Source organism: Bubalus kerabau, chromosome 3, assembly GCF_029407905.1.
Source record: "Bubalus kerabau isolate K-KA32 ecotype Philippines breed swamp buffalo chromosome 3, PCC_UOA_SB_1v2, whole genome shotgun sequence".
NCBI lineage: Eukaryota > Metazoa > Chordata > Mammalia > Artiodactyla > Bovidae > Bubalus > Bubalus kerabau.
Genome location: NC_073626.1, coordinates 21,684,704 through 21,808,103, shown reverse-complemented (window position 1 = coordinate 21,808,103; position 123,400 = coordinate 21,684,704). Strand labels below are relative to the sequence as shown.

Sequence of the window (123,400 nt, the reverse complement as noted above, 5' to 3'; positions counted from 1 at the left end):
CATGGCAAATAGATGGGGAAACAGTGGAAACAGTGAGACTTTATTTTTTGGGGCTCCAAAATCACTGCAGATAATGACTGCAGCCATGAAATTAAAAGATGCTTGTTCCTTGGAAGAAAAGTTATGACCAACCACAACAACTTATTAAAAAGCAGAGACATTACTTTGCCAACAAAGGTCCATCTAGTCAAAGCTATAGTTTTTCCAGTAGTCATGAATGGATGTGAGAGTTGGACTGTGAAGAAAGCTGAGTGCTGAAGAATTGATGATTTTGAACTGTGGTGTTGGAGAAGACTCTTGGGAGTCCCTTGGACTGCAAGGAGATCCAACCAGTCCATCCTAAAGGAAATCAGTCCTGAATATTCATTGGAAGGATTGATGCTGAAACTCCAATACTTTGGCCACCTGATGCGAAAAACTGATGCATTTGAAAAGACCCTGATGCTGGGAGAGATTGAAGGCGGCCGGAGAAGGGGACGACAGAGGATGATATGGTTGGATGGCATCTCCGACTTGATGGACATGAGTTTGAGTGAACTCTGGGAGTTGGTGATGGACAGGGAGGCCTGGCGTGCTGCAGTCCGTGGGGTCACAAAGAGTCGGACACGACTGAGAGGCTGAACTGAACTGAACTGAAGCAGAGAGGCTGGCATCACGCTGAAGGTTTTGATCTACACAGCATGAATCGTGGTAGTGTCATTGAGTTGCCAAGGGCAGCAGAGACAGCAGGCCTAGCACCAGAGTCCATCCTCCAGCTAAGGGAGTGTCTGTTTTGTGACAGTGGCTTCTGCTCCCCGTGCAGGGGCAGTGGTTCCCATGTGGTTCCCCACCTGGGAGAGACTGTGGATGCTGAGCTGGCTGTGAATCCTCAGGCTGTTCTGTGACTTTTCCTGAAATAAAACCACAAATCTCACTCTCTTTCTCTCCTTTGCAACAAATTGAAATCCTTTTTCTTCCCACAAAGAACTTTATAAGAATATCATGTAGGGAAACTTTCAGATATTTTTTTCCTGTGCTTTATTGAGATATGATTGATATAAAATATTGAGTAAGTGTACAACCTGTGATTTGATACTTTCTCTATTTCACAATGATCAGCAGCAGAACTTTAGCTTACACCTGTATGATGTCACATAATTACCATTTTTTTTGTGGTGAGAGCATTTAGATCTGCTCTCTTAGCAACTCAGAGACTTTATGATATCAGACTATTTTCTAAAATGTCCAGCTGCCTATCCTGCTTAGAAGAGAAAACATGTATCTCCCAGAAAATGTCTTGACTTTTTCTTCCCATTTAAATGTGGATTTAAGCCCTTCCCCATCCTGATCACTCTCTGATCACAAGCCTCAGTGGATCCAAACCTGACTAAGCATGAGGAGTGCTTGTCAGGCTTCTTAGTAAATACTCAGGTCTCCTCCTAGACCTAGTTTCTAAGAGTGTTGGGCATGGAGTCCAGGAATCCCTTATGAACAAGTCTTACAGGGGAGGCTGAGGCACAGCCATGTGGGAATCCTGGTCTATACCCTCACTACTAAATATGTGATCTGAAAGTCAGCAGCATCAGCTGCAAACTTGTTATGAAGGTAGATTCTCAGGCTCTACTGCAAACTGTCTAGATTTAATGAGAGGTCTAGGTGAGCACCAGCATCTCCAGCTTGGTCACCTCACCATTTCCTACAGTTTCCATTAGTGAATCACTCACCCTTCACCTCCTGATTATGTATAGCAGCCAGACTGAAGCTTCTAAAGAGTAGTCACTATGGATTGTGTTCTGTGAAAAGCATCGTATGAATCCACATCTTACTCAGACAACATCAACACCCTTGTAATATCATCTAGGTCTATATGATCTGGTGAAACATGGGATCTAATCTCAATTCCTCATTCCTCCAGCCGCACTTGCCTGCTGGCTCTTTCTTGAACATAGACACTCTCCTGCCCACGTGCACTTGCACAGGAGATTCCCCTGCCCAGAGAGAACTTCCTCTGACATCTGTGTGGACATTCCTTCATGTCCTTCACATCTTTATTCAATGGTCACCTTCTCAATAAGGCCCACACTAACCACATGGTTAAAAGAGCCACCTTCCTTGTCCCTACACACATATGCTTCCTCAAAACACTCAGTAACCTCTAAGGCAAACATTCCCTCACTTACAAGGCTCACTCTGCCCCTTCTCACCAGAACACACTTCACAAGGCCAACAAGGTGTGTCTGTTGTTAGTTCACTGAGGTTTTCTAGATGCAAAAATAGTGTGTCATTTCTCTGGCACACAACAAGTATCAGTTGAATGAATGATCAGTGTGGAGCGCCTCCTTATTCTAGAGACTGTGTCTTTATTACTGTGACCTCAGGCCATGTGCTCCCTCTTGGCCGCTACAGCACAACGTCCATTCACATTGATGTCAGTGCTGCCTGTATTTTCCCCACAAGGGCTGATCTCCCATCTCTCCCACAAAGATCAGTCTGCACTCTACACATAATGATATTTTCTCTTCAGAAAAGATGATGTCAGGTTTATAGGTCCTATATTCCAACCTACTGTGAATCTATCAGATGCTGCTTTATAAATCCCCATGAGCTTTGATTGAAGCCAGCACTAGGATTACTAGATCTAAGGGCAGAGAGAGGGACCAAGCTGCAGAGAAGGTAGAAATCCAGCAAGAATTAAGACAAGATGTGAAACAACTGGGTCTGTCCTCTATGCTAATCCCCAAATCTGGTTCCTTATAAAGGATGCAGAAAGAATGGAAAGAGGAATCCAGAAAAAAGTCTTAGATCTGGGAGAGATGAGAATTTCTCTCTTGATACCACTGAGATCCTATGTGCAGGGACCCCTTTGTCTTGTGAGGATAATCATTAGTGAAAATGACTCCTGCTGCTGTCAGAGATGAGGACACCCAGGGCAGAATGAGACCAGAACTCTACACATGAAAAAGAACAGTCATTATTCAAAAATAAACTAAATAAGCAAAATATAAACACATAAACAAAGAAAGGCATGCAGGCAGGACCTAGCATGAGCTAGGCTGACCTGGTTATGGGACGTCTTCATTGCCTATGGTCCTAGAGACAGGACTAGGCCCAGGTGAGTTCTGAGTTCACAAGAATACAGGGCCTGGTGGGACAGGGAGCCACTGAAAGGACAAAGACAAAGCAGCTGAGAAGATGACCCAAGCAAGACTGACCACATCAAAGCCACGATACACTGACCACTGACTGGGCACAGGCCCGGACCATGCTCAGCTCCTCACAGCCTCCTCCTGTCCCACTTGCAACAGACTGAGCACAGCAAGCATAACAATTCTGGAAGGTTCTCAGTGCTTCCATGTACTTCCTCTCTCAAACTTTAGAATCCTCTCCCTTGCTATCCCTACAAACCTTCACAGCACCAGTTAGAAAAAACATTCATATAAATAGATTTTATTTTCAAAGGAAATATGACATAATTACTCAGTCCACACGAAGTGAAGACAGTGATGGAGAGGGTCCAGCTCTGTCTCTGCTGGAACAGGACAGTGGATCAGAGAGGAGAATACAGGTCAGGGTGGGGAGGGGGTGTAGTGGGCAGGTGTGACCAGTCTCCCCACCTCCTCACATTATGCTAATAGGAGCACAGATGCATTCAGATGCAGCTGCAGAAAGAGGGGTCTGGGGATCTGACATCACAAAGTGGGACCGAGCATCACTCAGTCCCCACAAGGCAGCTGTCTCACACTGTGAGAGAAAAGAATCAGGAAGCAGTTCAGTCAGCCATGTAAGGGCTGACATTCTCCACAGCCCCCCACATGCTCACATGTCCCACTCAGAGACCCCCGCCACCCAGTGTGTCCTCTCTGCCCCAACCCCTCTCCCAATCTAGACGCCCCAGGGTCTCACCTTTAGGAACCGTGAGAGACACATCAGAGCCCTGGGCACTGTCACTGCCTGGGGGAGAACAAGACCAGGAAGTGGTCAGAACTGACAGGAGAGAAACTGGAGGAGGAATTTTGAGGAGGGTCAGTCCCCCATGGCCTCCTGTCTGCACCCTCACAAGGGTCTCAGGAATCACATCCCTTCTGTACTTACTTGCAGCCTGAGTGTAGCTCCCTGCTTTTTCACCTGCAAGAAGAAAATATCACATGAGAGGCCATAGAGAAGACTGAGTCATGAGGTCCTAGAGGAACCCCCTAGTCCTGGACCCCACAGAACTTTTTGGAACTGTGACCAAAATCCAGGACAAAAGCAGGAGAATGAAGAAAGGTGCTGTTGGGGTGACTGGACCAACTACCCTTCTGGAGGTCTGTCCTCAGCAGGGACCCTTCCCTCTTATCTTCAGGCCCCGAACTGGAATTATAAGGTGAAAAATCTGTCTTTCATTTTCACATGTACTTTACAAAAGGGTCATTGTTAGCATGGAGCTCAGACTCCACATGTGTGTGTGGAGGGTACTTTCCAATAACCAGGCAGGTAAACTTTTACCTGGGTTTGAAACTCCCAGTGAGACAAGAAAACTTAGATACCTCCATCCCTTCCCTACCTGAGCGCCTCTTCCTCCAGATTCCAGCTCCAGTCACCACAGCCACCACGAGGAGAACCAGGCTAACAATGATGCCTATGTTGGGGATGGCGGGCTGAGGAGGTTCTGTAGAGGGAAGAGAAGGGGCCCAGACCTCATGTTTGAGTCCAGACCTTGCTGAAGGGGTCCAGAAAGGCTTCAGCTTTATCTGAGAAGAAGCTCCACCCCAGCCTCCTCCCTACCCCAGGGTGAGGGTCTCCTGAAGCCCCTTGTGCTGCACTTTGCACCTGTATCTCTGCTCCTCTCCAGAAGGGCCTACCAAAGCTGCCCATTTCTGGATGTTTCCATTCCCTGAAGGCCTGGTCTCCACAAGCTCCATGTCCTGGGTCTGGTCCTCCACGTCATGCTGCCAGGTCAGTGAGATATCAGGGTAGAGGCCCAGGCCCAGCATCTCAGGGGGACCTCATGGTCAGAGATGGGGTGCTGGGTCACACGTGTCTTTGGAGGATCTAGGGTGAACTTCCAGATGTTCAAGCTGGTTTTAGAAAAGGCAGAAGAACCAGAGATCAAATTGCCAACATCCGCTGGATCATGGAAAAAGCAAGAGAGTTCCAGAAAAACATCTATTTCTGCTTTATTGACTATGCCAAAGCCTTTGACTGTGTGGATCACAATAAACTGTGGACAATTCTGAAAGAGATGGGAACACCAGACCACCTGACCAGCCTCTCGAGAAACCTATATGCAGGTAGGGAAGCAACAGTTAGAACTGGACATGGAACAACAGACTGGTTCTAAATAGGAAAAGGAGTATATCAAGGCTGTATATTGTCACCCTGCTTATTGAACTTATATGCAGAGTATATCATGAGAAACGCTGGGCTGGAAGAAGCACAAGCTGGAATCAAGATTGCCGGGAGAAATATCAATAACCTCAGATATGCAGATGACCCCACCCTTATAGCAGAAAGTGAAGAGGAACTAATAAGCCTCTTGATGAGACTGAAAGAGGAGAGTGAAAAAGTTGGCTTAAAGCTCAACATTCAGAAAACAAAGATCATGGCATCTGGTCCCATCACTTCATGGCAAATTGATGGGGAAACAGTGGAAACAGTGTCAGACTTTATTTTTCTGGGCTCCAAAATCACTGCAGATGGTGAATGCAGCCATGAAATTAAAAGATGCTTACTCCTTGGAAGGAAAGTTATGACCAACCTAGATAGCATATTCAAAAGTTGGACCTTTGCCAACAAAGGTCCATCTAGTCAAGGCTATGGTTTTTCCAGTGGTCATGTATGGATGTGAGAGTTGGACTGTGAAGAAAGCTGAGCACCGAAGAATTGATGCTTTTGAACTGTAGTGTTGGAGAAGACTCTTGAGAGTCCCTTGGACTGCAAGGAGATCCAACCAGTCCACTCTAAAGGAGATCAGCCCTGTGTGTTCTTTGGAAGGAATGATGCTAAAGGTGAAACTCCAATACTTTGGCCACCTCATGTGAAGAGATGACTCATTGGAAAAGACTCTGATGCTGCGAGGGATTGGGGGCAGGAGGAAAAGGGGATGACAGAAGATGAGATGGCTGGATGGCATCACCGACTTGATGGATGTGAATTTGAGTGAACTCTGGGAGATGGTGATGGACAGGGAGGCCTGGCATGCTGCGATTCATGGGGTCACAAAGAGTCGGACACGACTGAACGACTGAACTGAACTGAACTGATGGAGGATGAATCAGAAAATTCCCATTTAGTGTTACCTCCATGGGTCCCTGAAGCAGCATCCTGTGACCATCCTGAGAATAAATAGGACAGTGGGTTTGAAAAGAAGCAGCACAAACAACACACACCAGCCTGGACTCGGAGGTCTGGGCATGTTCCCGAGTTCTTGGAAAGTTCTGGAGTCAGGGTGAGAGCCAAGGTAGGGGGTACCATGTAAGGGAGTGAATACAGAGTAATGGTCCTGACTTGGATGGAGGCCAAATGACTCAGAAAAGCTAGAGTCAGGCCCCTAAACATGTTCTCAGGGTGAGAACTGGCATGAGAGACAGTCATGGTTCACAAGATGGCACCCAGGGTGAAGGGGCACCGCTGACTAGTTATCTCAGGGATGGTTTCCTGCTTCTTCCTCAGAGACTGGAATCCTTAATTGTCCTTCAGAGAAGTGGGGCCACTGGCGAGTCACTCTCTTGTACAGAATATGAAAACCTGGGTGGATTTCTCCCTCTTCTGATGAGAAGCCGGGGCCCTATTTCTACAAGCACCCGTTTTCTTCTCCTCATTGGAACCAAGGTCCAGCCTGAGGGGAGATCAGGGAGGCCTCGTGCCCCTTGTACTTGTGCACAGCAGCGTGTCCTTCCTGTTCTCCAGGTGTCTGTGGAGCCACTCTATGCAGTCGCCCTCCAGGTAGTTCCTACTGTTCCCCGCAGCACGGCCCTGCTCAAGCTTGAGCTTGGAGGTCTGAGCCACCCTGTCCACTGCGGTCCAGGAGCACAGGTCCTCGTTCAGAGCAAGGTAATCATTGCCGTCATAAGCAATATACCAGAACCTGAGGCAATAACTTTTTTTTTTTTTCTTTTAAAGACTTTATTTTATTTATTTATTTATTTTTATTTTTTTCCTTTTCTTAAAATTTTATTTTATTTTTAAACTTTACAATATTGTATTAGTTTTGCCAAATATCGAAATGAATCCGCCACAGGTATATCTGTGTTCCCCATCCTGAACCCTCCTCCCTCCTCCCTCCCCATACCCTCCCTTAGGGTTGTCCCAGTGCACCAGCCCCAAGCATCCAGTATCGTGCATCCAACCTGGACTGGCGACTCGTTTCATACATGATATGCAATTATACCTCTTTCAGGAGAAGACTGGGTGATGGGTGTTTCTGTCTGTTCCCTCCACATTGAACCCTGGGTGCGTGGGTGCAGGTAGCCAGTTACAGTCTGTTTCTTTTTTGCTACTGTCCTGTTGGACCCAGGAACACAAGCCACTGAACCAGGTGATCAAGGAGTGTGCCCTTTGGCAGCAACCACAACACCTGGTCAGCCATACGTGTGCACAAACTTTTCACAGAGACACCAGTGACCTGGGGTGGGACAGAGGGAGAGCATGATGATGGCACCTGTTGGCTTCTCAGGTGTTTGGTGAAGATTACAGTTAACCCCTAGATATGTGTTAAAAGTCTTAGCTTTTAATATAAGGAAATAGGCTTCTTTCAGGGACAAGCTGGAGGTTTCAGTCTGTGTCTGTATGCTGTGCCCTGGAGAGATAGCCACAGTGAGTCTGGGTGAACCTGTTTCTTAGTTCATTAGAGCCTCATGGATTTCATGGATACAAACTGCATTGACTTTCAGAGGTATGTTTTGGAGGCCTACATCTCCAACTCTCATATCCATACATGACCACTGGAGAAACCACAACCTTGACTAGAAGAACCTTTGTTGACAAAGTAATGTCTCTGCTTTTTAATATGTTGTCTACATTGGTCATAACTTTCCTTCCAAGGAGTAAGTGTCTTTTAATTTCATGGCTGCAATCACCATCTGCAGTGATTTTGGAGTCCAGAAAAATAAAGTCAGCCACTGTTTCCCCATCTATTTGCCATGAAGTGATGGGACCAGATGCCCATCTTAGTTTTCTGAATGTTGAGCTTTAAGCCAACTTTTTCACTCTACTCTTTCACTTTCATTAAGAAACTCTTTAGTTCTTCTTCACTTTCTGCCATAAGGGTGGGGTCATCTGCATATCTTAGGTTATTGATATTCCTCCCGGCAATCTTGATTCCAGCTTGTGCTTCTTCCAGTCCAGTGTTTCTTATGATGTACTCTGCATATAAGTTAAATAAGCTGGGTGACAATATACAGCCTTGATGTACTCCTTTTCCTCTTTGGAACCAGTCTGTTGTTCCATGTCCAGTTCTAACTGTTGCTTCCTGACCTGCATACAGGTTTCTCAAGAGGTTGACCTTTAATATATTTACCTTAAAGATTAGGTAGACACTGCCTAACCGGTTAAAAGACACTCCTTGGAAGGAAAGTTATGACCAGCCTAGACAGCATATCAAAAGCAGAGACATTACTTTGTCAACAAAGGTCCGTCTAGTTGAGGCTATCGTTTTTCCAGTAGTTATGTATGGATGTGGGAGTTGGACTATAACGATAGCTGAGCTCAGAAGAATTGATGCTTTTGAACTGTGGTGTTGGAGAAGACTCTTGAGAGTCCCTTGGACTTCAAAGAGATCCAACCAGTCCATCCTAAAGGAGATCTACCCTGGGTGTTCATTGGAAGGACTGATATTGAAGCTCCAATATTTTGGCCACCTGATGCTAACAGCTGACTCATTTTAAAAGACCCTGATGTTGGGGAAGATTGAGGCAGGAGAAGAGGGGGACAACAGAGGATGATGAGATGGCTGAATGGCATCGTCAACTCAATGGACATGAGTTTGGGTAAGATCCACGAGTTGGTGATAGACAGGGAGGCCTGGGGTGCTGTGGTTCATGGGGTAGCAAGAAGTCGGACACGACTGAGCAACTCAACTGAACTGAACTGAATTGGTAACTCTGTGATCCCTAAAAGTTGTTTATGAATATTAGATAAAAATTAATTTGCATCTAAAATTAAGTAACTGATGAATTCTTATTTATATATGGAGAATTTTTTTTTTTGCAATTGTATAAAAAAGTGTCAAATGTTTAGTAAAATATCTAAGCCATTAAAAAAGGAGAGCTAAGATAACTGGAAAGTTTAGGGAATTATCTGAGCTTTGTCATTTATGAGAAGTTATAAAAGAGGCAGATTAAGTTTCCTCTTATATTCTCCTTGATATTCATTTTCCCTGAGGATTGCCATCTCTGGGCAGCTAGGCAACATCAGCTAATTAATGGTACAGGACAAACATTCCCCAGAGACTTCAGCCAGGTAAACCATTTCCACCAGACCAGTTTTGCTGCAGTTTCATACCAATCTCATGCTTTCATAATGAGCTCTCCATCATAGAGCCAAACATTATATTCAGAAGTAATCCTGAGAGTTTGAAATTGCCTTCCTATGTCATCCTACCAGCTAGGCACAATGCTGATCTTCAGTATTGTGTGAAGGTATTTGAAGTTATGAAGAGAAAGCATCTTCTTGCTTAAGGAAAACTTAAGGATATTCCAGTGCTGATAGAGTCAGTTTATGCACTCACTGCATGCAACCTGCATCCTTAGTCTGCATACCCACTTTCCAATGCCCAGCACTGTATTAAAGGTAGGAACTGGAAATGAGGTAGGGAACCAGCTTAGGACACTCACATAAGGTGAATAACACTGAGAGGACTGGAACTCAATCTCTGTGGCACTTTAAGAATTGGTAAGTCAGCTTGTTTTCAGTTGCAAGTGTTCTTTAAAGGTTACATTGAGTAATGTACATGTCAGTTGGTAAAAGAAAAGAAATTCCTATAGAAATTCATCAACTTTAAGAACTTAACTGTTCCTTATGGAAGCCAACATTTTGTTCTTAGACATTTCATCCTATTGTAGTGTATTCATTATGTCTCAGTATGGATATATGGAGCAATTTAAATTCAGGATATTTGGCTGTCATAAAATATGTCCTTCAGTAATTGAATAATAGCATATATGTGAATGTGAACATATTAGACTATACACTTTCATTTTTTCCTCAGGTCCTATTTTCTCTGAAATTACAGAATGTTTCTTAAAGTGTATCGTCAATATCTGTAGTTTTTAAATGTTCATTTTCTCAAAGAAATGAATGTATGTAATTGTCCAAATGCTAGTTTGATAATTACAACAATGAAGGTCCATTTTGTGGTTTTGTGTCAATGCATTTTTGAATTAATTGTTAATGAAAAATGATCATTCTTCAATTGAGGAGAAACACCAATTTGAGAGGAGAAACATGGGCCAGAAAAGGTGATCTGAATGTTTAATTTATTGGTGAATTAGGCAAATGACAAGGTGATGTGTAATGTACACTGGTGACTGTCCTCCATCCTTGCACACACTTATGAATGGACTGTACATTTTGTATGAATGGACTCTCATTTTTTATGAATGCTTTCAGTGTCCAGCTCAGATATTTTCTACCGGCTGCTGCACTGATCCACACCATATTTGTCATGAGTATTGACTGATAGTTTCACAGCCCTTTCCTTCTTTAGAAAATTGCCATCAGTTGAATGGAGCCATACTGCCAGAAGTTCCGAATGTGTTTGGGACAGCTTGTCATCAATGACAGACTGGTGGGATTTATAAAAGGCTGCCTTTTTGTCAAGGTGGAACTAAATCTGACACAACCCGTGCTCCATAGCTTGTTATTCTGTATAATAGTAACTAGTCACATCTAAATAAATAGGTATTTAAATTTACCTGAATTAAAATTAAATTCAAAATTCAGTTCTTTATCTGCCCCGCTTGAAATGCTCAGGTAGCAACATGTGGGTAGCAGTGATTGTGTAAGTGAAGACACAATATTTTTATCAGCAGATAGCCCTATTTGGAGAGTCCTTTTCCAACTTTCTATGGGATCACTTTCATGCTATTCCATCCAAGATCACATCTCTTGCTTAACACATTTGTCTGCTCTGTTTTGCTTCCCTCTTTGTCTTGAGGACATTCACTCAATAAACAGCATGCAAAGGAATTCCCATTTCAGCCTCTTTTCCCCAACCTGGCCAAACTCTGTCCATAGTGATTGGAAGTGTTATTGCTGAGACTGTGATAGATCCATTGCCTCCTCATTTATGTGTTCCTCATTGTCATTAGAATGTTGATAGTGAATAATCCTATCTCCTATAGGAATTCCAGGCATTTTAATTGTTGGTAATATATGACACTGAAATCAGCAGAAAGAAGAGTAAGTTCTGGTCACTGGAGTTTGAAATTCTGTTGTGAAGTGACTATTTTTGTTGTTTAGTCACTAAGTAAAGTCCAACACTTTTTGACCTCATGGACTGTAGCCTGCCAGGATTCTTTACTGACGTGGGTTCCATTTTCTTCTTGAAGTTATCTTCCCAATCTAGGGACTGAACCTGCCTTTCCTGCATCTCCTGCATTGGCAGGCAGTTTCTTTACCACTGAGCCAACAGGGAAGCCTGTGAACTGCTTATGCACATTGAATAAATTTTTGGAGTTCTTGTTAAATTGGTGTAGTAATTTTAGGTATCTCAAGGACAAAAGTTAAGCACTATAATCAAAAGTAGTGTTTTCAGGTTCTGAGCAATTTATTTTTCACTACTATACAAAAAGACAAGGATATAGCATTCACAAATATAATGCATTAGGAGTAGAGATAACTTTTGCCAGAATATATTTATGAGGAAGTATCTTAGTGATACATTGAATGTAATATAATCCTTTGTGTAAGTACATTCTAGCTCATAAATTTCTATATCTGAATGCATTTTAGAGGTAATTTTGTATTATTCTATTACATGTGAGGTATGTGCAAATCAAGTTATGTAGAATTATGAGATACATATTTAAAATAAACTTTCTCCCTTTGTCTACATTTTCTTACTGTTTCTAATCACTTTCCCTTAATTTTCCCTCATTCCCACTTTCTCTAAGATGTACATAAATAATCATCATACTTTCATCCTATTAAACTCAATCTAAAACAAGCATTTTTTATCTATGATCGATGCAAACCAAGGTTCATTACTTGATTTTATTATTATTATTTTCTTATATTAATTTCAATATATAAGTTTTGTGAATAGTAAAGAACTAATTGACTTAAGATATATCAGTTTAAATGAATACATCATTTATTCAAATAGTTGCATATAAAATCACATGACCATGTCTTTGAACATGATAGATTTTCCTCTTCATCTCTGCACTTTTTTGGAAGATAACTTTAATAAATTGCTAAACGCTTGATTTGACAGGAGCCATGTGCTAACAAAGGATGGAACAGAAAAATGAAAGTTCTTTTGCTGGATTTATCTTACTGGGCTTCTCTGACAGACTTCAACTTGAGCTTGTCCTCTTTGTGGTCCTTTTGATCTTCTACATCTTCACTTTGCTGGGAAACACAACCATCATCGCATTGTCCTACTTGGACCCACGTCTTCACACCCCGATGTACTTTTTCCTCTCTAACCTGAGCTTTCTGGACATGTGCTACACGACTAGCATTGTTCCACAGCTCCTATTTAATCTCAGCAGAGCAGACAAATCCATCTCCTTTGGTGGCTGTGTAGTTCAAATGTACATCTCTCTGGCGTTGGGATGTACAGAATGTATTCTCCTAGGAGTTATGGCATTTGACCGCTATGCAGCTGTTTGCAGACCCCTTCACTACACAGTAATCATGCACCCCCGTCTGTGTGCCCTGATGGCTTCCGCTTCATGGATCACTGGTTTTGTCAACTCCTTATTGCAGACAGTGCTCATCTTCCTTTTACCTCGTTGTGGGAGAAATAAATTAGACCACTTCTTTTGTGAGATCCCTCCTTTTCTCAAACTTGCCTGTGTTGACACCACCATGAATGTGTATGTGACCTTCTTTGGCAGTGTCGTCATTCTTCTCACACCTGTTTCATTAATCATGTTCTCCTATGGTCGGATTGTCAGGGCGGTCTTAAGAATAAAATCCACTGCAGGGCAGAGAAAAGCATTTGGCACGTGTGGATCCCACCTCACGGTGGTCTCCCTATTCTTTGGCACAGCCATCTATGTGTATTTTCAGCCCAGCAGCAGTGACTCCCAGGATCAGGACAAGTTCATGTCTCTCTTCTACACTGTCATTATCCCCATGACCAACCCCCTCATATATACGCTGAGGAACAGGGATGTGAAGGGAGCGATGAAGAAGGTGCTTTGGAAGGACTCTTACTCCAGATGATAGCTGAAGAAGACAGTTTAATGGAAAGACTTTGAATGCCAGAACTATTCAGATATATATGTATGTGCCCCATGAGTCATCTAAAATTTCCTTTGGCAACTCTGCAGGGAATTTGTTTCTTTCATTCCCTTTGAAAAGTGAGTGTTCAAATTCTAGGTTCATGTATTCATTTCAATTTCCAGAGACGCTGATTCAGTGTTCCGACAGCATCTGTTTGTAGTTATTGTTTTTTAAGTTCCAGGGTTTTTCTTGTTTGCACTCCCTTTTAGGTACATATTTCCACATCTATTTCCAAAATGACATATGAATATACTACATGAAATCACAGCCAAAATAAGAACAGGAAACCACCGCAATGATGTAAGGAATATTAACATTTTATCATTTCCTAAGAATTGTTACTGCTACAACTCATGTATTCAGATGCCAAAGGGTAGATATCAGTTAGCTTCTTCTGTATAACAAATCACTTCGAAACTTAGTTGCTTAAAACACCAACCATTAATTTATCTCACCATTATGTGTGTCAGCATTTGGGCTAAGTTTAGCTGGACAGTTCTTCTGGTCTCGGCTGGACTCACTGAAATGCCTGCAGTAGGCTTCTGGGTCTACTTAGTGCTTCCTGATCTAGATTGCCACAGTTGTCATGGCTTCCATCTCTTTGATGTGGTCTCTTATCTTCCAGTATGATGGCCTGGAATGTTCATATGGAGAAGGCCAATTTCCAAGTCCTTGTGACCAATTTATTGTTTAAGATATGGCTACTCTCCTGCTTGCCTGTCCTGTCTTTCTTTGTGAATTGTTTACCTCCATAAATAGTAACTGTTAGGGTCTGTTCTTTGTTCCACATGGAGAGTCTAGGAGGTCACAGTGTATTTCCATAGCCTCTTTTCCCAGTCAACAATAAGTAGGGCCTTCCCTGGTGGTCTAGTGGTAGAATCCTGCTGCCAATGCAACGAACAGAAGTTACATTCCTGGTCCAGGAAGTTCCTACATGATGCGGAGCAACTAAGGCCATGCACCACAGCTACCCAGCCAGCTCTCTAGATCCCATGAGCCACAACTACTGAAGCCGGCATGGCCTAGAGCCCGTGGTCCCCAACAAGAGAAGCCACGGCAATGAGAAGCCCTTGCACCGCAGCTAGAGAAAGCCTGCATGGAGCAATGAAGAGCGGCAAAAAACTGAGCACAGCAAAAACAAAAGAAAAAATCCAATCAGTGGGAGGTCTTTCCTGTTGGCCCGGTGGTTAAGAGTCCTCGCTTTCACTGCAGAGGTCAAGGGTTCCATCCCAGCTCAGGAAACTAAGGTCCACATGCCATGCAGCATGGCCAAACACTAAAAAACAAAGAGAACAAATCAGTAAGTGGGGACACAGAGGGGTCTGTCATCAGGAAGGGCCATACATGGAACTACTCAGATTCAGAGTGAAGATTTGACTAATGGGAAATGGGAACTGATGAGCAGATTATTTCTCCTTTCTTCTCCTGAGCTGGGGATCTGTTGGATGTCTCCTAAGACATGCTTCAGGGGGACAAACGTGATTGAACACCTAGTTACTCCATACTAACGGCAAATTTGATAATGTATCCTTGACAAGTCAGCTTTTCTTTGCTTGTATTCCCTTTCTTTCACTCCTGATGCTGTATCTCATTCTGCATTAAGTGCTTTTGCATAAACCTTTGTTTCAAATTCTCTTTTCTGGGAGAAAAAAAAGCCTAGGCTATGACCAAGAGTCTGGTGGCCTATAAAAATGTTCTGGTCATAAATAAGAATTTTGGAGTTTTTGACTCACAAAGACATTTGCAACTGTTACCAACCCTTTGAAGTTGGGCCCTAAAAATGGTCCTTCTGCTGGGTGTTGATCGTGTCAATAGAACAAGACAGAGTTCAGCTCAGAAGCAAAGGAAGGAACTTCCCTTGTAGCCCAGTGGCTAAGACTCTGCACTCCCAGTGCAGGGGACCTGGGTTTGATTCTTGCTTGGGCAACTAGGTCCTGCTTGCCACAACTAAGATCTGCCACAGTCAATTAAATACATAAAGATAAATAATATTTTAAAAAAAGTAGAGGCAAAGGGAAGTTTTATCCTTTAGTCATAAAATGGGAGACATGGGAGCTCACCATCTAGAGTATGCCCTCTGCTGGACAGCCCATCCTCAGGTTGCGTGACTGGGGTCTCTCATCACTGGGAAGCAGGTCGCAGGGTTCTCCCTGGGCAGGCGCAGCTGCGCTGCCTGTGGCTCCACACCCCAGGGCCAGGTGCAGCGTCTCTGCACACGGCCTGCAGCCGCCATCTAGAATTGTGTCATTCACAGCGCTTCTGCACACAGTCGTCTGAGCTGAAGTTTAGGGCACAAGGCCTCTGTACCAGGTACCCTATAAGAAAGTGAAACAAGACTAAGCACCAAGGAAAAGACAAAAAAAAGGTTAGAGTTTATTACCCAGATTCTATTTTCATTTTCTGGAACTGCTAATGGTCATTACTTCTGGGAACCAAAAGAATGAAGGACATTACATGAGGATTGATTTTAGAGAAAGAAGAAGACTGAAGACCAATGTTTGAGGTACCTCAATATTTAATGATTAGGTAATAGAGAATTTTAAGACTTTTCTTGAGATTGGGAGGAAAATCCAGAGATGTGAGAGGAAAACTCTATTCGTTGAATTAAAGGCTAAGCTGCTATAAGAAGAAGACCCTGAAAATCTAGTAGCTTAAAGAAGAGTCTTTCTCTGTCTACTACTGTCTCTGTCCCCTGCTTTCTCTCTCAGGCAGGGGTGTAGCTTGTCAACAATTGTGGAATATTTCTGCTCCACCTTATTCTTAGTGGCTCCCAACATTTGAAGGTTTGTCAAGACCTCTTAATATTCTAAAGCAGAGGATCTCAGTCAGCATCCAGATGGAGGCTGATTGGAAGTTGGACCATCAGGTAATAACTTCAAATATGTAAGTATAAAGCTTATGAATGATGTGAAGTGGTGAATGATGTGAGATTTGTGATCTCCGAAGAAGATTTAACTTCGGGACCAGGGACCAGGCTTGATCACTCAAGAGCTTTTGTATAGCAGAGTTTTATTAAAGTATAAAAAGGGACAGAGAAAGCTTCTGACATAGACATCAGAAGAGGGATGCCGAGTGTCCCTCTTCTAGTGTTTAGCAGGATGCTTTTTCTCTGTTAGAAAGCTGTTGATCAGATAATAGAGACACCTGAAGGCTGATGGAGTTTCACCAGGCCCCTCTCCCGCAATATGTATTTTTGAGATAGGATGGCAGGAGGTGTATCATGCCCTAGCCATAAAACAATTGATATGAATACTGATTTGTTGACTGATTATCAGCCAAAAGTTAGTGTTAGGTGGAACCATTTTGAAGAAAGGCAAATTCCAAAGCAAAAAAACATGGTTTCATTAACATAGTTTAAGAAAAATATTTCCATAGGAAAAATGCATTCGTTAGCTCAAGGTTTGAGAAAAGTTAAATTCAGGTGGAACAAGGTGTCGTCATGGCAACAGAGAATTTTAAGAGCAAAAAGTCTGACACTTGTAGTTTGTTTCCTCCTGCCTCTTAAGGGAGAGAGAAAACTGACACTTGCAGCCTATTTCCTCCGTTTGGAGACCCCTGACCTTCCTGCTTGTTACCTCTCACCTGTTTCAGGAGAAGACTGGGAGATGCGAGTTTCTGTCTGTTCCTTCCATATTTAGCCCTAAGTGGGAGGAGAGGGGGAGGTGCGGGGCACAGGCAGCCAGTTAGGAGCTGTTCCTTAGTTTGCTTCTGTCCTGTTGGACCCAGGAACGCAAGCCCTGGAGGGGGCCTGGGCTACACGATAAGAGTGTGTCCTCTGGCAGCAGCCACAAAACCTGGGCGGCCGCACAGGTGCACAAGCTCCTTTCACAGAGACACGTGTGACCTGGGGCGGGACAGAGGGAGAGCACGATGATGGCACCTGTTGGCTTCTCAGGTGTTTTGTGAGAATTGCAGTTGGCCCCTAGATATGTTTTAGAAGTCTTAGCTTTTAGGGTAAGGAAATAGGCTTCTTTCAGGCACAAGCTGGAGGTTTCGGTCTGTGTCTCTGTGCTGTTCCCTGGAGAGACAGCCACAGTGAGCCTGGGTGAGCCTGTTAAGAACTCTTTCTCAGTTCCTTATAGCCTCATGGATTTCATGGACACAAGCTTCTTTGGCTTTCAGAGCTCTATGTTTTGGAGGTCCATGTCTCAGGTGGAAGTCTTCAAAGTTAGGGTCCCAGATGTGGGACACTTTATTCCTCCGGGAGAAACCGACGGTGGTGACTTCCCACCTGCTTCTATATTGTGGCTCCAAGGGTGGGTTTCATATAGAGATTTTGTGTCTGCCTCTTCTAATGATTTATTTATTTTTTATCTTCTAATGATTTTAGTTGGGCTTTTCTTTTTCACCTTGTGTATAGGATTCACCCAGCTAGTTTCCACATTTCTTTTCGAAGAAGTCTTTCTGTGTAAAACTGCAGATTCATTGTGTCCATAGGAGGGGAGGAGATCTGGATCCAGTATGTCATGAGTGAACAGGAAGCTTCTACCCTTTTGAACAGCTTCCTCTCTCCTTTTCTCTCTCCTTGCCATTCTTGTTGCTTTGTGTCTCTATCTGTCCCTTTTTTTCCCTCATTCTCTAGTTCTTGTTCTGTTCAAGTCCTTTTTCTTTTTAGACTTTTCATTTTGAAATAATTACAGATTGATGGGAAAGTCCAAAGTTAGTAGAGAGAAGTCTTGGATACATTTGATCTATTTTCTCCCAGTGATTTTATATTATATAACTATGCTGTGCTGTTCTTATTTGCTCAGTCGTATCTGACTCTTTGCAAACCCGTGGACTGTAGCCTGACAAGCACCTCTGTCCATGGGGATTCTCCAGGCAAGAATACTGGAGTGGTTGCCATGCCCTCCTCCATGGAATCTTCCCAATCCAGTGATCAAACTGAGGTCTCATGCACTTCAGGCATATTCTTCACCATCTGAGAGATCAGGGAAGCCCAAGAATACTGGAGTGGGTAGCCTGCGCCTTCTCCAGGGGATCTTCCTGACTCAGGAATTGAGCCAGAGTCTCCCCATTGCAGGCAGATTCTTTACCAGCTGAGCTACCAGGGAAGCCCATCATACAACTATAATACCAATTAAAAACTAGGAAACTGACATAGGTACAATGTGTGTGTTTAAGTCTATGTAATTTTCCCCCCGTTTAGTTACCTTTATGTACCATCACAATCAAGGTATGGATTTATCCCATCACCACACACATCTCCTTTGTGATACACTTTTATAGTCACTTCTAGTCCCTCCCTTCCCCTGAAAGTGAAAGTCACTCAGTCAGCATCGGACTCCTTTTGACCCCCGCTACTATATCAGATCAGATCACATCAGTCGGTCAGTCGTGTCCAACTGTTTGTGACCCCACGAATCGCAGCACGCCAGGCCTCCCTGTCCATCACCAACTCCCGGAGTTCACTCAGACTCACGTCTATCGAGTCAGCGATGCCATCCAGCCATCTCATCCTCTGTCGTCCCCTTCTCCTCCTGCCCCCAATCCCTCCCAGCATCAGAGTCTTTTCCAATGAGTCAGCTCTTCGCATGAGGTGGCCAAAGTACTGGAGTTTCAGCTTTAGCATCATTCCTTCTAAAGAAATCCCAGGGCTGATCTCCTTCAGAATGGACTTGTTGGATCTCCGTGCAGTCCAAGGGACTCTCAAGAGTCTTCTCTAACACCACAGTTCAAAAGCATCAATTCTTCAGCGCACAGCCTTCTTCACACTCCAACTCTCACATCCATACATGACCACAGGAAAAACCATAGCCTTGACTAGACGAACCTTTGTTGGCAAAGTAATGTCTCTGCTTTTCAATATGCTATCTAGGTTGGTCATAACTTTCCTTCCAAGGAGCAAGTGTCTTTTAATTTCATGGCTGCAGTCATCATCTGTAGTGATTTTGGAGCCCAGAAAAATAAAGTCTGACACTGTTTCCAGTGTTTCCCCATCTATTTCCCATGAAGTGGTGGGACCGGATGCCATGATCTTCATTTTCTGAATGTTGAGCTTTAAGCCAACTTTTTCACTCTCCACTTTCACTTTCATCAAGAGGCTTATTAGTTCCTCTTCATTTTCTGCCATAAGGGTGGTGTCATCTGCATATCTGAGGTTATTGATATTTCTCCCGGCAATCTTGATTCCAGCTTGTGTTTCTTCCAGTCCAGCATTTCTCATGATGTACTCTGCATAGAAGTTAAATAAGCAGGGTGACAATATACAGCCTTGACGAACTCCTTTTCCTATTTGAAACCAGTCTGTTGTTCCATGTCCAGTTCTAACTGTTGCTTCCTGACCTGCATACAAATTTCTCAAGAGGCAGATCAGGTGGTCTGGTATTCCCATCTCTTTCAGAATTTTCCACAGTTGATTGTGATCCACACAATCAAAGGCTTTGGCATAGTCAATAAAGCAGAAATAGATGTTTTTCTGGAACTCTTGCTTTTTCCATGATCCAGCGGATGTTGGCAATTTGATCTCTGGTTCCTCTGCCTTTTCTAAAACCACCTTGAACATCAGGAAGTTCACGGTTCACATATTGCTGAAGCGTGGCTTGGAGAATTTTGAGCATTACTTTACTAGTGTGTGAGATGAGTGCAATTGTGTGGTAGTTTGAGCATTCTTTGGCATTGCCTTTCTTTGGGATTGGAATGAAAACTGACCTTTTCCAGTCCTGTGGCCACTGCTGAGTTTTCCAAATTTGCTTGCATATTGAGTGCAGCACTTTCACAGTATCATCTTTCAGGATTTGGAATAGCTCAACTGGAATGCCATCACCTCTGCTAGCTTTGTTCGTAGTGATGCTTTCTAAGGCCCACTTGACTTCACATTCCAGGATGTCTGGCTCTAGGTGAGTGATCACACCATCATGATTATCTGGGTCGTGAGGATCTTTTTTGTACAGTTCTTCTGTGTATTCTTGCCATCTCTTCTTAATATCTTCTGCTTCTGTTAGTCCAGAAAAATAAAGTCTGACACTGTTTCCACTGTTTCCCCATCTATTTCCCATGAAGTGGTGGGACCTGATGCCATGATCTAGACCAGAATACTCTAGACCAGAATACTGGAGTGGGTAGCCTTTCCCAAGCCAGAAATCGAACCAGGTCCTCTGTATTGCATGTGGATTCTTTACCAACTGAATTATCAGGGAAGCTCCCCCCATGCCCCCAACCCCAAACCCTGTGTAAAACCATCCCTAACTCCTGGGCAGTACTAATTTGGTCTCTGTCTTTATTATTTTGTTATTTCATGGGTGTTATATAGATGGGATCATATTTCACCTATTAACATAGACTTATTTTCATACAACATAATATCATTGAGATTCATCCAAGATATTGTGTGTATCAACAGATTATTTTTTTTATTATTATGTAGTATTCCATGGTATGTGTGCACCATCATTTGTTTAGAATATTTCGGTTGTTTTCAGCTTTTTGCTGTTACAGTAAAGCTGTTATGAATACTTGTGCACAGGATTTTGTGTGGAATAAATTTTTCTTTCTCTGCCATAAATGCCCAAGAGCATGATTACTGGGCTGTATGGCAAGTGGATATTCGGTTTTTAAAGAAACAGCCAAGCCCTTTTATCAAGTAGCTGCATCATTTTATTTTCTCATTAGTAATGTATGAGTGATTCAACTTTTTCACAATCTCACCAACATTTGATTTTGTTCCTATATTTTTGATTTTTGTTGTTCTAGTAGGTAGGTGGTGATATGTCTTCATGGTTTTAGTCTGCATTTTGCTGATGATTAGTGATGCTAAACATGTTTTCATGTTTCATAAAGACATCTTTACCACCTGTATATTTACATTGGTGAGTTCTCTGCTCACATGTTTTTTAATTGAGTTATTTTCTTATTGTAGAGTTTTGAGAGTTCATTGTATATTCTAGATATGAGTGTTGTCTATGAGAAGCAGTTTGAAAATATTTTCTTCCAGTGTTTAGCTTATCTTATTATCCTATTAACAGGGTCTTTAATAATGATTTTATTTTGATGAATCGTCACTTGTAGATTTTTTAAAAAATAGATCATGCTTTTGTTGTATTATATTCCAATATAAAACAAGAATTTTGAAAAACAACATAGAAAAAAAAGCATGTAATTTCAGGTAAGCATTCCTAGATAATGTCAAATTATTATCCAACATTATTTTGCCAATTAATATTTGCAGCAGCAAGATTGAACTGGGAAGAAGTTTTAATAGCAGGTCTGTGATTCTATCTCTGGACACCCTTTGCCATATTGGTGTTTCCTCGGCCTCCTTATAAATATTATGTTGGGATTTAAATAGTGGAGAGATTACTGAGAAAATTCTAATTAAGACTATTTTAAGAAAGAGATAGTTTCTCCTTAGGCATAGAATATTATTAACAAAAAGGATTTATATTTATATGGGAAATGGCTGGTTATAAAATATAAGTTAATTATTGAAGTTCTCTGTGCTTTTCTGACTAATAACATATAAAAACCAACATGCTTCAAACCGAAATAGCTTTCTCTGAGATAGCTTATACTACTAACTAGCAGTGGTCTATTCCTCTGAAAAAATATGTTCTAGTGGGAAAAAGAGATTTTATAATTTTCGAAGCTGCATTTGCTGGTTAGGCCAAAGCCTTCCATAGACAGATGTTAAGCATTCCTGCCTTTTCCTTATAGAGTCAAGTGTATACGTTGTTTTGAAATTGATTGATCTTCAAACTCCAATACACACAATACCCTTCAAGTTTCTTTCAATTTACTTTAACAATTATAGCTATCTTGTTTAACTCAAGAAATTTGTATTGTAAATGCAAAGATGAGTTGAACTGAAGGAAACCATGGCAGTTCCATTTAAAAAGTCAATAGTTTTTCTGTTTGTTTAAGTAAATTATTGCAATTCTTGATAGAAATTGAACAATGTCCTAGAGGAGATGATATTTTTCCTTAGCCACATTAGAAGTTTGGGAGTAAAATGTGGGTGTTGCTGTTTAATATATTACCTTAAAGATTAGAATCTGCCTAAACTTTAACTCTGTGATCTCTTAGAAGTTGGTTATAATTTGCTGTATAACTCAGGGACTCAACCCCGGGCTTTGTAAAACCTAGAGGAGTGAGATGGGGAAGGAGGCTCAAGAGGGAAGGGACATAGGTATACCTATGGCTGATTCATATTGATATTTGGCAGAAACCAATACAATAGCATAAAGCAATTCACCTTCGATTAAAAATAAATAAATTTAATTATAAAACAAAGAAAAAAAGAATTTTAAAATGAATATTAGGTGAAATTAATTTACCGTTAAAGTTAAGTAACTGAGTTCTTATTTCTATATGCAGAATTTTTTTTTTTTTTTTTGAAATTGTGTGAAAAAATCTCAAGTATTTAGTAAAATATCTAAACCATTTAAAGAGGAGAGCTAAGATAACTGGGAAGTCTAGGGAGTTATCTGACCTCTGTTATTTATGAGAAAATATAAAAGAGGCAGATTAGGTATTTCTTGCATTCTCCTTGATATTCATTTTCCCTGAGGATTGTCATCTCTGGGCAGCTAGGCAACATCAGCTAATTAACAGTACAGGCCATTCATTCCCCAGAGGCTTCAGCCAGGTAAACAGTTTTCACCAGACCAGTTTTACTGCAGGTTCATACCAATCTCATGCTTTCATAATGAGCTGTCCATCATAGAGCCAAGACAGTATATTCAGAAGGAATCCTGAGAGTTTGAAATTGCCTTCCTATGTCATCCTACCAGCTAGACACAATGCTGATCTTCAGTACCCTCTGAAGGTATTTGAAGTTATGAAGAGAAAGCATCTTCTTGCTTAAGGAAAACTTAAGGATATTCCAATGCTGATAGAGTCAACGTATGTACTCATTTCATACAGCCTGCATCCTTAGTCTACATACCCACGTTCCAATGCCCAGTACTGTATTAAAGGCGAAACTGGAGATGAGATAGGGAACGAGCTTAGGACACTCACATAAGGGGAATAAAACTGAGAGGACTGGAACTCGATCTCTGTGGTACTTTAGGATTGGTAAGTTCATTTGTTTTCAGTTGCAAGTGTTCTTTAAAGGCTAAATTGAGTAACATACATGTCAGTTGGCAAAAGAAACAGAAGTTCCTATAGAAATTTATCAAATTAAAGAACTAAACTGAAGTGTTCCTTATGGAAGCCAACTTTGTGTTCCTAGACATTTCATCCTATTGTAGTATATTCATTATGTCTCAGTATGGATATATTGCAGAGAAAGTAATGGCACCCCATTCCAGTACTCTTGCCTGGAAAATCCCATGGATGGAGGAGCCTGGTAGGCTGTAGTCCATGGGGTCGCTAAGAGTCGGACACGACTGAGCGACTTCCTTTTCACTTTTCACTTTAATGCATCGGAGAAGGAAATGGCAACCCACTCCAGTGTTCTTGCCTGGAGAATCCCAGGGGCGGGGGAGCCTGGTGGGCTGCCGTCTATGGGGTCGCACAGAGTCGGACACGACTGAAGTGACTTAGCAGCATGGATATATTGATGGAGAAGGCAATGGCACCCCACTCCAGTACTCTTGCCTGGAAAATCCCATGGACGGAGGAGCCTGGTAGGCTGCAGTCCATGGGGTCGCTAAGAGTCGGACACGACTGAGCGACTTCATTTTCACTTTTCACCTTCATGCATTGGAGAAGGAAATGGCAACCCACTCCAGTGTTCTTGCCTGGAGAATCCCAGGGACGGGGGAGCCTGGTGGGCTGCCGTCTATGGGGTCGCGCAGAATCAGACACGACTGAAGTGACTTAGCAGCAGCAGCAGCATGGATATATTGAACAATTTAAATTCAGGATATTTGGCTGTCATAAAACGTGTCCTTCAGTAATTGAATAATAGCATATATGTGAATGTGAAAATATTAGACTATACACTTTCATTTTTTCCCCAGCTCCTATTTACTGTGAAATAACAGAATGTTTCTTAAAGTGTATTGTCAATATCTGTAGTTTTAAAATGTTCATTTTCTCAAAGAAGTGAACATATGTAATCTTCCAAATGGTAGTTTGATAATTACAACAATGAAGGTCCATTTTGTGGTTATTGTGTCAATGCATTTTTGAATTTATTGGTAATGAAAAATGATCATTCTTTAGTTGAGGAGAAATACCAATTTGAGAGGAGAAACGTGGGTCAGACAAGGTGATCTGAATGTTTAATTCATTGGTGAATTAGGCAAATGACAATTTCTGATGGCCTTGCACTGAGGTGATGTGTATTGTACACTGCTGACTGTCTTTTCATCCTTGCACACACTTATGAATGGACTCTACGTTTTGTATGAATGGACTGTAGGTTTTGTATGAGTGCTTTCGGTGTCCAGTTCAGATCTTTTCTACTGGCTGGTGGGTGCACCGGTCCACACCATATTTGTCATGAGTATTGGCTGATAGCTTCACAGCCTGTCCTTTCTTCAGAAAATTGCCATCAGTTGAATGGGAGCCACATTGCCAGGAGGTCTCCTGAACTTGGATGGGGCAGTTTGCAGTCAATGACAGATCCTTGGGATATATAAAAGGCTGCCTTTTTGTCAAGGTGGAACTTCATCTGACACAATGCATGCTCCACAGCTTGTTATTCTGTATACCAGTACCTAGTCACATTTAAATGACTAGGTATTTAAATTAACCTGAATTAAATTTAAATTTAAACTTCAGTTCCTTAGCTGCCACCCTTGAAATGCTCAGTCAGCAACATGTGGGTAGCAGTGATTGTATTAGTGAAGATAGAATACTTTTTATCACCAGATAGTTCTGTTGGAGAGTTATATTCCAGCTTTCTCTGGGATCAGGCTTATGCTATTCCATTTGCGATCACATCCTTGCTTAGCAGCATTGTCCGCTCTGTTTTGCTCTTTGATTCTCTTTATCCTGAGAACATTCAATCAATAAACAGCTTGCAAAGGAATTCCTACTTCAGCTTCTCCTTCCCAACCTGGCCAAATGTTGTCCATATTGATTAGAACTGTTATTTCTGATACCATGATAGATCCATTTGCTCCTCATTTGTAAGTCCTTCATTGCCATTAGGGACCAGTCCTAATGTATCGGAGTTAAGCTGAGACAGAAGGATTATTAAAGCAAGAGTGATTCAGTTATGGCTCTGAGGCTGCAGGGGTTTTGTCTGCACCTTTTCAGGATTCCTTGAGGAACTGGATAGGGTAGAATTTGAACTTTAAATTTATCAGTGAACGTTGCATAATTTGAGATCTCTTAAAGAGACATTATCTTGAGATCTTTTGTCTTTAAAATGGTTTGCACACCAAGTAGTTAGTTTTCTTGAAATACTTATATTCTTCCACTAAAATTTCAGTTATATTATGTGTCAGTAATATACAGTTATTATAATTGTAAATATACCTCTAGCACTGATGTGTGTCTGTATTAAGCATTTAACCTCTCTCATTTGATGCCTCTTCTCTTAATTAGTATAGTGGAATTGTGTTCTTGTGAGATATAATTTTCTATTACATTCTTCTAAAAAATAATTGTTATGTAAGATGTCATCTTTTATTGTAGAATCTGTTAATTTTACCTACTTAATATTTTCTATAGATACATACATATACTTTGATTTTTTTCAATTATTTCTCATTTGTATCCAAATATTTATTGATATGTAGCTTGTATAGCAGAATTTGCCTATTTCATGTCATATCATGAAGTTTACCAAGGAAAGTATTTGTTGTTCCTGTAGCTAGGATGAATGTGTTTAATATTTCTAGTTTTTATTATTTATGTTATTTGTTTTATTTTTTATGTAGTTTGTCTCATACTACTCAGTATTCCTTATTGCGTTAGGTCAGTTGATATGTATTTTAACATAGATGATGATTCTCAATTAAAAAGCAGAATTCTTTAAATGTGGTAGCGAGGAAATAAAAATTTCCCATTTAACCTTAGCCAAGAAATATTCCTTACCTTGATTCATTGCCTTCTGTGGTGGTGCAAACAGCTTTAGGAAGGGTGGGTGCTGAGTAGGGAAGGAGCAAGGGATTGGTCAGTAGAATGTACTCTTGAGATCATTGTGATGATGCATCTTGCACATTGAAGTTTCCCATGTCTGATTTACTCAGGAAGGGATAACTTCCTGAATTTCTTTAGAGAAAAAAAATTTAAAGAAGACAAATATGACATTGGTATCCTAATTACCTTCCAGTGTAATGTACACTTGGACTGGAACCATTTGTAACATACAAAGACAATTGTATTCTTTTTTTCTGTTTTAGTTGGTGTTACTTTTGTTTGTTGTTGTCTGATATTAAATTTTTCAACCTAAAATCATTCATTTTATACCTGTCCGATACTCGGCCATTCAGCATCCTTTTTATAATAAATGAATATTATTATTATTATAATGATATAATATATATAATTATATATATTATAATGATTATATTATTATAATAATATAATAATAATATTATTCTGTATAGTTGCACAGGGCTTGAACCACTTCATCTTGACAGGATTTTATCTTATATCAATTGCCTTATTGATATGATGATAAAATATATCATTGTTTTATTACACTGGTCCATTATTCTATTGGTGTTTTCCTTTGATGAATTAACATTTTATATTTGCCCTTAACTTTGGTGAATGCTTCTTTTATTAGGTGCATTTAGAAAAGTTTTCCAGCAGTTCATCTAGGATGAATGTGTCAGTATTTGTATATATGTTCATGAGACAGAGCCATAGGTTGTATTTGCTCTTCTGAGCAGGTATGAACATATCCCGTCATTGCACATTTAGACTATCTGTCAAAATTTTATAATTCTGTTATAAATTTTTTTCTATATATACTTCTGTTGTGGATACCACAGATCACATTCTTATAAGCGATGCATGATACTGGATGCTTGGGGCTGGTGCACTGAGACAACCCAGAGGGATGGTACGGGGAGGGAGGAGGGAGAAGGGTTCAGGATGGGGAACATGTGTATACCTGTGGCGGATTCATGTTGATGTATGGCAAAAGCAATACAATATTGTAAAGTAATTAACCTCCAATTAAAATAAGTACATTTCTATTAAAAAAATAAAATAAAATAAGAATCAGAAAGAAATCAAAGGAAGAATTAAATCTTATGAAATTGTAAACTCTACCATCGGCAGTGGTGTCCCATGAATTTTAATATATTCATGTCTGGCAATAAAGCAATGTATTTCCTAAAAACACAAACTTTGATATTAAAGTCTCCCACTATTATTGTGTTATTGTTAATTTCTCCTTTCATACTTGTTAGCATTTGTCTTACATACTGCGGTGCTCCCGTGTTGGGTGCATATATATTTATAATTGTTATATCTTCTTCTTGGATTGATCCTTTGATCATTATGTAGTGACCGTCTTTGTCTGTTTTCACAGCCTTTGTTTTAAAGTCTATTTTATCTGATATGAGTATGGCTACTCCTGCTTTCTTTTGGTCCCTATTTGCATGGAAAATCTTTTTCCAGGCCTTCACTTTCAGTCTGTATGTGTCCCCTGTTTTGAGGTGGGTCTCTTGTAGACAACATATGTAAGGGTCTTGTTTTTGTATCCATTCAGCCAGTCTTTGTCTTTTGGTTGGGGCATTCAACCCATTTACGTTTAAGGTAATTACTGATAAGTATGATCCCGTTGCCATTTACTTTATTGTTTTGGGTTCGAATTTATACACCGTTTTTGTGTTTCCTGTCTAGAGAATATCCTTTAGTATTTGTTGGAGAGCTGGTTTGGTGGTGCAGAATTCTCTCAGCTTTTGCTTGTCTGAAAAGCTTTTGATTTCTCCTTCATACTTGAATGAGATCCTTGCTGGATACAATAATCTGGGCTGTAGGTTATTTTCTTTCATCATTTTAAGTATGTCTTGCCATTCCCTCCTGGCTTGAAGAGTTTCTATTAAAAGATCAGCTGTTATCCTTATGGGTATTCCCTTGTGTGTTATTTGTTGTTTTTCCCTTGCTGCTTTTAATATTTGTTCTTTGTGTTTGATCTTTGTTAATTTGATTAATATGTGTCTTGGGGTGTTTCGCCTTGGGTTTATCCTGTTTGGGACTCTCTGGGTTTCTTGGACTTGGGTGATTATTTCCTTCCCCATTTTAGGGAAGTTTTCAACTGTTATCTCCTCAAGTATTTTCTCATGGTCTTTCTTTTTGTCTTCTTCTTCTGAGACCCCTATGATTCGAATGTTGTAGCATTTAATATTGTCCTGGAGGTCTCTGAGATTGTCCTCATTTCTTTTAATTCGTTTTTCTTTTATCCTCTCTGATTCATTTATTTCTACCATTCTATCTTCTAATTCACTAATCCTATCTTCTGCCTCTGTTATTCTACTATTTGTTGCCTCCAGAGTGTTTTTAATTTCACTTATTGCATTATTCATTATATATTGACTCTTTTTTATTTCTTCTAGGTCCTTGTTAAACCTTTCTTGCATCTTCTCAATCCTTGCCTCCAGGCTATTTATCTGTGATTCCATTTTAATTTCAAGATTTTGGATCAATTTCACTATCATTATTCGGAATTCTTTATCAGGTAGATTCCCTATCTCTTCCTCTTTGGTTTGGTTTGGTGGGCATTTATCCCGTTCCTTTATCTGCTGGGTATTCCTCTGTCTCTTCATCTTGTTTAAATTGCTGAGTTTGGGGTGTTCTTTCTGTATTCTGGCAGTTTGTGGAGTTCTCTTTATTGTGGCGTTTCCTTGCTGTGTGTGGGTTTGTACAGGTGGCTTGTCAAGGTTTCCTGGTTAGGGAAGCTTGTGTCGATGTTCTGGTGGATGGAGCTGTATTTCTTCTCTCTGGAGTGTAATGAAATGTCCAGTAATGAGTTATGAGATGTCTATGGTTTTGGGGTGACTTTGGGCAGCCTGTTTCTTGAAGCTCAGGGCTGTGTTCCTTTGTTGCTGGAGAATTTGCTTGGTATGTCTTGCCCTGGAACTTGTTGGCCTTTGTGTGGTGCTTGGTTTCAGTGTCGGTATGGAGGCGTTTGATGAGCTCCTGTCAATTAATGTTCCTTGGAGTCAGGAGTTCCCTGGAGTCAGGGTTTGGACTTAAGCCTCCTACTTCCAGTTATCAGTCTTATTTTTACAGTAGTTTCAAAACTTCTCCTTCTATACAGCACCATTGATAAAACATCTACGTTAAAGATGAAAAGTGTCTCTACTGTGAGGGTCACTCAGAGAGGTTCACAGCGTTACATGGAGAAGAGAAGAGGGAGGAGGGAGTTAGAAGTGACCCAAATTAGATGAGGTGGAATCAATAGTGGAGAGAGTGGGCTAGCCAGTAGTCACTTCCTTATGTGCACTCCACAACTGGACCGCTCAGAGATGTTCACGGAGTTATACAGAGAAGAGAAGAAGGAGGAAGGAGACAGAGGTGGCCAGAAGGATAAAAGCGGGAAATGAAAAGGAGGGAGACAGATCCAGCCAGTAATCAGTTCCCTAAGTGTTCTCCACCGTCTGGAACACACAGAAATTCACAGAGTTGGGTAGAGTAGAGAGGGGTTAGGGAGGAGATATAGGCGACCTGGTGGAGAAAACGGAGAGTCCAAAGGGAGAGAGAGCAGTCAAGCCAGTAATCTTGCTCCCTAGTGAAAAATGGGTCCTGAAGATTGGGTTCTTAAAGGTACAAAATTGGTAACAAATACATAAGAGCAAAAATTAAAAATCTAGAGTAGAGTTTGGAATTTCAAAAATACGATGTTAATGAAAAGAAGAAGGAAAAGAAAGAGAGAAAAAATGAACAAAGAAAAACAAACAAGGTCGTGAAAATTATAAAGAAACTACAGGTACAAAATTGATAACTAATACCAAAAAGCAAAAATTAAAACTCTAGAGTAGAGTTTTGAATTTCAAAAATACAATGTTAAAAAAAAGAAGAAGAAAAATAAAGAGAGAAAACAAACAAACCAACAAAAACAATGTCGCAAAAATTATAAAGAAAATACAGGTACAAAATTGATATCAAATACCAAAAAGCATAAATTAAAAATCTTGAATAGAGTTTGGAATTGCAGATATAAGGTGTTATATAAAAGAAGAAGAGAAAGAAACAGAGGAAAAAAAAAAGTCACAGAAATTATAAAAAAAACTATAGGTACAAAATTGATAACATATACCAAAAGGCTAAAATTAAAAATCTAGAGTAGAGTTTGGAATTTCAAAAATACAATGTTAAAGAAAAGAAGAAAAAGAAAAAAAAAACAAAATATGGTCAAAAAATTATAAAATATACATATGAAGTTTGCTGAAGAAGAAAAAAAAATAGGGTCTTTTTTTTTTTTTTCAAAGTAGTAGGTTATAAAAGTGAAAATTAAAGGACAATAGAGGGCTTAAAATTTTTTTTAAAAAAATTAAAAAAAAAAAGAAAGATTGATCGTAAAAATAGTAAAAATATATCTAGGTCTTTCTCTGGTTTTGTTGTGAGTATTGTGGGTTCAGTTCATTTTTGGCTAGTTCCTTGGTCTGGCTTATATTTCTCAAGATCTATAGGCCCCTTCCTATGTAGTCCGTAGTAACCACAGGGTTTTAATCTATGGCCTGTAGCTTCCAAGGCGTTTCCCTCTGTTATAGCTTCTTCTGTTTGCTGGTCTCTTCAGTGTCTGGTTTCCGCCCTGACACAAAGGGGACGGTGGAGGACACTATTTTTTTTTTTTTTAAATTTAGGCTCACTTGTTCAGTCGCGCTGTGGGGAGGGAGGGAGGGATGCTGCAAACAAATAACACTGGCGTGCGCTCACAGTGCCTCAGCCACACTGGGTCTGCCCCCACTCACGGTGCGTGTAGCCTCCCTGCCCACATTGCTCATGCTCTAGGTTGTTCCGCTGGGAACAATCAGAGGCCGGCCCTGGGCTGAGCTCCCAGGTCCAAGCCGCTCAGGTTCAGGCACTCGGGTAGTCCTCAGAGGCGCAGACTCGGTTGGGCCTGCGTTTTGTGCCCTTCCCAGATCTGAGCAGCTCAGGTGATGAGGTGTTTGGCGAGCGCCAATGCTGCGACTTATCGCCTCCCTGCCACTCGGTTATCTGGGTGTAAAACCAGTGCACCTTCTCAGGCAGATGTTGACCGTCCAGACCCCCAAGAAGTTTTAGTTAGCAAAGAAGCCTGCTTACAGTTTTATAGATAGTGTCTCTCTGGGGCTGTGATTGCCCCCTTCCAGCTCTGGCTTCCTGTCACCAGAGGGGGAAGGTCTGCAGCCGGCTATCTCTGCTCAGTCCTTTGTTCCGTGCGCAGGCCTGGCGGTGTCTTAGGTTAGGGCTGGCTTTTCGCGTGGTAGATATCCCACAGTCTGGTTTGCTAGCCCAAATTAGTTCGCTCAGATAGCGCTCAGGACATTCGGGCCAGATTCTTACTCTAAGCGACGCAGCCTGCGCCACACTTCCCTGCCCAGCCCCTGCCTGCTAATGGCATGTGCAGGCGTCTGCGCTGCTTCTCCGCTGGGGGAGTTACCGTAGGGCTCACAATCTGTGATTTTTAATTGTTTATTTATTTTTTTCTCCCTGTTACGTTGCCCTCTGTGCTTCCAAAGCTCGGCACAGATTCGGCAGTGAGAAGGTTTCCTGGTGTTTGGAAACTTCTCTCTTTTTAAGACTCCCTTCCCGGGATGGAACTCCATCCCTCCCTCTTTTGTCTCTTTTTTTGTCTTTTATATTTTTTCCTACCTCCTTTCGAAGAGTTGGGTTGCTTTTCTGGGTGCCTGATGTCCTCTGCAAGCATTCAGAAGTTGTTTTGTGGAATTTACTCGACGTTTAAATGCTCTTTTGATGAATTTGTGGGGGAGAAAGTGTTCTCCCTGTCCTACTCCTCCGCCATCTTGGCTCCTCCCCTATAAGTAATGTTTTAAGATAGCTCCCAGAAAGGTGCAGATGTAAAATTAACTTAATGTAAATGGATGTTCTTAGATTTGTATAACACCAAAATGTGCTTTTCTTTATTTCTTCTCTTGTATTACTAATACTTTTAGTATTATCGATCTTTGACCTGTCACTGCATTGACAGTGCATCTGTGTTTGTATGTATTTATGGCACCCCACTCCAGTACTCTTGCCTGGAAAATCCCATGGACGCAGGAGCCTGGTAGGCTGCAGTCCATGGGGTTGCTAAGAGTCAGACACGACTGAGCGACTTCACTTTCACTTTTCACTTTCATGCATTGGAGAAGGAAATGGCAACCCACTCCAGTGTTCTTGCCTGGAGAATCCAAGGGACGGGGAGCCTGGTAGGCTACTGTCTACGGGGTCACACCGAGTCAGACATGACTGAAGTGACTTAGCATAGCATAGCATAGCATCTATTTAATTATTAATATCATAGGGAGTGTTGTAAAGCATTATACTTTGTGCAGATTACACAGCTGGATATCTTTAGAAAATATTTATCTTGATTAAAATGTTGATAGTGACTAACCATATCTTCTTTAGGAATTCCAGGTGTTTTAGTTGCTGGTAATATAAGAAAATGAAATCAATAGAAAGAAGAGGTAAGTTCAGGTCACTGGATTTTGAACTTCTGCTGTGAACTGACTGTTTTTGTGGTTTAGTCACTATGTCATGTCTGACTCTTTACGACCCTATGGACTATAACCCACCAGCTTCTCTGTACTAGAGTGGGTTGCCATTTTCTTCTCCAGTGTATCTTCCCAAAACAGGGACTGAACCAGCATTTCCTGCATCTCCTGCAGGTTCTTTACTGGTGAGTCATCAGGGAAGCTCATGAACTGACTATGCACAGTGAATAAAGTTTTGGAGTTCTTATTAAATTGGTGTCATAATTTTAGTTATCTCAAGGGCAAGCGTTAAGCACTATAATTGAATGGTGATTTTTCAAACTCTCAACATTTTATTTTTTACTACTATACAAAAATATTGGTGTATAGCATTCACAAATATAATGTATTAGGAGTAGAGAGATAAAAATTTTGTCAAAATGTTTGCATGAAGCACTATTAGTGATACTTTGAATATAATATAATCCTTTGTATAAATATGTTCTAGCTCATAAATTTCTATATCTGAATGCATTTTAGAGATTATTTTCTATTATTCAGTTACATGTGAGGTATGTACACATACAGTTATGTAGAATAGTGAGATACATACTTAAAATAAACTTTCTTCCTCTGTCTACATCTTTCTTACTCTTTCTAATCACTCTGCCTTGATTTTCCCTCATTCCCACTTTCTCTAAAATTTACATATATAATGATCATAATTCAATCCTATTAATCTCAATCAGAAAAGACATATTGTATCTATGATTGATGCAAACTAAGATGCATTATTTGATCTTATTATTTTATTTTCTTGTATTGAATATCAATATATAACATTTTGTGAATAGTATAGAACTAATTGATTTAAGATATATCAATTTCAATGAGTACATCATTTATTCAAATAGTTGTATATAAAATGCCATGGCAAAGCATTTGAACATGATAGATTTTCCTCTTTAACCCTGCTCGTTTTTGGAAGATACCTTTTATAAATTGCTAAATGCTTGGTTTGACAGGAGCCCTGTGCTAGCAAAGGATGGAACAGAAAAATGGAAGTTCTTTCACTGGGTTTATCCTGCTAGGTTTCTCTGACAGGCCTCAACTTGAACTAGTCCTCTTTGTGGTCCTTTTGATCTTCTACATCTTCACTTTGCTGGGAAACACAACCATCATTGCATTGTCCTACTTGGACCCACATCTTCACACCCCGATGTACTTTTTCCTCTCTAACCTGAGCTTTCTGGACATGTGCTACACCACCAGTATCGTTCCCCAGTTCCTATTTAATCTCAGTGGAGCAGACAAATCCATCTCCTTTGGTGGCTGTGAAGTTCAGTTCTTCATCTCTCTGGCATTGGGATGTACAGAATGTATTCTCCTAGGAGTTATGGCATTTGACCGCTATGCAGCTGTTTGCAGGCCCCTTCACTACACAGTAATCATGCACCCCCGTCTGTGTGCCCTGATGGCTTCTGCTTCGTGGGTCACTGGTTTTGCCATCTCCTTATTGCAGACAGTGCTCATCTTCCTTTTACCACTTTGTGGGAGAAATAAATTAGACCAATTCTTTTGTGAGATCCCTCCATTTCTCAAACTTGCCTGTGTTGACACCACCATGAATGTGTATATGACCTTTTTTGGCAGTGTCATCATTCTTCTCATACCTGTTTCATTAATCATGTTCTCCTATGGTCGGATTGTCAGGGCCGTGTTAAGAATAAAGTCCACTACAGGCCGGAGAAAAGCATTTGGCACGTGTGGATCCCACCTCACAGTGGTCTCCCTGTTCTTTGGCACAGCCATCTCTGTGTATTTTCAGCCCAGTAGCAGCGACAACCAGGATCAGGACAAGTTCATGTCTCTCTTCTACACTGTCATTATCCCCATGACCAACCCCCTCATATATACGCTGAGGAACAGGGATGTGAAGGGAGCAATGAAGAAGGTGGTTTGGAAGGACCCTGACTCCAGATGATGGCTGAGGAGGACAGTTTAATGGAAGGACTTTGAACAGCAGAACTACTCAGATATATGTGTGTGCCCCATTAGCCATCTAAGATTGCTTTGGCAACTCTGAAGGGAATTTGTTTCCTTCATTCCCTTTGAAAAGTGAGTGTTTAAATTCTAAGTTCATGTACTCATTTCAACTTCCAGAGATGCTGATTCAGTGTTCTGACAGCATCTGTTTTGAGGTTATTTTTTTTTAAAGCTCCAAGGATTTTTCTTGTTTGCACTCCCTTTTAGGTACATTATTCATCATCTATTTGCAAAAAGATATGTGAAATTATTATATGACAACATAGCCAAAATAAGAACAGGGAACCACTGAAACACTGTAAGGAATATTAACATTTTATCATTTCCTAAAAATTGCTACTTCTACAACACATGTATTCTGATGCCAACAGGTAAATTGGCACCTACAATTGATGAGCTTTTTCTATATAACAAATCACTTCAAAAATTAAGTTGCTTAAAACACCAACCATTAATTTATCTCACAATTATGTGCATTGGCAATTTGGGCTAAGCTTAGCTAGACAATTCTTCAGGTCTTGGCTGGACTCACTCAAATGCCAGCAGTTAGCTTCTGGGTTGACTTAGGGCTTCCTGATCCAAGACTGTTCCAGTTGGCATGGTTTCCATCTCCTTGATTTGGTGTCTTGTCTTCCAGTAGGATGGCCTGGAATGTTCATATGGGGAAGGCCGATTTCCAAGTTCTTGTGACCCATTAATTGTTCAAATTATGGCTACTCTCCTGCTTGACTGTCCTGTCTCTCTTTGTGCATTCTTTACCTCCATAAATAGTAACTGTTAGGGTCTGTTCTTTGTTCCACTTGGAGGGTCTAGGAGGTCACAGTCTATTTCCTCTTTCCCAGTCAACAAAAAGTAGGGCCTTCCCTGGTGGTCTAGTGGTAGAATCCTGCTGCCAATGCAACGAATAGAAGTTACATTCCTGGTCCAGGAAGTTCCTACATGATGAAGAGCTACTAAGGCCATGCGCCACAGCTACCCAGCCAGCTCTCTAGATCCCATGAGCCACAACTACTGAAGCCGGCATGGCCTAGAGCCTGTGGTCCCCAACAAGAGAAGCCACGGCAATGAGAAGCCCTTGCACCACAGCTAGACAAAGCCTGCATGGAGCAATGAAGAGCCACAACAAAGACCGAGCACAGCAAAAACAAAAGAAAAAATCCAATCAGTGGGAGGTCTTTCCTGTTGGCTCGGTAGGTAAGAGACCTCGCTTTCACTGCAGAGGTCAAGGGTTCCATCCCTGATCAGGAACTAAGGTCCACATGCCACGCAGCATGGCCCAGCATTATAAAACAAAGAGAACAAATCAGTAAGTGGGGACACAGAGGGGTCTGTCACCAGGAAGGGCCCTACATGGGACTGGTCAGATTCAGAGTGAAGATTTGACTAATGGAAAATGGGAGCTGATAAGCAGATTATTTTTCCTTTCTTCTCCTGGGCTAGGGATCTATTGGATGTCTCCTAGGACAAGCTTTAGGGGGACAAATGTGATCGAGCACCCAGTTACTCCATACTAACGGCCAATTTGATAATGTATCCTTGACAAGCCCGCTTTTCTTCCTCTTCTGTTCCCTTTCTTTCACTCCGGATGCTGTATCTCATTCTCCATTAATTGCTTGTTCACAAACCTTTGTTTCAAGTTCCCTTTTCTGGGAAGGCCTAAGCAATGACATAGAGTCTGGGGGCCTATAAAAATCATCTGGATCATAAATACAAACTTTGTCAAAGATATTTGCAACTGTTACCAACGCTTTGAAGTTGGGTCCTAAAAATGGTCCTTCTGCTGGGTGTTGATCTTGCCAATAGAACAAGATGGAGTTCCGATCAGGAGCAAAGGAAGGAACTTCCCTGGGGGCCCAGTGGCTAAGACTCTGCACTCCCAGTGCAGGGGACCTGGGTTTGATCCTTGCTTGGGCAACTAGGTCCTGCATGCCTCAACTAACATGTGGCACAGCCAAATAAATACATAAAAATAAATAAATACTTTAAAAAAGTAGAAACAAAGGGAAGTTTTATCCTTTAGTCATAAAATGGAGACATGGGAGCTCACCATCCAGAGTATGCCCTCTGCTGGACAGCCCATCCTCAGGTTGCGTGATTGGGGTCTCTCATCACTGGGAAGCAGGTCGCAGGGTTCTCCCTGGGCAGGCGCCGCTGCCCTGTCTGTGGCTCCACACCCCAGTGCCAGGTGCAGTGTCTCTGCACACGCCTGCTGCCGCCATCTAGAATTTGTCACTCGCAGCACTTCTGCACACAGTCCCCTGAGCTGAAGTTTGGGGCACGGTGCCTCTGTACCAGGTACCCTATGAGAAAGTGAAACAAGACTAAGCACCAAGGAAAAGACCAAAAAAAGGTTAGAGTTTATTATCCAGATTCTATTTTATTTTCTGGCAACTGCTAATGGTCATTACTCCTGGGAACCAAAAGAATGGACATTACATGAGGAGAGATTTTAGAGAAAGAAGACTGAAGACCAAGGTTTGAGGCAGCTCAATATTTAATGATTGGGTAATAGAGAATTTTAAGACTCTTCATGAGATTGGGAGGAAAATCCAGAGATGTGAGAGGAAAACTCTGTTAGTTGAATTAAAGCCTAAGCTGCTATAAGAAAGACCCTGAAAATCCAGTGGCTTAAAGAAGAGTCTTTCTCTGTCCTCCGCTGTCCCTGTCCCCTGCTTTCTCTCTCAGGCAGGGGTGTTGTTTGTCAACAATGGTGGAGTATTTCTGCTCCACCTTATTCTTAGCGGCTCCCAGCATTTGAAGGGTTGCCAAGACCTCTTAATGTTCTAAAGCGGAGGATCTCAGTCAGCATCTAGATGGAGGCTGATTGGAAGTTGAACCATCAGGGAATAACTTTTCAGATATGTAAGTATACTGCTGATAGCTTACGGTGAATGATGTCAGATTTGTGATCGCCGAAGATTTAACTTTGGGACCAGGGACCAGGCTTGATCACTCAAGAGCTTCTGTATAGCAGAATTTGATTAAAGTATAATAAGGGAGATAGAAAACTTCTGAGATAGACATCAGAATGGGGACAGAGAGGGCCCCCCTACTAGTCTTTAGCTCTATGTTTTATGTCTGTTAGAAAGCTGTTGATCAGATAATAGAGACACCTGAAGGCTGACAGAGTTTCACCAGGCCCCTCTCCCACAATATGCATTTTTGAGATAGGATGACAGGAGGTGTGTCATCCCTCAGCCATAAAACAATTGATATGAATACTGGTTTGTTGAGCGATTATCAGCCAAAAGTTAGTCTTAGGTGGAACCATTTTGAAGAAAGGCAAATTGCAAAGCAAATACATGGCTTCATTAACATAGCTTAAGAAAAACATTTCTATAAGAAAAATGCATTGGTTAGCTCAAGGTTTGAAGAAAGTTAAGTTCAGGTGGAAGAGGTGTCATTATGGCAACAGAGAATTTTAAGAGAAAAAAGTCTGACACTTGTAGTTTGTTTCCTCCTGCCTTTTAAAGTGAAGTTACTCACTTGTGTCCGACTCTTTGCGACGCCATGGACTGTAGCCGTACCATGCTCCTCCTTCCATGGGATTTTCCAGGCAAGAATACTGGGGTGGGTTGCCATTTCCTTCTCCAGGAGATCTTCCTGACCCAGAGATTGAACCCGGGTCTCCTGCATTGTAGGCAGAGGCTTTACAGTCGGAGCCACCAGGGAAGTCCTGCCTCTTAAGGGAGAGAGAAAAACCGTCTGGCACTTGCAGCCTATTTCCTCCATTTGGAGATCCCTGGCCTTCCTGCTTGTTACGTCTCACCTGTTTCAGGAGAAGAGTGGGAAACGCGAGTTTCTGTCTGTCCTTCCACATTGAGCCCTAAGTGGGGTGGGGGGAGGGCACAGGCAGCCAGTTAGGAGCCTTTCCTTAGTTTACTACTGTCCTGTTGGACCCAGGAACGCAAGCCCTTGAGGGGGCCTGGGCTACAGGATAAAGAGTGTGACCTCTGGCAGCAGCCACAAAAGCTGGGTGGCCGCACAGGTGCACAAGCTCCTTAATAGACAATGGTGACCTGGGGCGGGACAGAGGGAGAGCACAATGATGGCACCTGTTGGCTTCTCAGGTGTTTGGGGAGAATTGCAGTTGACCCCGAGATATATGTTAGAAGTCTTAGCTTTTAACATAAGGAAATAGGCTTCTTTCAGGGACAAGCTGGAGGTTTCAGTCTGTGACTCTGTGCTGTTCCCTGGAGTCATGAGTGAGTCATGAGCCACAGTGAGCCTGGGTGAGCCTGTTAAGAACAGTTTCTCAGTTCCTCATAGCCTCATGGAGTTCATGGAGACAATCTTCTTTGGCTTTCAGAGCTCTATGTTTTGGAGGTCATGTCTCAGGTGGAAGTCTTCAAAGATAAGGTGCCAGGTGTGGGACACTGTTTCCCAGGGAGAAACTGGCAGTGATGACGTCCCTCCTGATTGTATATTGTGGCTCCAAGGATGGGGTTTATGTAGAGATTTTGTCTCTGTCTCTTCTAAGGATTTATTTTTTTATCTTCTAATGACTTTAGTATGGGGTTTTTGTTATTCACCTTGTGTATAGGATTCACCCAGCTAGTTTCTGCATTTCTTTTTGAAGGAGTTGTTCTGTGTAAAACTGTAGATTCATTGTGCCCATGGGAGGAGAGGAGATCTGGAACCAGTACGTCATGAGTGAACAGGAATCTTCTCCCTTTTTGGGCAGCTTCCTCTCTCCTTTTCTCTCTCTTTGCCATTCTTGTTGCTTTGTGTCTCTGTCTCCTTCTTTTTCTCATTCTCTAGTTGTTGTTCTATCCAAGTCTTTTTTCTTTTTAGACTATTCATTTTGAAATAATTACAGATTGATGGGAAAGTCTAAAGTTAGTAGAGAGAAGTCTTGGATACATTTGATCTATTTTCTCCCAATGATTTTATATTATATAACTATGCTGTGCTGTGCTTAGTTGGTCAGTCGTGTCTGACTCTTTGCAACCCCATGGACTGTAGCCCACCAGGAACCTCTGTCCATGGGGATTCTCCAGGCAAGAATACTGGAGTGGTTGCCATGCCCTCTTCCAGGGAGTCTTCCCAACCCAGTGACCAAACTGAGGTCTCCTGCACTGCAGGCAGTTTGTTTACCCTCTGCGCCACCAGGGAAGCCCAAGATTACTGAAGTGGGTAGCCTGTCCCTTCTCCATGGGATCTTCCCAACTCAGGAATTGATCCAGAGTCTCCTGCTTTGCAGGTGGATTCTTTACCAGCTGAGCTACCAGTGAAGCCCATTATACAGCTATAATACAATTTAAAAACTAGGAAACTGACATAGGTACAATGTGTGTGTTTAGATCTATGTAAATTTTTCCCTGTGTAAATTCCTTTAGCTACCATTACAACCAAGATATGGATTTATCCCATCACCACACACATCTCCCTTGTGATACCCCTTTATAGTCACTTCTAGTCCCTCCCTTCCTCTGAAAATGAAAGTTGTTCAGTCGCATCCAACTCTTTAGACCCCCTGCTCTTTACAGTCCATGGAATTCTCTAGGCTGGAATACTGGAGTGGGTAGCCTTTCCCTTCTCCAAGGGATTCTTCCCAACCCAGGAATCGAACCCGGGTCCTCTGCATTGCAGGTAGATTCTTTACCAACTGAGCTATTAGGGAAGCATCCCCTCTCCTGAACTCTCTGTGAAACCATCCCTAACTCCTGAGCAGTACTAATTTTGTCTCTGTCTCTATTGTTTTGTTATTTCATAGGTGTTATATAGATGGGATCATATTTCGCCTATTAACATAGACTTATTTTCATTCAACATAATACCCTTGAGATTCATCCAAGATGTTGTGTGTATCAATAGTTCATTCTTTTTTATTGCCAAGTAGTATTCCACGGTATAGATGTACCATCATTTGTTTAGAATATTTTAGTTGTTTTCAGCTTTTTCCTGTTACAGATAAAGCTGCTATGAATAATTGTGCACAGGTTTTTGTGTGGAATAAATTTTTCTTTCTCTGCCATAAATGCCCAAGAGCATGATTACTGGGCTGTATGGCAAGTGCATGCTCAGTTTTTAAAGAAACAGCCAAGTCTTTTATCAAGTAACTGCATCATTTTATATTCTCATTAATAATGTATGAGTGATTCAAGTTTTCTGCAATCTCACCAACATTTGGTATTGTTCCTATATTTTTCATTTTTGTTCTAGTAGGTGGGTGGTGATATGTCTTCATGGTCTTAGTCTGCATTTTGCTGATGATTAGTAGTGCTAAACATGTTTTCATGCTTCATAAAGATATCTTTACCATCTGTATATTTACATTGGCGAGTTATCTGCTTGAAATGCGTTTTAATTGAGTTATTTTCTTATTGTAGAGTTTTGAGAGTTCTTTGTACATTCTAGATATGAGTATTTTCTATGATAAGCAGTTTGAAAATATTTTCTTCCATTTTGTAGCTTATCTTATTATCCTCTTAATAGGGTCTTTAATAATGAAATTATTTTGCTGAATCCTCATTCGTAGTCTTTAAAAAAAAATAAGATCTTGCTTTTGTTGTATTATATTCCAATGTAAAACAAGAATTTTGAAAAACAGCATAGGAAAAAAAAGCATGTAATTTCAAGTAAGCATTCCTATATAATGTCAAATTATTATCCAACATTATTTTGCCAATTAATAGTTGCAGCAGCAAGATTGAACCAGGAAGAAGTGTTAATAGCAGGTCTATGACTCTCACCTGGAGAAGGCAATGGCACCCCACCCCAGTACTCTTGCCTGGAAAATCCCACGGACGGAGAAGCCTCGTAGGCTGCAGTCCATGGGGTTGCAAACAACTGGACACGACTGAGCGACTTCACTTTCACTTTTCTCTTTCCTGCATTGGAGAAGGAAATGGCAACCCACTCCAGTGTTCTTGCCTGGAGAATCCCAGGGACAGGGGAGCCTGGTGGGGTGCTGTCTATGGGGTCGCACAGAGTCAGACACGACTGAAGTGACTTAGCAGCAGCAGCAGATTCTCTCCATCTCTGGACACCCTATGCCATATTGGTCTTTCCTAAGCCTCCTTATAAATATTATGTTGGAATTTAAATAGTGGTGAGATTACTGAGAAAATTCTAATTAAGACTATTTTAAAGAAGAGATAGTTTCTCTCTATGGGTAGAATGTTATTAAAAAAATGAATTTATGCTTATATGGGAAATGGCTGGCTATAAAATATAAGTTAATTATCGAAGTTCTCTGTGCTTTTCTGACTAATAATATATGAAAACCAAGATGCTTCAAACCTAAATAGCTTTCTCTGAGATAGCTTATACTACTAACTAGCAGTGGTCTATTACTCTGAAACAAAATGTATTCTAGTGGGAAAAGAGATTTTATATTTTTGAAGCTGCATTTGCTGGTTAGGCCAAAGCCTTCCATAGACAGATGTTAAGTATTCCTGCCTTTCCCTTGTATAGTCAAGTGTATAAGTTGTTTTGAAATTGATTGATCTTCAAACTTCAAAACACACAATACCCTTCAAGTTTCTTTCAATTTACTTTAGCAATTATAGCTATCTCAATTAACTCAATCATGTGCATTATAAATGGAAAGATGAGTTGAACTGTAGAAAACCATGAAAGTTCCATTTAAAAAGTCAATAGTTTTTCTGTTTGGTTAAGTAAATTATTGCAACTCTCTGATAGCAATTGAACAATGTCATAGAAGACTTGATATTTTTCCTTAGCCACATTAGAAGCTTGGGAGTAAAATGTGGGTTTTGCCGTTTAATATATTATCTTAGAGGTTAGAATCTGCCTAAACTTTAACTCTGTGATCTTTTAGAAGTTGGTTATAATTTGCTGTATGACTCAGGGACTCAAACAGGGCCTCTGTAAAACCTAGTGGGGTAGGATGTGGAGGGAGGCACAAGAGGGAAGGGACATAGGTATACCTATGGCTGATTCATATTGATGTTTGGCAGAAGCCAACACAATACTGTAAAGCAATTCTCCTTCAATTAAAAATAAATAAATTTAATTATAAAACAAAGAAAAAAAGAATTTTAAAATGAATATTATGTGAATTTTAGGTGAAAATTATGAATATTAGGTTATGAATATTAAGTTATGAATATTAGGTGAAAATTAACTTATATTTAAAGTTAAGTAACTGAATGAGTTCTTATTTATATATGCTTTTTTTTTTTTTTTTGCAATTGTGTGAAAAAATCTCAAGTGTTTAGTAAAATACCTAAGCCATTAAAAGAGGAGAGCTAAGATAACTGCAAAGTCTAGGGAGTTATCTGACCTCTGTCATTTATGAGAAGTTACAAAAGAGGCAGATTAGGTATTCTCTTGGATTCTCTTTGATATTCATTTTCCCCGAGGATTGTCATCTCTGGGCAGCAAGGTGACATCAGCTAATTAACAGTATAGGACATCCATTCCTCAGAGACATCAGCTAGGTAAACAGTTTTCACCAGACCAGTTTTACTGCCATTTCATACCAATCTCATGCTTTCATAATGAGCTCTCTGTCACAGAGCCAGGCATTATATTCAGAAGGAATCCTGAGCATTTGAAATTGCCTTCCTATGTCATCCTACCAGCTAGACAGAATGCCGATCTTCAGTACCCTGTGAAGGTATTTGAAGTTAAGGGTTCAGGATGGGGAACACGTGTATACCTGTGGCGGATTCATGTTGATATATGGCAAAACCAATACAATATTGTAAAGTTAAAAAATAAAATAAAAACAATAATAATAAAAAAAGAAAAAAGAAAGCATCTTCTTGCTTAAGGAAAACTTAAGGATATTCCAATGCTGGTAGAGTCAACTTATGTACTCATTTCATACAACCTGTGTCCTTAGTCTACATACCCAGGTTCCTATGCCCAGTACTGTATTAAAGGCAGGAACTTGGAAATGAGGTAGAGAATGAGCTTAGGACACTCACATAAGGTAAATAAAACTGAGTGGACTGGAACTTGATCTCTGTAGCACTTTAGGAATTGGTAAGTTAGGTTGTTTTCAGTTGCAAGTGTTCTTTAAAGGTTACATCGAGTAACTACATGTCAGCTGGCAAAAGAAACAGAAATTCCTATAAAAATTCACCAACTTTAAGAACTTAACTGTTCCTTATGGAAGCCAACATTTTGTTCTTAGACATTTCATCCTATTGTAGTATATTCATTATGTCTCAGTATGTATATATGGAAAAATTGAAATACAAGATTTTTGGCTGTAGTAAAACAAGTCCTTCAGTAATTGAATAATAGCATATATGTGAATGTGAAAATATTAGACTATACTTTTACTTTTTCCTCAGCTCCCTATTTTCTGTGAAATTACAGAATGTTTCTTAAAGTGTATGGTCAATATCTGTCGTTTTAAAATGTTCATTTTCTTAAAGAAATGAACATGTTTACTTTTCCATATGCTAGTTTTGCAGTTACAACAATGAATGTCCATTTCGTGGTTATTGTGTCAATGTATTTTTTAATTTATTGGTAATGAAAAATGATCATTCTTCAATTGAGGAGAAATACCAATTTGAGAGGAGAAACGTGGGTCAAACAAGGTGATCTGAATGTTTACTTTATCAGTAAATTAGGCAAATGACAAGGTGCTGTGTAATGTACACTGGTGAGTGTCCGTCCATCCTGGCACGCACTTATGAATGGACTCTACGTTTTGTATGAATGCTTCCAGTGTCAGCTCAGATCTTTTCTACTGGCTGGTGCACCAGTCCACACCGTATTTGTCATGAGTGTTGACTGATAGCTTCAGAGCTCTTTCCTTCTTCAGAAAATTGCCATCAGTTGAATCGGAGCCACATTGCCAGGAGGTCTCCTGAATGTGTTTGGGGCAGCTTGCAGTCAATGACAGGCTCGTGGGGTATAGAAAAGGCTGCCTTTTTGTTAAGGTGGGACTGCATCTGATACAATGCATGCTCCACAGCTTGTTATTCTGTATAGTAGTAACTAGACTCATTTAAATGACTAGGTATTTAAATTTACCTGAGTTAAAGTGAAATTTAAAATTCAGTTCTCTCTGCCCCACCTGAAATGCTCAGGTAGCATTGATTGTGTAAGTGAAGACAGAATATTTTTACCAGCAGATAGTTCTATTTGGAGAGTCATTTTCCAGCTTTCTGTGGGATCAGGTTCATGCTATTCCATTTGAGATCAATCCTTGTTTAGCACATTTGTCTGCTCTGTTCTTCTTCCCGGATTCTTTTTGTCTTGAGGACATTCACTCAATAAACAGCAAAGAAATTCCCATTTCAGGCTCTTCTCCCCAACCTGGCCAAACCCTGTCCATACTGATTAGAAGTGTTATTTCTGAGATTGTGATTGATCCGTTTCTTCCTCATTTATATGTTCTTCATTGCCATTCAAATGTTGATAGTGAATAATCCTGTCTCCTATAGGAATTCCAGGCATTTTAGTTGTTGGTAACATGTGAAAATGAAATCAACAGAAAGAAAATGTACGTGCAGGTCACTGGATTTTGAACTTCTACTGTGAACTGACTACTTCTGTTTAGTTGTTAAGTCATGTCCAGCTCTTTGCGACCCTATGGACGCTATCCCACCAGGATTTTCTGTACTGAAGTGGATTGCCATTTTCTTTTTCAAACTATCATCCCAATCCAGGGATTGAATCCATGTTTCCTGTGTCTCCTGCATTGGCAGGCGGTTCTTTACCACTGAGCCAAGAGGAAAGCCCATGAACTGACTATGCACAGTGAATATATTTTTGGAGTTCTTGTTATATTGGTATAGTAAATTTAGGTATCTTAAGGGCAAGAGTTAAGCAGTATAATTGAAGGTGATTTTTCAGGCTCTGAGCAATTTACTTTTTAGTATTATACAAAAAGACCAGGATATAGCATTCACTAATATCCTGTAGTAGGAGTCGACTAACTATTCTGCCCAAATGTTTACATGAGGCAGTATCATAGTGATACTTTGAATGTAATATAATCCTTTGTACAAGTACATTCTAGCTCATAAATTTCTATATGTGAATGCATTTTAGAGATTATTTTGTATTATTCTATTTCATGTGAAGTGAAAATCATTCAGTCCTGTCTGACTCTTTGTGACCCCATGGACTATATATTCCATGGAATTGTCCAGGCCAGAATAGTGGATTGGTTAGCCTTTCCATTCTCCTGAGGATCTTCCCAACCCAGGGATAGAACCCAGGTCTCCTGCATTGCAGGCAGATTCTTTACCAGCTGAGCCACAAGGGAAGCCCCTATTACATGTGATGTATGTGCATATCCAGTTATGTAGAATTATGCAATACATATTTAAAATAAACTTTCTCCCTTTGTCTACATCTTTCTTACTCTTTCTGATCCCTCTCCCTTGACTTCCCTCGTTCCCACTTTCTCTAAAATGTACATATATAATGATCATACTATAATCCTATTAAACTCAATCTGAAAAAGGCACTTTATATGTATGATTGGTGCAAACCAAGGATCATTATTTGATTTTATTATTATTATTTATTATTTTCTTATATTAATTATCAATATATAACTCTCTATATAACTTTTTGTGATAGTATAGAGCTCAATTTCAATAGGTACATCATTTATTCAAATAGTTGCATATAAACCACATGACCATGTCTTTGAACATGACAAATTTTCCTCTTTATCTCTGCACTTGTTTGGAAGATACCTTTAATAAATTGCTAAATGCTTGATTTGACAGGAGCCATGTGCTAGCAAAGGATGGAACAGAAAAATTAAAATTCTTTCACTGGATTTATCTTACTGGGCTTCTCTGACAGACCTCAACTTGAGCTCGTCCTCTTTGTGGTCCTTTTGATCTTCTACATCCTCACTTTGCTGGGAAACACAACCATCATTGCATTGTCCTACTTGGACCCACGTCTTGACACTCCTATGTACTTTTTCCTCTCTAACCTGAGCTTTCTGGACATGTGCTACACAACCAGCATCGTTCCCCAGTTCCTATTTAATCTCAGCGGAGAAGACAAATCCATCTCCTTTGGTGGCTGTGAAGTTCAGTTCTTCATCTCTCTGGCATTGGGATGTACAGAATGTATTCTCCTAGGAGTTATGGCATTTGACCGCTATGCAGCTGTTTGCAGACCCCTTCACTACACGGTAATCATGCACCCCGGTCTGTGTGACCTGATGGCTTCTGCTTCATGGCTCACTGGTTTTGCCAACTCCTTATTGCACACAGTGCTTGTCTTCCTTTTACCTCGTTGTGGAAGAAATCAATTAGCCTACTTCTTTTGTGAGATCCCTCCATTTCTCAAACTTGTCTGTGTTGACACCACTATGAATGTGTATGCCAGCTTCTTTGCCAGTGTCATTCTTTTCACACCTGTTGCATTGATTGTGTTCTCCTATGGTTGGATTGTCAGGGTGGTCTTAAGAATAAAGTCCGCTGCAGGGCAGAGAAAAGCATTTGGCACCTGTGGATCCCACCTCACGGTGGTCTCCCTGTTCTTTGGCACGGCCATCTATGTATATTATCAGCCCATCAGCAGTGACTCCCAGGATCAGGACAAGTTCATGTCTCTCTTCTACACTGTCATTATCCCCATGACCAACCCCCTCATATATACGCTGAGGAACAGGGATGTGAAGGGAGCGATGAAGAAGGTGCTTTGGAAGGACTCTTACTCCAGATGATGGCTTAGGAGGACAGTTTAATGCAAGGACCTTGAACGCCAGTGCTCTTTAGATGTATCTGTGTGTCCCGCACGAGTCATCTAAAATTCCCTCTGACATTTCTGAAGAGAATTTGTTTCCTTCATTCCCGTTGAAAAGTGAGTGTTCAGATTCTAAGTTCATGTATTCATTTCAACTTCCAGAGATGCTGATTCAGTGTTATGACAGCATCTGCTTTGTAGTTACTGTTTTAACAGCTCCAGTGATTTTTATTTGCACTCCCATTTGGGTACATTTTTCCATATCTATTTGCAAAAAGACATGCATCTATATTACATGAAGCCCAAACAAGAACATAAAACCACTGAAACACTGTAAGGAATATTATTAATAGTATTTTCTAGGAGTTACTAGAAGATACCATTCATTCTCTTATTTTGATCATGTCTCTATGAAAATTCCATAGTTTGATGGTTTGATCAGATGTTTTTTACTGATGAAGGTGGCGCACTTATGGGGAAAAGAAAGTTGAATCTCAAAGAAAATCTTGCCGCATTAACCCCGCTAAAGCCATTCAGACATCAGGAGCAACTGTAACCTCAGCCGGGCAGCCGCCATATTGTGTAGGATCATTTCAGAGAAGGCCGCTCTAGGACTCACTGAGGGAAGGCTACGATGCAGTGCTGGCAGTGACGCTGGTAGCCCTTCGCTGGTAAGAACACCAGGTAGTTCTTACATGCCTTTTGGTACACAGCAGGAGAAAAACACTGATGTGAGGCACAAAGTTGGTTATTTTAATTTTGTGAATCACCTAGTTCCTCTGTTAAATGAGATTTTTAAATGAGGAAATTTCGAGGGCATTATATCTGAGCAGCATATGACCCAAGTTCTATCACATATTCTACACATTTTACCTCCTGTGACGCAGCAAAAGTTTCAAAGGGTAAAATATGTTTAGATTATTCTCGTCGTGCCATTTTATAAATTCTTTGATTTAGGCATCAATTGCTTAAGACCTTAGAATGTCTCCTCTGCCAAACTTCCTGTGAATTTCGGATTTAGTGAAGTATAAAAATATTGGAAATGGCCCCTGATTCCCAGGAAATCCCATGTTTTGTAGAGATGTCCTCAGACTCATCCGAAGGAAATTGAAAAAACAAATATTGTGTCTATTAATTTAAAAATACATGCCTAAGGTTTAGTAGTAGCTGTGTAATTGTGAAATAACTGTCACAGAGTTCTGAATTATGAGTAACAAAATAAACATTCCAGAGAAAATTAATCTGACATTCTAGCTCTTAGATCCTCACTCAAGCTCAGTTTACAGCATATATTTATTTTCAGGTATAGATTCTGTTTTTTTGTGTGTAAGTTAACTGTCATGAACAGTGTATGTTCTCTCTGGAGGTTAGAGCTTTGACTGTGCCATCATCACAGAAATATTTAAGATTTTTGGTAGATTTCCCCAGTATGTACCACAGGGCAAGTAAGTGCATTTGTGTCTCTTAGTGGAGACAAAAACATGACCACTATCACACAGTTCCCTCTCCTAGCAGCTAATCATCCTCCTGGGTCTTGAACCCTCTCAGCCAATTTGCCTGAGAAGTGGTCTTGCAAGCTGGAAATGGCAGTGTGGGTAAATTATATATAGGGTCAAGATTCTATCTATATCCCTAACAGCATCACACTCTTCACCCTTGAGTTAAATACTTGTGAAACCAAAGATTTTGACCCCACAGTAATGCTGAACATATACTTGATAAAAAGCAGTTTGGAGTGCTCTGTACTCTGAATGGTGAGAAATTTCCGCCTCTCCTTAGTACTCAATCAGGTCTTGATAGTTATGCCCAAATAGTCACTTACAAATCCCTCAGTGATACTTTCTTTGGTGCAGAAATCTTCAAGGTCACATAAAGTCACAAAGCCTATTTTCCTAAGTGAGTAGCTACTTGTCTGCTCCTAAGGACTGCCACCAAACAGATTTATTTGTTTTAAGCAAATGCCTGAGTGTCATTTGTATGTGTATATTACTTCAGAATAAGTTACAGATAAAAAAAGGTATCTAGATCCCAGGCTACACTAATAAAAAAAAAGATCACTTAAAATATACCATGTACCCAAAGTTCAGTTCTGTTTTATAATTTTTTCAAATGATATCTACCTTTCCAAGCTTTCCCTCTTTAGTTCCCAGAACAGGGATTGAACCCATGGCCCCTGCAGAAGACGTATGGAGCCTATAACCTGGAACGCTAGGCATTCCCTCCTTTTGAATTCTTAATATCTGTGAAATGGCTGCAGTGGGTGTATCCAGGCCTTGGCTAAATTATTTGATCCCATCTGGAGTGCAGAACTGTCAATACGCCCAAGAGCAAGTCATAATCTTTCATCATTTTTGCCTTCTGAGGAACACAAGGTGAACACAATGTGCTCAGGTGAGGTGTCACCTTGGAAGCCTGAAGTGTCAGTCAGACTCCTATGAAACACAGTTCTTAACCAGCACCAGATTGACAAACAATTAGAAAATAATACAAAACAAGAGCACAACATGTGCAATGTCTGTGAGGCCCCAAACCAGTCAGACACTGCTTCCTGAATTCAGGTTTTTAAAATGGAATATATAAAATAAATGAAGGAGTCTCACTTGCTTAACTTGTATCGTACAAGTCAGCACAAGGAAGGCTTGAGAGTTTCTCACCTGATATGTGTCCTCACCAGAACCAGTCGTGTTCTGGCTTTTAGGACTTTTATTCATTAGAACAACTGTAGTCTGTATACTGTAGGTTTATAGCACTCTAAACAGACCCTATCCATCCTGCTAAAAACATTAGCAGAATGGTAATCAGCACATAGCAACCCCTGTAATATCCTCTTTTATCTCCTAGTCAGTAGATTTCAGTGTTAACTGTTTGCCCAGGGTTCTGCTCTAACCAGGGTCACTGAGGACGGAAGAACAGATTATAGTTCTCTGTCAACTCTTTCCTCAGTAGGTGTGCTCTTTTCTGATGCTTGTTTGTATTATGACTGAGAGCTTCTTCTGTCTTTTCAGTATTGTAGCATAGTTCAAACTTGATATGGCAGACTCGGAACCACAGTGTATGGAAATGTCTTGTGGACGTGGTTTCCTGGGAAGGGGTGCTCTGTGTAAATGCAGAAATGAGGAGTTGTATGCCTCCTGAATCAGGGGGTTCAGGGGAAGGTGTCCCTGAGGCAGCTGTAGGGATTGGGGATTCATGCTCCTTTTAAACAATCTATTCTACTGATGCATATTGTTTGGTGGATTCTTTAACCATTTTGTAGTGAATTAAATCCACAATGTCTTTAGAAGCTGCAAGTTCTTCTAATTAGGTGACCATTTCTGAAGATAATTTTAACCTCTTTTGAGAGTAAAACTCTTCAGTTGTGAAAAGTGAAAGCCGCTCCATCATGTCCTGCTCTTTGTGACCCGATGGACTGTAGCCCATGAGGCTCCTCTGTCCATGGCATTCCCCAGGCAAGAATACTGGGGTCAGTTGCCATTTCTCCAGGGGATCTTTCTGACCCAGGGATCTTCCTTGGGGGTTGAATCTGGGTATCTTGCATTGCAAGCAGATATGTTACCCTCTGAGCCACCAGGGAAGCTGTCGCTGTACCTGTGGCTTTAGTCTCACTGAAGCATCCTAGGCATTTCCAGTGATTAGGTTATTGGGGATACTCAGGATTAATGGAACTTCACTGTTAGTTGTCAAAGCCTTTCTCAGGAGCCCAGTCCAGATTTTGTGTTAGCTGGTCATAAGTAGTGCTTACTAAATATTTTTCAGTCCTTATTTCCTGCATTTGAGGATTGTTAAATAGTCTCCCAAGATTCTCTTTGGAAAGTTTCTTAATGATGCATCCACTCAGTGAGAATTCTGTTTGGTTTAATATAAATAAAGCGAGCACCATAGTCATCAATGTGTCATTGTTATCATGAGATCAACCTCTCTCTGGGTTTACTCTCCATCTTGGAAAAAGCCTCCAGTGCTTCCCAAAGAATATTTCTCCTCATATTCCCCCCCAGCATGTTCTATTTTGGTTTCTATTTGGCTTTAAATAACACATATTATTATGTTATTACACACAGCCAGATGTATACATCCACAAACACGCACTCTGTATGCAACCACTTTTAGATCGATCTCTTAACTCTTTCCTGAGGATGAACAGTAGAAGGAAATGTTTTCTTTAGCTTATATCACTTAGAAGATACAGGTTTATATATGGTGTAATTTCAGTATTTTCTGAAATAAGTACAAATACACACAAGTCAATGTGGTAATTTTTTATTCCTGCAAGTCACATTAAAAAGAAAACTGATAGAATTTGCTGCACTAAGGAGCTTCATGGAAGAGATCATGCTCCTTTTGCTGTTATGATGGATACACAAAATGTTAAACTTTTAGAAGTGCCATTCTAAAAGTTTGTGATCCCGTGGACTGTTACTATGTAGAAATTTTTGTCTTAAACAATAGTGAAAGTCTGAGTTAGGAGAGGAAAAATAAGTAGGATGAAAGAAATGAATAATAACTCTTATTTTCATTTATTTTCCTCTATATCTAATGAGATATAAATTGAGCTAGTTTAAAGAGTACAACGTATGATTTGATAAACCTGTATATGGTAAAGTGATATCTACATAGTGTTAGCTAAGATCTTTATCTTGTCAAATATTTATTCCCCTTAAAAATTTAAAAAAGTTTATTTTTTTGACTCCTCAGAAATTATTAATTTTTAGCTGGAAGTTTGTACCTTTTTGCCAATATCTCCTCATTTCTTCTACCTCTTTGGCCCTGGTAACCATCCTTCTTCCCTGTTTGTAACAAGCTCAGTTTTTCTGATGCCACATGTATGTGAGATCATACAGCATTTGTCTTTCTCTTCCGACTTATTTCACTGAGCATAATGCTGTCATGGTCCATCCATGTTATTGCAAAGGGCAATACTGAGCGCCTTCACTTTCATGAAGCTTCAAAATTGGGCAACTGCCTTACCTAAGAGAACTATGTGTTAGAGAAAGGGGCCCCTTACCCTAGTGAGTTTTCGTTTCCTAAGCACAATGGAGTAGCAGGATAGATTATTCCATATTTTTGAAACTTTCGTCTGCCTTTCTGGCTTCCTGGAGAGTCCACTGGAAATAGAAATGTCCACTGGAAACATCTGGCCACATAGTTAAGTCTCTTTAAGTTTTCAGCTTGTAACGCTAGCCTTACATGAGTGTTTGGCTTTTCATGTTTTCGTGCCAAAGTCCCTCTCTATGGGCCATGCTCAATCCTCAACTCACACTCACACTCTTCAAATGTTCTATGAGAAAAAAAAAAGGCAGTTGCCCTTCAGCTCACCTCAGAAGTGTTCAGTGCTTTCTGTTACTCATGTCTATATCACCTTCATCACTTTCACAACTTTCTAATGGCTTCAAAAACATGGCTGCTAAAGTTAATTTGACCTTTCCAAGTACAATTGTTTCTCAGTATTGGCCAGGGGTTGTTTCAGGCACTTCCTCCCACCCACTCCTATACCAGAAAAGCTGGATGCTCAAATCCTTTATGGAAAATGACAGATCAAATGGATCCATGTTTGGTTGAGTCTGTGGCTAAGGAGGAGTGACTGGACTTGCAGTGGGAACTGTGTTCAGCTGTAACCTAATGCATCTTATTGGGAAATGCAGTTCACAAAAGGTTACCTTGAATGAAATGATAAATCTTCAGCATTTATTTGCTGAAAAGGAAAAATGTAAGCATCTAGATGATTATAGAGTATGGAACTTTTGTGCCAGAAAATGTTTATGTTATCAGTGAGTCTAGCTGTGATGGTTTGAAAGAAAACTCCAAGGGGTTGATATAAAAAAACCATATCTTCTGTATTACAAAAAATATAATCAGAAACCACTCATATTCAGTACAAGCAGAGGTAAGTATAGTACAGACCTCAACAATTCAGCAATCTATTTTCACTTAAAAAAAGAAAAATCCTTGTTCTATTATTTCATTAGCAGAATAATGCATGAAAAGCCATCCAACTTACAATTATTAAATAAGAAATATTTAAGAAGAACATATTTGCACAAAGGCACATTGAGCTTACCAGAAAATTATTTCTGTTTTTACACTGTTTTATAAATTACCTTTAGTACCTGCCCTTTTATCATATGCTATTAAATACTGAGAAATATTAAAATCTCTAGTAAGTGAAAATATTTTTGGCTACTAGTAAATTATGCATTTTTGTATGCTACATTATACAAATACAGACATACAAACAAATATTCACAATAAATGTCTTTTTCAGTCAAGATAAACTTAATTCAATGCAATATAATACCCAGTAGTAGAATTTTCATTGAAAATTATCACTATGATTTTTGTCTCAAGACCTGGTCACTAAGTATCTTCATGGAATGAAGAGACCAGAGAGACTCACAGGACACATGAACTTGAATTGAGATCTTCATTAAATTGAGATCTTCAAGACAAGGTTCATCTGAGTTGGCCAGAAATTGCTAATATCTAAACACTTCAAATCTATTAAAGATGGTCAATGGATAGAAGAAATTTAGATCACTGAGAAGATAAAGCCAAATTTTATGTGAAAGTAACAAAAATACTTAATGTGATCATTTAGAATCAAAGTATTCTGCTACTATCTGGTTTATTTAAAACTTTTAAGAAGTAAATGATTTGAAGTCCAGCATCCATACAGAAAGTGCAAGTACTTTAAGGTTCAGGTTTGATGAATTTTCACAGATTGAGTACTTTATATCACCAACATCCAGATCAAAAATCACAACCTGACCAGAACTCCAGAATGCTCCTCCCCCACATATCTTCCAAGGGAGAACTCCCAGTCCCCAGGGGAACCACTGTTCTGACTTTCAGTACCAGAGATTCGTTGTGCCTTGGTTGAATTTTATGTAAATGGAATCATACAGTAGGAATTATTTTGTATCTAGTTTGCTCACTGTAAATCATGTTTGTAAGAATCATTCATGTTTTTGTATGTGTAATTATTGTTCATTCCCATTATTGTGTAGTACATGATATACCATAGTTTATTTTTAAAATATCTTATTTAACATATATTCTGCCTAGCAAAAGGTTTAGGTCAATGGTTTAGCCTCTGTCTCACTGATGTGTCTCAAGTATCTAGAACACTGTCTTGCACATGGTTGGTGCTTTATAAGGATGTGTTGGATTAAATTAACTAGTTTTTACTCTCTCAGAAGTGTTCCATTGCAGAACTTCCTGGGCCTGCAAGCGCTGCTTTAACTCTGCCTCAAATCTAGGATTCTCCTCATTTGTCTCCTTAGCGCCCCTTTGACTTCCTTGTTTCTCAAAGTGTAAATCAGGGGATTAAGCAGGGGAGTCACCAGAGTATAGAACAGTGCAATGCTTTTGTTCACATCCTGTGAATAGCTGGAAGGAGGCTGAAGGTACATGGAGATGAGCGTCCCAAAGAAAATAATCACTACCATTAAGTGAGAACCACAGGTTCCAAAAGCCTTCTGTCTCCCATGGGCCGACTTTATCTTCAGGACGGCACGGGTAATGTGACCGTAGGATACTACGATGAGTGACAGGGGCACCACCAAGAAGAAGGTACTGACAGCAAAGACTTCAGCCTCATTGACAGAGGTGTTGGTGCAGGCCAGTTTCAGCATCACTGGAACTTCACAGAAGAAATGGTCCACTTGGTTTTTACCACAGAGGGGAAGAGTCATGGTGAGTGCTGTCTGGACTACAGAATTACCGAAGCCTGTAAGCCAAGCAGTTACAACCAGCTGCAAGCAAAGCTGGGGATGCACGATCACCATGTAGTGGAGGGGACGGCACACAGCTACATAGCGGTCATAGGCCATGACAGACAGGAGGACGCACTCTACTCCCCCGAGTCCCAAGGCAATGAAGAGCTGGGCCACACAGCCGCCATAGGTGATGGTCTTGTCCTTCCCCTTAAAGTTGGCCAGGGTCTGAGGGACAGTGCAAGTAGTCAAACAAAGATCCATAAAAGAGAGGTTGGAGAGGAAGAAGTACATAGGAGTGTGGAGGTGAGGATCCATTGTTGACAAAAGTATAATGGCGCCATTGCCTAAACAGCTCAAGGAGTAGATGATCAGGATGACCACAAAGAGAGACATTTCCAGCTGGGGCTGGTTGGAGAAGCCCAGGAGAATGAATCCAGAGAAGGCGCTCTCGTTAGCTCTTTCCATTGTTCTCCGCTTGTTGGAGTTAAGAGGACTCAATACTGTTAAGCTGTTTGGTTAATCCACGTGTTTCCCCCTGAGTACGTAGAGTTTGTGAGGAAGCTAGAGGCCTTTTCACAGTTACTCTTTTGTTGACAAACAAGAGGGTGCTAGAGAGTTACCATGTAAGAGTATCTTCTGTGTTTCAGGCACTGACCGAAGCACTTTCTATGCAATTTGTCACAACTCTGTGAGCTTGGCATTATCATGATTTCTGCTAAATATGTGAAGGAACTGAGGGTTAAAGAGGTGCAGTGATTTTATCAGAGTGATGTACTTAGTAAATCACAGAGGCAGGATTCCAACAGACTCCAAAATATGAGTTCTTAACTGCTGGGGATACTGTCTTTATGATGTATGAACTACAAAGATAACAGTTTCTCAAAAATTAAATCTAGATCTTTGAAATAAGTTACAAATGTGTACTGCCTTAGTCCTTCTCTGGACGATTGAAATATTTAGACTGGCTTTCTTGCTTCTGCTTTGTGTAGAGAAAAATATTTCTTTCTGAAAATGCACCGATAATAAAATTTACGATGAACAATTTTATTCAAATAGGAATAATATATTTTAATAAGTAAAGCCATGGAACCTTTGATTTGGAGTCTGTAATCATGTCTGTTGATTGGAAAACTTTTATTGGAAGTGATTTAGAATTCACTGTATCCATAGTGCATGTTCCAGAGGGACTAAGCCTGAGAAACTCTCATTGTTACCACTTTCAGTGAAAACTCAGCAAAGCATCAATGAGTTTTTGTTTTCTTTCTTTATGTCTTTTAAAATTGCTTAATATGATAGAGCAAATACTCTGTTTCAACCTTTCGTGTTCACTTCCTATAAATTCAGACCTCACATTAATCATTCTCTTTTTCATAAAATCATCCAGTCTCATTTTAGAAATCAACCTCTGTCTGTCTGTATGTCTCTCTCTTTCATAGACACACACACCACACACAAACCATGAGGCAATTTTAATAGTAAATAATACCTAAAAGGAGAAATATCTCATAATAGTACCATAACCTGGAAAAGAGTTTAGTATATATAGTAGGTTCACAAAATAATTTTGTCAAAGAAGTGATAATATGGAAGAAGTTTCAAAACTGTAAGGGTTTTAGAAACTGAATTTAAGAGTTATAGACTTCTTGAATATTGCCAAAAGAATTACCCTTCCCTTCTGGAAAACTTCCAGTGGTTTTCAATTGCCTTCAACTCAAATTCCAAATTCCTTACTATGGCATACAAGAGCCTTCATAATCCTTTTCTTACCTCTCTAGTATTTTCTCTTGCTATCCTCAATTTCCCATGTTTAGAATTTTTATTTTTAATTTATTCATTATTTATTTTTGGCTGTGCTGGTTCTTTATTGATGTGTTGGGGCTTTCTCCATTTTCAGCGCATGGGTTTCTCTTTTTGTGGAGCATGGCGTCTGGGGCATGCAGTCTTCACTAGTTGCAATGCATGGGCTTCAATAGTTGTGGTTCCTGGGTTCTAGAGCACAGGCTCAGTAGTTATGGTGCATGAGCTTTGTTGCTCTGAGGCATGTGGGATCTTCCCGGATCACAATCGAACCCATGTCTTCTTCATTGGCAGGCAGATTCTTATTCAGTGAGCCACCAGCAAAACCCTCTCATCCTTAGAATTTCCCAACATTAACACCCGAACGTTCATGTCTATCTGGTTTTTCTTATTTTCAATTCTCTGACCACCCCAACTAAAACTCCTCTCAAGATATGGTCTATTGCATTGCTCTGCTTTTGGTCTTCAGATCACTGATTATGATCCAGAATTTTCTTGTTTCTTAAAAAAAATTTCTTATTTATTTTCTAATCTGCATCAGTAAAATGACAGATTTATAAGATCAGGAAATTTGTCTTTTAAAAACAAAATCATTATATGTGCAGAATAGTGCCTGACATACAGCAAACAATCGACATATATTGTAATGCGTGCAGTTGAATGCAGTTGAATCAACATGTAATGTATGAATACGTTAATATACTTAAAGACTTAGGAAGTGTTTTCTTAAATCAGGTAGAAATAAGTGTCCTCAGTGTTTATTTCATAGTGGTATTTATCCCAGGCTATTTGGCAGTTGAGATTATGTATAAAATGTATAATAAATATATAAAATATATGCTATGTAAATATAGTATATACAAATATCTCTGAATATAGGCATTTATGTATTTATTATTTTGGTTTCAAGACCTTTTTGTGTTTGTAAGATACTTTGGCGATCCCACGGACTGAATCTTTTTTGCTTTTCTCTATGGAAATCCAGTTTTATATAAGTAGACTTATATTTGCCTCTGGAGAGAGACTGATTTTGGGGTAGAATGAGATGCACGCCAGAGGATGCCAGACAACACCATCTCTGATTCTATTACTGATTCTTCACCCAGCCCCACTGTCTTGTGTCTTAGCCAAAGGGATAGAGAGTCTGGTGGCAGAAGCTAAAGATAGTGGAGGGCCTCTCTTGGGCTGTTTTTTCAGTGATTGAGTAATGAAACTCAAGGGAAGAGACAGGTATTCTACACTGAGATAGGCAAAGTGGAGGGAGGCACAGGTGCTTTAAATTCCAGAGAACACAGAGCTCATGCAAGAAATTCCTGGGAACTGCCAGAAACAATTCATTTTGCCCAGACTGCAGGGATTGTTGTTGTTATTTAGTCATTAAGTTGTATCTGACTCTTTTGTGACCCTGTGGACTGTACCCACCAGCTCCTCTGTCCATGGGATTTCCCAGGCAAGAATGCTGGAGTGGGTTCACCATTTCCTTCTCCAGACGATCTTCCTACCCAGGAACTGAACCCTTGTCTCCTGCATTGGCAGGTGGATTCTTTAACATTGAGCCACCTGGGAAGCCCTAGGTGGGGTTGAAATAGTAAATAAAATAGTAGATAAAACAATAGCCTGTTGTTTATTATCACTCTTGGGCCTATGGGCTGATACAGTTTCAGGAAACACAGGCTGGAGTTGTGTCATATCACTTGGCATTGCTCTTGCCACATAGGAGGACATTCAGAAATGTTTGCTGAAGAAGTGTTCTCTGACACCTGTGGAGACTTTAGCATTTCACCATGGGATATCAAGTGGGCAAAGATGGAGGGGAAGGCAGGCTCTGAACTTTGCAAGAAGCAGAAGGAAGAAAATTAAGAAAAGTCCTTCTTGGGGGGTTTCTTCTCTCTGTACTTTCCCTCAGCTCTACATCTGGCTGGCACAACAGAAATCTCTGCTTTTATTATTTGCCACCGTTTCTATCTAGAGTTCCCAGAAAGTTCTCACATGAACTCTGTTCCTGGTGAGCAGAACCCTCTATTTTCTTCCCCTTCTCATCTAAGTTGCTCATCACTACTGTTCTGCCAGTGTCTGCTTTGACAAAGTGATGCCATGTCGGGCACCAGTGGTCTCAGAGCTGCCAATGTGACTAATGTTGATGCAGCCCTGAGTTTTCTGGGTCCCAAAATGCCAACGACTTTCACCACTTTGCACTTAAAGTGTAGAAGGCCTCTCTAACTTAAAGCAGCTATTTCTAGTGTGTAGATTGTTCTCTTCTACTTAAAGAGAAATGTCCAAGAGAAAGTGGCCCCTGTGATTATCTCCATCCTTTCATCAAAGACTCTTCCCTTTCAGTCAGGGGTCTTTGAAGGGTGGTGGGGGATGGCCAGGTGAAGTATGGTTAGCTCTTGGGCAGAGGATATATGAAAATTTAGAATTTAAGCTGTTGCCACTTCATGCTGTACGAACTGAATAACCAAGGAAATCTGCCTGCAGAGAGAGAAGTAACAAGTAGATTTGAGAAAAAGGAAGAGAGTCACACAGTGCTCATCTTCAAGTTTGACTCATTTCTTAACAGCCCTGACCAGGTAAAGGTCATCGTACTTACCAGATGCTCATTTCAGGATGCAAGTGCCTTCTGGGAAGAGCCTTTGGCTTCCAAGTCAGCCTCCAGCATAATGGGAAAAATAAAAGAGAGAGAATGTTTCCTTTGCCTCCAGATGTACAAGGATGAGAGGTGGAATGATTCTTGAGGAGTATATGTCCGGCTTAGTGAGAACTGGAGTGACCACAGGACTTCCTTACATTGAAATTTACAGCTTCTCTGTAGCCTCTGGGAACCCGGTCTCCCTCAACTCAAGTAATAGTTACTTATCCCCATGTGGGTTTCCTGGTATCAACCCTGGGGATAATGTACCTGACAGACAATTCTCCAGGAGATTCAGGGAATTATAAGATGTGGAAATTGTTAATAGGCTTTCAGGAAGGGTATTAGCACATCCTTCTCCCAACAGGCCCTGAGACAACAAATACAAAACATTACACGAATAGCAAATAATCTTTTCTGGCATGAGTTGACTTATCCGTTAAATATAGGCTTTATCTTCCCTGCCTGCAGCACTCTGTCAGCAATACTGTCCTTGGACTTAAAGTTCGTGATCTATCAATGTTCCCTAAGATAAAACAGGACCCATTTGTTGGTAAAGGAGGTGAGACAATGCACATGGTCAGGACTCACTTGTCTTATCAGATATCCATCCCTAAGAAGCACTCAGCTAATGCAACAGTGGAATGGTCTCTCTCTCTTTTTAATTTTGTTTATTTTTGGCTGTGCTGGGTCTTTGTTGCTGCACTTGGGCTTTCTCTAGTTTCAGAGAGCAGGGGCTACTCTCTAGCGGTGGTATGTGGGCTGCTCACTGCAGTCTCTTCTCTTGTTACAGGTCAGGCGTCTGGAGTGTGCAACTCTGCAGTTGTGGCCAAAGGCTTAGCTGCCCCACGGTTTGTGAGATCCTCCCAGACCAGGGACCAAACTGGTGTTCCCTGCATTGGCAGACAGATTCCCAAGCTCTGGACCACCAGGGAAGCCCCAGGAGGGGCCTCTTAAAGCCTCAGCTGATATGTGAGCTTAGAGGTAACAGCCAGAAATTTTGGGATGCTGTACTCCAGGATGCTGGATATTCAATGAAAAATAACCAACACACAGCTGTGTGTTCCCACTGCTGTAATATTCCTGTGTATTGCTCTGATGCTTCCTCATCCTGACCCCACCCTGGCCTCTCCTGATGCCCCTCCTCCCTCACGGGAGATAAGGGAGATAAGAGAAAGGACACTCCCCCTCTGCACAGGAGTTAAGAAGAGGCTGAGTGATGAGTGTTGGAAGAACTTGTCCTCTTCCTCTTGAGAGAAAGAAACAGGAGCCACATACCTGGGCTCTATTCCTTCTCAGGATTCTCCCTTAATAAACGTGTCAGGTACTGTTTTCAGGTATTTACATAAATTAACTTAAACCTCATAAGAGTCCATGAGATAGGGACAGCTCTCAAGCCTATTTTGCAGACAAGGAAACTGAGGTCTGTGGGAGTTTGACTGACTCTCAATTGGCTGAGCCACAACTCTAAGGAAACAGTCTGACTGCTGAGCCCAAGTGTGTCCTAATGCTTGGGTTGACTCCCGTACATTGTCCACCTGCCTCACTAAGGGTCACCTCCTCTGGGCTATGACAGCTTCCCTTCCCCTCTGGGCTCTGAGACTGGCAGGGAGTCTGTTGTGTTTCCCACACTCACTACAGATGACCCCTGAGGTCTGAAGTGACAGGAGAGTTGGGCCTATGTTGGCTGATGGAGTGTGTTCGCTGGAGGTGGGGGAAGGGGGGCTCACATCTGGGCTGTGGGCCGTCAGCGGTGTTTGCATCCGGGTGAGAGCTGGACTCTCCAGATGCTGAAGGGGGAAGACCGGCAGGCGCCATGCGGGGTTTCCTCATCACTGTGATATTTCACAGCCTGAAACACAGCCTCCTGTGGACCTGAGGTCCCAGGGGTGTTCACTCTTCCCCTTCCCATCTCACTGCCCTGACTGCTCTTCTTCCAACTGACTCCCTGGGAACATCTCTCCAAGGAGGGGTCTGGCCACACCCCTGCTCACCAGCATTTCCTCCCACCCTGCCTGCTGCTCCCTTCTGGGGCCTCCTGGATGGAGCGAGAGAAAAGCAACTAGGATAGCCAGAGAACTTGACATTATGCTGTAAAGAGAAAGCAGCCTGTCTGTCTTCAAGAAAGGCAAGGGCTGCCTGAGGGGAGAACACTAAGTGGCTTCCTGTGAGCTGTTAGACTGGAGGCCTTAGTATTCTGCTGGATGTTGGTGTGGGCTGACCTCAGTTTCATGAAACAAAGACGTTTCCAACCCAGCTGCTTCCTTCATCAGAGCTTGCAAGCAGGGAAGACAAGTAGAAAGTCAGCCAGCAAGATGGGGTTTTGCTCTTCTGTGATCTAATCCCAGGAGTGATGTCCCTGTTGCCATATTCTACTGGTCAGAAGCAGGTCACAGCTCCCACCCACACTCAGGGGAGGAGAGTCCACAAGGTGTGAACTCATTTGGGTGTATCTCAGAGTCCATCTGCACAGGGACATTCCAGGTGAGAGAAGCAGGAGCACGAGGTAGTGAGCCCTACGCCCTGGACGTGGTCACACATGGGCTGCACAGTCACTGAACAATCTTTGTCACTGTGGGTCCACCTTGAGTAGGATCATCTGCAGAACTGATACAGTAAATCTCTGTTCAAATATTGAGAAACTTCCAGAGCATTTTCCAAAGCGGCATTACCATTTTATATTTCCTCCAGCATGTTACATGCTTCCAATACCTCTACAGTTCCCAGGTGGCTCAGTGGTAAACAATCTGCCTGCCAAAGCAGGAGATGCAGGTTCGATCTCTGGGTTGGGACGACACCAGGAGGAGGAAATGGCTACCCATTCCTGTATTCTTGCTGGGATAATCCCATCGACAGAGGAATCAGGTGGGCTATAGTTTATGGTGGGGGCAAAGATTTGGACATGTTAAGTGACTGAGCACGCGTGCAGGCAATATCTCTACATCTTCCCTGAGGATATGAATCTTGGTTTCTGGACTTTGAAGGAGGGGATGCCTCTTAGCTCTCCACACAAATAAGCTCTGGCTTATATTTCCTGTTATAGCTCATAAACTTGAGAAAATCAGAGGGAAGGTTTTTCCAGATTTGCCTAACACCCTAAGGATAAAAACAAATTTTCCCCCTGGAGTACTGCCCACATTTATGTTTTGTCCTAAACAATTATTTCCTTCATATTGTAGTCATGGAAACTTTTCATACTTAATTACTTTTATTTTGTTTCCCTGGAAGAGGCAGCCTTAAAACCAAGCCCACCATGTTACTGGAAATGGAATCTCCATGACCTATTTTTTTCATCCCTGCTATTTTTCTGGTGCCACGGTAGCTTCCTGAATACAACTCCACCTGAACTAATGAAACTTTTCTCTCTTCTGTGAGCCAGTGCTCGTTTCTGAGATGTTTGCTATCAGGTCACAATAAGAAACATACAGACATTGAAAGTGAGCATAAGCAAGTAAACTACTTTATTTCAATCCACACTGGTAATTGCCAGCATCAGAATCCGACATTTTTTTTTTTTTTTTTAAGCCATGATTGAGGCTTTATCTCAGCAAGCACAGTTAGTAGCTGCTGAGAATGAAAAGTTCAAGATGAAGCTGTCTCAACCATTCCAGGAAACACCCAGACTCCAACTGTACAAGAAGAGTGTGAAGAGAAAGAGGTTGTTGAAACAGATGTGGCAGACATGGAAGTGAAGGGCGTAGAACTGGTCATGTCACAAGCAAATGTGTCGAAAGCAAACGTTGTCCCAGCACTGAAGAACAATAGTCATGATATTGTAAATGCTAATATGGAATTAACAATGTAACCATCTGGAAAGAGGACCTTCTTTGGTATTTCAAAAGAGTAACTGTAGCTGGGCTTGAAATTTGTGCTGTTTCTATCAAAAAAGTTTTGGCTTCTTGTTGGAAGAAAAAAAAGAAAAAATGTCATTGGATCTGCTAAGATAGTTGAATCGTTAGCTCTCCGTGGACCAAGTCCCCGTGGTTCAGGTAGACATATACTCAGGCCCCTGCCCTGGCACCAGAAAAATAGCAGGAGTGAAAAAATAGGTCATGGAGAGTCCATTTCCAGTAACATGGTGGGCTTGGTTTTAAGGCTTCCTCTTCCAGGAAAACAAATAAAACTAATAAAGTACACAAAGTTTCCATAACTACAAGACTAAGGAAATAATTGTTTTGGCCAAAATATAAATGTGGTCATTTAGTGAAGTTCGTAGTTTGGTGTGTGAACTAGTAATTTTTTAAGACTTTGATGGGGGTCACAAACTGATAAACTGATAAATATTACGGATAATGTCTCCAGTAAGATATTCATGTACAAAGGAAGATAAAGCAATATAAAATATCAGTGTACACACAGACACCACACATGGGCTTTCCTCTTTGCCAGCAGTAAAGAAACTGCCTGCAGTGCAGGAGCTGCAAGAGATGAGAGTATGGTCCCTGGGTTGGAAGATCCCCTGGAGGAGGACATGGCAACCCACTCCAGTATTCTTGCCTGGAGAATCCCATGGACAGAGGAGCCTGGTAGACAACAGTCCATAGCGTTGCAAGAGACATTCATGACTGAAGTGACTTAGCACACATGCATGTATGTATATATCAAACCCATGCAGACTTACAGGTACTGGCTTTTTAATCCTAGAAAGAGACAAAGGCAAGGAAAGGACATTTTGAGTAATCATTTCATCATTCAAAAATGGATTCCACTTATCTAGAATATAAACTAAAGTAGACAGAAGCTGGATCCCATCACAGAACATTAGAGAAGTGAAAGATGTCACATGGTAGTCACTCATTCATCCAGCCAAAGCCAAGTGCCTAAAATGTACTAGATTAAGTTCTGGTCTAGATCACTGGTCCAAATCCTGAATTGTCACATTTCCCCCATCGCTTACCCTCACCTCTGGGACTTCCCTGGTGAACCAGTAGTAAATAATCTGTCTGTAATGCAGGACCCGGGTCCAATCCCTGGGTCAGGAAGATCCCCTGGAGGAGGAAATGGTGTCACCACTCCAGTATTCTTGCTTGGAAAATCCCATGGACATAGGTTCTGTGCAGGCTATAGTCCATGCGGTCCCAAAGCGTCAGACATGACTTAGAGACTAAACAATGACAACCCTCACCTCTACCTCCAAATCTATGCCCGCTTCCCAACTGAAGGGAATTTCACACTTAAACATTTTGGTTGGAGTCCAAGATCACCTCCCACCGTGAAGGAGAAAAGCTTGTTTCCTAAACATTTCAGGTGGACATGGCACTAGGTTTCTCCAGTCACATGGACTCCAAATAAGGACACAGTGAGACAGAGAGAACTAAGATCATGGTATCTGGTTCCATCACTTCATGGCAAATATTTGGGAAAACAGTAGAAACAGTGGCTGACTATTATTTGGGGCCCCAAAATCACTGCAGATGGTGACTGCAGCCATGAAATTAAAAGACGCTTGCTCCTTGGAAGAAAAGTTAAGACCAACCTCGACAGCTTATTAAAAAGCAGAGACATAACTTTGCCAACAAAGGTCAGTCTAGTCAAAGCTATGATTTTTTCCAGTAGTCATGTATGGATGTGAGAGTTGGACTATAGAGAAAGCTGAGTGCAGAAGAATTGATGTTTTTAAACTATGGTGTTGGAGAAGACTCTTGGGAGTCCCTTGGCCAGCAAGGAGATCGAACCAGTCCATCCTAAAGGAAATCAGCCCTGAGTATTCATTGGAAAGATGATGCTGAAACTTCAATGCTTTGGCCACGTGATGCGAAGAACTGACTTATTTGAAAAGATCCTGCTGCTGAGAAAGATCGAAGGTGGGAGGGGAAGGGGATGACAGAGGATGAGATGGTTGGATGGCATCTTCGACTCGATGGCCATGAGTTTACATAATCTCCAGGAGTTGGTGATAAACAGGGAAGCCTGGTATGCTGCAGTCCATTGGGTCACAAAGTGTCGGCCACGACTGAGAGACTGAATTGAACAGAACTGAGACAGAGAGGCTGACACCACGCTGAAGGTTTTGACCTGTACAGCGTAAATGGCGGTAGTGTCATTGAGTTGCCAGGGGCAGCAGAGACAGCAGGCCTAGTACCAGAGTCCATCCTCCAGCCAAGGGAGTGTCTGTTTTGTGAACAGTGGCTTCTGCCCCCTGTGCAGGGGCGGTGGTTCCCATGTGGTTCCCCACCTGGGAGAGACTGTGGATGCTGAGCTGGCTGTCAATCCTCAGGCTGTTCTGTGACTTTTGCTGAAATAAAATAAAACCACAAATCTAACTCTCTTTCTCTCCTTTGCAACAAATTGAAATCCCTTTTCTTTCCATGAAGAACTTCATAAGGCTATCATGTAGGCAAACTATTAGAGATTTTTTCCCCCTGCTTTACTGAGATATGATTGATATAAAATATTGAGGGCTGTACAACCTGTTATTTGATACTTTTCTCTATTGCACAATGATCAGCACCACAACTTTAGCTTACACCTGTATAATGTCACATAATTACCATTTCTTTTTTTGTGGTGAGAGCATTTAGATCTGCTCTCTTAGCAACTCAGAGACTTTATGATATCAGACTACTTTCTAAAATGTCCAGCTGCCTATCCTGCTTGGAAGAGAAAACATGTATCTTCCAGAAAATGTCTTTACTTTTTCTTCCCATTTAAATGTGGATTTAAGCCCTTCCCCATCCTGATCACTCTCTGATCACAAGCCTCTGCTACTGCTAAGTCGCTTCAGGCATGTCCAAATCTGTGTGACCCCAGACACGGCAGCCCACCAGGCTCCCCCATCCCTGGGATTCTCCAGGCAAGAACACTGGAGTGGGTTGCCATTTCCTTCTCCAATGCATGAAAGTGAAAAGTTAAAGTGAAGCTGCTCAGTCGTCTCCGACTCTTAGTGACCATATGGACTGCAGCCTACCAGGCTCCTCCATCCATGGGATTTTCTGGGCAAGAGTACTGGAGTGGGTGCCATTGCCAAATCTGACTGAGCATCAGGACTGCTTGTCAGGCTTCTTACAAAATACTCAGGTCTCCTCCTAGACCGAACATCTAAGAGTGCTGGGCATGGAGTCCAGGAATCCCTTATGAACAAGTCCTATAGGGGAGGCTGATGCACAGCCATGTGGGAATCCTGGTCTATATTCTCACTACTAAATCTGTGATCTGAAAGTCAGCAGCATCAGCTGCAAACTTGTTATGAATGTAGATTCTCAGGCTCTACTCTTGACTGTCTAGATTTAATGAGAGGTCTAGGTGAGCACCAGCATCTCCAGCCTGGTCACCGCACTATTTCCTAGTTTCCTTTAGTGCATCACTCACCCTTCACCTCCTAATTATGTACAGCAACCAGAGTGATGCTTCTAAAGGGCAGTCACAATGGATTGTCTTCTGTTTACACCATCTTACGAATCCACATCTTACTCAGACAACATCAACACCCTTCTAATATCATCTAGGTCTGTATGATCTGGCAAAACATGGCATCTAATCTCAGTTCCTCGTTAGGCCAGCCACACCTGCCTTCTGGCTCTTCCTTGAATGCAGACACTTTCCTGCCCTCGTGCATTTGCACAGGAGACTCCCCTGCCCAGAGAGAACTTCCTCCAGACACCCGTATGGACATGATGTGGTCAGAACCCACAGGAGAGAAACTAGAGAAGGAATTTTGAGGAAGGTGAGCCCCCCATGGCCTTCTGTCTGCACCCTGGCAAGGGTCTCAGGAATCACATCCCTTCTGTACTTACCTGCAGCCTGAGTGTAGCTCCCTCCTTTTTCACCTGCAGGAAGAAAACATCAAGTGAGAGGCCATAGAGAAGACTGGATCATGAGATCCTAGAGGAACCCCCTAGTCCTGGACCCCACAGAACATTTTGCAACTGTGACCAAATCCAGGACAAAATCAGGAGAATGAAGAAAGGTGCTGTTGAGGCGACTGGACCAACTGCCCTTCCGGAGGTCTGTCTTCAGCTGGGACCCTCCCTTCTGATCATCACGTGCTGATAGACAGGCCCCCAGCTGGAATTACAAAGTGAATCATCTGTCTTTCATTTCACATGTACTTTACATAAGGGTCATTGTTAGCATCATCTCAGACTCCAAATGAGTGTGTGGAGGGTTCTTTCCAATAATTAGGCAGCTAAACATTTACCTGGGTTTGAAACTCCTAGTGAGACAAGAAAACTCAGATCCCTGCGTCCCTTCCCTACCTGAGTGCTTCTTCCTCCAGATCACAATCCAGTTCAGTTCATTTCAGTTCAGTTGCTCGGTCGTGTCCGACTTTGCGACCCCATGGACTGCAGCACGCCAGGGCTCGGTGTCCATTGCCAACTCCCGAAGTTTACTCGATTTCATGTCCATTGAGTTGGTGATGCCATCCAGCCATCTCATCCTCTGTCATCCCCTTCTCCTTCTGCTTTCAATCTTTCCCAGCATCAGGGTCTGTTCAAATGAGTCTGTTCTTCACATCATGTGGCCAAAGCATTGGAGTTTCAGCTTCAACATCAGTCCTTCCAATGAATATTCAGGACTGATTTCCTTTAGTGGACTGCTTGGATCTCCTTGCAGTCCAAGGAACTCTCAAAAGTCTTCTCCAACACCACAGTTCAAAAGCATTAATTCTTCAGTGCTCAACTTTCTTTATAGTTCAACTCTCCAGTTACCACAACTCCAATGACTACAAGTAGAACCAGGCTAACAATGATGTCTATGTTGGGGACAGAGGGCTGAGGAGGTACTGTGGAGGAAAGAGAAGGGGCCCAAACCTCAGGTTGAATCGTGACCTTGCTGAAGGGGTCCAGAAAGGCTCCAGCTTTATCTGAGAAGAAGCTCCACCTCAGTCCTCCTTACCCCATCTCAGCGTGAGGGTCTCCTAAAGCCCCTTGTGCTGCACATGGCACCTGTATCTCTGCTCCTCTCCAGAAGGGGCCACTAGGGCCACCCACATCTTGAAGGTTCCATTCCCTGAAGGCCTGGTCTCCACAAGCTCCATGTCCTGGGTCTGGTCCTCCATGTCACGCTGCCAGGTCAGTGAGATTTCAAGGTAGAAACCCAGGGCCCAGTGTCTCAGGGGGACCTCATGGTCAGAGATGGGGTGCTGGGTCACATGTGTCTTTGGAAGGTCTGTGGAGGACGAATCAGAAAATGCCCACTTAGTGTTACCTCCATGGGTCCCGGAAGCAGCATCCTGTAACCATCCTGAGAATAAACAGGACAGTGGGTTTGAAAAGAAGCAGCACAAACACCAGACACCAGCCTGGACTCAGAGGTCTGGGCATGTTCCCGAGTCCTTGAAAGTTCTGGAGTCAGGGTGAGAGCCAAGGTAGGAGGCACTATGTAAGGGAGTGAATACAGAGTAATGGTCCTGACTTGGGTGGAGGCCGAATGACTCAGAAAGCTGGAGTCAGGCCTCTAAACATGTTCTCAGGGTGAGAACTGGCATGAGAGACAGTCATGGTTCACAAGATGGCACCCAGGGTGGAGGGGCACCCCTGACCAGTTATTTCAGGGATAGTCTCCTGCTTCTTCCCCAAAGAGACTGGATTCCTTAATTGTCCTTCAGAGAAGTGGGGCCACTGGCAGGTCACTCTCTTGTACAGAATATGAAAACCTGGGTGGATTTCTCCCTCTTCTGACGAGAAGCCGGGGCCCTATTTCTACAAGCACCCATTTTCTTCTCCTCGTTGGAAGCCAGGTCCAGCCTGAGGGGAGATCAGGGAGGCCTCGTGCCCCTTGTACCTGTGCGCAGCAGCGTGTCCTTCCCGTTCTCCAGGTGTCTGTGGAGCCACTTATGCAGTCACCCTCCAGGTAGTTCCTACTGTGACCTGCAGCACGGCCCTGCTCGAGCTTGAGCTTGGAGGTCTGAGCCGCCCTGTCCGCTGCGGTCCGGGAGCACAGGTCCTCATTCAGGGCAAGGTAATTGTTGCTGTCATAAGCAATCTACCAGAACCCGAGGCAATAACTTTTCAAATATGCAATTATACCGCTTTCAGGAGAAGACTGGGAGATGGGTGTTTCTGTCTGTTCCCTCCACATTGAACCCTGGGTGGACGGGTGCAGGTAGCCATTTCTTTTAGAAGCAGTTTTATGTGTATAACTGCAGATTCAGTGTGCCCCTGGGAGGAGGGGAAATCTGGAGTCTGTATGTCATGAGTGAACAGGAACCTTCTAGCCTTTTGAGCAGCTTCCTCTCTCCTCTCTCTCATTGCCGTTTTTGTTTTGCTTTGTGTTTCTGTCTGTCCCTCTTTTTCTTATTCTCTAGTTCTTGTTCTATTCAAGTCCTTTTAAAAAAACTTTTTATTTTGAAATAGTTGCAGATTAACAGAAAGGTCTAAAGATAATATAGCGAGGTCTTGGTTACCTTTGACCTTTTTCCCAATGGTTATACATTCAGTTCAGTTCAGTTCAGTCACTCAGTCGTGTCTGACTCTTTGCGACCCCATGAATCGCAGCACGCCAGGCCTCCCTGTCCATCACCAACACCCAGACTCATGTCCATCGAGTCAGTGATGCCATCCAGCCATCTCATCCTCTGTCATCCCCTTCTCCTCCTGCCCCCAATCCCTCCCAGCAGCAGAGTCTTTTCCAATGAGTCAACTCTTTGCATGAGGTGGCCAAAGTACTGGAGTTTCAGCTTTAGCATCATTCCTTCCAAAGAAATCCCAGGGCTGATCTCCTTCAGAATGGACTGGCTGGATCTCCTTGCAGTCCAAGGGACTCTCAAGAGTCTTCTCCAACACCACAGTTCAAAAGCATCAATTCTTTGGCATTCAACCTTCTTCACAGTCCAACTCTCACATCCATAGCATTTCATGTGGTCACAGGAAAAACCATAGCCTTGACTGGACGAACTTTTGTTGGCAAAGTAATGTCTCTGCTTTTGAATATACTATCTAGGTTGGTCATAACTTTCCTTCCGAGGAGTAAACGTCTTTTAATTTCATGGCTGCAGTCACCATCTGCAGTGATTTTGGAGCCCAGAAAAATAAAGTCTGACACTCTTTCCACTGTTTCCCCATCTATTTCCCATGAAGTGATGGGACCGGATGCCATGATCTTCGTTTTCTGAATGTTGAGCTTTAAGCCAACTTTTTCACTCTCCACTTTCACTTTCATCAAGAGGCTTTTGAGTTCCTCTTCACTTTCTGCTATAAGGGTGGTGTCATCTGCGTATCTGAGGTTATTGATATTTCTCCCAGCAATCTTGATCCCAGCTTGTGCTTCTTTCAGACCAGCATTTCTCATGATGTACTCTGCATATAAGTTAAATAAGCAGGGTGACAATATACAGCCTTGACATACTCCTTTTCCTATTTGGAACCAGTCTGTTGTTCCATGTCCAGTTCTAACTGTTGCTTCCTGACCTGCATACAGGTTTCTCAAGAGGCAGGTCAGGTGGTCTGGTGTTCCCATCTCTTTCAGAATTTTCCACAGTTTGTTGTGATCCACACAGTCAAAGGCTTTGGCATAGTCAATAAAGCAGAAATAGATGTTTTTCTGGAACTCTCTTGCTTTTTCCATGATTCAGCGGATGTTGGCAATTGGATCTGTGGTTCCTCTATGCTATGCTAAGTCACTTCAGTCGTGTCTGGCTCTGTGTGACCCCATAGACAGCAGCCCACCAGACTCCCCCATCCCTGGGATTCTCCAGGCAAGAACACTGGAGTGGGTTGCCATTTCCTTCTCCAATGCATGAGAGTGAAAAGTGAAAGTGAAGTCGCTCAGTCGTGTCCGACTCTTAGCGACCCCATGGATTGCAGCCTAACAGGTTCCTCCATCCATGGGATTTTCCAAGCAAGAGTACTGGAGTGGGGTGCCATTGCCTTCTCTGCCTTTTCTAAAACCAGCTTGAACATCAGGAAGTTCATGGTCCATATATTTCTGAAGCCTGACTTGGAGAATTTTGAGCATTACTTTACTATTATATAACTATAATACAATTTAAAAGCTAGGAAACTGACATTGGTACAACATATGTATAGAGTTCCATATAATTTTTTTCACATGTAGATTCCTGTAGCTACAATCATGATCAAAATATGGAATGACCCCATGACCACTCACATCTTCTTTGTGATACCTCTTTATAGTCACACTCCCTCCCTCCCCTCCCCTGCACTCTCCATAACCATCCCTCACTCCTGGGCACCACTAACTTGATCCCCATCTCTATTGTTTTGTAATTTTGTGGATGGGATAAAGCTGGGATCATATAATATTTAACCTATTAAGATAGACTTATTTTCATTCAACATAATACCCTTGAGATTCATCGAAGATGTTGTCTGTCTTAACAGCTTATTCCTTTTTTATTGCCAAGTAGTATTTCATAGTTTGGATGTACCATCATTTGTTTAGAATATTTTAGTTATTTTCAGCTTTTTGCTGTTACGGATAAAACTGCTATGAATAATTGTGCACAGGTTTTTGTATGGAATACATTTTTTTTCTCTCTGTCATAAATGCCCAAAAGTGTGATTACTGGGCTCTATGGCAAGTGTGTATTTGGATTTTAAAGAAACATCCAAGCTCTTTTATAAAGTAGATGTATCATTTTATATTCTCATATAGAAATGTATGCATGATTCAGTTTTTCCACAATGAAGCCAACATTGGATATTTTTCCGATATTTTTCATCTTGATTGTTCTAGTAGGTAGGTACTCTTAATGGTCTTAATATGTGTTTTCTTGATGGTTAGTGATGCTAAACATCTTTTCATGTTTAGCTTTTCATCTACTCAAGTATTTTCTAACTGAGTTGTTTTCTTATTGTAGAGTTTTGAGAGTTGTTTGTATATTCTAGATATGAGTGTTTTGTATGATAAGTAGCTTGAAAATGTTTTTTTCCAGTTTGTAGCTTAACTTATTATCCTCTTAACAGAGTCTTTAACAGACCAATGCTTTTTATTTGGATGAGTCCTCATTTGTAGATTAAAAAAAAATAGATTATGCTTTCAGTGTATTATATTCCAATATAGAATAAGAATTTAAAAAAATAGCATAGAAAAAACATATGTAATTGCAAATAAGCATTTCTCAGTTCAGTTCAGTCGCTCAGCCGACTCTTTGCAACCTCATGGACTGCAGCACACCAGGCTTTCCTGTCCATCACCAATTCCCGGAGCCTACTCAATCTCATGTCCATCTCGTTGGTGATGCCATCCAAACATCTCATCCTCTGTGGTCCCCTTCTCCTGTCTTCAGTCTTTCCCAGCATCAGGGTCTTTTCAAATGAGTGAGTTCTTCGCATCAGGTGGCCAAAGTATTGTAGCTTCAGCTTCAGCATCAGTCCTTCCAGTGAATATTCAGTGCTGATTTCCTTTAGGATGGACTGGTTGGATCTCCTTGCAGCTCAAGGGACCCTCAAGAGTCTTCACCAACACCACAGTTCAAAAGCATCAGTTCTTCAGTACTCAACATTCTTTATAGTCCAGCTCTCATATCCATACCTGACTACTGGAAAAATCATAGCTTTGACTCGATGGACCTTTGTTGGCAATAGAATGTCTGCTTTTTAATATGCTGTCTAAGTTTGTCATAGCTTTTCTTCCAACCAAGTGTCTTTTTATTTCATGGCTGCAGTCACCATCTGCAGTGATTTTGGAGCCCCCAAAAATAAAGTCTCTCACTTTTTAAATTGTTTCCCCACCTATTTGCCAAGTGATGGGACCTGATGCCATGATCATAAAACATTTAGTTTTCTAAATGTTGACCTTTAAGCCAACTTTTTCACTCTTCTCTTTCACCTTCATCAAGAGGCTTTTTAGTTCTTCTTTGCTTTCTGCCATAACGATGGTATCACCTGCATATCTGAGGTTATTGATATTTCTCCCAGCACTCTTGATTCCAGCTTGTACTTCATCCAGCCCAGAGTTTCTTATGATGTATTCTGCATAGAAGTTAAATAAGCAGGGTGACAATATACAGCCTTGATGTACTCCTTTTCCAATTTGGAACCAGTCTATTGTTCCATGTCCAGTTCTAACTGTTGCTTCTTAACATGCATACAGATTTTCAGGAGGCAGGTCAGGTGGTCTGGTATTCCCATCTCTTTCAGAATTTTCCACAGATTGTTGTGATCCACACAGTCAAAGGCTTTGGCATAGCCAAAAAAGCAAAAGTAGATATTTTTCTGGGACTCTCTTGCTTTTTTGATGATCCAGCGCATGTCGGCATTGTTGATCTCTGGTCCCTCTGCCTTTTCTAAAACCAGCTTGAACATCTGGAAGTTCATGGTTCACGTATTGTTGAAGCCTGGCTTGGAGAATTTTGAGCATTACTTTGCTAGCATGTGAGATGAGTGCAATTGTACAGTAGTTTGAACATTCTTTGGCATTGTCTTTCTTAAAGATTGGAATGAAAGCTGACCTTTTCCAGTCCTGTGGCCACTGCTGAGTTTTCCATATTTACTGGAGTATTGAGTGCAGCACTTTCACAGCATCATCTTTTAGGATTTGAAATAGATCATCTGGAATTCCATCACGTCCACTAGCTTTGTTTGTAGTGATGCTTCCTAAGGCCCACTTGACTTCACACTCCAGGATGTCTGGCTCTTGGTGAGTGATCACATCATCGTGATTATCTGGGTCATGAAGATCTTGTTTGTACAGTTCTTCTGTGTATTCTTGCCACCTCTTCTTAATATCTTCTGCTTCTGTTAGGTCCATACCATTTCTGTCCTTTATTGAGCTCATCTTTGCATGAAATGTTCCCTTGGTATCTCTAATTTTCTTGAAGAGATCGCTAGTCTTTTCCATTCTATTGTCTGCCTCTATTTCTTTGCACTGATCCCTGGGGAAGGCTTTCTTATATCTCCTTGCTATTCTTTGGAACTCTGATTCAAATGGGTATATCTTTCCTTTTCTCCTTTGCCTTTAGTGTCTCTTCTTTTCACAGCTATTTGTAAGGTTTGTCAGACAACCAATTTACCTTTTTGCATATCTTTATCTTGGGGATGGTCTTGATCACTGCCTCCTGTACAATGTCACAAACCTCTGTCCATAGTTCTTCAGGCACTCTGTCTATATCAGATCTAATCCGTTTAATCTATTTGTCATGTCCACTGTATAACTATAAGGGATTTGATTTAGGTCATACCTGAATGATCTGGAAAAGGTCAGTTTTCATTCCAGTCCCTAAGAAAGGCAATACCAAAGAATGTTCAAACTACTACACAATTGCACTCATCTCACATGCTAGTAATGGAGAAGTCAATGGCACCGCACTCCAGTACTCTTGCCTGGAAAATCCCATGGATGGAGGAGCCTGGTGAAAAGTTGTTGTTGAATCACGCGAATACACCAGGATTCTTGGCTCCCGGAGGAGAAGAATTCAATCCGGGGCCAGAGATGAGGCTTGATTGCTCAGAGCTTTTGTGTAATAAAGTTTTATTAAAGTATAAAGGAGATAGAGAAAGCTTCTGACATAGGCATCAGAAGGGGGCAGAAAGAGTACCCCCTTGCTAGTCTTTAGCTGGATGTTATATAGTCACTAGCAGTCTGTTAATGAAAGAAAGGAATGTCTTAAAATTCAGAATGGCACCAGGCCCCTTGCCCATAAGATGCATTTTGGGATAATCTTGGCACCAAATGGTTTATCTTGGGCCATAAAATGATTAACTTGAATCTTAAAGAAGGGCAGACCACCATACAAATAGTTTCATTTACATAGATTAGGGGAACAATATCTGAGTATAACATACTGGTTTGTCAAGTAGGTTCTGGGCCAAGAGGCGGAAACTGAGTTTGGGGTAAAGGCATAGTACATTAGCATAGCTTAAGACAAACATTTCCATAAGAAAAAGGCATTGGTTATCTCTAGGCTCAAGAATAGCTAACTTCAGGCGAAACCAGGTGTCATTATGGCAACACAGTATTTTAAGAGAAACCTCCCTTTAAATTTGTATAGAGAAGGAAAAAAAAATATTGTTAGTTTGTTTCCTCCTGCCTGAAGAGAGATAAAAATGTCTGACACTTGCAGGTTATTTCCTCCATTTGGAGACCCCTCTCTCCTTGGGGACCCCTAGATTTCCTATCAACCTGCCTAGGAAATGACTCTCTCACTGGGAGGCTGCAGTCCATGGGGTCACTAAGAGTCGGACACGACTGAGCGACTTCACTTTCACTTTTCACTTTCATGCATTGGAGAAGGAAATGGCAACCCACTCCAGTATTCTTGCCTGGAGAATCCCAGGGACAGGGGAGCCTGGTGGGCTGCCATCTATGGGGTTGCACAGAGTCGGACATGACTGAAGTGACTTAGCAGCAGCAGCACATGCTAGTAAAGTGATGCTCAAAATTCTTCAAGCCAGACTTCAACAATACGTGAACCATGAACTTCCAGATGTTCAAGCTGGTTTTAGAAAAGGCAGAGGAACCAGAGATCAGCAATGCTGACATGCACTGGATCATCAAAAAAGTAAGAGAGTTCCAGAAAAATATCTACTTTTGCTTTTTGGCTATGCCAAAGCCTTTGACTGTGTGGATCACAACAATCTGTGGAAAATTCTGAAAGAGATGGGAATACCAGACCACCTGACCTGCCTCCTGAAAATCTGTATGCATGTTAAGAAGCAAAAGTTAGAACTGGACATGGAACAACAGACTGGTTCCAAATTGGAAAAGGAGTACATCAAGGCTGTATATTGTCACCCTGCTTATTTAACTTATATGCAGAATACATCATAAGAAAAGCTGGGCTGAATGAAGTACAAGGTGGAATCAAGACTGCTGGGAGGAATATCAATAACCTCAGATATGCAGATGATACCACCCTTATGGCAGAAAGTGAAGAGGAATTAAGGAGCCTCTTGATGAAAGTGAAAGAAGAGAGTGAAAAAGTTGGCTTAAAGGTCAACATTCAGAAAACTAAGATCATGGCATCTGGTCCCATCACTTCATGGCAAATAGATGGGGAAAGAGTGTCAGACTTTATTTTTTTGGGCTCCAAATTCACTGCAGATGGTGATAGCAGCCATGAAATAAAAAGACGCTTACTTCTTGGAAGAAAAGTTATGACCAACCTAGACAGCATATTAAAAATCAGAAACAGTACTTTGCCAGCAAAAGTCCATCTAGTCAAGGCTATGGTTTTTCCAGTAGTCATGTATAGCTGTGAGAGTTGGACTATAAAGACACTTGAGTGCTGAAGAATTGATGCTTTTGAACTGTGGTGTTGGAGAAGGCTCTTGAGAGTCCCTTGGACTGCAAGGAAATCCAAACTGTCCATCCTAAAGGATATCAGTCCTGAGTGTTCACTGGAAGGACTGATGTTGAAGCTGAAACTCCAATACTCTGGCCACCTGATGCGAAGAACCCACTCATTTGAAAAGACCCTGATGTTGGGAAAGATTGAAGGTGGAGTAGAAGGGGACTACAGAGGATGAGATGGTTGGATGGCATCATCGACTCAATGGACATGAGTTTGAGTAAACTCCTGGAGTTGGGGATGGACAGGGAGGCCTGGCGTGCTGCAGTCCATGGGGTAGCAAAGAGTCGGACATGTCTGAGCAACTGAACTGAATTTATCTGAACGGTTTAGTTGTTTTCCCTACTTTCTTCAATTTAAGTCTGAATTTGGCAATAGCGAGTTCATGATCTGAGCCACAGTCAGCTCCTGGTCTTGGTTTTGCTGACTGTATCGAGCTTCTCCATCTTTGGCTGCAAAGAATATAATCAATCTGATTTCATTATTGACTGTCTGGTGATGTCTATGTGTAGAGTCTTCTCTTGTGTTGTTAGAAGAGGGTGTTTGCTATGACCAGTGTGTTCTCTTGGCAAAACTCTGTTAGGCTTTGAACTGCTTCATTTTGTACTCCATGGCCGAATTTGCCTGCTTCTCTTGACCTCCTCCTTTTGTATTCCAGTCCCCTGTAATGAAGAGGACATCTTTTTTGGGTGTTAGTTCTTGAAGGTCTTGTAGGTCTTTATAGAACTGTTCAACTTCAGCTTCTTCAGCATTACTGTTTGGGGCATAGATTTGGATTCCTGTGATATTGAATGGTTTGCCTTGGAAGTGAACAGAGATCATTCTGTTATTTTTGAGATTGCATCCAAGTACTGCATTTTGCACTCTTTTGTTGACTCTGATGGCTGTTCCATTTCTTCTAAGGGATTCTTGCCCACAGTAGTAGATATAATGGTCATCTGAGTTAAATTCACTCATTCCAGTCCATTTTAGTTCACTGTTTCCTAAAATTTTGATGTTAACTCTTGCCATCTCCTGTTTGACCACTTCCAGTTTGCCTTGATTCATGGACTTAACATTCCGGGTTCCTATGCAATATTGCTCTTTACAGCATCGGACTTTACTTCCACATCCATATTACATTCTAGATAATGTCAAATTATTATCCAACATTATTTTTCCAATTAATATTTGCAACATCAACATAGAAATAGGAAGAAATGTTAATTGCAGGTCTGAAATTCCCTCCATCTCTGGACACCTTATGCAATACTAATCTTTACTTGGCTTCCTTATAAATATTACAATGGAATTTAACTAGTAGAGAGATTACTGAGAAAATTCTACTCTAAGAGTATTTTAAGGAAAAGATAATTTCTCCGTACGTGTAGAATGTTATTAAAAAAAACTGGAATTTATGGTTCTATGGGAAATGCTTGGCTATAGCATGTAAATTATTTATAGAAGATCTGTATACTTGTCTGATTAATGACATATAAAACCCAAGATACTTCAAACCTAAATAGCTTTCCCTGCGATAGCTTATACTACTAATTAGAAGTTGTCTATTAGTCTGAAAGAAAATGTGTTCTAGTGGGGAAAAGAGATTTTATATTTTTTGAAGCTGCTTTTGGTGGCTACAGCTAAAGCCTTCCATGGACAGATGCTAATTATTCCTGCCTTTTGCCTATATAGTCAAGTGTATAAGTTGTTTTGAAATTAATTGATCTTCAAACTTCAAAACACACAATATCCATCAAATTTCCTTCAGTTTACTTTAACAATTATACCTATCTTGTTTAACTCAGTCATGTGGAAATAAATGCAAAATTGAGTTGAACTTAAACAAACCACGGAAGTTTTATTTAAAAAGCCAATAATTTTTCTGTTTGTTTATGTAAATCATTACAACTTTCAGATAGAATTTGAATAATATCATAGAGGACTGGTAGTTTTTCTTTAGCCATATTAGAAGTTTGGAAGTAAAATGTGGTGGCTGATCTTTAATATATTTACCTTAAAGATTAGATAGGAACTGCCTAATTGGTAACTCTGTGATCCATTAAAAGTTAGTTATGAATATTAGATAAAAATTAATTTACTTTTAAAATTAAGTAACTGAATGAGTTCTTATTTATATATGGATAATATTTTTTTTTGCAATTGTAGAAAAAAATCTCAAGTATTTAGTAAAATATATAAACCATTAAAAGAGGACAGTTAAGGTAACTGAGAAGTCAAGGGAATTATCTGACCTCTGTCAATTATGAGAAGTTATAAAAGAGGCAGGTTAGGTATCCTCTTGCATTCTCCTTGATATTCATTTTCCCTGAGGATTGTCATCTCTGGGCAGCTAGGTGACATCAGCTAATTAACAGTACAGGACATACATTCCCCAGAGACTTCAGTCAGGTAAACTGTTTTCACCAGACCATTATACTGCAGGTTCAAACCAATCTCATGCTTTCATAATGAGCTCCCCATCATAGAGCCAAGACATTATATTCAGAAGGAATCCTGAGAGTTTGAAATAGCCTTCCTATGTCATCCTACTAGCTAGGCACAATGCTGATCTTCAGTACCCTGTGAAGGTATTTGAAGTTATCAAGAGAAAGCATCTTCTTGCTTAAGGAAAATTAAGGACATTCCAATTCCAAGTTGGTAGAGTCAACTTGTGTACCCATTTCATACAACCTGCATCCTTAGTCTATATACACAGGTTCCAAAGCCCAGTACTGGATTAAAGGCAGGAACTGGAAATGAGATAGGGAATGAGCTTAGGACACTCACATAAGGGGAATAAGACCGAGAGGACAGGAACTCGATCTCTGTGGTACTTTAGGAATTGGTAAGTGAGTTTGTTTTCAGTTGCAAGTGTTCCTGAAAGGCTAAATTGAGTAACATACATGTCAGTTGGCAAAAGAAACAGATACTACTATAGAAATTCACCAAATTTCAGAACTAAACTTAAGTGTTCCTTATGGAAGCCAACTTTGTGTTCCCAGGTCTCAATATGGATATATGAAACAATTTAAATTCAGGATATTTGGCTGTCATAAAACATGTCCTTCAGTAATTGAATAATAGCATATATGTGAATGTGAACATATTAGACTATACACTTTCATTTTTTCCTCGGCTCCTATTTGCTGTGAAATTGCAGAATGTTTCTTAAAGTATATTGTCAATACCTGTAGTTTTAAAATGTTCATTTTCTCAAAGAAATGAACATAAGTAATCTTCCAAATGCTAGTTTGACAGTTACAACAATGAACGTCCATTTCATGGTAATTGTGTCAATGCATTTTTGAATTTATTGTTAATGGAAAACGATCATTCTTCAATTGAGGAGAAATACCAATTTGAGAGGAGAAACGTGGGCCAGAAAAGGTGATCTGAATGTTTAATTTATTGGTGAATAAGGCAAATGACAATTTTCTGATGGCCTTGCACTGAGGTGATGTGTAATGTACACTGGTGACTGTCCTTTCATCCTTGCACACACTTACGAATGGACTCTACGTTTTGTATGAATGGACTCTAGGTTTTGTATGAATGCTTTTGGTGTCCAGATCAGATCTTTTCTACTGGCTGGTGGGTTCACCGGTCCACACGATATTTGCATTGAGTATTGACCGATAGCTTCAGAGCCCGTTCCTTCTTCAGAAAATTGCCATCAGTTGAACGGGAGCCACATTACCAGGAGGTCTCCTGAACTTGGTTGGGGCAGCTTGCAGTCAACGACAGATCCTTGGGATATATAAAAGACTGCCTTTGGGTCAAGTGGAGCTACGTCTGACACAATGCATGTTCAACAGCTTGTTATTCTGTATACTAGTAACTAGTCACATTTAAATGAATAGATATTTAAATTAACCTGAATTAAATTTAAACTTCAGTTCCTTAGCTGCCACCCTTGAAATGCTCAGTCAGCAGCATGTGGGTAGCAGTGATTGTATTAGTGAAGATAGAATACTTTTTATCAGCAGATAGTTGTTGGAGAGTCCTATTCCAGATTTCTCTGGGACCAGGCTTATGCTATTCCATTTGCGATCACATCCTTGCTTAGCAGCATTGTCTGCTCTATTTTGCTCTTTGCTTCTCTTTATCCTGAGAACATTCAATCAATAAATAGCTTGCAAAGGAATTCCTACTTCAGCCTCTCCTTCCCAACCTGGCCAAATGTTGTCCATAATGATTAGAACTGTTATTTCTGATACCATGATAGATCCATTTGCTCCTCATTTATAAGCCTTCATTGCCATTAGGGACCAGTCCTAATGTATTGGAGTTAAGCTGAGACAGAAGGATTATTAAGGTAAAGGTGATTCAGTTATGGCTCTGAGGTTGCAGGGATTTTGTCTGCACCTTTTCAGGATTCCTTGAGGAACTGGATAGGGTAGAGTTTGAACTTTAAATTTATTAGTGAATGTTGCATAATTTGAGATCTCTTAAAGAGACATTATCTTGAGATCTTTTGTCTTTAAAATGTTTGGTTTGCACAGCAAGTAGTTAGTTTTCTTGAAATACTTCTTCCACTAAAATTTTAGTTATATTATGGACAGTAATATAGTTATTATAACTGTAAACATACCTCTGGCACTGATATGTGTCTGTATTAAGCATCTAACCTCTCTCATTTGATGCCTCTTCTCTGAATTAGTATAGTAGAATTGTGTTCTTGTGACATATAATTTCTATTATATTCTTTTAAAAAATAATTGTTATGTAAGATGTCATCTTTATCTTGCAGATTCTGTTCAATTTTACCTACTTAATATTTTCTATATATACATACATATACTTTGATTTTTTTCATTTATTTCACTTTTGTATCCAAGTATTTATTGATATGTAGCTTGTATAGCAGCATTTGCCTATTTCATGTCATATCATGATGGTTACCAAGGATAGTATTTGTTGTTCCTGTAGCTAGGATGAATGTGCTTAATATTTCTAGTTTTTATTGTTTATGCAGTTTGTCTCATACATATCAGTATTCCTTATTGCATTAGGTCAGTTGATATGTATTTTAACATAGATGATAATTCCCAATTAAAAAGCAGAATTCTTTAAATGTGGTAGGAAGGAGTTAAAAATTTCCCACTTAACCTCAGCCAAATAATATTCCTTACCTTGGAACATTGCCTTCTGTGGTGGTGCAAAAAACTTTAGGAAGGGCGGGTGCTGAGTAGGGAAGGAGCAAGGGATTGGTGTGACCCAGGCCAGCAGAATGTACTCTTGCATCTTGCACCTTGAAGTTTCCCATATCTGGTGTCCTCAGGAAGGGATAACTTCCTGAATTTCTTTAGAGAAAAAGTATTTAAAGAAGCAAATATGACATTGGTATCCTAATTACCTTCCAGTGTAATCTCCACTTGGACCAGAATCATTTGTAACATACAAAGACACTACATTCTTTTTTTCTGTTTTAGTTGGTGTTGCTTTTGTTTGTTGTTGTCTGACATTAAATTTTTCAGTATAAAATCATTGATTTTTAGACCTGGCAGATACCTGGTCATTCAGCATCCCTTTTCTAATAAATGAATATTATTCTGTATAATTGCAAATGGTTTGAACAACTTCATCTTGACAAGATTTTATCTTTTATCAACTGCCTTTCTGGTCCTTATCGATATGATGATAAAATATATCATCATTTTATTACACTGGTCCATTTTTGTATTGGTGTTTTCCTTTGATGAATTAACATTTTATATTTGCCCTTCACTTTGGTGAATGCTTCCTCTATGAGGTACATTTAGAAAAATTTTCCAGCAGTTCATCCAGGATGAATGTGTCAGTATTTGTATGTATGTTCATGAGACTGAGCCTTAGGTTGTATTTGCTCTTCTGAGCAGGTGTGAGTCAGGGAATATATCCTGTCATTGCACATTTAGACTGTCAAAACTTTATAATTCTATTATAAATTTTTTTCTATATAGACTTCTGTTGTGAATACCACAGATCACATTCTTATAAGAAATCAAAGGAAGAATGAAGTCTTATGAAATTGTAAACCCTGCCATCTGCAGTGGTGTCCTCTCAATTTTAATATATTCATGTCTGTCAATAAAGCAATGTGTTTGCTAAAAACACAAACTTTGATATCAAAGAGACCTAATTTTTGTTTACAAATTTAGGATTTTAATAATCTTGGCTAAGATGCTTAACCACTTTAATCTATCTCTTCAAATATAGAAGAGTAACAGTAATAAATGTCAAACTTCTTTGGAGATAGTTGAGATTATGCATGTAAAAGTTGTAGTGCATATCAAACAATCAAAAATACCAACAGTGCTGGCATTATTATTATTTTCAAAACTATTTCTGTATTTACTCATTTAATTTTTGACTGCATCAGATCTTGGGTGCTGCTCACAGGCTTTCTGCAGTTGCAGCGAGCAGAGGCTACTCTCTAGCTGTGGTGCGCCGGCTTCTCACTGCGTTGTCTTCTCCTGTTGTGGAGCACGAGCTTCAGTAGTTGTGGTACAGGAGACAGTAGTTGTGGCGGATGGGCATAGCTGCCCCGCGCATATGGAATCATAGTCGTCCTGCTCATGTGGGATCTTCCTTGACCAGGGATCAAACCTGTGTCCTTTACATTGCATGACAGACTCTTCACCCCTGGACCACCAGGGAATCCCAGCATTATTAGCTATAAGTAGCATATCTTTCCAGCCTTCAAATTTTGGATACTTAAATGTTTCAAACTTTAAATGTGAGAATTTTTAATTAAGTATTGTTTTTGGAGGTGTGTGAACTAGTGCTCTTCCATACTGTTCTGTGATTGAGTGTTAAGTTAGATTAGCTTAATCCTTCTCATACATGATGTATTAAATTTCTATTATGTGTCCTTTTTATATTTCAAACCATCTGATCTTTTTTTTCTTTTCTTGCCACTAAATTATGGGACATGGAGGACATTTATGCCATTGATGAAGGAATATTCCCCAGGGCCCCTCCACCACTACCTCTTCTTTCATTTGAGTCTTTGTGGATGTTGTTCAGTCTTTCAGTCAGGTTGGACTTTGCAACCCCAGGAATGCAGCATCCCAGGCTTCCCTGTCTCTCACCATCTCAAGTTCATGCCCATTGAGTCAATGATGCTATCCAACCATCTCATCCTCTGTTGATGCCTTCTCCTCCTGTGCTCAATCTTTTCCAAAATCAGAGTCTTTCCATTGAGTTGGCTCTTCACATCAGGTGGTGAAAGTATTGGAGCTTCAGCATCAACATCAGTCCTTCCAGTGAACATTCAGTGTTGATTTCCTTTAGGATTGACTGGCTGGATCTCCTTGCAGTCCAAGGGACTCTCAAGAGTCTTCACCAGTACCACAATTCAAAAGCATCGATTCTTTGGCACTCACCCTTCTTCATGGTTCAGTTCTCACATCCATACACGACCATAGTTCTGAGTGTACGGACCTTTGTTAGTAAAGTGATGTCTCTGCTTTTAATATGCTATCTAAGTTTGTCACAGCTTTTCTTTCAAGGAGCAAGGGTCTTTTAATTTCATGGCTGCAGTCACCATCTGTAGTGATTTTGGAGCCCAGGAAAATAAAATCTGTCATTGTTTACACTTTTTCCCCATCTATTTGCCATGAAGTGATGGGCCCAGATGCCATGATCTTAAGTTTTTTGAATGTTAAATTTTAAGCCAGCTTTTGCACTCTCCTCTTTCACCTTCATCAAGAGGCTCTTTAGTTCCTCTTTGCTTTCTGCCATCAGGGCGGTATCATCTGCGTATCTGAGGTTTTCAATGTTTCTCCAATCAGTCTTGATTCCAGCTTGTGAACCATTCAGCCTGGCATTTCACATGATGTACTCTGTATATAAGTTAAATAAGCAGGATAACAATACATAGGCATGATGTACTCCTTTCCCAATTTTGAACCAGTCCATATTCCATGTCCTGTTCTAACTGTTGCTTCTTGTATGAAACCTGCGTGGTCTGGTATTCCCGTCTCTTTAAGAATTTTCCACAGTTTGTTGTGGTCCAGCAGTCAAAGGCTTTAGTGTAGTCAGTGAAGCAGAAGTAGAATTTTTGGGGAATTTCCTTGCTTTTTTATGATCCAACTAATATTGGCAATTGGATCTCTGGTTCCTCTGCATTTTGTAAATCCAGCTTGTACATTTGGCTCTTACTTTTCCTTCATTAATGGGCTTCCCAGGTGGCGCTAGTGGTGAAGAACCTGCCTGCCAATGCAGGAGACAAAAGAAATGTGAGTAGAAATGTGGATTCAATCCCTGGGCCAGGAAGATCCCCTGGAGGGGGGCATGGCAACCTACTCCAGTATTCTTGCCTGGAAAATCCCAAGGACAGAGGAACCTGGTGGGCTACAGTCCACGGGGTCACAAAGAGTTGGATGTGACTGAGTGAGTAACACTTGCACACTTTTTCCTTTACTCAGTTTTTATTAACATTTATTTTATGACAATATTGTATCAATTTCTTTCACACAGCAGCGGGTCTACACCCAATTCAGATTCAAAGTTTGAAAGCCTTAGAAGAATTAAAAATGTACTAGGTACCTAATCATTTGAATACAATAGAACTGAATTATATACTTTCTTATGTTGCTTAAGTTAATGGATGATCATGAAAAAGTAAAGGTGAAGTCGATCAGTTGTGTCCAACTCTTTTCGCTCCTTTGGGCTGTAACCCACCAGGCTCCTCTGTCCATGGGATTTTCCAGGCAAGAATACTGGAGTGGGTTGCCATTTCCTTCTCCAGGGGATCTTACTGACCCAGGGATCAAACTGAGGTCTCCCGCATTGCAGGTAGACTCTTTACCGTCTGAGCCACCAGGGAATACCAATGATCATGTCTATGCAATAATAAATAGTTAGATGAATATGGTAATCAGCTAACCTTAGGGCTGGTGTTGCGTTTGGTTTGATGTAAGTAATGTTTCAAGATAGCTCCCAGAAAGGTGCATATGTAAAATTAACCTACTGTAAATGGATGTTCTTAGAGTTTTATAATACCAAAGTGTACTTCTCTTTATATCTTCCCTCATATTATTAATACTTGTAGTTTTACATCCTATCTTTGACCTGTCATTGCACTGATAGTGCATCTGTGTTTGTATATATTTATCTATCTAATTATTTATCATAGGGAGTGTTGTAAACCATTACACTTTGTGCACAGATTACACAATTGGCTATCTTTAAAAAATATTTATCTTGATTAAAATGTTGATAGTGCATAAGCCTATCTTCTTTAGGAATTCCAGGCTTTTAGTTGCTGGTAATATGTGAAAATGAAATCAACAGAAAGAAGAGGTAAGTGATGATCACTGGGTTTTGAACTTCTGCTGTGAACTGGCTATTTTTGTTGTTTAGTCACTATGTCATGTCTGAGTCTTTACGACTCCCTGGACTGTAGCCCACCAGTTTCTCTGTACTAGAGTGGGTTGCCATTTTCTTCTCCAGTGTATCTTCCCAATGCAGGGACTGAGCCCACATTTCCTGTATCTCCTGCATTGGCAGGCAGGTTCTTTACTGGTGAGTCATCAGGAAAGCCCATGAACTGACTATGCACAGTGAATAAAGTTTTGGAGTTCTTGTTAAATTGGTGTAGTAATTTTAGTTATCTCAAGGGCAAGCATTAAGCACTGTAATTGAATGGTAATATTTTCAAACTCTCAACAGTTTATTTTTTACTACTATACAGAAAGATTGGGGTATAGCATTCACAAATATAATGTATTAGGAGTAGAGAGACAACAATTCTGCCAAAATGTTTGCATGCAGCACTCTTAGTGATACTTCAAATGTAATATAATTCTTTGTATAAGTACATTCTAGCTTATACTATTCTATATCTGAATGCATTTTAGAGATTTTTTTGTATTATTCAATTACATGTGAGATACATACACATACAGTTATGTAGAATAATGAGAAACATATTTAAAATAAACTTTCTCCCTGTGTCTACATCTTTCTTACTCTTTCTAATCATTCTGCCTTGATTTTTCCTTACTTCCAATTTCTCTAAAATGTACATATATAATGATTGTACTTCAGTCCTATTAATCTCAATCTGAAAGACATATTATATCTATGATTGATGCGAACCGAGGTTCATTATTTGATCTTAGTATTTTATTTATTATTTTCTTGCATTAAATATCAATATATAACTTTTTGTGAATAGTATAGAACTAATTGAGTTCAGATATATCAATTTCAGTGGGTACATGATTTATTCAAATAGTTGTATATAAAATCCTGTGGCCATGCCTTTGAACATGATAGATTTTCCTCTTCAACCCTGCTCTTTTTTGGAAAATACCTTTTATAAATTGCTAAATGCTTGGTTTGACAGGAGCCCTGTGCTAGCAAAGGATGGAACAGAAAAATGGAAGTTCCTTCACTGGGTTTATCCTATTAGGTTTCTCTGACAGGCCTCAACTTGAGCTCATCCTCTTGGTAATTCTTTTGATCTTCTACATCTTCACTTTGTTGGGAAACACAACCATCATTGCATTGTCCTACTTGGACCCACATCTTCACACCCCGATGTACTTTTTCCTCTCTAACCTAAGCTTTTTGGACATGTGCTACACCACCAGCATCGTTCCCCAGTTCCTATTTAATCTCAGTGGAGCAGACAAATCCATCTCCTTTGGTGGTTGTATAGTTCAAATGTACATCTCTCTGGGTTTGGGATGTACAGAATGTATTCTCCTAGGAGTTATGGCAATTGACCGTTATGCGGCTGTTTGCAGGCCCCTTCACTACACGGTAATCATGCACCCCCGTCTGTGTGCCCTGATGGCTTCTGCTTCGTGGGTCACTGGTTTTGCCATCTCCTTATTGCAGACAGTGCTCATCTTCCTTTTACCACTTTGTGGGAGAAATAAATTAGACCATTTCCTTTGCGAGATCCCTCCTTTTCTCAAACTTGCCTGTGTTGACACCACCATGAATGTGTATGTGACCTTCTTTGGCAGTGTCGTCATTCTTCTCACACCTGTTTCATTAATCATGTTCTCCTATGGTCGGATTGTCCGGGCGGTCTTAAGAATAAAGTCCACTGCAGGGCAGAGAAAAGCATTTGGCACATGTGGATCCCACCTCACGGTGGTCTCCCTGTTCTTTGGCACAGCCATCTCTGTGTATTTTCGGCCCAGCAGCAGCGACTCCCAGGATCAGGACAAGTTCATGTCTCTCTTCTACACTGTCATTATCCCCATGACCAACCCCCTCATATATACGCTGAGGAACAGGGATGTGAAGGGAGCGATGAAGAAGGTGCTTTGGAAGGACTCTGACTCCAGATGATGGGTGAGGAGGACAGTTTAATAGAAAGACTTTGAACGCCAGAACTATTCAGATATATATGTATACCCCATGAGTTATCTAAAATTTCCTTTGGCAACTCTGCAGGAAATTTGTTTCCTTCATTCCCATTGAAAAGTGAGTGTTCAGATTCTAAGTTCATGTATTCATTTCAACTTCTAGAGATGCTGTTTCAGTGTTCTGACAGCATCTGCTTTGTAGTTACTGTTTTAACAGCTCCAAGGATTTTTATTTGCACTCCCATTTGGGTGCATTGTCCCACATCTATTTGCAAAAAGACATGCGTTTATATTACATGAAGCCAAAAAAGAACATAAAACCACTGAAACACTGTAAGGAATATTATTAGTAATATTTTCCAGGAGTTACTAGAAAATAACATTCATTCTTTTATTTGAATCATGCCTCTACTAAAATTCCATGGTTTGATGATTTGATCAGACGTTTTTCACTGATGTAGGTGGAGCACTTGTGGGGAAAATAAAGTTGAATCTCAAAGAAAATCTTGCTGCATTAATTTTGGTAAAGCCATTCAGACATCAGGTGCAACCGTAACCTCAGCAGTGCAGCCGCTATATTGTGTAGGATCATTTCAGAGAAGGCCGCGCCTAGGAAATGGCACCCCACTCCAGTACTCTTGCCTGGAAAATCCCATGGACGGAGGAGCCTGGGAGGCTGCAGTCCATGGGGTAGCTAAGAGTCAGACATGACTGAATGACTTCACTTTCAATTTTCACCTTCATGCAGTGGACAAGGAAATGGCAACAACTCCAGCGTTCTGGCCTGGAGAATCACAGGGATGGGGGAGCCTGGTGGGCTGCTGTCTATGGGGTCGCACAGAGTCGGACACGACTGCAGTGACTTAGCAGCAGCAGCAGCAGCAGCAGCAGCAGGACTCACTGAGCGAAGGCTATGATGCCCTGCTGGCAGTGACGCTGGTAGCCCTTCGCTGGTAAGAACACCAGGTAGTTCTTACATGCCTTTTTGTACACAGCAGGAGAAAAACCGATGTGAGGCACAAAGTTGGTTATTTTAATTTTGTGAACCACGTAGTTCCTCTCTAAAATGAGATTTTTAAATGAGGAAATTTTGAGGGCATTATATCTGAGCAGCATATGACCCAAGTTCTACTGCATATTGTACACATTTTACCTCCTGTGATGCAGCAACAGTTTCAAAGGGTAAAATATGTTTAGATTTTTCTGGTCATACCATTTTATAAACTCTTTGATTTAAGCATCAATTGGTTAAGACCTTAGAATCTCTCCTCTGCCAAACGTCCCGTGTAATTCGGATTTAGTGAAGTATAAAAATATTGGAAATGGCCCCTGATTCCCAGGAAATCTCATGTTTTGTGGAGATGTCCTCAGACTCATCAGAAGGAAATTGAAAAAATAAATATTGTGTCTATTAATTTAAAAATACATGACTAAGCTTTAGTAATAGCTGTCTAATTGTGACATAACTGTCACAGAGTTCTGAATTATGAGTAACAAAATAAACATTCCAGAAAAAATTAATCTGCCATAGTAGCTCTTAGATCCCCATTCAATTGCAGTTTACAGCATAAATTTATTTTCAGGTATAGATTCTGTTTTTTTTGTGTGTGTAAGTTAAGTGTCATGAACAGTGTATGTTCCCTCTGGAGGTTAGAGCTTAGACTGTGCCATCCTCACAGAAATATTTATGATTTTTGGTAGATTTCCCAGCATGTACCACTAGGCAAGTAAGTGCATTTGTGTCTCTTAGTGGAGACAAAAGCATGACCACTATCACACGGTTCCCTCTCCTAGCAGCTAACTATTCTCTTGGTCTCCAACCCTCTCGGCCAATTTGCCTGAGAAGTGGTCTTGCAAGCTGGAAGTGGCAGTGTGGGTAAATTATATACAGGGTCAAGATTTTATCTATATTCCTAACAGCACCACACTCTTCACCCTTGAATTAAACACTTGTAAAACCAAGGATTTTGACCCCACAGTAATGCTGAACATATACCTGATAAAAAGCAGTTTGGAGTGCTCTGTACTCTGAATGGTGAGAAATTTCCCCCTCTCCTTATTACTCAATCAGTTCTTGATAGTTATGCCCAAATAGTCACTTACAAATCCCTCAATGATACTTTCTTTGGTGCAGAAGCCCTCAAGGTCACATAAAGTCACAAAGCCTATTTTCCTGAGTGAGCAGCTACTTGTCTGCTCCTAAGGACTGCCACAAAACAGATTTATTTGTTTTAAGCAAATGCCTGAGTGTCATTCGGATGTGTATATTACTTCAGAATAAATTACAGATAATAAAGGTATCTAGATCTCAGGCTAAAATAATTAAAAAAAAATCATTTAAAAGATACCACATACTTAAAGTTCAGTTCTGTTTTGTAAATTTTTCAAATGATATCTACCTTTTCAAGCTGTCCCTCTTTAGTTCCCAGAACAAGGATTGAACCCATGGCCCCTGCAGTAGACGCATGGAGCCTAATCCCTGGAACACTAAGGAATTCCCTCCTTTTGAATTCTTAATATCTGTGAAATGGCTACAGTGGGTGTATCCAGGCCTTGGCTAAATTATTTGATCCCATCTGGAGTTCAGAACTGTCAATACGCCCAAGAGCAAGTCATAATCTTTCATCATTTTTGCCTTCTGAGGAACACAAGGTGAACACAGTGTGCTCAGGTGAGGTGTCACCTTGGAAGCCTGAAGTGTCGGTCAGACTCCTATGAAGCACAGTTCTTAACCAGCACCAGATTGACAAACAATTAGAAAATAATACAAAACAAGAGCGACAACATGTGCAGTGCCTGTGAGGCCCTAAACCAGTCAGATACTGCTTCCTGAACTTAGGTTTTTAAAATGGAATATATAAAATAAATGAGGGACTCTGACTTGTTTAACTTGTATCGTACAAGTCAGCAAAGGAAGGCTTGCGAGTTTCTCACCCGATATGTGTCCTCATCTTTGTAGTCGTGTTCTGGCTTTTAGGACTTTTATTCATTAGAACAATTGTAGTCTGTATATTGTAGGTTTATCACATTCTAAACAGACCCTATCCACCCTGCTAAAAACATTAGTAGAATGGTAATCAGCATATAGTGACCCCTGTAATATCCTCATTTATCTCCTAGTCAGTAGATTTCAGTGTTAACTGCTTGCCCAGGGTTCTGCTCTAACCAGGGTCACTGAGGACGGAAGAACAGATTATAGTTCTCTGTCAACTCTCCTCTGTAGGTGTGCTCTTTTCTGATGCCTGTTTGTATTATGACTGAGAGCTTCTTCTGTCTTTTCAGTATTGTAGCATAGTTCAAACTTGATATGGCAGACTCGGAACCACAGTGCATGGAAATGTCTTGTGGTTTCCTGGGAAGGGGTGCTCTGTGTAAATGCAGAAATGAGGAGTTGTATGTCTCCTGAATCAGGGGAAGGTGTCCCTGAGGCAGCTGTAGGGATTGGGGATTCATGCTCCTTTTAAACAATCTATTCTACTGATTTATATTGTTTGGTGGATTCTTTAACCATTTTGTAGTGAATTAAATCCACAATGTCTTTAGAAGCTGCAAGTTCTTCTAATTAGGTGACCATTTTTGAGGGTAATTTTAACCTCTTTTGAGAGTGAAACTCTTCAGTTGTGAAAAGTGCAAGTCACTCCATTGTGTCCAGCTCTTTGTGACCTGATGGAGTGTAGCCCATGAGGCTCCTCTGTCCATGGCATTCCCCAGGCAAGAATACTGAAGTGGGATAACATTTCCTTCTTCAGGGATCTTCCTTGGGGGTTGAACCTGGGTATCTTGCATTGCAAGCAGATATGTTACCCTCTGATCCACCAGGGCAGCTGTTGCTATACCTGTGGCTTTAGTCTCACTGAAGCATCCTAAGGATTTCCAGTGATTAGGTTATTGGGGATACTCAGGATCAATGGAATGTCACTGTTAGTTGTCAAAGCCTTTCTCAGGAGCCCAGTCCTGATTTTGTGTTCCCCGGTCACAAGAAGTGCTTACTAAATATTTTAAAGTCCTTATTTCATGCATTTGAGGATTGTTAAATCATATTCAAAGATTCTCTTTAGAAAGTTTCTTAATAATGCATCCACTCATTGAGAATTGTTTGGTTTAATATAAAGTGAGCACCATAGTCATCAATGTGTTATTTTTATCATGAGATCAACCTCTCTCAATTTACTCCCCATCTTGGAAAAAGCCTCCAGTACTTCCCAAAGAGTATTTCTCCTCATATTCCTCCCCAGCATGTTCTATTTTGGTTTCTATTTGGCTTTAAATAACACACATACTAAATTATTACACACAGCCGGATATGAACATCCACAAACACGCACTCTGTATGCAACCACTTTTAGATCGATCTCTTAACTCTTTCCTGAGGATGAACAGTAGAAGGAAATGTTTTCTTTAGCTTATATCACTTAGAAGATACAGGTTTATATATGGTGTAATTTCAGTGTTTTCAGAAATAAGGACAAATATGCACAAGTCAATGTGGTAATTTTTTATTCCTGCAAGTCACATTAAAAAGAAAATTGATAGAATTTGCTGCACTAAGGTGCTTCATGGAAGAGATCATGCTCCTTTTGCTATTATGATGGATACACAAAATATTAAACTTTTATAAGTGCCATTCTTTCAGGCTCTGAATTGAAATTGGGATCACAAAGAGAAGGCCGTCTTTGTACACAGATAAAGTTAGAGTATTTTCATTTATTAGCTATGTAGAAATTTTTGTCTTAAACAATAGTGAAAATCTGACCTAGGAGAGAAAAAATAAGTAGGATGAAAGAAATGAATAATAACTCTTATTTTCATTTATTTTGTTCTATATCTAATGAGATACAAATTGAGGAAGTTTAAAGAGTACAAAGTGTGATTTGATATACCTATATATGGTAAAGTGATTACTATATAGTATTAGCTATGGTCTTTATCTTGTCAAATATTTATCCCCCTTAAAAAATTTAAAAAAGTTTATTTTTTTGACTCCTCAGAAACTATATTTTGGCTGGAAGTTTGTACCTTTTTGCCAATATCCCCCTGTTCTTCTACCTCTTTAGCCCTGGTAACCACCATTCTTCCCTCTGTTTGTAACAGGTTCAGTTTTTCTGATGCCACATGTATGTGAGATCATACAGCATTTGTCTTTCTCTTCTGACATTTCACTGAGCATAATGCTCTCAAGGTCCATCCATGTTGTTGCAAAGGGCAGTATTTCATTCTTTCTCATTGATGAATAATATTCCTTTGGATATACATAGAACTTTTTCTTTAGCCATTCACCTCTTTGGTCACATATGTTTTTTCTATATCTTGTCTATTGTGAAAAATGAGGCCATTGAACATGGGAGTGCAGACAATGATTTCATTTTATTTGGTGTACCTAGAATTTGGATTGCTGGATAACATGGAAGTTCTATCTTTAGTTTTTTTGGTATCTTCATATTATCTTTCATAGTGGCTTACCAACTTATATTCCCATCAACAGTACATAGGTGTTCCTTTTCCAACTTCATCAACTGTTGTTATCCTTTATCTTTTTAATGATAGCTATTCTTTTACTTTTTTCCAGCCTCATTGAGGAATAATATTTTCTTCTAAAAGTTTTATGACTTCATGTCTTATATACAGTATTGCATAAGTTTGAGATATATAGAATAGTGATTTGAGTTACATACATCATGAAATGATGATCACAATGTGTGTGTGTATATATTGTTTTTCAGATTCTTAACCTTTACCAGGTACAAAAGTAGTTACAGAATATTGGCTATAGTTTCCTCTGCTGTACAGTAGGTCTTTGTTCTATTCAGCCTTTATCTTGCTCTCTTCTAGAGATACAAGAGATACAATCTTCTCCTGGGTTTTGACAGAAAGTCTCAGGAGTCTTATTTTCTCAGCCTTGAAAGACTGTTGTAGATTAAGTTCTGCCCCTCAAAGACATCTAGATTAGCTATTTAGCCTCCGCTTCATGAAGGTTCAAAATTTGGCAACTGCCTTACTGAAGAGGACTATGTGTTAGAGAAAGGACCCCTTACCCTGATGAGTTTTTAACAACAGACTGGTTCCAGATAGGAAAAGGAGTACGTCAAGGCTGTATATTGTCACCCTGCTTATTTAACTTCTATACAGAGTACATTATGAGAAACACTGGGCTGGAAGAAGCACAAGCTGGAATCAAGATTGCCGGGAGAAATATCAATAACCTCATATATGTAGATGACACCACCCTTATGGCAGAAAGTGAAGAGGAACTACAAAGCCTCTTGATGAAAGTGAAAGAGGAGAGTGAAAAAGTTGGCTTAAAGCTCAACATTCAGAAAACGAAGATCATGGCATCTGGTCCCATCATTTCATGGGAAATAGATGGGGAAACAGTGGAAACAGTGTGGGGCTTAACTTTTCTGGGCTCCAAAATCACTGCAGATGGTGATTGCAGCCATGAAATTAAAAGACACTTACTCCTTGGAAGGAAAGTTATGACCAACCTAGATAGCATATTCAAAAGCAGAGACATTACTTTGCCAACAAAGGTCCATCTAGTCAAGGCTGTGGTTTTTCCAGTAGTCATGTATGGATGTGAGAGTTGGACTGTGAAGAAAGCTGAGCGCTGAACAATTGATGCTTTTGAACTGTGGTGTTGGAGAAGACTCTTGAGAGTCCCTTGGACTGCAAGGAGATCCAACCAGTCCATTCTAAAAGAGATCAGCCCTGGGATTTCTTTGGAAGGAATGATGCTAAAGCTGAAACTCCAGTACTTTGGCCACCTCATGCGAAGAGTTGACTCATTGGAAAAGACTCTGCTGCTGGGAGGTATTGGGGGCAGGAGGAGAAGGGGACGACAGAGGATGAGATGGCTGGATGGCATCACCGACTTGATGGATGTGAGTTTGAGTGAACTCCGGGAGTTGGTGATGGACAGGGAGGCCTGGCGTGCTGCAATTCATGGGGTCACAAAGAGTCGGACATGACTGAGTGACTGAACTGAAGTGAACTGAAGCACAATGGAGTTGCAGGATAGATTATTCCATATTTTTTAAACTTTGTTCTGACCTTCTGGCTTCCCAGGGAGTCCACTGGAAATAGAAATGTCCACTGGAAACATCTGGCCACATAGTTAAGTCTCTTTAAGTTTTCAGCTTGTCACTTTAGCCTTACACGAGTGTTTGGCTTTTCATGTTTTCGTGCCAAAGTCCCTCTCTATGGGCCATGCTCAATCCTCAACTCACACTCACACTCTTCAAATATTCTATGAGAAAAAAAAAAGGCAGTTTCCCTTCAGCTCACCTCAGAAGTGTTCAGTGTTTTCTGTTATTCATGTCTACGTCACCCTCATCACTTTCACAACTTTCTAATGGCTTCAGAAATATGGTTGCTAAGATTAATTTGGCCTTTCCAAGTACAATTGTTCATCAGTATTGGCCAGGGGTTGTTTCAGGCACTTCCTCCCACCCACTCCTATACTAGAAAAGCTGGATGCTCAAATCCTTTATGGAGAATGACAGATCAAATGATCCATGTTTGGTTGAGTCTGTGGCTAAGGAGGAGTGACTGGACTTGTGGGAACTTTGGTCAGTTGTAACCTAATGCACCTTATTGGGAAATGAAATTCACAAATGGCTACTTTGAATGAAGTGATATATTTTCAGCATTTATTTGCTGAAGAGGAAAAATGTAAGCATCTAGATGAATATAGAGTATGGAACTTTTGTGCCAGAAAATGATTATGTTATCAGTGAGTCTAGCTGTGATGGTTTGAAAGAAAACTCCAAGGGGTTGATATAAAAAAATCATATCTTCTCTATTACAAAAAATATAATCAGAAATCACTCATATTCAGTACAAGCATAGATAAGTGTAGTACAGACCTCAACAATTCAGCAATCTATTTTCACTTAAAAAAAGAAAAATCCTTGTTCTATTATTTCATTAGCAGAATAATACCTGAAAAACCATCCAACTTACCATATTAAATAAGAAATATTTAAGAAGAACATATTTGCACAAAGGCACATTGAGCTTACCAGACAATTATTTCTGTTTTTTATATTGTTTTATAAATTCCCTTCAGTATCTGCCCTCTTATCATATGCTATTAAATACTGAAAAGTACTAAAATCTCTGGTAAATGAAAATATTTTTGGCTACTAGTAAATTATGCATTTTTGTATGCTACATTATACAAATAGAAATATACAAATATTCACAATACACGTCTTTTTCAGTCAAGATAAACTTAATTCAAGACAATATAATTCCCAGTAGTAGAATTTTCATCTGAAAATTATCAGTATGCTTTTTGTCTCAAGACCTGGTCACTAAGTATCTACATGGAATGAAGAGACCAGGGAGACTCACAGGACATATGAACTTGAATTGAGATCTTCATTAAATTGAAATCTTCAAGACAAGGTTCATCTGAGTTGGCCAGAAATTGCTAATATCTAAACACTTCAAATCTATTAAAGATGGTCAATGGATAGAAGAAATTTAGATCACTGAGAAGATAAACCCAAATTTTATGTGAAAGTAACAAAAATACTTAATGTGATCATTTAGAATCAAAGTATTCTGCTAATATCTGGTTTATTTAAAACTTTTAAGAAGTAAATGATTTGAAGTCCAGCATCCATACAGAAAGTGCAAGTACTTTAAGTTTCAGGTTTGATGAATTTTCACAGATTGAATACTTTATATCACCAATATCCAGATCAAAAATCACAACCTGACCAGAACTCCAGAATGCCCCTCCCCCACATATCTTCCAAGAGAGAACTCCCAGTCCCCAGGGGAACCACTGTTCTGACTTTCAATTCTAGAGATTTGTTGTGCCTGGGATGAATTTTATGTAAATGACATTATACAATAGGAATTATTTTGTATCTAGTTTGCTCACTGTAAATCATGTTTGTAAGAATCATTCATGTTTTTGTATGTGTAATTATTGTTCATTCCCATTATTGTGTAGTACATGATATACCATAGTTTATTTTTAAAATATCTTATTTAACATATATTCTCCCTAGCAAAAAGTTTAGCTCAATGGTTTAGCCTCTGTCTCACTGATACATCTCAAGTACCCAGAACACTGTCTTGCACATGGTTGGTGCTTTATAAGGATGTGTTGGATTAAATTAACTAGTTTTTACTCTCTCAGAAGTCTTCCATTGCAGAACTTCCTGGGCCTGCAAGTGCTGCATTAACTCTGCCTCAAGTCTAGGATTCTCCTCATTTGTCTCCTTAGTGCCCCTTTGACTTCCTTGTTTCTCAAAGTGTAAATCAGGGGATTAAGCAGGGGAGTCACCAGAGTATAGAACAGTGCAATGCTTTTGTTCACATCCTGTGAATAGCTGGAAGGAGGCTGAAGGTACATGGAGATGAGCGTCCCAAAGAAAATAATCACTACCATTAGGTGAGAACAACAGGTTCCAAAAGCCTTCTGTCTCCCATGGGCCGACTTTATCTTCAGGACTGCACGGGTAATGTGACCGTAGGATACTAAGATGAGTGACAGGGGCACCACCAAGAAGAAGGTACTGACAGCAAAGACTTCAGCCTCATTGACAGAGGTGTTGGTGCAGGCCAGTTTCAGCATCACTGGAACTTCACAGAAGAAATGGTCCACTTGGTTTTTACCACAGAGGGGAAGAGTCATGGTCAGTGCTGTCTGGACTACAGAACTGCCAAAGCCTGTAAGCCAAGCAGTTACAACCAGCTGCAAGCAAAGCTGGGGATGCACGATCACCATGTAGTGGAGGGGACGGCACACAGCTACATAGCGGTCATAGGCCATGACAGACAGGAGGACGCACTCTACTCCCCCGAGTCCCAAGGCAATGAAGAGCTGGGCCACACAGCCGCCATAGGTGATGGTCTTGTCCTTCCCCTTAAAGTTGGCCAGGGTCTGAGGGACAGTGCAAGTAGTCAAACAAAGATCCATAAAAGAGAGGTTGGAGAGGAAGAAGTACATAGGGGTGTGGAGGTGAGGATCCATTGTTGACAAAAGTATAATGGTGCCATTGCCTAAACAGCTCAAGAAGTAGATGATCAGGATGACCGCAAAGAGAGCCGTTTCCAGCTGGGGCTGGTTGGAGAAGCCCAGGAGAATGAATCCAGAGAAGGTGCTGTCGTTAGCTCTTTCCATTGTACTCTTCTTGTTGGAATTAAGCGAACTCCGTACTGTTAAACTGTTTGTTTAATCCAGGTCTTTCCCCCTGAGTACGTAGAGTTTGTGAGGAAGCTTGAGGCCTTTTCACAGTTACTCTTTTGTTGACAAACAAGGGGGTGCTAGAGAGTTACTATGTAAGAGTATCTTCTGTGTTTCAGGCACTGACCGAAGCACTTTCTATGCAATTTGTCACAACAACTCTGTGAGCTTGGCATTATCATGATTTCTGCTAAATATGTGAAGGAACTGAGGGTTAAAGAGGTGCAGTGATTTTATCAGAGTGATGTACTTAGTAAATCACAGAGGCAGGATTCCAACAGAGTCTAAAATATGAGTTCTTAACTGCTGGGGATACTGTCTTTATGATGTATGAACTACGAAGATAACTCAAGAGTTTCTCAAACATTAAATCTAGATCTTCGAAATAAGTTACAAATATGTACTGCCTTAGTCCTTCTCTGGACGATTGAAATATTTAGACTGGCTTTCTTGCTTCTGCTTTGTGTAGAGAAAAATATTCTTTCTGAAAATGCACCGATAATAAAATTTACTATGAACAATTTTATTCAAATGGGAACAATATATTTTAATAAGTAAAGTCATGAAGCCTTTGATATGGAGTCTGTAATCATGTCTATTGATTGGAAAACTTTTATTGGAAGTGATTTAGAATTCACTGTATCCATAGTGCATGTTCCAGAGGGACTAAGCCTGAGAAACTCTCATTGTTACCACTTTCAGTGAAAACTCAGCAAAGCACCAATGAGTTTTTGTTTTCTTTCTTTATGTCTTTTAAAATTGCTTAATATGATAGAGCAAATACTCTGTTTCAACCTTTCGTGTTCACTTCCTATAAATTCAGACCTCACATTAATCATTCTCTTTTTCATAAAATCATCTGGTCTCATTTTAGAAATCAACCTCTGTCTGTCTGTATGTCTCTCTCTTTCATAGACACACATACCAGACACAAACCATGAGACAATATTAATAGTATATAATACCTATGAGGAGAAATATCTCATAATAGTACCATATCCTGGAAAAGAGTTTAGTATGTATAGTAGATTCACAAAATAATTTTGTCAAAGAAGTGATAATATGGAAGAAGTTTCAAAACTGTAAGGGTTTTAGAAGTGGAATTTAGGGGTTATAGCCTTCTTGAATATTGTGAAAAGAATTATCCTTCCTAAAAGAATTACCTCACTTCCCTTCTCGAAAACGTCAAGTGGTTTTCAATTGCCTTCAACTCAAAGTCCAAATTCCTCACTATGGCATACAGGAGCCTTCATAATCCTTTTCTTACCTTTCTAGTATTTTCTCTGGCTATGCTCAATTTCCCATCTTTAGAATTTTTTAAAAAATTTATTTATTCATTTCACTTATTGTTGGCTGTGGTGGGTCTTCATTGATGTGTTGGGGCTTTCTCTAGTTGCGGTGCACAGGTTTCTCTCTTTGTGGAGCACGGCGTCTGGGGCATGCAGTTCATTAGTTGCCATGCATGGGCTCAACAGTTGTGGTTCCTGGGCTCTAGCGCACCGGCTCGGTAGTTATGGTCCACGAGCTTCGTTGCTCTCAGGCACGTGGGAACTTCCCGGATCGCAATCAAACCCATGTCTTCTTCACTGACAGACGGATTCTTATTCACCGAGCCACCAGGGAAACCCTCTCATCCTTAGAATTTCCTAACATTAATGCCCGAATGTTCATGTCTATCTGGTTTTTCTCATTTTCAGTTTCTCTGACACCACAACTAATACTCCCCTCAAGATATTGTCTATTGCATTGTCCTTCATTTCGTTTTCCGATCACTCATTACTATCCAGAGTTTTCCTTGTTTCTTAAAAAAAAAAAAAATCTTATTTATTTTCTAATCTGTCTCAGTATAATGACAGATTTATAGATCTGGAAATTTGTCTTAACAAAATCATTATATGTGTAGAACAGTGCCTGACATACAGGAAACAATCAAGATGTATTGTAATGTGTTCAACTGAGCAGTTGAATCAACATGTTATGTATGAATACATTAATATACTTAAAGACTTAGGTAATTTTTTCTTATAGAAATATGTGTCCTCAGTGTTTATTTCATAGTGGTTTTTATTCCAGGCTATATGGCCATTGAGATTATGTATAAAATGTGTAATAAATATATAAAATATATGCTATGTAAATATAGTATATACAAATATCTCTGAATATAAACATTTATGCATTTATTGTTTTGGTTTCAAGACCCTTTTGTGTTTGTAAGATACTTTGGCGATCCCACGGACTGAATCTTTTTTGCCTTTCTCTATGGAAATCCAGTTTTATATAAGTAGACTTATATTTGCCTCTGGAGAGAGACTGATTTTGGGGTAGAATGAGATGCACGCCAGAGGATGCCAGACAACACCACCTCTGATTCTATTACTGATTCCCCACTGTCTTGTGTCTTAGCCAAAGGGATAGAGAGTCTGGTGGCAGAAGCTAAAGATAGTGGAGGGCCTCTCTTGGGCTATTTTTTCAGTGATTGAGTAACGAAACTCAAGGGAAGAGAGAGGTATTCTACACTGAGATAGGCAAAGTGGAGAGAGGCACAGATGCTTTAAACTCCAGAGAACACAGAGCTCATGCAAGAACTTCCTGGGAACTGCCAGAGACAATTCATTTTGCCCAGACTGCAAGGATTGTTGTTGTTGTTTAGTCATTAAGTTGTATCTGACTCTTTTGTGACCCTGTGGACTGTACCCACCAGGCTCCTCTGTCCATGGGATTTCCCAGGCAAGAATGCTGGAGTGGGCTCACCATTTCCTTTTCCAGACGATCTTCCTACCCAGGAACTGAACCCTTGTCTCCTGCATTGGCAGGTGGATTCTTTAACATTGAGCCACCTGGGAAGCCCTAGGTGGGGTTGAAATAGTAAATAAAATAGATAAAACAATAGCCTGTTGTTTATTATCACTCTTGGGCCCAAGGGCTGATACAGTTTCAGGAAACACAGGCTGGAGTTGTGTCATATCACTTGGCATTGCTCTTGCCACATAGGGGGACATTCAGAAATGTTTGCTGAAAAAGTGTTCTCTGACACCTGTGGAGACTTTAGCATTTCACCATGGGATATCAAGTGGGCAAAGATGGAGGGGAAGGCAGGCTCTGAGCTTTGCAAGAAGCAGAAGGAAGAAAATTAAGAAAAGTCCTTCTTGGGGGGTTTCTTCTCTCTGTACTTTCCCTCAGCTCTACATCTGGCTGGCACAACAGAAATCTCTGCTTTTATTATTTGCCACCGTTTCTGTCTAGAGTTCCCAGAAAGTTCTCACATGAATTCTGTTCCTGGTGAGCAGAACCATCTATTTTCTTCCCCTTCTCATCTAAGTTGCTCATCACTACTGTTCTGCCAGTGCCTGCTTTGACAAAGTGATGCCATGTCGGGCACCAGTGGTCTCAGAGCTGCCAATGTGACTAATGTTGATGCAGCCCTGAGTTTTCTGGGTCCCAAAATGCCAACGACTTTCACCACTTTGCACTTAAAGTGTAGAAGGCCTCTCTACCTTAAAGTAGCTACTTCTAGTGTGTAGATCTTTCTCTTCTACTTAAAGAGAAATGTCCAAGAGAAAGTGGCCCCTGTGATTATCTCCATCCTTTCATCAAAGACTCTGCCCTTTCACTCAGGGGTCTTTGAAGGGTGGTGGGGGACGGCCAGGTGAAGTATGGTTAGCTCTTGGGTAGAGGACATATGAAGATTTAGAATTTATGCTACTGCCACTTCATGCTGTATGGACTGAATAACAAAGGAAACCTGCCTGCAGAGAGAGTAGTAACAAGTAGATTTGAGAAAAAGGAAGAGAGTCACACAGTGCTCATCCTCAAGTTTGACTCATTTCTTAACCAGGTAAAGGTCATTGTACTTACCAGATGCTGATTTCAGGATGCAAGTGCCTTCTGGGAAGAGCCTTTGGCTTCCAAGTCAGCCTCCAGCATAATGGGAAAAATAAAAGAGAGAATGTTTCCTTTGCCTCCAGCTGTACAAGGATGAAGAAGGAAATGGCAACCCACTCCAGTATTCATGCCTGGAAAATCCCATGGACCAAGGAGTCTGGTGGGCTACAATCCATGGGGTTGCAAAGAGTCGGACATGACTGAGCGACTTCTGTGTTCTGTGTACAAGGATGAGAGATGGAATGATTCTTGTGGAGGGTATGCCTGGCTTTGTGAGAACTGGAGTGACCACAGGACTTCCTTACATTGAAATTTACAGCTTCTTTGTAGCCTCTGGGAACCCAGTCTCCTTCAACTCCAGTAATAGTTACTTATCCCCATGTGGGTTTCCTAGTAATAACCTTGGGGATAATGTACCTGATAGACAATTCTCCAGGAGATTCAGGGAATTATAAGATGTGGAAGTTGTTAATAGGCTTTCAGAAAGGGTATTAGAAAATCCTTCCCCTAACAGGCCCTGAGACAACAAATATCAAAGATTTGGTTCAGTTCAGTTCAGTTGCTGAGTCGTGTCTAACTCTTTGCAACCCCAGGGACTGAAGCACGCCAGGCCTCCCTGTCTATTGCCAACTCCCGAAGTTTACTCAAATTCATGTCCACTGAGTCAGTGATGCCATCCAACCATCTCATGCTCTGTTGTCCCCTTCTCCTCCTGCCTCAGTCTTTCCCAGAATCAGGGTCTTTTCAAATGAGTCAGTTCTTCACATCAGGTGGCCAGAGTGTTGGAGTTTCTGCTTTAGCATCAGATCTTCCAATGAATATTCAGGACTGATTTCCTTTATTGGACTGGTTGGATCTCCTTGCAGTCCAAGCAGTCTTGAGAGTCTCCTCCAACACCACAGCTCAAAAGCATCAATTCTTCAGTACTCAGCTTTCTTTATAGTCCAACTCTCCAGTTACTACAATTCCAATGACCACGAGTAGAACCAGACTAACAATGATGTCTGTGTTGGGGGCGGAGGGCCGAGAAGGTACTGTGGAGGAAAGAGAAGGGGTCCAGACTTCAGGTTTGAGTCCTGACCTTGCTGAAGGGGTCCAGAAAGCCTCCAGCTTTATCTGAGAAGAAGCACCACCCCAGCATCCTCCTTACCCCATCTCAGGGTGAGAGTCTCCTGAAGCCCCTTGCACTGCACATTGCACATGTATCTCTGCTCCTCTTCAGAAGGGACCACTAGGGCTGCCCACTTCTGGATGGTTCCATTCCCCGAAGGCCTGGTCTCTACAAGCTCCATGTCCTGGGTCTGGTCCTCCATGTCACGCTGCCAGGTCAGTGAGATCTCTTCAGGGTAGAAGCCCAGGGCCCGGCACCTCAGGGGGACCTCATGGTCAGAGATGGGGTTATGGGTCACATGTGTCTTTGGAAGGTCTATGGAGGATGAATCAGAAAATTCCCATTTAGTGTTACTTCCATGGGTCCCTGAAGCAGCATCCTGTGACCATCCTGAGAATAAACAGGACAGAGGGTTTGAAAAGAAGCAGCACAAACACCAGACACCAGCCTGGACTCGGAGGTCTGGGCATGTTCCTGAGTCCTTGGAAAGTTCTGGAGTCAGGGTGAGAGCCAAGGTAGGAGGCACTATATAAGGGAATGAATACAGAGTAATGGTCCTTACTTGGGTGGAGGCCGGATGACTCAGAAAAGCTGGAGTCAGGCCTCCAAACGTGTTTTCAGGGTGAGACCTGGCATGAGAAACAGTCATGATTCACAATATGGCACCCAGGGTGAAGGGGCACTGCTGACCAGTTATCTCACGGATGGGTTCCTGCTTCTTCCCCGAAGAGACTGGATTCCTTGATTGTCCTTCAGAGAAGTGGGGCCACTGGCGAGTCACTCTCTTGTACAGAATATGAAAACCTGGGCAGATTCCTCCCTCTGCTGACAGGAACCGGGGCACTGTTTCCACATTGACCTCACTTTCTTCTCCTCGTGGGAAGCCAGGTCCAGCCCTAGGGGGGATCAAGGAGGCCCCACGCCCCTCGTACCTTTGCACAGCAGCGTGTCCTTCCCGTTCTCCAGGTGTCTGTGGAGCCACCCTCTGCAGTCCCCCTCCAGATAGTTCCTACTGTTCCCCGCAGCATGGCCCTGCTCAAGCTTGAGCTTGGAGATATGAGCCTCTGCATCCACTGCAGTCCAGAAGCACAGGTCCTCATTCAGGGCAAGGTGATTGTTGCCATCATAGGCAATCTTTTCAGGAACCCGAGGCAATAACTTTTCAAATATGCAATTATACCTCTTTCAGGAGAAGACGGAGATGAGTGTTTCTGTCTGTTCCCTCAACATTGAGCCCTGGGTGCGTGGGTGCAGGTAGCCAGTTACAGGCTGTTTCTTTTTTGCTACTCTCCTGTTGGACCCAGAAACACAAGCCACTGAACCAGGTGATCAAGGAGTGTGCCCTCTGGCAGCAGCCACAAAACCTGGGCAGCCATACGTGTGCACAAATTCTTTTCACAGAGACACCAGTGACCTGGGGTGGGATAGAGGGAGAGCATGATGATGGCATCTGTTGGCTTCTCAGGAGTTTGGCGAAGATTGCAGTTGACCCCTAGATATGTGTTAGAAGTCTTAGCTTTTAAGTTAAGGAAATAGGCTTCTTTCAGGGACAAGCTGGAGGTTTCAGTCTGTGTCTGTATGCTGTGCCCTGGAGAGATAGCCACAGTGAGTCTGGGTGAACCTGTTTCTTAGTTCATTATAGCTTCATGGATTTCATGGACACAAACTTCGTTGACTTTCAGAGGTATGTTTTGGAGGCCCATGTCTCAGGTGTAAGTCTTCAAACTGAGGGTCCCAGACATGGAACACTTTGTTTCTCAGGGAGAAGTTGTCGGTGCTGATTGCAGCCATGAAATTAAAAGACACTTACTCCATGGAAGGAAAGTTATGACCAACCTAGACAGCATATTAAAAAGCAGAGACATTACTTTGTCAACAAAGGTCTGTCTAGTCAAGGCTATGGTTTTTCCAGTAGTCATGTATGGCTGTGAGAGTTGGACTATAAAGAAAGCTGAGTGCTAAAGAATTGATGCTTTTGAACTGTGATGTTAAAGAAGACTCCTGAGAGTCCCTTGGGCTGCAAGGAGATCCAACCAGTTCATCTTAAAGGGGATCAGTCCTGGGTGTTCATTGGAAGGACTGATGCTGAACCTGAAACTACAATACTTTGGCCACCTGATGCGAAGTACTGACTCATTTGAAAAGACCCTGATGTTGGGAAAGATTGAGGCAGGAAAGAAGGGGACGACAGGGGATGAGATGGTTGGATGGCATCGCTGACTCAATGGACATGGGTTTGGGTGGACTCTGGGAGTTGGTGATGGACAGGGAGGCCTGGCATGCTGTGCTTCATGGGGTCACAAGGAGTCGGACATGACTGAGCGACTGAATTGAATTGAAATTGATTTTCGTATGAAGTTTTTCTTGTTCACCTTGTGTGTAGGATTCACCCAGCTAGTTCATGCATTTCTTTTCAAAGGAGTTGTTTTGGGTAAAACTGTAGATTAGGTGTGCCCAAGGGAGGAGGGGAGATCTGGAACCTGTATGTCATGAATGAACAGAAACCTTCTAGTTTTTTTGCGCAGCTTCCTCTCTCCTTCTCTCTCTCGTTGCCATTTTTGTTTCACCTTGTGTTTCTGTCTGTCCCTCTTTTTTTCATTCTCTAGTTCTTGTTCTATTCAAGTCCTTTTAAAAAAAACTTTTTATTTTGAAATAGTTGCAGATTAACAGAAAGGTCTAAAGATAGTATAGAGAGGTCTTGGGTACCTTTGACCTTTTCCCCAATGTAATCTACATGAAAAAATTACATGGAACTCTATATATACGTGGTACCAATGTCAGTTTCCTAGCTTTTAAATTGTATTATAGTTATAGATGGAGAAGGCAATGGCACCCCACTCCAGTATTGGTACTCCTGTATTCATCATCATGATCAAAATATGGAATTACGCCTTGACCACTCACATCTCCTTTGTGATACCACTTTATAGTCACACTCATTTCCTCCCCTCCCCTCACCCTCCATAAACCATCACTCACTCCTGGGCACAACCATCTTGATCCCCATTTCTATTATTCTGTCATTTTGTGGATGGGATATAGATGGGATCATATAATATTTAACCTATTAAGATAGACATTTTCATTCAACATAATACCCTTGAGATGTTGTGTGTATTAATAGCTTATTCCTTTTTTATTGCCAAATAGTATTTCATAGCTTGGATATGCCATCATTTGTTTAGTACATTTTATTTGTTTTCAGCTTTTTGCTGTTACAGATAAAACTGCTATGAATAATTGTGCACAGGTTTTTGTGTGGAATACATTTTTGTTTCTCTGTCATAAATGCCAAAAAGCATGATTACTGGGCTCTATGGCAAGTGTATATTTGGTTTTTAAAAGAAACATCCAGGCTCTTTTATAAAGTAGTTGTATCATTTTATATTCTGATTAGCAATGTATGAGTGATTTAGTTTTTCCACAATGATGCCAACATTTGGTATTGTTCCGACACTTTTTGTCTTGGTTGTTCTAGTAGGTAGGTAGTGATATCTCTTCATGTTCTTAATCTGCATTTTCCTGAAGGTTAGTGATGCTAAATGTCTTTACATGTGCTTATTTACCATTCATATATTTGCATTGGTGAGTTATTTGCTGAAATGTTTTTTCATTGAGTTATTTTCTTATTGTAGAGTTTTGAGAGTTGTTTGTATACTCTAGATATGAGTGTTTTGTAAGATAAGTAGCTTGAAAATATTTTCTTCCAGTTTGTAGCTTATCTTATTATCCTCTTAACAGAGTCTTTAACAGATAAATGCTCTTTATTTTGATGAGTCCTCATTTGTACATAAAAAAAGATAGATTACGCTTTTGGTGTATTAAATTCCAAATCAAAATAAGAATTTTACAAAATAGCATAGGAAAAAAGCATGTAATTGCAAGTAAGCATTTCTAGATAATGTCAAATTATTATCCAACATTATTATGCCAATTAATATTTACAGCAACAAGATGGAAATGGGAAGAAATGTTAATTGCATGTCTGTAATTCCCTCCATCTCTGGACACAGTATGCAGTACTAATCTTTACAGTTGAGTAAATATTATCATAGAATTTAACTAGTAGAGAGATTACTGAGAAAATTATAAGAGTATTTTAAGGAAAAGATAATTTTTCCCTAGGGGTAGAATGTTATTAAAAAAACTGGAATTTACAGTTCTATGTGACATGCTTGGCTATAGCATGTAAATTAGTTAAAGAAGATCTGTGTGCTTGTCTGACTAATGACATACAAAAACCAAGATGCTTCAAACCTAAATAGCTTTCCCTGAGATAGCTTGGACTACTAGCTAGAAGTTGTCTATTACTCTGAAAGAAAACATGTTCTAGTGGGGAAAAGAGATTGTGTACTTTTTGAAGCTGCCTTTGATGGTTAGGGCCAACGCCTTCCATGGACAGATGCTAATTGTTCCTGCCTTTTGCCGGTATAGTCAAGTGTATAAGTTGTTCTGAAATTAATTGATGTTCAAACTTCAAAACACACAATACCCATCAAGTTTCTTTCAATTTACTTTAACAATTATACCTATCTTGTTTAACTCAATCATGTGGAAATAAATGCAAAGATGAGTTGAATTTAAACAAACCATGGAAGTTCCATTTAAAAAATCAATATTTTTTCTGTTTGCTTATGTAAATCATTACAATTTTCAGATAGAAATTGAACAACATCATAGAGGACAGGTAGTTTTTCCTTAGCCATATTAGCGGTTTGGGAGTAAAATGTGGTGGTTGACCTTTAATATATTTACCTTAAAGATTAGGTAGACACCGCCTAATTGGTTAAAAGACGCTTGCTCCTTGGAAGTAAAGTTATGACCAACCCAGACAGCATATTAAAAAGCAGAGACATTACTTTGTCAACAAAGGTCCGTCTAGTCAAGGCTACGGTTTTTCCAGTAGTCATGTATATCCATACATGATATGGATATGAGAGTTGGACTATAAAGAAAGCTGAGTGCCGGAGAATTGATGCTTTTGAATTGTGGTGTTGGAAAAGACTCTTGAGAGTCCCTTGGACTGCAAGGAGATCCAACCAGTCCATCCTAAAGGAAATCAGTTCTGGGTGTTCATTGGAAGGACTGATGTTGAAGTTGAAGCTCCAATACTTTGGCCACCAGATGCGAAGAGGTGACTCACTTGAAAAGACCCTGATGTTGGGAAAGATTGAAAGCAGGAGGAGAAGGGGATGACAGAAGTTCGTGATGATCAGGGAGGCCTGGTGTGCTGCTGTTCATGGGGTTGCAAGGAGTCGAACACGAATGAGTGACTGAATTGAACTGAAGTGAATTCGTAACTCCGTTATCCATTAAGAGTTGGTTATGAATATTAGATAAAAATTAACTTACATTTAAAATTAAGTAGCTGAATGTGTTCTTATTTATATATGGATAATTTTTTTTGCAATTGCATGAAAAAATATCAAGTGTTTAGTAAAATATCTAAATCATTAAAAGAGGAGAGTTAAGGTAACGGAGAAGTCAAGGGAATTATCTGACCTCTGTCAATTATGAGAAGTTATAAAAGAGGCAGATTAGGTATCCTCTTGCATTCTCCTTGATATTCACTTTCCCTGAGGATTGTCATCTCTGGGCAGCTAGGTGACATCAGCTAATTAACCATACAGGACATACATTCCTCAGAGACTTCAGTCAGGTAAACTGTTTTCACCAGACCATTATACTGCAGGTTCATACCAATCTCATTCTTTCAAAATGAGCTCTCCATCATAGAGCCAAGACATTATATTCAGAAGGAATCCTGAGCGTTTGAAATTGCCTTCCTATGTCATCCTACCAGCTAGACACAATGCTGATCTTCAGTACCCTGTGAAGGTATTTGAAGTTATCAAGAGAAAGCATCTTCTTCCTTAAGGAAAACTTAAGGATATTCCAATACTGATAGAGTCAACTTATGTACTCAGTGCATGCAACCTGCATCCTTAGTCTACATACCCAGGTTCCAATGCCCAGTACTGTATTAAAAGCAGGAACTGGAAATGAGATAGGGAACGAGCTTAGGACACTCACATAAGGGGAATAAGACTGAGAGGACAGGAACTCGATATCTGTGGTACTTTAGGAATTGGTAAGTGAGTTTGTTTTCAGTTGCAAGTGTTCCTTAAAGGCTAAATTGAGTAACATACATGTCAGTTGGCAAAAGAATCAGAAACTCCTGTGGAAATTCACCAAATTTCAAAACCAAACTAAGTCTTCCTTGTGGAAGCCAACTTTGTGTTCCTAGACATTTCATCCTATTGTAGTGTATTCATTATGTCTCAGTATGGATATCTGGAGTAATTTATTCAGGATATTTGGCTGTCATAAAACATGTCCTTCAGTAATTGAATAATAGCATATATGTGAATATGAAAATGTTAGACTGTACACCTTCATTTTTCCCTCAGCTTGTATTTCTGTGAAATTACAGAATGTTTCTTAAAGTGTATTGTCATTATCTGTAGTTTTCAAATGTTCATTTTCTCAAAGAAATGAACGTATGTAATCTTCCAAATGCTAGCTTGATAATTACAACAATGAAGGTCCATTTTGTGGTTATTGTGTCAATGCATTTTGTATTTCTGTTAATGAAAAACGATCATGCTTCAATTGAGAAGAACACCAATTTGAGAGGAGAAACGTGGGTCAGAAAAGGTGATCTGAATGTTTAATTTTTTGGTGAATTAGGCAAATGACAAGGTGACGTGTAATGTACACTGGTGACTGTCCTTCCATCCTTGCACACACTTATGAATGGACTACATTTTTTATGAATGGACTCTTGTTTTGTATGAATGGAGTCTCATTTTTTATGAATTCTTTCAATGTCCAGCTCAGATATTTTCTACCGGCTGCTGTACCGATCCACACCATATTTGTCATGAGTATTGACTGACAGCTTCACAGCCCTTTCCTTCTTTAGAAAATTGCCATCAGTTGAATGGAGCCACATTGCCAGAAGTTCTGAATGTGGTTGGGGCAGCTTGTAGTCAATGACAGACTGGTGGGATTTCTAAAAGGCTGCCTTTTTGTCAAGGTTGAACTAAATCTGACACAACGCATGCTCCACAGCTTGTTATTCTGTATAGTAGTAACTAGTCACATCTAAATAAGTAGGTATTTAAATTTACCTGAATGAAAATTAAATTTAAAATTCAATTCTTTATCTGCCCCACTTGAAAGGCTCAGGTAGCAACATGTGGATAGCAGTGATTGTGTAAGTGAAGCACAATATTTTTATCAGCAGATAGCTCTATTTGGAGAGTCCTTTTCCAGCTTTCTATGGGATCACGTTTATGTATTCCATTTGAGATCACATCCTTGCTTAACACATTTGTCTGCTCTGTTTTGCTTCCCTGATTCTCTTTGTCTTGAGGACATTCACTCAATAAACAGCATGCAAAGGAATTCCCATTTCAGCCTCTTTTCCCCAACCTGGCCAAACTCTGTCCATAGTGATTGGAAGTGTTATTTCTGAGACTGTGATAGATCCATTGCCTCCTCATTTATGTGCTTTTCATTGTCATTAGAGTGTTGATAGTGAATAATCCTATCTTCTGTAGGAATTCCAGGCATTTTAGTTGTTTATATGACACTGAAATCAGCAGAAAGAAGAGGTAAGTCTGGTCACTGGAGTTTGAAATTCTGTTCTGAAGTGGCTACTTTTGTTGTTTGGTTACTAAGTCAAGTCCAACTCTTTTTGACCTCATGGACTGTAGCGCACCAGGATTCTCTACTGAAGTGGGTTTCCATTTTCTTCTTCAAGTTATCTTCCCAATCCAGGGACTGAACCTGCCTTTCCTGCGTCTCCTGCATTGGCAGGCAGTTTCTTTACCACTGAACCAACAGGGAAGCTCGTGAACTGATTATGCACAGTGAATAAATTTTTGGAGTTCTTGTTAAATTGGTATAGAAATCTTAGGTATCTCAAGGACAAAAGTTAAGCACTATAATTAAAGGTGATATTTTCAGGCTCTGAGCAATTTAGTTTTTACTGCTCTACCAAAAGACCAGCATATAGCATTCACAAATATAATGCATTAGGAGTAGAGATAATTATTTTGCCAGAATGTATCTATGAGAAGTATCTCAGTGATACATTGAATGTAATAAAATCCTTTGTGTAAGTACATTCTAGCTCATAAATTTCTATATCTGAATGCATTTTAGAGATCATTTTGTATTATTCTATTACATGTGAGGTATGTGCAAATCAAGTTATGTAGAATTATGAGATACATATTTAGAATAAACTTTCTCCCTTTGTCTACATTTTCTTACTCTTTCTAGTCACTCTCCCTTGATTTTCCCTCATTCCCACTTTCTCTAAAATGTACATAAATAATCATCATACTTTCATCCTATTAAACTCAATCTAAAACAGGCATTTCATATCTATGATTGATGCAAACCAAGGTTCATTACTTGATTTTATTATTATTCTTTTCTTATATTTATTTCAATATATAAGTTTGTGAATAGGAAAGACCTAATTAATTTAAGATATATCAATTTTAATGAGTACATAATTTATTCAAATAGTTGCATGCACATCACATGACCATGTCTTTGTTTTTTTTTTTTTTTTTTTTTCATGTCTTTGAACATGACAGATTTTCCTCTTCATCTATGCACTTTTTGGAAAGATACCTTTAATAAATTTCTAAACGCTTGATTTGACAGGAGCCATGTGCTAACAAAGGATGGAACAGAAAAATGAAAGTTCTATCACTGGATTTATCTTACTGGGCTTCTCTGACAGGCTTCAACTTGAGCCAGTCCTCTTTGTGGTTCTTTTGATCTCCTACATCTTCACTTTGCTGGGAAACACAACCATCATTGCATTGTCCTACTTGGACCCACGTCTTCACACCCCGATGTACTTTTTCCTCTCTAACCTGAGCTTTCTGGACATGTGCTACACGACTAGCATTGTTCCACAGCTCCTAGTTAATCTCAGCAGAGCAGACAAATCCATTTCCTTTGGCGGTTGTATAGTTCAAATGTTCATCTCTCTGACGTTGGGAGGTACAGAATGTATTCTCCTAGGAGTTATGGCATTTGACCGCTATGCAGCTGTTTGCAGGCCCCTTCACTACACAGTAATCATGCACCCCCGTCTGTGTGCCCTGATGGCTTCCGCTTCATGGATCACTGGTTTTGTCAACTCCTTATTGCAGACAGTGCTCATCTTCCTTTTACCTCGTTGTGGGAGAAATAAATTAGCCCACTTCTTTTGTGAGGTCCCTTCTTTTCTCAAACTTGCCTGTGTTGACACCACCACGAATGTGTATGTGACCTTCTTTGCCAGTGTCATCATGCTTCTCACACCTGTTTCATTAATCATGTTCTCCTATGGTAGGATTGTCAGGGCGGTCTTAAGAACAAAGTCCACTGCAGGGCAAAGAAAAGCATTTGTCACATGTGTGTCCCACCTCACGGTGGTCTCCCTGTTCTTTGGCACAGCCATCTATGTGTATATTCAGCCCAGCAGCAGCGACTCCCAGGATCAGGACAAGTTCATGTCTCTTTTCTACACTGTCATTATCCCCATGACCAACCCCCTCATATATACGCTGAGGAACAGGGATGTGAAGGGAGCGATGAAGAAGGTGCTTTGGAAGGACTCTTACTCCAGATGATGGCTGAGAAGGACAGTTTAATGGAAGGACTTTGAACGCCAGAAACTATTCAGATATATATGTGTACCCCATGAGCCATCTAAAATTTCCTTTGGCAACTCTGAAGGGAATTTGTTTACTTCATTCCCTTTGAAATATGAGTGGTCAAATTCTAAGTTTTTGTATTCATTTCAACTTCCAGAGACGCGGATTATGTGTTCTGACAGCATCTGTTTTGTAGTTATTGTTTTTTAAAGTTCTAGGGTTTTTCTTGTTTGCACTCCCTTTTAAGTACATTATTCCACATCTATTTGCAAAATGCCATATGAATATATTATATGAAATCACAGCCAAAATAAGAACAGGAAACCACTGAAACGCTGTAAGGAATATTAACCTTTATCATTTCCTAAGAATTGTTACTGCCCCAACACATGTGTTCAGATGCCAAAGGGTAGATATCAGTTAGTTTCTTCTGTATAACGAATCATTTCAAAATTTAGTTGCTTATAACATTAACCATTAATTTATCTCACAATTATGTGCATCAGCATTTGGGCTAAGTTTAGCTGGACAGTTCTTCTGGTCTCGGCTGGACTCACTGAAATGCCTGCAGTAGGCTTCTGGGTCTACCGAGGGCTTCCTGATCTAGATTGCCACAGTTGTCATGGCTTCCATCTCTTTGATGTGGTCTCTTATCTTCCAGTATGATGGCCTGGAATGTTCATATGGGGAAGGCCGATTTCCAAGTCCTTGTGACCGATTTATTGTTTAAGATATGGCTACTCTCCTGCTTGCCTGTCCTGTCTTTCTTTGTGCATTGTTTACCTCCATAAATAGTAACTGTTAGGGTTTGTTCTTTGTTCCACTTGGAGGGTCTAGGAGGTCACAGAGTATTTCCATAACCTCTTTTCCCAGTCAACAATAAGTAGGGCCTTCCCTGGTGGTCTAGTGGTAGAATCCTGCTGCCAATGCAACGAACAGAAGTTACATTCCTGGTCCAGGAAGTTCCTACCTGATGCGGAGCAACTAAGGCCATGCACCATAGCTACCCAGCCAGCTCTCTAGATCCCATGAGCCACAACTACTGAAGCCGGCATGGCCTAGAGCCCGTGGTCCCCAACAAGCCACAGCAATGAGAAACCCTAGCACCGCAGCTAGAGAAAGCCTGCATGGAGCAATGAAGAGCCACAACAAACAGAGTGCAGCAAAAACAAAAGAAAAAATCCAATCAGTGGGAGGTCTTTCCTGTTGGCCCGGTGGTTAAGAGTCCTCGCTTTCACTGCAGAGGTCAAGGGTTCCATCCCTGATCAGGAAACTAAGGTCCACATGCCACGCAGCATGGCCAAACATTATAAAACAAAGAGAACAAATCAGTAAATGGGGACACAGAAGGGTCTGTCACCAGCAAGGGCCCTACATGGAACTGCTCAGATTCAGAGTGAAGATTTGACTAATGGAAAATGGGAGCTGATGAGCAGATTATTTCTCCTTTCTTCTCTTGAGCTGGTGATCTGTTCGATGTCTCCTAAGACATACTTCAGGGGGACAAATGTGATTGAACACCCAGTTACTTCATACTAATGGCAAATTTGATAATGTATCCTTGACAAGCCAGCTTTTCTTCCTCTTCTGTTCCCTTTCTTTCACTCCTGATGCTGTATCTCATTCTGCATTAAGTGCTTGTGCATACACCTTGGTTTCAAGTTCTCTTTTCTGGAAAAGCCTAGGATATGACCAAGAGTCTTGGGGCCTATAAAAATGTTCTGGATCATAAATACAAATTTTGAAGTTTCTGACTGTCAAGACATTTGCAACTGTTACCAACCCTTTGAAGTTGGGCCCTAAAAATGGTCCTTCTGCTGGGTGTTGATTGTGCCCATAGAACAAGACAGAGTTCAGCTCAGAAGCAAAGGAAGGAACTTCCCTGGGGGCCCAGTGGCTAAGACTCTGCATTCCCAGTGCAGGGGACCTGGGTTTGATCCTTGCTTGGGCAACTAGGTCCTGCTTGCCACAACTAAGATCTGCCACAGTCAAGTAAATACATAAAAATAAATATTTTAAAAAAGTAGAAGCAAAGGGAAGTTTTATCCTTTAGTTCGTAAAATGGAGAAATGGGAGCTCAGCATCAAGAGTATGCCCTGTGCTGGACAGCCCATCCGCAGGTTGCGTGATTGGGGTCTCTCATCACTGGGAAGCAGGTCGCAGGGTTCTCCCTGGGCAGGTGCAGCTGCGCTGCCTGTGGCTCCACACCCCAGTGCCAGGTGCAGCGTCTCTGCACACGGCCTGCTGCCGCCATCTAGAATTGTGTCGTTCACAGCGCTTCCGCACATAGTCTCCTGAGCTGAAGTTTGGGGCACGATGCCTCTGTGCCAGGTATCCTATGAGAAAGTGAAACAAGACTAAGCACCAAGGAAAAGACAAAGAAAAAAAAAGGTTAGAATTTATTACCCAGATTCTATTTTTATATCTGGGCGACTGTTAATGGTCATTACTCCTGGTAACCAAAAGAATGAAGGACATTACATGAGAGATTTTAGAGAAAGAAGAAGACTGAAGACCAAGGTTTGAGGCAGCTCAACATTTAATAATTGGGTAATAGAGAACTTTAAGACTCTTCATGAGATTGGAAGGAAAACCTAGAGATGTGAGAGGAAAACTCTATTAGTTGAATTAAAGGGTAAGCTGCTAAAAGAAAGAGACCCTGAAAATCCAGTAGCTTAAAGAAGAGTCCTTCTCTGTCTACCACTGTCTCTGTCCCCTGCTTTCTCTCTCAGGCAGGGGCGTAGCTTGTTAACAATTGTGGAATATTTCTGCTCCACCTTACTCTCAATGGTCCCAGCATTTAAAGGTTTGTCAAGACCTCTTAATGTTCTAAAGCGGAGGATCTCAGTCAGCATCTAGATGGAGGCTGATTGGAAGGTGGACCATCAGGGAATAACTTCAAATATGAAAGTATACAGCTGATAGCTTACAGTGAATGATGTCAGATTCATGATCTCCAAAGAAGATTTAACTTTGGGACCAGGGACCAGGGACCAGGGCTTGATCACTCAAGAGCTTTTGTATAGCAGAATTTTATTAAAGTATAACAAGGGACAGAGAAAGCTCCTGACATAAACATCAGAAGGGGGATGGAGAGCGTGGCCCCTGCTAGTCTTTAGCTGGATGTTTTATGTCTGTTAGAAAGCTATTAATCAGATAAGAGAGACACCTGAAGACTGAGGGAGTTTCACCAGGCCCCTTTCCCTCAATATGCATTTTTGAGATAGGGTGGCAGGTAATGTGTCATCCCTCAGCCATAAAACAATTCTGGTTTGTTGAGCGATTATCAGCCAAAAGTTAAGTCTTAGGTGGAACCGTTTTGAAGAAAGGCAAATTGCAAAGCAAATACATGGTTTAATTAACATAGCTTAAGAAAAACATTTCCATAAGAAAAATGCATTGGTTAGCTCAAGGTTTGAGAAAAGTTAAGTTCAGGTAGAACAAGGTGTCGTCATGACAACAGAGAATTTTAAGAGAAAAATGTCTGACACTTGTAGTTTGTTTCCTCCTGCCTCTTAAGGGAAAGAGAAAAACTGTCTGACACTTGCAGCCTATTTCCTCCGTTTGGAGACCCCTGACCTTCCTGCTTGTCACCCTGTCATCTGTTTCAGGAGAAGACTGGGAGATGCGAGTTTCTGTCTGTTCCTTCCACATTTAGCCCTAAGTGGGAGGAGAGGGGGAGGTGCGGGGCCCAGGCAGCCAGTTAGGAGCTGTTCCTTAGCTTGCTACTGTCCTGTTGGACCGAGGAATGCAAGCCCTGGTGGGGGCCTGGGCTACAGGATAAGGAGTGTGTCCTCTGGCAGCAGCCACAAAACCTGGGTGGCCGCACAGGTGCACAAGCTCCTTTCACAGAGACACGTGTGACCTGGGGCGGGACAGAGGGAGAGCACGATGATGGCACCTGTTGGCTTCTCAGGTGTTTGGTGAGGATTGCAGTTGGCCCGTAGATATATGTTAGAAGTCTTAGCTTTTAAGATAAGGAAATAGGCTTCTTTCAGGGACAAGCTGGAGGTTTCAGTCTGTGTCTCTGTGCTGTTCCCTGGAGAGACAGCCACAGTGAGTCTGGGTGAGCCTGTTAAGAACTGTTTCTCAGTTCTTTGTAGCCTCATGGATTTCATGGACACAAGCTTCATTGGCTTTCAGAGCTCTATGTTTTGGAGGGTCATGTCTCAGGTGTTAAGTCTTCAAAGTTAGGGTCCCAGGTATGGGACACTTTGTTCCTCCGGGAGAAACCGACGGTGGTGACTTCCCACCTGTTTCTATATTGTGGCTCCAAGAGTGGGTTTCATATAGAGATTTTGTCTCTGCCTCTTCTAATGATTTATTTTTTTATCTTCTAAAGATTTTAGTTTGGGCTTGTCCTATTCACCTTGTGTATAGGATTCACCCAGCTAGTTTCCACATTTCTTTTCGAAGAAGTTGTTCTGTGTAAAACTGTAGATTCATTGTGTCCGTGGGAGGAGAGGAGATCTGGAGCCAGTGTGTCCTGAGTGAACAGAACCTTTTACCCTTTTGAACAGCTTCCTCTCTCCTTTTCTCTCTCTTCGCCATTCTTGTTGCTTTGTGTCTCTGTCTGTCCCTCTTTTCCTCATTCTCTAGTTCTTGTTCTATTCAAGTCTTTTTTCTTTTTATACTTTTTATTTTGAAATAATTACATATTGACGGGAAAGTCCAAAGTTAGTAGAGAGAAGTCTTGGATACATTTGATCTATTTTCTCCCAGTGATTTTATATTATATAACTATGCTGTGCTGTGCTTAGTTGCTCAGTCGTGTCTGACTCTTTGCAACCCTATGGACTGTAGTCTACCAGGCACCTCTGTCCATGGGGATTCTCCAGGCAAGAATACTGGAGTGGTTGCCATGCCCTCTTCCAAGGAATATTCCCAACCCAGTGACCAAACTGAGGTCTCCTGCACTGCAGGCAGATTGTTTACCCTCTGAGCCACCAGGGAAGCCCAAGATTACTGGAGTGGGTAGCCCGTCCCTTCTCTAGGGAATCTTCCCGACTCAGGAATCTAACCGAGTCTCCTGCTTGCAGGCAGATTCTTTACAGCTGAGCTACCAGGGAAGCCCATTATACAACTCTAATACAATTTAAAAACAAGGAAACTGACATATGTGCATTGTGTGTGTTTAGGTCTATGTAAATTTTTCCCCATGTAGATTCCTGAGGCTACCATCGCAATCAAGATATGGATTTATTCCATCACCACACACATGTTCTTTGTGATAACCCTTTAGGGTATAGTCACAGCTAGTCCCTCCCTTCCCCTGAAAGTGAAAATCATTCAGTTACATCTAATTCTTTAGCCTCCCTGCACTATACAGTCCATGGAGTTCTCTAGGCCGGAATACTGGAGTGGGTAGCCTTTCTCTTTTCCAAGGGATCTTCCCAACCCAGGAATCAAACCCGGGTCCTCTACATTGCAGGTGGATTCTTTACCAACTGAGCTATCAGGGAACCAGCCCTCTCCCCTGAACCCTCTGTAAAACCATCCCTAACTCCTGGGCAGTACTAATTTGGTCTCTGTCTCTATTTTTATTTCATGGGTGTTATATAGATGGGATCATATTTAACCTATTAGCATAGACTTATTTTCATTCAACATAATACCCTTGAGATTCATCCAAGATGTTGTGTGTATCAATATTCGTTTTTATTGCCAAGTAGTATACCATGGTATGGATGTACCAGTATTTGTTTAGAATATTTTAGTTGTTTTCAGCTTTTTGCTGTTACAGATAAATCTGTTATGAATACTTGTGCACAGGATTTTGTGTGGAATAAATTTTTGTTTCTCTGCCATAAATGCCCAAGAGCATGATTACTGGGCTGTATGGCAAGTGGATATTCGGTTTTTAAAGAAACAGCCAAGCTCTTTTATCAGGTAGCTGCACCATTTTATTTTCTCATTAGTAATGTATAAGTGATTCAACTTTTCCACAATCTCACCAACATTTGGCTTTGTTCCTATATTTTTGATTTTTGTTGTTCTAGTAGGTAGGTGGTGATATGTCTTCATGGTTTTAGTCTGCATTTTGCTGATAATTAGTGATGCTAAACATGTTTTCATGTTTCATAAAGACATCTTTATCATCTGTACATTTACACTGGTGAGTTATCTGCTCAAGTGTTTTTTAACTGAGTTATTTTCTTATTGTAGAGTTTTGAGAGTTCTTTGTATATTTGAGATATGAGTGTTTTCTATGAGAAGCAGCTTGAAAATATTTTCTTCCAGTGTGTAGCTTATCTTATTATCCTCTTAACCGGGTCTTTAATAACGATTTTATTTTGGTGAATCGTCACTTTTAGATTTTTTTAAAATAGATCACGCTTTTGTTGTATTATATTCCAATATAAAACAAGAATTTTGAAAAACAGCATAGGAAGAAAAACCATGTAATTTCAAGTAAGCATTCCTGCTGCTGCTGCTAAGTCACTTCAGTCGTGTCCGATTCTGTGCAACTCAATGGACGGCAGCTCACCAGGCTTCCCCGTCCCTGGGTTTCTCCAGGCAAGAACACTGGAGTGGGTTGCCATTTCCTTCTCCAATGCAGGAAAGTGAAAAGTGAAAGCGAAGTCGCTCAGTCGTGTCCGACTCTTCATGACCCCATGGACTGTAGCCTACCAGGCTCCTCTGTCCATGGATTTTCCAGGCAAGTGTACTGGAGTGGGGTGCCATTGCCTTCTCCGAACCATTCCTAGATAATCTCAAATTATTAGCCAACATTATTTTGCCAATTAATATTTGCAGCAGCAAGATTGAACCAGGAAGAAGTGTTAATAGCAGGTCTATGATTCTCTCCATCTCTGGACACCCTATGACATAATGGTCTTTCCTTGGCCTCCTTATAAATATTATGTTGGGATTTAAATAGTGGCCAGATTACTGAGAAAATTCTAATTAAGACTATTTTAAGGAAGAGATAGTTTCTCCTTACGCATAGAATATTATTAAAAAAAAGGATTTATGCTTATATGGGAAATGGCTGGCTATAAAATGTAAGTTAATTATTGAAGTTCTCTGTGCTTTTCTGACTAATAACATATAAAAACCAACATGCTTCAAACCTAAATAGCTTTCTCTGAGATAGCTTATACTACTAAGTAACAGTGGTCTATTACTCTGAAACAAAATGTGTTCTAGTGGGAAAAGAGATTTTATATTTTTTGAAGCTGCATTTGATGGTTAGGCCAAAGCCTTCCATGGACAGATGTTAAGTATTCCTGCCTTTTCCTTGTATAGTCAAGTGTATACGTTGTTTTGAAATTGATCGATCTTCAAACTTCTGTACGCACAATACTCTTCAAGTTTCTTTCAATTTACTTGAGCAATTATAGCTATCTTGATTAACTCAATCATGTGCATCGTAAATGCAAAGACGAGTTGAATTGAAGCAAACCACAGAAGTTCCAGAGAAGGCAATGGCACCCCACTCCAGTACTCTTGCCTGGAAAATCCCATGGACAGAGGAGCCTGGAAGGCTGCAGTCCATGGGGTTGCTAAGAGTGGGACACGACTGAGTGACTTCACTTTCACTTTTCTCTTTCCTGCATTGGAGAAGGAAATGGCAACCCACTCCAGTGTTCTTGCCTGGAGAATCCCAGGGATGGGGGAGCCTGATGGGCTGCCGTCTATGGGGTCGCACAGAGTCGGACATGACTGAAGTGACTTAGCAGCAGCAGCAGCACGGAAGTTCCATTTAAAAAGTCAGCAGTTTTTCTCTTTGGTTAAGTAAATTATTGCAACTCTCCGATAGAAATTGAACAATGTTATAGAGGACTTGGTGTTTTTCCTTAGCCACATTATAAGTTTGGGAGTAAAGTATGGGTGTTGCCATTTAATATATTACCTTAAAGGTTAGAATCTGCCTAAACTTTAACTCTGTGATGTTTTATAAGTTGGTTATAATTTGCTGTATGACTCAGGGACTCAAACAGGGCCTCTGTAAAACCTAGTGGGATAGGATGTGGAGGGAGGCACAAGAGGGAAGGGACATAGTTATACCTATGGCTGATTCATATTGATGTTTGGTAGAAGCCAACACAATACTGTAAAGCAATTCTCCTTCAATGAAAAATAAATACATTTAATTATAAAATAAAAAAAAAATTTGGTTATGAATATTAGGTGAAAATTAATTTATATTTAAAGTTAAGTAACTGAATGAGTTCTTATTTATATATGCAGTATTTTTTTTTTTAATTGTGTGAAAAAATCTCCAGTGTTTAGTAAAATACCTAAGCCATTTAAAGAGGAGAGCTAAGATAACTGCAAAGTCTAGGGAGTTATCTGACCTCTGTCATTTATGAGAAGTTACAAAAGAGGCAGATTAAGTAATCTCTTGCATTCTCTTTGATATTCATTTTCCCTGAGGATTGTCATCTCTGGGCAGCTAGGCAACATCAGCTAATTAGTAGTACAGGACATCCATTCCTCAGAGACTTCAGCCAGGTAAACAGTTTTCACCAGACCAGTTTTACTGCTGTTTCATACCAACCTCACACTTTCGTAATGAGCTATCTGTCATAGAGCCAAGCCATTATATTCTGAAGGAATCCTGAGAGTTTGAAATTGCCTTCCTATGTCATCCTACCAGCTAGACACAATGCTGATCTTCAGTACCATGTGAAGGTATTTGAAATTATCAAGAGAAAGCATCTTCTTGTTTAAGGAGAGCTTAGGGATATCCAGTGCTGGCAGAGTCAACTTATGTACTCATTTCATACAACCTGAGTCCTTAATCTACATACCCAGGTTCCAATGCCTAGTGCTGTATTAAAGGCATGAATTTGGAAATGAGGTAGAGAATGAGCTTAGGACACTCACATAAGGTGAATAAAACTGAGTGGACTGGAACTTGATCTCTGTAGCACTTTAGGAATTGGTAAGTTAGCTTGTTTTCAGTTGTAGGTGTTCTTTAAAGGTTACATTGAGTAACATACATGTTAGTTGGCAAAAGAAACAGAAATTCCTATAGAAATTCATCAACTTTAAGAACTAAACTTAACTGTTCCTTATGGAAGCTAACATTTTGTTCCTAGACATTTCATTCTATTGTAGTATATTCATTATGTCTCAGTATGTAAATCGGAGAAGGCAGTGGCACCCCACTCCAGTACTCTTGCCTGGAAAATCCCATGGATGAAGGAGCCTGGTGGGCTGCAGTCCATGGGGTCGCTGAGGGTCGGACACGACTGAGCGACTTCACTTTCACTTTTCACTTTCATGCATTGGAGAAGGAAATAGCAACCCACTCCAGCATTCTTGCCTGGAGAATCCCAGGGACAGGGGAGCCTGTTGGGCTGCCGTCTGTGGGGTCGCACAGAGTCGGACACGACTGAAGTGACTTAGCATAGCATGGCATAGCATAGCATAGCATGTATATATGGAAAAATTGAAATACAAGATTTTTGGCTGTAATAAAACAAGTCCTTCAGTAATTGAATAATAGCATATATGTGAATGTGAAAATATTAGACTATACACTTTCATTTTTCCCTCAGCTCCTTATTTTCTGTGAAATTACAGAATGTTTCTTAAAGTATATTGTCAATATCTGTAGTTTTAAAATGTTTATGTTCTTAAAGAAAGAAACGTGTACTTTTCCACACGCTAGTTTGGCAGTTAAAACAATGAATGTCCATTTTGTGGTTATTGTGTCAATGCATTTTTGAATTTATTGTTAATGAAAAATGATCATTCTTCAATTGGAGAGGAGACACGTGGGTCAGAAAAGGTGATATGAATTTAATTTATTGGTATATTAGGCAGATGACAAGGTGATGTGTAGTGTACACTGGTGAGTGTCTGTCCATCCTTGCACGCACTTATGAAGGGACTCTACGTTTTGTATGAATGCTTTCGGTGCCCAGCTCAGATCTTTTCTACTGTGTGGCTGGTGCACCAGTCCACACCATATTTGTCACAAGTGTTGACTGATAGCTTCAGAGCTCTTTCCTTCTTCAGAAAATTGCCATCATTTGAATGGGAGGCACATTGCCCGGAGGTCCCCTGAATGTGTATGGGGCAGCTTGCAGTCAATGACAGACTCGTGGGATATATAAAAGGCTGCCTTTTTGTCAAGGTGGGACTGCATCTGACACAATGCACACTCCACAGCTTGTTATTCTGTATAGTAGTAACTAGACTCATTTAAATGACTAGGTATTTACATTTACCTGAGTTAAAATTAAATTTAAAATTCAGTTCTTTATCTGCCCACTTGAAATGCTCAGGTAGCATTGATTGTAAGTGATGACAGACTATTTTTACCAGCAGATAGTTCTATTTGGAGAGTCATTTTCCAGCTTTCTATGGGATC

At 40.7% G+C, this 123,400-nt stretch overlaps 7 protein-coding genes, 1 long non-coding RNA gene and 3 pseudogenes across 8 annotated transcripts; 5 read left to right on the top strand and 6 right to left on the bottom strand.

The window, feature by feature from the left end:
- Positions 1 to 2,353: 2,353 nt before the first annotated feature.
- On the bottom strand, positions 2,354 to 9,714 carry LOC129647166 (BOLA class I histocompatibility antigen, alpha chain BL3-7-like; annotated as a pseudogene).
- Positions 9,715 to 12,268: 2,554 nt separating this feature from the next.
- LOC129645629 (putative olfactory receptor 2B8) lies at positions 12,269 to 14,648 on the top strand. The gene has a single exon (XM_055570921.1). It carries the CDS (start codon positions 12,415 to 12,417, stop codon positions 13,351 to 13,353), a length of 939 nt encoding a protein of 312 aa, XP_055426896.1. The 5' UTR covers positions 12,269 to 12,414; the 3' UTR covers positions 13,354 to 14,648.
- A 19,139-nt stretch (positions 14,649 to 33,787) lies between these two features.
- Positions 33,788 to 34,872, top strand: LOC129645628 (putative olfactory receptor 2B8). Its single transcript, XM_055570920.1, has one exon. The coding sequence runs from the start codon at positions 33,934 to 33,936 to the stop codon at positions 34,870 to 34,872; it is 939 nt and encodes a 312-aa protein (XP_055426895.1). The 5' UTR covers positions 33,788 to 33,933.
- Positions 34,873 to 35,243: 371 nt separating this feature from the next.
- On the bottom strand, positions 35,244 to 38,595 carry LOC129645632 (uncharacterized). The gene is made up of 3 exons (XR_008711459.1): positions 38,421 to 38,595; positions 36,982 to 37,234; positions 35,244 to 35,820 (listed from the first exon to the last, which is right to left on the bottom strand). It is a non-coding gene; the product is annotated as an uncharacterized LOC129645632 (long non-coding RNA).
- Positions 38,596 to 46,629: 8,034 nt separating this feature from the next.
- Positions 46,630 to 47,565, top strand: LOC129645631 (putative olfactory receptor 2B8; annotated as a pseudogene).
- A 7,252-nt stretch (positions 47,566 to 54,817) lies between these two features.
- On the bottom strand, positions 54,818 to 55,762 carry LOC129645627 (putative olfactory receptor 2B8). The gene has a single exon (XM_055570919.1). The coding sequence runs from the start codon at positions 55,760 to 55,762 to the stop codon at positions 54,818 to 54,820; it is 945 nt and encodes a 314-aa protein (XP_055426894.1).
- Positions 55,763 to 64,340: 8,578 nt separating this feature from the next.
- LOC129647165 (BOLA class I histocompatibility antigen, alpha chain BL3-6-like) lies at positions 64,341 to 73,876 on the bottom strand (annotated as a pseudogene).
- A 13,376-nt stretch (positions 73,877 to 87,252) lies between these two features.
- LOC129645630 (putative olfactory receptor 2B8) lies at positions 87,253 to 88,191 on the top strand. Its single transcript, XM_055570922.1, has one exon. The coding sequence runs from the start codon at positions 87,253 to 87,255 to the stop codon at positions 88,189 to 88,191; it is 939 nt and encodes a 312-aa protein (XP_055426897.1).
- Positions 88,192 to 97,401: 9,210 nt separating this feature from the next.
- LOC129645626 (olfactory receptor 2G6-like) lies at positions 97,402 to 98,346 on the bottom strand. Its single transcript, XM_055570918.1, has one exon. It carries the CDS (start codon positions 98,344 to 98,346, stop codon positions 97,402 to 97,404), a length of 945 nt encoding a protein of 314 aa, XP_055426893.1.
- Positions 98,347 to 101,741: 3,395 nt separating this feature from the next.
- LOC129647164 (BOLA class I histocompatibility antigen, alpha chain BL3-6-like) lies at positions 101,742 to 105,108 on the bottom strand. The gene is made up of 5 exons (XM_055574370.1): positions 105,073 to 105,108; positions 104,338 to 104,587; positions 103,445 to 103,720; positions 103,227 to 103,328; positions 101,742 to 101,881 (listed from the first exon to the last, which is right to left on the bottom strand). The coding sequence occupies exons 1-5, from the start codon at positions 105,106 to 105,108 to the stop codon at positions 101,742 to 101,744; spliced, it is 804 nt and encodes a 267-aa protein (XP_055430345.1).
- Positions 105,109 to 112,110: 7,002 nt separating this feature from the next.
- LOC129647465 (putative olfactory receptor 2B8) lies at positions 112,111 to 113,049 on the top strand. The gene has a single exon (XM_055574552.1). It carries the CDS (start codon positions 112,111 to 112,113, stop codon positions 113,047 to 113,049), a length of 939 nt encoding a protein of 312 aa, XP_055430527.1.
- The last annotated feature ends 10,351 nt before the right edge of the window (positions 113,050 to 123,400 follow it).

Bases quoted from the DNA above. Each gene is read 5' to 3' on its own strand.
- LOC129645629 (XM_055570921.1), top strand. From the start codon at position 12,415: ATGGAACAGAAAAATGAAAGTTCTTTTGCTGGATTTATCTTACTGGGC.
- LOC129645628 (XM_055570920.1), top strand. From the start codon at position 33,934: ATGGAACAGAAAAATGGAAGTTCTTTCACTGGGTTTATCCTGCTAGGT.
- LOC129645627 (XM_055570919.1), bottom strand. From the start codon at position 55,762: ATGGAAAGAGCTAACGAGAGCGCCTTCTCTGGATTCATTCTCCTGGGC.
- LOC129645630 (XM_055570922.1), top strand. From the start codon at position 87,253: ATGGAACAGAAAAATGGAAGTTCCTTCACTGGGTTTATCCTATTAGGT.
- LOC129645626 (XM_055570918.1), bottom strand. From the start codon at position 98,346: ATGGAAAGAGCTAACGACAGCACCTTCTCTGGATTCATTCTCCTGGGC.
- LOC129647164 (XM_055574370.1), bottom strand. From the start codon at position 105,108: ATGGGCCTCCAAAACATACCTCTGAAAGTCAACGAA. The intron at 104,588-105,072 runs GTTTGTGTCCAT...TTCTCCTGAAAG, and splicing joins TACCTCTGAAAGTCAACGAA to AGGTATAATTGCATATTTGA. The intron at 103,721-104,337 runs GTACGAGGGGCG...CATCCTCCATAG, and splicing joins GGACACGCTGCTGTGCAAAG to ACCTTCCAAAGACACATGTG.
- LOC129647465 (XM_055574552.1), top strand. From the start codon at position 112,111: ATGGAACAGAAAAATGAAAGTTCTATCACTGGATTTATCTTACTGGGC.